Source organism: Hypanus sabinus, chromosome 18 (genome assembly GCF_030144855.1).
Source record: "Hypanus sabinus isolate sHypSab1 chromosome 18, sHypSab1.hap1, whole genome shotgun sequence".
NCBI classification, from domain to species: domain Eukaryota; kingdom Metazoa; phylum Chordata; class Chondrichthyes; order Myliobatiformes; family Dasyatidae; genus Hypanus; species Hypanus sabinus.
Window position 1 is genome coordinate 56638847 of NC_082723.1, and position 144179 is coordinate 56783025.

At 40.9% G+C, this 144179-nt stretch overlaps 1 long non-coding RNA gene across 1 annotated transcript; it reads left to right on the top strand.

The window, feature by feature from the left end:
• Positions 1 to 20152: 20152 nt before the first annotated feature.
• Positions 20153 to 71698, top strand: LOC132377525 (uncharacterized). Its single transcript, XR_009506674.1, has 4 exons — positions 20153 to 20253; positions 56203 to 56279; positions 59512 to 59575; positions 70651 to 71698. It is a non-coding gene; the product is annotated as an uncharacterized LOC132377525 (long non-coding RNA).
• The last annotated feature ends 72481 nt before the right edge of the window (positions 71699 to 144179 follow it).

Below are 144179 nucleotides of genomic sequence, written 5' to 3' on the forward strand. Positions count from 1 at the left end.
AAATACATCTTATGGAAATGTTTGTTTGATGATGAACTTCATTTAAAAATAATTTACAAAAAAAAAGAGAACATCTACCATAAACTCTACCTGGGCAGTGTGAAAAGCATTATCAAGGATGCAGCTCATGCTAACCATGGACCTTTTACTTTCCTCCCCTCCAGTAGGTGCTGCAGGAGCTTCCACTCCAGCACCAGCAGGCACAGGAAGAGCTTCTTCCCTGAGGCTGTGACCATGCTGAACCTCACATCTCAGCGCTAAGCAGTATTGCACCCATATTGAACTGTCTCAGTACTTTTATATTTGTGCACTGTAGCACTTACCTTTTATTCACAGTTATTTTGTAAATAACACTGTTCTTTGCATTTCTGGTTAGATGCTAACTGCATTTCAATTGGCTTTGTATCTGTACTCGGCACAATGAGAATAAAGTTGAATCTAATCTAATTAATACTACAGTGTATACTGCCATCATATTTGTCCTAACAAAATGAAACATTTCAAACTTCTCTGGGTTGAAGTCCAATTGCTAATCCTCAGCCCAGTTTTGTATCATATCAATGACCCATTCTAACCTCTGACAGCCCTCCACACTATCTATGATATCCCCAACAGTTTTATCATCAGCAAACATACTAACTCATCTCTCTACTTCATCATCCAGGTCATTTATAAAAATCACAAAGAGTAAGGGTCCCAGAACAGATCCCTGAGACACGCCACTGGTCACTGACATCCATGCAGAATATAACCTGTCTACAACCACTCCTTGCCTTCTGTGGGCAACCCGGTTCTGGATCCACAAAGCAATGTCCCCTTGCATCCCATGCCTCCTTACTTTCTCAATAAGCCTTGCATGAGATACCTTATCAAATGTCTTACTGAAATCCATATTCAGTACATCTACTGCTCTTCCTTCATCAATGTGTTTAGTCACATCTGCAAAAAATTCAATCAGGCTCGTAAGGCATAACCTGCCCTTGACAAAGCCATGCTGACTATTCCTAATCATACTATACCTATGTAACCATATAAAACATATAACAATCACAGCATGGAAACAGGCCACCTCTGCCCTTCTAGTCCGTGCTGACACTTACGCTCACCTAGTCCCACTGGCCCACACTTAGCCCATAACCCTCCATTCCTTTCTGTCCATATACCTATCCAATTTTACGTTAAATGACAATACTGAACCTGCCTCTACCACTTCTACTGGAAGCTCATTCCACACAGCTACCACTCTCTGAGTAAAGAAATTCCCTCTTGTGTTACCCTTAAACTTTTGCCCACAACTCTCAAATCATGTCCTCTTCTTTGAATAATACCTCTCCAAATGTTCATAAATCCTGCCTCTCAGGATCTTCTCCATCAACTTACCAACCACTGAAGTAAGACTCACTGGTCTATAATTTCCTGGGCTATCTCTACTCCCTTTCTTGAATGAAGGAACAACATCCACAACCCTCCAATCCTCTGGAACCTCTTCCATTCCCATTGATGATGCAAGGATCATTGCCAGAGGCTCAGCAATCTCCTCCCTTGCCTCCCACAGTAGCCTGAGGTACATCTCATCTGGTACCAGCGACTTATCCAAATTGATGCTTTCCAAAAACTCCAGCACATCCTCTTTCTTAATATCTACATGCTCAAGCTATTCAGTCCATTCCAAATCATCACTACAATCATCAAGATCCTTTTCCATAGTGAATACTGAAGTAAAGTATTAATTAAGTACCTCTGCTATTTTCTCTGGTTCCATACACACTTTCCTAATGTCCCGCTTGATAGGTCCTATTCTTTCACATCTTATCCTCTTGTTCTTCACATACCTGTAAAATGCCTTGGGGTTTTCTTTAATCCTGCTCTCCAAGTCCTTCTCATGGCCCCTTCTGGCTCTCCTAAATTCCTTCTTAAGCTCCTTCCTATTAGCCTTATAATCTTCTAGATCTCTAACATTACCCAGCTCTCTGAACCTTTTGTAACCTTTTCTTTTCTTCTTGACTAGAATTATTACAGCCTTTGTACACTATGGTTCCTATACCCTACTATAACTTCCTTGTCTCATTGGAATGTACCTATGCAGAACTCCACACAAATATCCCTTGAACATTTGCCATATTTCTTCTGTACTTTTCCTAGAGAACATCTATTTCCAATTTAAGCTTCCAAGTTCCTACTTGATAGCCTCATAATTCCCCTTACTGCAGTTAAATATTTTTCTAACTTGTCTGTTCCTATCTCTCTCCAATGCTATTGTAAAGGATATAGAATTATGATCACTGTCTCCAAAATGCTCTCCCTCTGAGAGATCTGCCTCCTGACCAGGATCATTTCCCAATACCAAATCAAGTACAGTCTCTCCTCTTCTAGGCTTATCTACACATTGTGTCAAGAAACGTTCTTGAACACACCTAACAAACACCGCCCCATCTAAACCCCTTGCTCTATGGAGATGCCAATTGATATTTGGGAAATTAAAATCTCCCATCACAACAACTATGTTATTATTCCACCTGTCCAGGATCTGTTTCCCTATCTGTTCCTCGATATCCATGTTACTATTGGGTGGCCTATAAAAAAACACCCAGTCAAGTTATCGACCCCTTCCTGTTTCTAAGCTCCACCCACAGAGACTCCAAGATAATCCCTCCATGACATCCAGCTTTTCTGAAGCCATGTCACTATCTCTGATCAACAGTGCCACACCCCCACCTCTTTTGCCTCCCTCCCTGTCCTTTCTTTTTAATAAAGTTACTTTTTATTTTTATTGAACACAAACAAAAACAGAAACACTAAACATGTGCTAACAAGACCAGGGAATCACACATAAGCAGCAACAAATATTTAACAATTAACTTTAAATATACAAATAAATGAGAAAATCCACTGTAAATACTGGTGGGCAGAAGGAACTATATCTAAAATGAGTCACAAAAGAAAAACATTTGCAGAGATAAACCAAAATGTTGACAGATTTGTGCAGTCTTTACAGCTTTCTGGTTATGGGAAGTTTTCAGAGTATTAACGTATTGTTTGAAGTCCGACATAAAAAATATAATTGAAGGCTTCTTATTGTTGTATTTGCATTTATGGATATAAAATTTGCTGTAGATTAACAAAATATTTATGATAAAGAAATGATCCCTATGAGATTTGTTATTATTAGTAAACCCAGATAAGATATTTTCAAAATAAAAAGTAAAATCCACATTAATATATTGATCTATAAATTGACAAACATTAACCCAAAATGTTTTAACATATTCACAAACCCAAAACAGATGAAATAAATCCTCTGGATATAAACCACAAAAAGAAGTTAGTTTCAATATCAGAATGAAACCTTATAAAATAAACATTGGTTGGATAATATCTATGTATAATTTTAAATGTAAATTCTTTAATTTTATTCCTCAATAAAAAATTATTAAATAAGTCCCAAATACTCCTCCACCTCAGATTCCCCAAGCGACTATTCCAAAAACTAACAGCCATAGGAATAGAAGTAATATCTTTTTGAAACAAACTTCTAATACCTCTATTTTTTTTTAAAAGGTCAGAGGAAAACAAATCTTTCCTACAGCTGTACTGGATGGATCCAAGTTGGGTAATTCAACTACCAAATGTGATGTGTTTCTAAACAACATAATTACACCGGAGGGAATTGCATCCATAACAACAGCAAATTCTATTGGAGTCACAGGAAATTCAAAGGTGGATAAAAACTCAGTACAACTCAATAAAGTACAGCTTGAATTAAATAACTGTCTAACTAACAAAATATTACTATCAAACCAATCTTTATAAAACAAAGATTTATTTTTATAAGTTATGTTGTGGTTATTCCAGATAAAGTAACTATGTGGAGAAAAACTGTGTTTGTAAATCAAAGACCAAGATAAAAGCATCTGTTTATGAAACTGAGATAAACAGAGAAGAACTTTGTCTATTTTGTAATTACATAAAAGAAAAAAAATTCAATCCACCAACCTGGGAAAAGACAAAAGAAGGAACATAATTCCATAAAGAAGTAGGATTATGTAAAAATGGTTTAATCCAATTAATTTTAATATTATTAAGACTGTCAAAATCAAGAAAATTTATACCCCCTTGTCATAACTATACATGACAGCAGATTTTTTAATATAATAAACTTTGTTTTTCCATAAAAAGTTAAACAACATGGTGTCTATCAATTTACAGATTTTTTTATCGACATAGAAGGGGAGAGCTGTATATACAATCCTAGAAAGACCTACTGTTTTACAAAACAAAACCTGGCCTTTCAAAGATAAGTCCCTTTGAAGCTACTGGTTTAATCTTTTTTTGGTTTGGTCTATAAGAGGTTGAAAATTATCCACACACCTTAAGTATTCATTTTTAACAATAGTTAACCCCGAATATGTAACTTTGTCTTTTACTGTAATATTATTAATTATAGATTGAGTGCAACCTTTAAGGGGAAACAATTAACATTTGTGAATATTTAGACAGAGGCCTGAGGCTTTGGAGAAAACGGAAGTACAGTTCTGTTACAGTTCGGAATGAGATTTCCGAAACATCATTTAAGAAAAGAGTCATATCATCTGCAACCTGGCTAATCAGAAAATTGGAATTTGCACAGGAAATGCCTTTTAGATGACTAGACTTGATGGAATAGGTGAGCCGCCGAGCACATAAAAGGAATAAATAAGGTGAGATAGGACAACCCGTCTCACCCCCCTTGTTCACATCAAATCTCTGTGAAATGTCCGACTTCAACTTTATAGAACTACTAACGTTTATGTACAAAGCCTTAACAGCCTTACAAAATACCGAACCAAATCTAAATTTACCAAGAGCAGAGAAGATAAACTGATGCTCAATAGTATCAAAAGCTTTGTAGAAATCTAAAAACAGTATAAAACTATCATTTTGAACACAATGAATATAATCAATAAGATCTAAACCTAATCTGATATTATTAGAGATATGATGACCCTTCATGAAACCTGACTGTGTTTCATCAATAATAAATGGCAAAACTACTTTCACTCTGTTAGCAAAGATTTGGGCCAGAATTTTAAAATCATCATTGAGAAGGCAAATTATCGATAAATAATTTATCTTTTCTTGGTTTAGGAATTTAAGTAATAAGGCGCTGTGTTAAAGAAGTGGGAAGAAATTCTTTATCAATACATTCTAAAAACAATTTTAGTGAAAAGGGAGCTAGCGTGTCAGAAGACATAAAATTCTCCAGTCAGAACATCCACACCAGGCAACTTATTATTTTTCTAAATTTGAAATGGCAACCTTAACCTCTCCTAAGATAATAAGAGCATCACACAGGTCTTTCTGATCATTGGACAGGTTCCTAAGAATATTAATATCATTCATGAAATGTAGTGTAGATGCTTCACAATATTTTGAGTTATACAGTTTACTACAAAAAGCAGAACAATATTTTGCTTTTTTTGGAGTCCTCTGTAATCACACCATCAATATTAAGCTGATGAATTGAATTGAATTGGGCACGCTGCTTTTCTAAACGATAGAAATAAGCTGTTCTCTGTTCACCCTCTTCCAGCCATTGTTTTCTAGATCTCACATATGCACCTTCTGTCTTTACAAGGTAAAGATGGTTTAATGTATCCTTTAACAAAGCCAGCTTCTCTTTATCTTTCCCTGAAAGGTTATCTGGAAACAATTCACACAAATTTGCAATCTTTGAAATCAATAGCTGTTCTTCCAATTTTCTTTTCTGTACTAAATTACTATTGTATTTCCTAAAGAATTTGGCAGATTCAAATTTAAAAAGTTCCCAATTTGTAGAGAAATTATTCTCTGCCAGCGCTTTATGTAAGAAGTAGGTTGCCAGCTTTTTAATGTGCAAAGAGACAACTTCATGCCCCAAAATGTAATTATTTAATTTCCAATAAGATTTAAAATTGGATTCAGCTGAGATAATGCAATTTGTATATGGATAGCTTTATGGAGCTGTTAAAGGTGAGGGAAAAAAATTAAAAGTGACATTATTATTTCTTAAGGTATCAGATAGTAACCAGTGATCTAGCCTAGACATGCATGTAATAGATTTTAGAAGTCCAAGTATAATTTCTAACTCCAGGAAAGTGCTCTCTCCAAATATCTATGATATTAAACTTCTGAATGATGATAGCAAAGTTATTATAAGTAGAGTGTTGCTTGGTGGCCATCGATCAATATTTTCATCTAAGACCATACCAAAGTCTCCTCCCATAACAATAAATAGCTCAGGAAATTTAGAGAGACAATAATCAAAACATTTTTCCAAAATCTGAAGTAATCTATCATTATCATTTCTAATATTATAACCATATATATTGAACAATAAGAACCAAAAAAATGCCCATTCGTATTCGTATCCTCCACAGAGTGCAAAACATCTCCTTTAAAGTTAAAAATCAGAATAAGAACACCTGCACAATGTTCAGAACCATGTGAAAACCAAACATTGTTCCCCCACTGGGATTTCCATAGTTTAATATCTTCAGTCGCAGAGTGTGACTCTTGGATTAAAAAGAAATCCCTATGTTTATGCTGCTTTAAAAACAAGAATAACGGCATCTCTAATAATAAAAGTAAAAAAAAAACTATCTTAGTCCTATATTAACAAAGGCCAGACTCAAATATTAGTAGAGGTAATAGACCAGTTGCCACACCAACATGTTACTGTTCTGCTCGTATCTCTTTGCCATCAATGAAAGCTCGGGTCCCAGCAAAGAAAGCCCGCTTCCCATCTTTTCTAGCAGCCTCCGCCAGCGGCCACAGCTTCTGTCGGGCCAACTTATCAGCTGCAGTCAGGTCCTCGGCAATCCTCGGGCTTTGCGAGAGCAAGTATTCATTTTCATTCATTCATATTCATTTTTTTCTGGCTTGTTTCCATACCAGATCCTTGTAGTTCTGTTAGAAAATCGAATAATGATCACCCGAGGCTTCTTATCCGACCGAGACGATATAAACATCCACGTGTAGTAGAATCTTCTACTTGGTTTCCAGAGCTAGTGCTTGGTGTATTTGAGTTACTTTATTTTTAATATTTTCATCCGTTTGCTCTGGAATGCCGTGGATTCTCAGATTCCACCTTCTCTGATAACACTCGGCCTCATTTAGCCTCAGCTCCAAAGTCTCAAATCTCTTTTTGTGGTCCGTGCAAGTCCCTTTAATCTGCACAACATCAGCCTTCAGGGTATTCACCTCTTCAAAAATAAAGTCGAGAGATTTCCTAATGTCATCATGATGCACCATCAATAACTCTCGGAGACGGGAGGCGAACGATAGGCTTTTATTAGCTGCAAGAGACCACCATACAACATCCTGGAGACTGAGGGAGGAGCAGTGCCTCCAATCGCCTTTATACAAGGGTCTGCGGGAGGAGCCACAGGAGCAGTCAGCAGAGGGGCCTGTCCAGACAGGTATATGCAGTTCACCACATTCACACCCCGTTTGTTTTAAAAGAGAGTCCCCATGGGGCGAAGTTTCTTAAAAGTATATTTACAGGTTAAGTTTATCAGGCGGTCAAATCTGTCGCTGTGATCTACGTAGCACCAGTGGTGATTGCACTGGTGACGGTGGTTGTGCTGGCACCGGCCTGACTTGAGGTGTCAGCCCATTAGACGTCAGTAATCCCTCATGCGTGTGTGAGCCGCCCAGTATGGGAGTGTCATGAGGAGTCTGTGTAGGGCTTGGTGTGCGCGCTGTCTCGTGGGTATACACCTCGGTGGGTACGGGGTTCATAGTCACCGGGGAGTATTCGGGGTAGGGGTCTGGTGCTCCTGCGGGCGTCAGGTCGTGGACGGAGACCGTGTCCTCCCGCCAATCAGGTAAGACCACGTAGGCATACTGGGGGTTCGCATGAAGTAGGTGAACCCTCTCGACCATTGGGGGGTATTTATTGCTCCTCACATCTTTCCAGAGCAGCACTAGCCCTGGGGACATCAGCCAAGCCGGTAGGGTGGGCCCAGTGGCAGACTTCCTGGGAAAAGAAAAGAGTCGCTCATGAGGGCTGGCATTGGTGGACGTGCATAACAGGGAGCGGATGGAGTGGAGCGCGTTGGGGAGGACCTCCTACCAGCAAGAGACTGGCAATCCCTTTGACTTAAGGGCTAAGAGTGTGGCCTTCCACACAGTGGCATTCTCCCTCTCCACCTGTCCATTTCCCCGGGGATTATAGCTCGTGGTCCTACTTGCAGCTATACCCCTAGCCAGCAGGTACCGGTGCAGCTCGTCACTCATAAAGGAGGACCCTCTATCACTGTGGATATAGCAGGGATATCCAAACAGAGTGAAGAGCTGGTGCAGGGCTTTTATGATGGACGTGGCAGTGGTATCGGGGCAGGGGATGGCAAAGGGGAACCACGAGTACTCGCCGATTATGTTGAGAAAGTAGACATTGCGGTCAGTGGAGGGAAGGGGGCCCTTAAAGTTGACACTCAGTCGCTCAAAGGGGTGGGTGGCCTTGATAAGTTGTGCCTTTTCAGGACGGTAGAAGTGCGGTTTTCACTCAGTGCAGACTTGGCAGTCCCTGGTCATTGTCCTGATGTCCTCAAAGGAGTAAGCCAGGTTCCAGGCTTTCACAAAACGGTAAAATCGTGTGACCCCCGGGTGGCAAAGATCCGCATGGAGTGCGTATAGCCGGTCGAGCTGCGTGCTGGCACACGCTCCCCGGGATAGGGCATCAGGGGGCTCATTGAGCCTTCCAGGCTGTTACAGGATGTCATAGTTGTAGGTGGAGAGTTCCATTCTCCACCGCAAAATTTTAACATTTTTGATTTTGCCCCACTGTTGGTTGCTAAACATGAATGCAACTGAGCACTGGTCGGTCAGCAAGGTGAACCTTTTGCTGGCGAGATAGTCCCTCCAGTGCCTAATAGCTTCCACTATGGCCTGGGCTTCTTTCTCCACCACGGAGTGCCGAATTTCTGGGCCTTGAAGGGTACAAGAGAACCGTACCGGCCTTCCTGCCTGATTGAGGGTAGCAGCCAGTGCAAAGTCAGAGACATCACTCTCTACGTGGAAGGGAATGGTCTCGTCCACCGCATTCTTCGTTGCTTTGGCAATGTCCCCTTTAATGAGGCTGAAGGCCACGCGGGCCTTGGCTGAGAGGGGAAATGCGGTGGACTTGACCGGGGGTGGGCCTTGTCTGCGTAGTGAGGGACCCATTGAGCGTAATAGGAAAAGAAGCCCAGGCACCGATTGAGGGCTCTGAGGGTGCTGGAAAGTGGGAGTTTCAACAGGGGGCACATACAGTCAGGGTCAGGGCCAATGACCTCTTTTTCCATGACATACCCAAGAATAGCAAGTCGGGTGGTTCCAAACACACACTTGTCCCTGTTATAGGTAATGTTAAGAGCTTTGGCCGCTTGGAAAAATTGTAAGAGGTTAGTGTCGTGATCCTGCCAGTCATGACCACAGATGGTGATGTTATCCAGAAATGGGAATGTGGCCTTCAATTGACACTGGTCCACCATCCGGTCCATTTCCCTCTGGAAGACAGAGACACCATTCATGACACCGAAGGGGTCGTGCAGGAAGTGATACAGCCTGCCGCCCGCCTCGAAGGCGGTGTAGGGGCAGTCCTCCAGGCGGATGGGGAGCTGATGGTAAGCGGATTTCAGGTCTATGGTCGAGTACACCTTGTACTGAGCTATCTGATTGACCATATCCACGATGCGGGGTAGGGGGTACGCGTCAAGCTGCGTGAACCTATAGTCCACGACCATCCTATTTTTCTGCCCGGTCCGAACAACAACCACCTGGGTCCTCCAAGGACTTGTGCTTGGCTCAATGATCCCCTCCCTGAGCAGCCGCTGCACCTCTGACTGAATGAAGGCCCTGTCCCCCGCGCTGTATCTCCTGCTTTTAGTTGCCACAGGTTTACAGTCGGGGGTCAGGTTGGCGAACAGCGGTGGGGGAGGGATCTTAAGGGTGGAGAGGCTGCAAGTGGTGTCAGTAGCGTGGCTGTTGGCATGGTGCTGGGTGGGATGTGCGGGTCGATGTGTGTGTGTGGTCAGTAGTAGGGTATATGATGAAGCCCCACAGAACTGAGGATTTCTAACAGTGATTGATACTCCATTGTGACACTTTTCAGGTGGCTCTGGAAGTCGAGCCCCAACAGCACAGGGGCACACAGTTGAGGCATGACCAGTAACACAAAGTCCCAATATTCTTTGCCCTGAACCACCAATATCACTACACAACCCCCACAGATGACTGTGGAATGCGATCCAGAAGCCATGTTGACCCTCTGGCTTATTGGCTGTGTCACGAGTCTGCAGCAATGCACCGTGTCAGGATGAATAAATCTCTCAGTTCTGCCCATGCCAAACAGGCAGCTAGTCCTGAGCCCCTCCACCAGGATGTCCATCATTGACCTAGCAAGCTGGCGTGGGGCGCTTTGATCGAGCGTTATGGAGGCCAGAGTTGAATCGCCGTCTTGGTGCCCGGTAAATACCCGTGGGTCGGAGGCGGGACGAGGTGGCGCCGACAAAGTTGGCCGCCCCCATGCCTCGCATGAGGCGGGCAGGCAAGGTGGCGGCGACCAAGATGGCGACCCTCATGCCTCGCAAGTGGCGCTGCTCGACCCCGCTCATAGTTTAGACTTACAGGCCTTGGCAAAGTGGCCCTTCTTTCTGCAGCTGGAGCAGGTAGCTTCTCGGACCGGGCTGTGTTTTCTGGGGTGCTTTTCTGAGTCCGCAGAAGTAACACTGCGTGGACTTGCGACTGGCAACAGTCGTGGTCGATTCACCGGAGGGTTGCGGGGAACCCAGCGTGTCTCCAGCATGTCGGCCAGCTCGATCGCTGACTGTAAGGTAAGATCGGCATGTTCCAGCAGCTGCTGGCACACGTACACTGTCCTGATCCCCGTAACGAAGGCGTCTCGTACCAGGAGCTCTGCATGCTGTTCCACTGTCAGTCCCCTGCAGTCGCAGGCCCGCACGACTCCCACGGACTGACTCTGGAGAGGAGTCTGTGCCCTATAGCAGGCTCAGTCATGCGAATCTCTTCCAGGTACGATTGGAAGCATGCAGAGTTCAAAGGTAATGGCTGCTTAGGGAGATTGAGGATCAATGTCCAACTTATCTGGTCATAAAATGCTCTCCATGTTTTAAAATTGCAGCTAATAAAATTGATGCACTATCAATAACTCTCGGAAACAGGAGGCGAACGATAGGCTTTTATTAGCTGCAAGACACCACGATTAGCAGCAAGAGATCACCACACAACATCCTGGAGATTGAGGGAGGAGCAGTGCCTCCAATCGCCTTTATACAGGGGTCTGTGGGAGGAGCCACTGGAGCAGTCAGCAGAGGGGCATGTCCAGACAGGTATATGTAGTTCACCACACATTGATACTACTTTCATTGTTGCAAATTCTCAACACCAGATCATCGGATCTTCCGTTAATTAACTGCGCTATAGTTTGTAAAGTGACCTCAGTTTTCTTCTTTTCAACAGCAGGCTTCACTGGAGTGCTAAAGTCTGACTCAGGTAAAGGCTCCATTCTGGGGTCGACCTCCAGATTTTGAAGCTGGGAATAACTGTGCTCCTGTTCCGAAGCATCAGCACTGGACTTCTCCAAAGGCACTCCAAACTCCATATCTTCAGGGAAGGACTGCACCTTGATTTTTTCCAGCCAATGTTCACTTTCTTTCTTTGTTCTTGGGCTTCGTTGAAGGCATTAAAACTTTCCAGAGCACATGGTATCATCCAACACGCGACCATAAAAAACACAAAATATGTCTTCCAAAGGGCTGAAGAAAACTTCAAAAATGGTAAACGATTGAGTCTTGAGCAACACTGGACTGGGATTGTGATATATTATTAAACATTTGATTTGAAGATCAACACACTACCTCAAGCAGAAAAATTTGCGACTTCACCGGGCGCCATCTTGCGCGTCATCCTCTGTCCTTTATGAAACATATCAAACTCGACACTTGAAGTAACCATTCCTGTCCCTAAGCCATCAAAGTCTGTGTAATGACCACCACATCATAGCTCCAAGTACACTCTAAGCTCATCTGTTTTGTTCACAATACTCCTTGTGTTAAAATAGACACACCTCAGACGGTTGGTCTGAGCGAGTACCTTCTTGATCACCTGCCTATCCTTCCTCACAAACTGTCTCCAAGCTTTCTCTATTTGTGAGTCAACCGTCTCTTCCCCAGTCTCCTCAGTTCGATTCCCACCCCCAACAATTTTAGTTTAAACTCTCCCCAGTAGCCTTAGCAAATCTCCCCGCCAAGATATTGGTCCCCTTGGGATTCAAGTGCAACCCGTCCCTTTTGTACAGGTCACACCTGCCCCAAAAGAGGTCCCAATGATACAGAAATCTGAATCCCTGTCCCCTGCTCCAATCCTTCAGCCACGCATTTATCCTCCACCTCATTCTATTCCTATACTCACTGTCACGTGGCACAGGCAGTAATCTTGAGATATACTACCTTTGAGGTTCTGCTTCTCAACTTCCTACCTAACTCCCTGTAGCCTGTTTTCAGGACCTCTTCCCTTTGGCAAACTATGTCATTGTTACCAATATGTACCACGACCTCTGGCTGTTCTCCCTCCCAGTGCAGGATACTGTGGACGCGATCTGACACACCCTGGACCCTGGCAACAGGGAGGCAAACTACCATCCGAGTTTCTTTCCTGCATCCACAGAATCCCCAATCACTACTGCCTTTCTCTTCCTTTCTCTATCCTTTTGAACCACAGGGCCGGACTCTTCACTGCTAGATATTCCAGGTCTGGTGCGCAGAATTGGGATAACACTGATATATTTGTGCAGCAAACTGAGTTGACCATGAGGCATACTTTTCCACCTCTGCTTTTCAGAGACACTATAGATCTGTCCAGACCTTGTGAAGAGATCTGAAGGATTATTCTAAAGTGGACTGTTCCTTTAAAAAGAGAGAGAGGGAGCGAAGAGCATGTGTGCTATTTCAGGGAGAGAGAGCAACATAAAAGTCTGTGAGTTGCCTTGGAAACTGAAAGGCGGAGCTATATGGTGGACAGCTCATGTTCAGAACTTGTGATATACATACAAGGTCGACTGGATTTGTAAGCAGACACCAGAGACCCACGAGACACGCCAGACACCATGGAAGACACTGGTGAGTTCAGTGAATAAAGGGTTAACCTTGGTAACAATGGAAATTGAAGATTCTCAGTCACTTGTGTTAGACGGTGCTCTAAAAGTTGGTGATAAGTTAAAAGCTGGTGATGTAAATGTTATTGAAAATATTGAGAAGGGTGTTGTTTCCTAATTTTTGAATAAAGAAATTGTGAAGTTTGGACTGGTTTTGCGACCTTTGACCCTGCTTTCAAGACAATGGCCTGTTGAAGTATGTGACACTCTGTTGAATTTTGTTTTAACATTTGGATGTACACACTTGCAAAGTTATGGAGTTGCTTTTCACTATTGCAATGTGGAGGAAAAGGACTGTTTTGGTTTTGAGCACCAGCTGTATGGGTACTATGGAGATGAATCAAGGTAAAGGTCGTAGGAACAGGATAAATGGATTGTTTGGAAATTTTCTTAATGTATACATGGTCTTCGCAAGCTTAGTGATGTTATTGAGTTCGGTAAACATTGGGGATAGGTTTGCACCTATCCAGGGTGAAACTTATTCAGCAGTACAGCTCGCAAGCAAGCCTGTGGCTGACGACCCACACAGGGATACTGATGTTTACCCCACGTGCGCAGTGACACGAAGCATGTCTGAAAAGGCTGCTAACGCAGATAGCAAAGACAGGGGTTCAACTTAAGAGAATTTGTCAGAGACTTTTCTACCTTCCATGTTACATCAGCATTTGGGTAGTAAGGGGGATGAGAAAGGTTTGTCCTTGTCCAGGGATGAATTTATAGCGGAACAAAGTCGAGATTCTGAAATTGCTGCGTTAAAGGAAACAGCTCTCACAGAAGGGGAGGTTCAGAGAGAGTCAGTAGGATATCATCTTAAGGATGGGGTGTTAATGAGGAAGTGGAGATCCCCTACTGTGCCTGCAAGTGAGGATTGGGCCATTGAACATCAGTTTGTGGTCCGGAAAGTGAACGGGGCTGAGATTTTAAACATGGCTCATAGTATGCCTTCAGGTGGACACTTTGGAGTGATAAAGACAGTAAACAGGATTATGAAGGAATTCTACTGGCCTAATTTAAGAAAGGATGTTGTGAACTTTTGCAAGACCTGCCACACCTGCCAAGTTGTGGGGAAACCTAACCAGGTGATTCCAGTAGCACCACTTCGGCCAATACCTGCTTCTGGTGAACATTTTTCCAGGGTCATATTGGATTGTGTTGGCCCATTCCCAAAGACTGCAGCTGTCTATGAGTATCTGTTAATAATCATGTGTGCTGCATCTAGGTTCCCTGAAGCGGTGCCTCTCAGAAACATCAAGGCCAAGACTGTGGTAAAAGCATTTATCAAATTTTCCACCCTGGTAGGTCTGGCTAAAGAAATCCAAACTGACTAGGGTAATAACTTTAACTATCCCCTCAAATGTTCTCAAAGTAAAGAGTTAGGAGCTAAGCACATTGTGTCATTTACATATCACCCAGAGTCCCTGGAGTTCAGTCCATTTGAACTTGCTTTGGTCACAAAGCTAGGGGACCTTTGACCCTACTCAGAAAGCAATGGTCAAATCAGAATGTGTGTGTGAGCGTGCTTAGTCTTGTTTTGGAATACAGAGACAGACTTAACAAGGCTTGTGACCTTGTCAAGCAGAATTTACAGTACTCTGAGATAAACATGAAACAGTGATATGACAGGAAAGTGAGGGAGCAGAGATATCGTGTTGGAGAAAGGGTCTTGCTGCTGTTGCCCCTCATTACCAACACCCTTCAAGCGAGATTTAGGGGACCATATGAAATAATTAAGAAAATTGAATCTTTGGGTTATGTTATTAGAACTCCTGACTGGACGAAGGCTACACAGGTCTTCCACTGTTGAGGTCTGGCCCAGAGCCCACTTTCCGGGTCTTGCTCCAGTCCGTGGACTCCGGATTCTGGGCCTTGCAGTCAGCCCTCCTGTCACATGGAGCCATTGGATCATCTTGGCTTAAGAAGGTACAGCTGTTGCCTATTAGGGGGCAGATGTTTATAAGGGGCTCGGGGACTGATCCTATTTGTGGAATTCAGGCTCAGGCTTTGAGAGTGTGCAGTGGGGCTTTTAAAACATCACCAGTATCAGCCCTGCAGGTAGAAATGGGAATATTGCCTTTGGAATTAAGAAGGATGCAGTTGATGGCAAACTACTGGGTTAATTTGCAGGGACACAATGATTCTCACCCTGCTAAAGGAGTGTTGCAGGAGTCCTGGGAAAATGGGAGGTTTCAGAGGGAAAACTTTAGTCGGGTAGGGAATGATATTGCTAGATCATGTGGAGTGTTTGATCTAAGGATAAGTCCTTATCTGGTTGTAGCTCCATGGAAGCTTGTATGGCCTGACGTGGACTGGCATTTGTTAGAGGTAAAAAGGAAAGGAAAATATAAAACTGATTTGGTAAGTGCATTTAACTGTCACGTGAGATAAAAGTATAGTGATTATACTCAGGTCTGTACAGATGGTGCTAAGGAACCTGAGACAGGAGTGACAGGGTTTGGGGTGGCTATACCAGCAAAAGCAATTGCAATCAGCAGAACATTGGAGAAGTTAGTGGTGAATACAGTGGAGATGATGGCAGTGTTGGTTGTGTTGCGTTGGGTGGAGAAAACTAAACCAGTCAAAGCGTTGAAATGCTCAGATTCATCTTCGGTACTAGCAAGTTTAAGGTCTTCTCACTCAAACAGCCGGCAAGATGTACTTCATGAAGTCCTTCAGTCAGTCACAAGAGTTGTAAATCAGGGAGGTCAGGTTAAATTTCTATGGGTTCCAGCTCATGTAGGGGTGAAGGGCAATGAAAGCGTGGGTGACTTGGCAAAGAGGGCAATAAAGAAAGAAAATATAGAAATGCACATTCGTATCAGTAAAGCAGAGGTTAAGTGTGCAATCTCGGAAAAAAGTAACCAAATGTGGCAAGAAAGCTGGGACAGGGAGGGGAAAGGGAGGCATTTATATCAAATACAAAAAAAGTGTTGCAGGTACTAGGGTAGGAAGTAGATACAGAAGAGAGGAAATTGTGTGGACTAGGTTAAGGCTGGGGCACTGTGCACTAAACCAAACATTGAAATTGATAGGGAAACACCAGACAGGACTGTGTGAGGAATGTCAGGAAGAGGAGTCAGTAGAACATGTAGTTCTGAGTTGCAGGAAGTATGGGATACAGAGAGAGATGATGAGAATTAATCTAAGGGAATTGGGGGTGTAAGAATTCACATTAAAAAGGTTGCTGCGCATAGGTGAAAGGACACAGGTCAGGGTATTTTTAGCTTTCTTAAGGGGTACAGGGTTTTTTTATAGGATATGATGGATAAACAGAAATAAGGTACTAGGATGGGGAGGATAAAGTGTAGGTTAGTGTATGTGTATGTGTGCGATTGGGTGATGGGATTTAGAATGTGAGTCCATCGCATACTCCGGAGCAGAAGGTGGCGGTAATGCACCATTAAGCTGGGTGCCAACCGCTGTAAAACAAGACAGGGAGAGGGAGAGGGAGATGGAGAGAAAGCCTAGTTGTGGGGTCGTCCTGCTCTGAAGCAGGTTTAACCTGCTCTGTACCTGGACTGCCAACTCTGAATCCTGTCTGTACCTGTTTCGCCTGCTCCAGATCCAGTTCTACCCTGGGTGCTGCCCTGCTCCATATCCTGCTCTGCTCTGGTTGCTGCCCTGCTCAGAATCCTGTTCTGCCCTGGTTGCTGCCCTGCTCAGAATCCTGCTCTGCTCTGGTTGCCGGCCTGTTCTGTATCCTGTTCTGCCCTGGTTGCTGGCCTGTTCTGTATATGCTCTACCTGGTTGGTCTTGTTCCCCTGCTTCTCTCCTGTGCGCTGGTCCCGCTGTTCCGCCTTTTTCACCTTGCCCGCGCTGTTGGTTGCCTTTACCAATGTACCCGGCGTATCACGGTAGTCCTGCTGCTCACCCTGGACCCAACTTCCTTTCTGCCCTTTCCACCTATTGCTCCCTAAGGGTTTTGCCCCGCACCTGCCCAGGTGTCCGTGATTGGCCCAGGCCTCTGTGTTTTCCACCTGGGAGGCAGCCCTGCCCAGGATCCTTGTGGCCCGACCTAAGGACTCCTACCCTTTCCTCCCCTCGTTTCCCATGTGTTGTGCCCCGCACCTGCCCAGGTGTCCGCGACTGGCCCAGGCCTCTGTGTTTCCGACTGTGAGGCGGCCCTGCCCGGGATCCATGCGGCCCGCCATGAGGAATCCTCCTGCCCTGCCACAAACTCCGGGATCCTCCGGTCTGCCACTAACTGTGGGATCCTCCTGTCTGCCTCATCCGAACGCGGGGGTCCTCCGGCCTCGTCCGCCCTCCGGGATCTAGCCCCACCTGCCTTACCCCGTGCATGCCATGGCATCCCCATCCTGTTCTACCCCTAGTACTTCAGTGTCTGTGTCCTGCATTTGGGTCCATTCCATGTCTGTTCATGACATCCACGTAAATATGATCAAGCATTCTCATGACCCCAAACCAGTACCTGTAAGTACTGTTATGACAAGAGAGGAAAATATGATGTCTGGTACTGGAATACCACTAAATTTTAATGAGCTCAATGTAATTTCCACAAGACTCGGAAATTCTGATGTTTTGAAAAATATTGACAGAAAGATTCATCATTTGCAGTCAAAAACAACTGAAAAACTTAATTAACAATTATAAAGATTTATTCCCTGACATTCCAAGTGCACGGCTGCGTAGCATGATGTAATTGTAGATGGACTTGATCCCATTAAGCAGCACCCTTACAGAATGACCCAAGACAAAAATAAAATGGTTGAACAAGAACTTGAATACATGCTAACAGCCAGCATAATTAGGCCATCCACTTCAGACAGGGCATCACTGTGTGTGATTGTCCCTAAGCCAGGCGGGAGTATGAGATTCTGTACTGATTACAGGAAAGTTAATGCAGTAACTGTTACGAACCCAGTAACTGGGTGACTTACCAGCAAAGATAGAGACGTCCGTTGAAGTCTGATGATACTATTTTAACAGTATTTATTAGTAAAAATACTCAAAAATAATATCAATGCAAATATACAAATATATGTCGTCAATGCTAAACCTAAAAGTGCGGGTATAATAATATTCAATAAGAAATAGGCTCTATCATTGTCTAGGGGATAATGTATTGTCCGATGGAAAAATAAACATCACTGCAGTTCCACAAGCTGCCGTCTTTTGGTTGTCACTGTGTTGTAATTGTTGGAGAGAGAGAGAGAGAAATAGGATGGGAACATTTACCGCTACGGGTTTTTGCCAACCTGCCTTTATGATTTCGATCCGTCAGGCGTCTCGTTGTCGTGGCCGTTCAAGTGTGACCTCTCCTTTAGCTAAACGGTTCTTCCGTGGTGAGCCCGCCACCCAGGCGAGGGAGGATGCACACGAGCCCCCACCGGCTTTCGCTATAAAACGCTGTCACGGGATTTCTAGCGTTTCTCCTGGTGCGTCTGAAGGGGTGTTCCCCCAGACCCCTCTTTTATCCTTACTCACGGGGTCTCAGATGTCAATCAGGTTGGGATGATGCAATCCCTCAACCAGACCACTCTGGTTGTCCCCTGAGGGGTTTCAATGAATAGTACAGTACTCAATACACAATTTCTTCTCCAAGAGACAATGACAGTAGTCAGTGGTTCCGTTCCGCTGCTGTCTGTAGACATTTCAAACCTTGTATATTCTGCGTGTCTCTCTCCCATTTGCTGAGGTTCCTGTTCCAATGGGCAAGAAAGTGTTGAGAAGGTTTTTAGGAATGGTTGGGTATTACAGTAAGTTTTGTAAGAACTTGGCAGACATCACTCTCCCCCTAACGAAACTCCTAGGGAAGAGTGAAAGATTTGTGTGGACTGACCTTTGCCAGGAGGCATTTGACTGCCTGAAATCCACCGTGTTATCATCCTGTGCTCAAAGCACCTGATTTCAATAAACCATTTTCAATCGCGGTAGACGCTAGGGATGGAGCTGCTGGGGCAGTATTGTTGCAAAAGCATGATGATGAAATTGAATATCCAGTAGCTTATTTCTCAAAGAAATTTAATGTGCATCAGAAAAATTATTCCACTGTTGAACAGGATTTGTTATCATTCATTTTAGCAATACAACATTTTGATGTCTACATACGTCCTGCGCAGAAAGCACTCGTGGTTTACACGGACCATAATCCATTAGTGTTTCTGAGTAAAATGAAGGATAAGAATAGAAGGTTACTTAACCGGAGTCTGATCTTGCAAGATTATGACATGGAAATAAAACACATGAATGGTACTGACAATATGATCGCAGACTGTCTAGATGTTAAGTTCGAGGTTGTACTGCTTTGCTGTTACCTGATAATTACACACGTATTACTTTAAGCTGTATAATTGATAGTTCAGACAATATTTTTTCTGTTCTATCAATTTTTTTCCTTAAAGGAGGGACGCCTGACGAGATCTGAAGGGTGAGTCTAAAGTGGAATGTTTTTTTAAAAAGAGAGAGAGGGAGCGAACACCGTGTTTGCTATTTGTGAGTTGCCGTGGAAACCGAAAGGCGGAGCTATATGATGGACAGCTCGTGTTTAGCTGTTGTGATATATATATATATACAAGGTGGACTAGATTTGTGATCAGGAAGACACCGCTGAGCTTTGTGTGCCCACGGCAAGGGTGGGGTTTTTGCTCACAGTGTGGACAAAGGGGTGACCGGTGGAACGCTATCGGCGTGCTTCACCCTTGTATCCTCTTACTGTGGTCACAAGCCGGTGACTTTGATAAGTTTCGAGAGCAGGAGAACGACGCGGAGGATCGACGGCATTGGCACTGGGAAGACAAAACATCTCTCTCCCTCGTTTAATATTACTTTATCACGTAGTTATTAATAATTTTAATATTACTTTATCACGTAGTTATTAATAATTTTAATATTACTTTATCACGTAGTTATTAATAATTTGTTTAACGGAGTTTATAACGGAAGACTCAGACTCCAGGGGTGTCCATTTCTGCTGGTCCTTTTTAACCCGTTATGGACTACGCAACAACTGTAAACCCGTCGATTGGAATTGCTGCATCCGGTATGGAAGGGGTTAACCAGGATTCCATGAAACGAAGGAGACACGTGGTCCTAATGTCCCTCTGTTTCAACAACACAGTTCTGAGGTAATCGATTACCCGCGTCTGCAGATTTTCTCTTGTTAATGAGCACAGTCTATTTATCCTAATTGTCTGTCTACAATATCCATTAGCTTTTGCCAACCCCTGTCCGCTCACACTGGGATGTTAAGGCGTTTTTGTTGCTGCTGCTGGGGCGGTGGGGGGGATTTAATGGAAGCACTGATTGATGTTTAATGGGACAGGAGGGAATCTGACTCGAGAATGAGCAACAGTTCCAACAAAACGTCGAAGGCTTAGCAGTGCGATACTGCAAAAAGCAAAATTCTCAAAGGTAGTAATCCAGAATCTGCTTAAATAATCACAGAACGTGGAAAACACGCGCCAGTCAATATAAATTTAATGGAATTGAACAGAAAACACTGGGAATTAACAAATCTCGTGAAGGCTACAATAACCATTTTCAGGTGCTCTGGAAACCTCGCAGCCCAACGCTCTCCGGCTCCCCACACCGTCACGAAGAGCTCAGATGGTGGCTTATATAATGGCAGAAGCTTTGGTGTGTCGATATTTAGAAGTTGGGACCTGAAAGACGGGAGGGGATTATTGTGAACATTGAGCCTGGAGGTAACAACAGTGAGAATGAAGATACGTTGATGAAATGACAGAGATGACAAATCTAATGAAGTGTGGGTTGAAAGTCTTTGAAAGAGGTCAAAAGTTCATTGTTTGATTTACAACTAATCTGTCCACTGTTGTTGGCCCAATTTATCTTGTACTAATATGAATGACCTTTATCATTTGATAGTGCTATGAAATCAGAGACATTTTGTGATTTCATAGGCATCATGAAAGGAAGCAGTCAATCTTTAGTGAAATTTACTATTGTTTCTACTAACTGTTGCGTACATTGGGCAGGTATTAACGTGTAAACCTCTTAGAATGAGTTAGCTGTTACTGTGAATACTAACTAACAGCAACATAGATCTACAATACATGGGATTAACGATGAAAAGACCAGTGAATAATTGGGTCTGAATATTTCTTCTAAGGGAAGATAAGGCAATCAGCTGTCTGAATACCAACAGACACCCATGCAAATTTAATGTTTTCCAGAAAGCACTAATTTAGCTCACACCAGTCTAAACTCAGATGTAAATTTTATTGATAAAACATTTTGAGCTATAACAAATAAAATGAAAAGAATCCAACATATCTGTCAGTCTATAGTGTTCATGTAATCATTGAAGCTCATTCCTGTGTAATCTGCTTCACTTCATTTACTCACAGTACTGAAATGTTTCTGTGCCAAAGAACCAGTCCAAACCAAAATAAAAATAAATACATTTTCAGACAACATCAATGGAAAGATGTTCAAACTGTCTTCTCTTGCCCTTTAGACAATTGTTGGGTGCTAGTTTTTTAACAGAGCTTTCTGCACATTCTCTGTGAGACTATAGTCTGAATGAGGCTTTCCGGACATCTGTAATGGTCCTTCCAAATTTGCTTCTGTGAGCATTCCACTACCTTCCTCCACTGTGTTTTATTGTCAGTAATTCAAGGAACACTTTTTAATAGATTTGCACTTTGAGGTGATTTGCAAAAATAAGATGCTGTTCAACATGACTGTATTAATAAAATAAAACATTGTTTTAACCAGGATATTACATTCTCAAACCACCAAAATAGGCACGTCCTCAAGACTTTGTAAACCTTTGAACCATAGTAAACATTAATAATAACACAACACTTATACCCAATAACAATAACAATTATGTTCATCCTTTTGTTCTAATAGTATTCAGGCATACAGCTCACAGCAATCAAATGAATGAAGTGATTAGAGGACATCCAATCCATTTGTAAATGGAAGTAACAGATTTCACTATTGACATTCACTCAACACTCTGATTTCCAGATGTGACACATGCCAGCGTATCTGGCAGTTTCCTAATTCTGAGACCTTCTTATCTCAGCTTCACTTTCATCTTCCTTTAATAGTTGATTCTCAGTCACTATTTCATTAGTCTGAAACTTTTCTAGTCACTTTTCATGCTTACTTTGAGATGTTTCATCCTGTATACTATCTGTTCCTGACTGCAACTCAATTACCCCTGCTTCTCTGAATAGACTTGACTTCACCTTCAATTATATTGGAGTCTGTTTCCCTTTCTCTATCTAACGGAACCTTTGGTTGTCCAGTGCATTCCCACTACACCCAAGTGTAGTCTGTGTGGTTCTGACATCTCTTAATTAACTCCTTTTGGGAGGTTTGCATAAGGTAAGTCATGCCGCATTCTAATTTCCTTATCTTCAGAGTCTGTATAGTGTTGAATAGATTCATCCGGTTTCTCTTTTATAATTTCTTCTTCATGCCATTCCACCAAAACCATATTATTGTCTGATTTGTCTTCAGCTTGTTTCTTTCCTTTGCTGAGATCATTTAACAGCTGTAGGTTTTAGATCAGACTCTGGATCAATATGTTCTCCCTGACCTAGAGGTAAATGATTGTTCTATTGGAGAATTTTTACTGGACCATTTCCATCTTCTGGTTTTAACCAAAAAGCTGGCAAGTTTGGTTTCAGACTGTGAGGTTCCAAAACAAAGATCCACGTAATCTGGCTTTGCGTCCAAACATTAAATAATATGGCAAGTTGCTAGTAGTTTCATTCTAGATCTAGTATTAGGTAACAAACTGGGTCACGTCACAGATCTCTCAGGGGGTGAGCATCTGGGGAACAGAGACTGTTACTCCCTGGCCTTTAGCATTGTCATGGAAAAGGATAGAATTAGAGAGGACAGGATTTTTTTTAATTTGGAAGGGCAATTATGAGGCTATAAGGCTAGAATTTGTGGGTGTGAATTGGGATGATGTTTTTGCAGGGAAATGTACTATGGACATGTGGTCGATGTTTAGGGATCTCTCGCAGGGTGTTAGGGATAAATTTGTCCCGGTAAGGAAGAGAAAGAATGGCAGGGTGAAGGAACCATGGGTGACAAGTGAGGTGGAAAATTTAGTCAGGTGGAAGAAGGCAGCATACATGAGGTTAAGGAAGCAAGGATCAGATGGGGCTATTGAGGAATATAGGGTAGCAAGAAAGGAGCTTGAGAAGGGGCTGAGGAGAGCAAGAAGGGGGCATGAGAAGGCCTTGGCGAGTAGGGTAAACGAAAACCCCAAGGCATTCTTCAATTATGTAAAGAACAAAAGAATAACAGGAGTGAAGGTAGATCTGATTAGACATAACAGAGGGAAGATGTGCATGGAGTCTGTGGAAGTGAGCAAGGACCTCAGTGAATACTTCTCTTCAGTATTCACCAATGAGAGGGAACTTGATGACGGTGAGGACAATGTGAGTGAGGTTGAAGTTCTGGAGCATGTTGATATTAAGGGAAAGGAGATGTTGGAGTTGTTAAAATACATCAGGATGGATCAATCCCCGGGGCTTGATGAAATATTCCCCAGACTGCTCCACGAGGTGAGGGAAGAGATTGCTGAGCCTCTGGCAAGGATCCTAGGATCTTTATGTCCTCATTGTCCACGGGAATGGTACTGGAGGATTGGACGGAGGCGAAGGTAGTCCCCTTGTTCAAGAAAGATAGTAGGGATAGTCCGGGTACTTATAGACTGTGGTGGGAAAGCTGTTGGAAAAGATTCTTACAGATAGGATCTATGGGCATTTAGAGAATCATGGTCTGATCAGGAACAGTCAGGTTGGCTTTGTGAAGGGAAGATCAGGTTTAACAAGCCTGTCAGAGTTCTTTGAGGAGGGGGCCAGGTTTATAGATGAGGGTAGTGCAGTGGATTTTAGTAAGGCATTTGATAAGATTCCACATGGTAGGCTTATTCAGAAACTCAGAAGGCATTGGATCCAGGGAAGTTTGGCCAAGTGGATTCAGAATTGGCTTGTGTGAAGAAAGCAGAGTGTTGTGATGGAGGGAGTACATTCGGACTGGAAGGTTGTGACGAATGGTGTCCCACAAGGATCAGTTCTCGGGCCCCTAATTTTCATAATTTTTATTAACAACCTGGATGTGGGAGTAGAAGGGTGAGTTGGCAAGTTTGCAGATGACACAAAGGTTAGTGGTGTTGTGAACAGCATGGAGGATTATCGAAGATTGCAGAGAAATATTGATAGGATGCAGAAGTGGGCTGAGAAGTGGCAGATGGAGTTCAATGCAGAGAAGTGTGAGGTGGTACACTATGGAAGGACAAACTCCAAGGCAGAGTACAAAGTAAATGGCAGGATACTTGGTAGTGTGGAGTAGCAGAAGAATCTGTGGGTACATGTCCACAGGTCCTTGAAAGTTGCCTCACAGGTAGATAGGGTAGTTAAGAAAGCTTATGGGGTGTTAGCTTTCATAAATCAAAGGATAGAGTTTAAGAGTCACGAGGTAATGATGCAGCTCTATAAAACTCTGGTTCGGCCACACTTGGAGTACTGTGTCCAGTTCTGTTTGCCTCACTATAGGAAGGATGTGGAAGCTTTGGAATGGGTACAGAGGAGAATTATCAGGATGCTGCCTGGTTTAGAGAGTATGCATTATGATCAGAGATTAAGGGAGCTAGGGCTTTACTCTTCAGAGAGGAGGAGGATGAGAGGAGCCATGATAGAGGTATACAAGATATTAAGAGGTATAGATAGAGTGGACAGCCAGCACCACTTCTCCAGGGCACCAATGTTCAATACAAGTGGACATGGCTTTAAGGTAAGGGGTGGGAAGTTCAAGGGGGATATTAGAGGAAGGTTTTTTACTCAGAGTGGTTGGTGCGTGGATTGCACTGCCTGAGTCAGTGGTGGAGGTGGATACACTAGTGAAATTTAAGGGACTACTAGACAGGTAGATGGCGGAATTTAAGGTGGGTGGTTACATGCGAGGCAGGGTTTAAGGATCGGCACAAAATTGTGGGCCAAAGGGCCTGTACTGTGCTGTACTATTCTCTGTTCAATTCTATGTACTATGTTCATTCTGAGTTTGGTTGAAATAATGTACCAAATTTCCAATATACTGACTCTAGAAGTTGCTACGATGTCTAACAATGTCCTGTTAAATCTCTCAGGATGAGGATTGCCTTGATATGACATTGTCCATGATTTCTCAACTCTAAGCACTGTCACTTACTCATGTATGAGGCAGCTTTCAAAATCCTTTCCCTGATCACTGTGCTTTCATTTTGGTAGGCACACTTGCAGTCTTGGGTCTTGGCTATGTGGTTACTACCTCTATCTGAGAAGGGTCTGTGTCCTACATAGTTGGCTGACGTCTTACAGAACTGGCACTTCTTTGAAACCTTCAGCTTTCAAGTGGTCTGACACCTTCAGTGGTCTCGTCTCATGCTCCTCCAGTGTTGACCCAAACACTCTGAGATCATCCAAGTACAAAACTACCTCAATGTGTCCAATAGAATGCTCCTTGACACGTTGGAAGTTATCCCATGCTCCTGATGTGCCCTGGGGCCTCCTTTCAAACTGAAAAAAAATTGAAGATGTTGTATCAATACTGTCTTTCATTTATCAGATTTACTGATTCATATTTACTAATACCCACATTAAATCCAACACACTGAACCATTTGTTTCTACCTAAGAAGGCCAGAACATTTTTCGATCTGTGGAACTCTATGTTGCTATGGGGATTTACATCTGTTCAGTGTTCTGTAATCAATACATGTTCATATTTTCCCATTCCTTTTCCTCACAACCACAATAGGCATTGCAAAGGGACTCCTCACCTCAGTGATAATTCCAGCGTCCTTAAGTTTCAGCAAGTGCTGTCTAACATCTTCGCGGACCATCTCCGCTGGTCCAAACTGGTAAAACTTCTCTCTTCTGTCACTCTGATAGTGTGGTGAGTACTAATATCAAACTCATCAGTAGAAAAGATGACTTTGTGTTCCAATGTCCTATCAGTTAGATTCTGTCTCCATTTCTCTGGTATTGGTAAATCATCAAATTTGAATGACTTTGATGTCAACCTTTCCAATGCAGGAAACTGTTTCTTTTTCTCCACTGTAACACTAGAAAATACCACCACAGGAAAGAGATGTACAATCTGCATGCAATATCTGAGGATGGCATTTCTTCCTGACATCTTCCTGACAATTATTGTCCACTGTTAGAATAATCATCCAAAACTTTCTATTGTTCAGGTCTCACTAACCCTCCTGCAAGTAAGACTGATTCTTCCTACTTATAATCATCCACTGAGCATCCACTGAAATGTCTAGGGTGCTGAGCACTCCTGAAAATTTGGCAGCTCCCAGTCACTCTAACTACTTCACCAGAACATAGAGCAATTGGTTAACAGTGAGTGTACCAGACAGTTCCAAATCTCAAGAGCACTGATGATAGGAGTCAATGGTAAATGTGTCACATACCAGTTGTAAAAGGATCTGTAAAGTAACTTGAGAATCTATGTCAATTATAGCTCCAGCATAAGTGGCTTCAATCGGTATGGATGCATTAGAATGTGGTCCCACTAAGCCTTCAGAAGCAGTGTTTTGCACTTAGTATGTCTGTTGATACATTGATTAGAATGTATTTGCTCTCTCACTTTCAGCTTTCACCACTGGCTAGCAATCTTACAAAAAGGAGAGCTGAATGTGTGATTTGCTCTTGCCAGTACACATCCCCTCCAACAGCAAGCATCATGTGGCGCCTCCTCGCTGGCGACACATGGAAGTTGAAATCCTTTCAGAGTTGACTAAACTACACAGGACAGGCAGGAGGTCCGCACCCTGCACATGTAGCACACAGGCCCAAAGGTGTGCGGACACATCCTGGTGCTCGTGAACCAGATACCCAACTATGGATAAGAAGCCCCACTGTCATATTGGCAACCTTGGAAGAAATGAAGGCTTTGGGTATAATCCCAGACACCAAATCTAGAGTGGACATCATTAACCATCCGCCTGGCAGCTCCTCCAGCCAAGCTGGTGTCAAAAATGTTGCATCATAAGCTTTCCTTTGCACTACGCTGGTGAGGGCAAGGGGAGGACCTTTATAACAGGGCATCTCAGGATCTCTATATCTTTTGCCCAGGCTCATGATGATGTTGAAAATCACCCATTGTCCTTCAAGATAGATGAATGCCAACCAACTTCTCTTCACGGTGGATCATAATCTTGTGCGGCATTCGAACACATGGAGAAGCCGTGTCTTTTGTCATGGTTCCAGTTGGCCGTTCCCCTTTAACACTTCTTTCTCCCTGATCATACCCCAATTTTAGTCAATTGCTGCTAGTTACCTAATAATCGTACACCCGGTTTTCATCAGAGACAGGGAAAAAAAAATACAAGGACGACTCTATCACAAGTTGCCAGTTCGTTGGTCAACTCTCGAATGATACTTCGTTCCCTGTTCCGATTAGAACTGTTAGTTTTAAGTTCCACTGTAGTTTCTAGAGAGTCTCTGTGAATCGCGTCTCCTTGTCAAGATCCCTCTGGTGTCTTGCTCTAGGTTCTGGTCTACGCCAGCCTCCCCAACTGACTCGACGTGCCAGTGTCCTGCACTTGACTTCTCCTCCGTCGCCCCCGTGTAAAGAACGAACTGGCCAGAATGAACCCAGCGGACACAGACCCGGTGCAACAGGCCCTCGTTAGCCAGGGCTCCCTGCTGGGCATACATGATCAACTACTCAGAGAAGTCTTAAAAGATCTTGGTGCTCTATTCGAGGATGTAAAGAAGGTCAGTGAGCAGGCTGACCGGGTATCCGCTCCCCTTACTCCGTCCCTTCCAAGAACCCAGTCTGACCAAACTGCACAGCCTGGGATGGCTACGCCCCTTGGCTCGGCAACACAATCACCTCGCAAGCCTTACGTACCCGAACCAGAACCCTACGCTGGGGACCTAGGGAAGTGTCGGACTTTCTTACTGCAGTACTGTCTGGTTTTTGAGCAACAGCCATGTATGTACAGCTTGGACAGATCAAAAATTGCGTATATCATGGGGCTGTTACGAGGGGATGCCTTATCGTGGGCCACTGCGATCTGGGACAACCGGCCAGGGGTCTGTTCCTCCTTCTCCACCTTCGGCTCCGAAATGAGGAAGTTTCTGAACTGCTCATCCATGAGAAGGACGCCGCTAGGCGCCTTCTGACTCTGTCAGGGCTCGCGAAGCATAGCGAAATACTCCGTAGAGTTCCGAACATTAGCGGCCGACCCTGGGTGGAATGACGAAACACGACAGGAAGTGTTTCGACGGGGTCTCTCCGACAAGATAAAAGATGAATTAGCGGCAAGGGATGACGCGAACAGCCTGGAGTCTTTGGTCTCTCTAGCCACCAGGGTAGATAATCGACTTCGAGAACGTCTGAGAGAAAAGACCGGTCACCCCACTCCTCGGGTCATCCTACAGCCCACCTTATCATCTTCGGCCAGCCTCTCTTCCCCGTCCGCTCCTAGTGTAGCCCCCGCTCCAACTGTTCCGGTGAATCAGATGACACTCCCTTCAGTTTCCCAAGCCCGGATGCAGATCCAAGCTACTGTAACCTACAACCAACAGTCCCTGTCCTTGCCTACCTTGATAGACTCCGGTGTTCAGAGGAATCTGTTGGATGGAGACATAGCTGCCCAGGCCGGAATTCCTCGGGAGCCGTTGTCTACCCCTCTGGAAGCCCGGGACCTGAACGGAAGACTTCTGGTTCGAGTCACTCACCGTACTCCACCACAGTCTTTGATCCTGTCTGGGAATCATCAGGAGCAGTTACAATTTAAGCTAATCTCCTCTCCCCAAGCCCCGATATACTCGGATACCCTTGGTTAAGCTGCCATAATCCTTGCATTGATTGGTCTACCGGGAGGATAGCTAGCTGGAGCCCGTTTGGCCACGCCACCTGTCTGCAGTCGGCCCTATCCCCTAGGGAGGATACAGCAACCTCTCCCGTCTTTGAAACCCTCGACTTGTCCGGAGTTCCCATAGAATACCACGACCTGGGACAGGTATTCAACAAGCAGCGTGCTCTTTCCCTGCCTCCACACCGCCTGTATGACTGCGCTATCGACCTTCGCCCTGGGACCTCGTTACCTACCAGTCACCTGTATAACTTGTCCCGGCCTGAGAAGGAAGCCATGGAGAAATATATTAGAGTCTCTCGCGGCGGGCATTATTTGGCCCTCATCCTCCCTGGTGGGCACTGGATACTTCTTTGTGGGGAAATGGCTCTCTCCGTCCCTGCATCGATTCCCGAGGCCTAAATCAGATCACCATTAAGAACAAGTACCCACTGCCTCTTATAAGTTCTGCGTTCGAACCACTTCATGGAGCCACCATCTTCTCGAAGTTGGACATCCGAAACGCCTACCATTTGGTCCGGATAAGGGAGGGAGACGAGTGGAAGACGGCTTTCAATACCCTGTTAGGCCACTTCCAGTACTTAGTCATGCCTTTCGGCCTCACCAATGCCCCCGAAGTTTTTCAAGTCTCAGTTAACGATGTACTAAGAGACTTAATTAACTGCTTTGTGTTTCTCTAACTGGATGACATCCTGATCTTTTCCAGCAGTCCCCAGCAATACGGGTACTATGTCCGTCAAGTCCTGCAGAGGCTCGGGGAGAATAAATTATTCGAAAAGGCAGAGAAATGCGATTTCCACGTCCCCTCGGTCAGCTTCCTAGGTTATATCATCGAGAGGGGACAGGTGAGAGCTGATCCCGAGAAGATCCGGGCTGTGGTGGGCGGAGTGGCCCAATCCCACGGACCGCAGGCAACTCCAACGGTTCCTGGGGTTTGCGAACTTCTATCGCCGGTTCATCAGAAACTACAGTCAGGTGGCGGCCCCCTTACCCGACTTACCTCACCTGCCACCCTTTTCTTTTGAACTCCGAGGCGGACTCAACACTTGCCGAACTGAAGAGGCATTTCACGTCTGCCCCCGTTCTGATTCAACCGGACCCCTCCTGTCAGTTCATTCCGGAGGTTGACACCTTTGACTCCGGGGTGGGAGCGGTACCCTCCCAACATTCGGGCGCGGATCAGAAACTACATCACTGTGCCTTCTTCTCTCGCCGACTGTCTCCTGCTGAAAGAAACTACGACATGGGGAACCGGGAGCTACTAGCGATCAAACTGGCATTGGAAGAGAGGAGGCATTGTTTGGAGGGGGCGGAACACCCATTTATCGTCTGGACAGACCACAAGAACCTTGAATATATCCAGACCGCCAAACGCCTGAATTCCCACCAGGCATTATTTTTTGGCTGGTTCAGGTTTTCCCTCACCTATCATCCGGGGTCCAAGAACGAGAAGCCCGATGCCCTCTCCCGCCAATACATTTCCGAGGAGGATCTTCCCTACCCCGAGACCATTCTTCCACCATCCTGTATCGTGGCCGCCCTCACCTGGGAGATCGAGTCCAGAGTCAAAGAGGCCCAAAGGACTGGTCCCGATCCAGGCACCGGACCTCCCAGTCACCTCTTTGTACCCGATGCTGTTCGATCACAGGTCCTACAGTGGAGGCACACTTCTCGCTTCGCCTGCCATCCCGGAGTCGATCGGACCCTGACCCTCCTGAAGAGGCATTTCTGGTGGCCCTCCATGGACGCTGACACCCATTCCTATGTTTCCGCGTGTTCCGTATGCGCCAGTAGAAAAGCCTCCCATCGTCCACCTGCGGGATTACTCCGTCCCCTACCTGTACCTGGGCGTCCCTGGTCCCACGTCGCTTTAGACTTCGTCACCGGTCTACCCCCTTCCCGCGGAAACACAACTGTCCTCACCGTGGTAGACCGATTCTCCAAGGCAGTGCATTTTGTGGCCCTCCCTAAACTCCCACCCTCGCAAGAAACCGCAAATCTTCTAGTCCGCCATGTTCTCCGTCTCCATGGAATCTCCGCGGACAATCTCTCCGATCGGGATCCCCAGTTCATCTCGCAGGTATGGAGAGCCTTCTGTCGAGCCCTAGCAGCAACGGCCAGCCTGTCATCCGGCTTCCAACCGCAGACGAACGGGCAGACGGAACGGGTCAACCAGGACCTGGAGGCGACGTTACGTTGAGTAACAGCGAACCATCTGTCAACCTGGAGCGACCATCTCCCGTGGGTTGAGTATGCCCACAACTCCCTGGTGAGCTATGCCATTGGGAGGTCCCCGTTCGAGTGCTCCCTTGGGTACCAACCCCCGCTGTTCCCCGCTCAGGAGGAAGAGATCGCGGTACCGTCGGTTCGGGACCATGTTGATCGGTGCCGGAAGGTTTGGGAGGAGACTCGCACAGTCCTACTCAGATCGACAAACCGAAATAAGAAAACGGTCAACCGACACCGGACTCCAGCCCCAGAGTACCAACCGGGTGTGGCTTTCCGCCAAGGACATCCCGCTCAAACACGAACCTAGGAAACTCGCTCGCCGCTTCCTGGGACCATTCAAGGTCAAAAGGATTATCAACCCCACAGCGGTCCGCCTCACACTGCCTAAGTCCATGTCTATTCACCCAGCCTTTCATATGTCCCAGATAAAACCAGTCTGCGTCAGCCCTTTGTGTCCCCCAGCTGCGACTCCTCCCCCTGTCCGGCTCATCGACAGCCACCCGGCATACACTGCTAGATGTGCGCAGTCGAGGCAAGGCCCTCCAATATCTGGTGGACTGGGAGGGGTACGGCCCTGAAGAACATCCCTGGGTTCCTCGCTCCATTATCCTCATCCAGTACTTCCATCGGGACCATCCAGACAGGCCTGGAGGAACACCGGGAGGCTCCCATTGGAGGGGGGGGGGGGCGGGTACTGTCATGGTTCCGGTTGGCCGTTCCCCTTTAACACTTCTTTCTCCCTGAGCATGTCCCAAATTCAGTCATTTGCTGCTAGTTACCCAATAATCGTACATCTGGCTTTCATCAGAGACTGGGAAATAAATACGAGGACGACTCTATCACAAGTTGCCAGTTCGTTGGTCAATTCTCGTGCGATACTTCGTTCCCTGTTCCGATTAGAACCGTTAGTTCTAAGTTCCTCTCTAGTTTCTGGAGAGTCCCTGTGAATCCCATCTCCTTGGCAGGATCCCTCTGGTTTCCTGCTCTACATTCAGGTCTACGCCAGCCTCCCCAACTGAGTCGACGTGCCAGTGTCCTGCATTTCGGTTCACCTCCGTCGCCCCCGTGTAACATCTTTAGGCAATGCACCCTTCACAACTTGCTCCACTCTCAAGCAAATTATCTGAGAACATTGAATGCCCCTTTGCAGCACAAGCACTGCAACAGTTTATTCAAACTGAAAATGTAGGCAGGGAGCTCCTCTCCTTCTTCATGGAATGTGTGTCTGATCAGCACCAGGCGATCAACTGAACTTTCAGTAGTGCTAAAAGCATCTTCCAGAACCTGCATATTGTTAGCTGACATGGCTAAGAGATTTTCTGCCTTTAGGAAATCATTACATCAGTGGCAGGACCCTTTAAACTCTCTAGAAGTCTCTGCTTATTTATATTGTCTGAGCACTGCCATTCATTTAGTAAATGAGATATCTGCTCAGCCCAAACCTCATTCTTCTCCATTTGACTTCAGGGAATATTCTCAGCTAATGATAACCTTGGATCTCAGCTAGTATGTTTTGGCATTTACTGACCAGTGATGTGACAGCAGAAACCAGTTCAGAATTTAGATCAGCTGCTGAAGGACTCAGTAGATTTTTAACATCAATCAGAGTTTTTCCTTCACTCCTCAGCAACCTAAACTGAAAATCATCACCCTCAGCAGCATTTGGATTTGTATTCTGTGTGACACTTATGTACTCCGTAACTGGGTTAATAGACCAGCAGAAATGGAATGATATGTTGGAGTCTGATGGTACTGTAACTAAAGGTGTTTATTAGTTAACTAAGCAATACAGTATCAACAATGCCAATATACATATAAAACAGGTTAGCAATGATCAATACAGAAGTGCAGGAATATGAATCAAAACCAAGCTCTATCAAAGTCTAGGGGTAAATGAATTGTCATAAGAGAATATAAAGTTCAGTTCAGTTGGTGTTGAGGTAGTTGTTGTGTTGCAATGTTGGAGAGAGAGAGAGAGAGAGAGAGCGAGCAAGAGATGAGCAGCTGCAGCAGGGAAAAGTTCCGTCGTCTTCTTGTTCCGTTGTACCATTGGGGTCACCGATTATGACCCTTCCATTCCTGGCTAGACCGTTCTTCAGTGATGGACTCGTCACCCAGGCAAGGGTGGACACACACACAAGTCCCCACTGGTCAGCCTTCATCCATTGTGCTCCGGACTGATTCTCCTGAACCGATCATCCAGGCCCCCACCTTCCTGTGGGTGCACAACACTCTTTCAGTGTCCACTGGCGGGTCTGAGAGTGTCTCCCCAGACTCGAATTTTATTCCCACTGACGGGGTATCAGCCATCCATCAACTCAATATGTCTATGTCCATCAAACTAGGCCACTCCCTGCTGTCTGAGCAAGAATGTTAACGAGCAAAGAAGTGACCTTGTAGCAATAGATTGTTTACCTTTCCATCAGTGAAGAAGACATAATACTAAATCATCTGAGTCTCTCTCTCTTATCTGTGGCAGATGCCTCTACCTCTGTTCTTCATCACTCTCTCTCATTAGCAGCATAGTTCCCGGGGGTGGGGGTGTCAGCTCTGGACCCCATTTCCATCTGGCTTGTTCATCACGCATAACATTCTAAACACATAAACTGGCCATGGCCCTGCCTCCCCAGGTATTCCTTTCTCATTGGGCAGAGTGAGATCAGTCACATCACTGGAGGTCAGAGCTAGCACAAAACTTTTGCCAGTTGATGCTTTCAAATTGTTCCCAGTGCTTTCACAGGATTTAAAGCTTTATGTAAAATTTCCTCAGCATCCTCAACAGAAACATTGCTCAATACACAAGCACTGGGAGTAGATCATCTCTCTTTTTTAATACCAAAACTTAATCTCCGCATCATCTATATCACAGTATCTTGATCAGAAAAAGTACTTTAAATTGTATTAAAATGACACTGGTGTAACACTGGCTTGAATCCAATTAACCAGGTTATCCAATCAATAGACAACATTAGATCATTTTTTCATTTTTAGAATTTTTTATTAATACATAATCTTCAACAACTATAGAATAATACAAAACTTCAACAAATTAATATATATACAATTAATAGAGCTGAAGAGAAAAAACTAATCGTAATATATAAAAATGGAAAAAAAATTATATATAGTAAAAAAAAGAACCCCATCTAACTAAGGAAAAAAGAAACATTAACACCAAAAAAAATAAATTGGAATCAATCCCCAGAAGCTATACGTTTAACCATCATCTAGATTTATAGAAAAAAAGTCATCAACCGCCAATTCACATTTTTTTTAAAAAAATAATAAAATTGGAAGGAAACCATATAGAATAATTCAAACTAAATGGTAATATTTGGCAAAAAAAAGCCCCATCTTCTCTGAAAATCAAAACAAAGTTCAAAAGTTGTACTTCTAAACTTTTTCCAAGCTGAGACATAACATTACTTGAGAAAAACTTTCAATTAATGTAGGGGAAGAGATATTTTACCATTTTAATAAAATAGCCCTTCTTGCCAGCAATGTAACAAATGCAATTACATGTTGATCTGAAGATCAGATACCCTGAATATGATGTGGAACTATTCCAAATAGGACAGTTAGTCTATTAGGTTGCATATTAATTTTCAAAGCTTTAGAGATTGTAGAAAATAAAGATTTCCAAAACAGTTTTAATGAACAACATGACCAGAATATATGTGACAAAGTAGCTACTTCAGCTTTACATCTATCACAGTAATTATCTACACTGGGAAATATTTTAGATAGACTCTACTTTGTTAAATAATAACGATGGACAATTTTAAATTGAATTAAACAGTGATTGGCAAATATAGAAGAAGAATTTACATTTTTCAAAATTCGAACCCAATCTTCATTTACAAAGGTCATGTTAAGTTCTCTCTCTCAATCTTGTTTAATTTTTAGTGATAGCTTCTCTTTTTGTAACAAGAGTAAATTATAAATTCTGCTAATGGAACATTTCACTAAGGGATTCAATTTCAAAATGGTATCCAACAAATCAGTTTCTCCTAAATATGGAAACTTAGGTAAATATTATTGTAAAAAATATCTAACCCAAAAATATTGCAAAAAATGTGTACGAGCGAGAGAGTATTTGTTAATTAACTCTTCAAGAGTCATCTATCGACCATTACAAAATAAATCAGTAAAAAAACGGATCCCTTTATTTTTCCATAGGAGAAAAATGGGGTTGGTTATTGAAGGTTTAAATGAAAAGTTTCGATATAAAAAAACTAGACAAATTAAGTTGTTTAAATTTTTTTAAATTACGAAATTGAATCCAAATCCATTAAGATTGTTTAATAACTGGTTAAAATTTTAAATTTGGCATTTTAGAGAGCTGTAAAGGTAATGAAGCTCCTAATATTGAAGTTAAATGAAAATTGTTTAACAGCTTTTAATTCCAAATCAACCCAAAGTGGTTTTTGGCTCTTATCGAGCCAGTATAACCAAAAACATAATTGTCTAATATTTACAGCACAATCAAACAGTCTTAAATTAGGAAGTGTAAGTCCACCATCTTTTTTGGGTTTTTGTAAATGGTACTTGTTAATTCTTGGTCTCTTATTGTTCCAAATAAAGGAAGAAATAACAGTCAATTTGATCAAAAAAAATTTAGTTAAAAAGATAGGTATATTTTGGAAAATATATAAAAATCTAGATAAAATCATCATTTTCATAGCATGGATATGACCTATTAAAGAAAGAGTAAGTGGATTCCATCTAGAAAATAGCAATTTCATGGAGTCTACTAGAGGAACTATATTAGCTTTATAAAGATCTTTATATGTTTTAGTAATTATAATACCTAAATATCTAAATGTAATTAACAACTCTAAAAGGAATATCATATGTATAACAGGAGCATTTAATTGAAACAATTCACTTTTATTCAAATTAAGTTTATATCCTGAAAATTTTCCAAAATCTTTAAGTGTTTCCAAAAGATTAGGAATTGATTCAAAATTTAAATCAAAAGATCATCTGCATAAAGTGAAATCTTATGTATGCTTTCATTTATAGAAATACCATGAATGTTTTTGGCCTCCAGTAACGTTATAGCTAAAGGCTCAAATACAAGATTAAATAATCAAGGGCTTAATGGACATCCCTGTCTAGTACCACGAGAAAGTGAAAAGAAAGAAAACCTGTAATTGTTAGTAATGACCGTGGCAATCATGTTTTTATAGATCATTTGAATCCATCTATTAAAATTATTACCAAAACCATATTTTTCTAATACTTTGAACAAGTATGGCCACTCAAATCTATTGAATGCCTTTTCTGCATCAAGAGAGATAACACATTGAGGATGCTTAGATAATGGTGAATAAATAATGTTCATCAATCTCCGAACGTTAGAGAAAGTGTAACGACGTTTAATAAAGCCCGTTTGGTCTATAGAGATGATTTTAATTCCATATTTTCCAAGCGGTTAGCCATTATTTTAGAAAGCATTTTTGCATCCACATTCAATAGCAAAATAGGTCTTTATGATGAGCATTCAACAGGGTCTTTAGCATTTTTAAGAATTAAGAAAATAGATGCTTCATAAAAAGGTAAATTACCCTGCTCAAAGGATTCATGAAATATTTCCAAAAGATATGGAGAAAGTAATTTTTCAGATTTTTTGAAAAATCCCACCGAAAAACCAACAAGTCTGGGTGCTTTATCTGATTGCATTGATAAAATAGCTTTCTGAATTTCATGCTCGGTAATTGGAGCATCATACATCTGTTGATCGTAAGATTAAATTTCCACAAATTTCTGATTATGTAAAATAGCTTCTATTTTGGAGGAATCTGCAGGAAATCGAGATCTATAAAGATCAGAGTAAAAATCTTGAAAGGTATTAAGTATTGAAAAGTCTCCTCATAGTTACTTACTATAGCTCCATTGTTTTTACAAATCTTTAAAAATTGTCTTTTAGCTCTAACAGCTCTTAGTTGGGAAGCTAAGAGCTTATTATTTTTATCCCCAGAGATACAAAATTGACTTTTCAATTTAAGCAAATATCCTTCAATAGGGTATGTTAGTAATAAGTTATACTGTGATTGTAGTTCTACTCTTCTTTTAAATGAAACAACATTTGGAGAGATTGCATTAATGTTATCTAATTCTTTAATTTGTTTATAAATTTTATCTAATTCCATTCTTGTTTGTTTCTTCAATTTAGCTATATACGATATAATTTGACCATATAGATAAGCTTTTAATGTATCCCAGATTACTAACTTGGGGACGTTTCCTATATTATTAAAGAGAAAAAACTCTTTTAGCTGAGTTTCAATAAACTCAACAAATTCTACATTTTGTAATAAATGTTCTGGAAAATGCCAAAATGGTCTGGTAGAAACAACATCTTTCAATTCAAATATTAAATTTAAAGGAGCATGATCAGAGATAGCAATTGCATCATACTCACATTTCTGAAAATTACATGAAAGTCGAGGGTCGACTATATAATAGTCAATTCTCGAATATTTATTATGAACATGTGAGAAAAAGGAATATTCTCTATCATTAGGATGCATATGCCTCCAGATCTCAATTAAGCCATAATCAATTAAAAATGAATTAATAAGTTATGCAGAATGGTTAGGTTGATGTTTGGATGATGACTTATCTATGAAAGGATTTAAGCAAGTATTAAAATCACCACCCATTAATAACATATATTCATTTAAATCAGGTAAAGAGCAAAAACAGCTTTAAAAAATGAGCGATCATCAACACTTAGTCTGTAAATATTAACCAAAACCATTTCCTTATTACAAATTATTCCATTAACAATTAAAAATCTACCATTAATATCAGCTATAATATCCTCCTGATTAAAAGAATTATTAGAATCAAAAAAAATAGAGACTGTTAGTATCATGTCAGCAGTTTGAGATGAAAAGGATCCAAAGCAGGGGGTCCAAGAAGATGAAGAAAGCTGAAGAATGGATTAGGGGTTAGAGCAAAAATTAGTGGGAAGATAGTCCTCTAGTTTTACTCTGGGAATTTGCATGAAATAGAAGATTCTTCCAAAATTTAAAAAAATTGATTTTTATCACATAACCTGATATTCGTCTCTTGAGCAAAAATTATATCAGGCTGGAATTGGTTTATAACTTTAAATATTTTCTTATTCTTAATAGGGTGATTCCAACCGCGAACATTCCAAGTTAAAACATTTAACTGTTTAGATGTCTTCATGAAACTTTGTATCTAAAAAAAGTAGTTTGACGCATGTCAGGATAAAGTGATCGAACATGGCGGAGATAAACAACAATATAAATAATCAGCGTAACCTCCGGGATTCCATAATGGGGATAAAAAAGGAAAAAAAAAACCCTAAACAACAAAGCCCAGAAACAAGTTGAAGTCAATCGGCGCAAGCCCCAAGAAAAGTATAGACGTGAATACAGCACTGTCTAGCTAAGTAATAAAAATAATAATAAAAAAGTAATCTCTATCTCCCTCTACCGAATATAAATCTCATTACAGTCAACATATATCTCAGTATAATTATCTTGGAAGGATAGTGTTTTTCTTGTGAAACAAAACGACTTTCAATTTGAAAGTAACCTTCATAATATTAGATAAGGGAAGAAAAACACATCCAAAACAATTCTTGGAATATTTGCACAAAAGAAAAACAATCACCATCTCTAAATTGTCCAATCTGTCTTTAAAACACAAGGAAATCCAAATAATTACTTTAAAAAAATCTTCAATAAAGCATATGGATGGAATTAAAAAAAAAACAATTGATTTATTTAAATACTGCAAAAAAAAGTTCTAGATGGTTCAAACTTAACTACAGCCTATCAAAAGTTCTTGCACTATATCTTCTAAGGTTAAAAACATTCCAAACCAGTCTTTTTCAAAAATAAAAATACATTTTAAAATTAAGACTTTCTGTGACCATCAAATCTTCCAATTTCATCAGTCTTTACACCACGAGACACTAAAACCATTTTAAGTTATTCAACTTCAGGCTTCAAATTCGTTGTCATTGAAAAATCGCCATCTTTAAATTGTCCAGTCCTTTAAAACGTAAGAAAATCCAGATAATTACTTAAAAGAAACTTTACAAAAGCATAGGGAACAAAAAAAACCATTTGGTACATTTAGATGCTACAGAAAGAAAAGTCCAGATGGCTCAGAATTATCCATGGTCTTTCAACAGTTCGCCCTCTATATCTTTGGAGGTTAAAACCCTCCAAACCAGACTTCTTTGGAGATAAAAATAAATTTTAAGGTAAAAACTTTTATAATTATCAAATATTCCAATTTCTTCACTTTACAGCACAAGACATCAAACTATTATAAATCATTCAATCTTTAAACTTCAGATTTGCCATCGGACTCGTAAGATAAAGAGTAAATAAAATGCAATGCTTCAGCTGGATCATGGAAAAAACCAATCCCAGAATTTACATCTTCATTCTCATGTATATCATAATTACTCTAGAATTGATTACTGTTTAATCAACTCTCGATTAGTTCTGTTTGTTACTGCCTGTGAGTATGATGCAATCTCTGTCCTAGATCATGTGTCCTTGAAACTATCAATCAAATTAACTGATGTAACTTTTAGTACTAGACAATGGCAGTTCAATTCTACTCTCCTTCAGGATTTAAACTTTGTTAATTTTATTAAAGAACAGATTGCCTTTTTCTTTTCAACTAACTTTACAGAAGAAATTCCCAATGGGATATTATGAGATACTTTTAAAGTATATATCCATGGGAAAATTATGTCATATTCTGCTGGATTGAAAAAATGAATTAATAATGAAATATGTACATTGGTTGATAAGATTAAAGAAACTGATAAAAATATTCTGCTATTCCTAGTCTGGAGCTTTATGAAAATAGAGTTGAACTTCAGATGCAACATAGTCCGTTATTAACATCCCCGATTGAAAATTAATTACTTAAAACGAAGAGTTGAATTTATTTACATGCTAATAAATCGGGTAAATTATTGGCCAAACAATTGAAAGCTGCTTCGGCTAAACATTTTGCAAGGACGTGGCAGTGGAACGAACCCAAGTGCTGAACACAGGCACGGAGGCTGAGGAGGGAGACGCTGCCATCGTATTGAGTATGGGAAGGGTTCCAAGGGGATTTTTACCTGGAGTCTTGGTCTTGGTAGATAATTCAGGAACAAGGCTTGGCTTAGAACTGATAATCCTAAACACCATGGAGTGAGGTTACTCGTACACGACTCCACAAACGAATTGGATGAGGGAAGGGTCTAGTATAAAGGAGCAGGGGACCCAGGATCACTTTTCAGGACCATACCCTTACCAGTCCACCAGGTATTGGAGGCCCTTGCCCCGACGGCGCACATCTAGTAGTCATCAGACGGTGTTTGCTGGATGGTTGTCGATGAGTCGGGCAGCGGGGGTAGTCTCAGCTGGGGGACACAAAGGGCTGACGGAGGCTGGTTTTAACGGAGACACATGAAAGGTTGGGTGAATATTCATGGACTTTGGCAGCATGAGGCGGACCACTCTGTGATTGATAATCATTTTGACATTGAATGGTCCCAGGAAGAGGACCTGTGTTTCCTGTGTTTGCATTTGAGTGGGACGTCCCTGGAGGAAAGCCACACCATCTGCCCCGGTTGGTATCCTGTGCTGGATTCCGGTGTGGATCAGCCATTTTCTTATTCCAATCTGTTGATCTGAGTAGGGCCGTGCGAGTCTCCTCCCAAACCTTCCAACACTGATCAACATGGTCCCGAGCCGACAGTCCCGCCATCTCTTCTTCCTGTGCGGGGAACAGTGGGAATTGATACCCAAAAGAGTATTCAAAAGGAGATTTTCCAGTAGCGGTGCTGACGAGACAGTTGTGGGCGTACTCAACCCATGGGAAATGGTCGCTCCAGGTTGACCGGTGGTTTGCCATTACACAACATAACGTTGCCTCCAGGTCTTGGTTGTAATTAGATTTTTAAATGTATGGCCACAAATTGTCTCTGGCGACCAGACAGGATTTATTAAAAATTGTTATTCGTCTTTTGTATACACATTGTATATACCTCTTCATCTAAAACTCCAGAATGTATTATTTCGCTTGATGCCAAGAAGGCGCTTCGTAGAGTAGAATGGGAATATTTATTTAATACGCATGAGAGATTTAACTTTAGCCCAAAATTCATATCTTGAACACACGCACACACACACACACATACATATGATATATCAATTGTGTTTGTGTGTGTGTATATATATATACAAACACACAATTGAAATATCATACACCTTTGGCTTCTGTACTTACCAATAATCAGAGATCTCCTTTCTTCAGGCTTTTTTGAGGTAGTATATAGGGCTGTCCTTTAAGTCCTTTACTATTTGATATTGCGTTGAAACCTTTGGCAATCGGTCTTCATGATTCACCCAGTATCTTTGGCAGTGTTTGTGGGAATGGGATGCATAAGATATCAGTATATGCAAATGACCTGTTACTATATATCTCTAACCGAGATAAATCCATCCCTGCAGTCCTATCACTACTTGCTCAGTTCAGTAGTTTTTCTGGTTATAAATTGAATCTTAATAAGAGTGAGCTTTTCCCATTAAATATACAAATTTCAATCTATATAAAATCACCATTTGGACTTGTTGCTGATTATATTACTTATTTGGGCATTAAAATTGCTAAGAAACATAAGGATCTGGTTCTCGTTAACTTTTTCCCCCAATTGATCATGTTAAGCAATTGTTTACGAAATGATCCCCATTGTCCTTATCATTGATTGGTCGGATTAATGCTGTTAAGATGACTATTTTACCTAAATTTCTGCATCTATTTCAGACGGTACCAATTTACATTTCCAAATTCTTTTTTGATGTTATTTCTTCCAACCATCCAGAACTGTTCAAGGTTTTTTTTATGGAAAACCAAGGGAATAACATGTTTTCATGATTTACTCATGGATAATTGTCTCATGTCTTTTGAACAATTGTCTAATAAATATAATTTCCCTAGATCACACTTTCAGATATTTACAGATTAGAAACTTTTTGAATGTTATTTTACCTACTTTTCAAATTTTACATAAAAATGAAATTACAGAAAAAGAATAGGTTTAAACCCCTATCAGAAGAGTTTAATAGCAATTATTTATGATTTGATAAAGAAAATACATCCAGGTACAACTGATAAAATTAAGAATGAATGGGAAGGAGAACTTCGGGTATCTTTATCTATAGAGAAATGGGAGAAAATTCTCCAATTAGTTATCACTTCTTCAATGTGTGCCAGACACACTTTGAAACAATTTAAGGTGTTAAGGTGCTTCATTAGGCCCATATGTCTAAGGATAAGTTAGCTTGTTTTTATTGCCATAAAAATCCTGTCTGTGACAGATGTAATTCTGAGGTAGCTTCCTTGACCCATATGTTCTGGTCTTGTCCTCTTTTAAAAAATATTGGAAAAACATTTTTGATATTATTTAAGCAGTTTTGCATACTGATTTACAACCTCACCCTATTACTGCAATTTTTGGATTACCAGTAATAGACTCTGGTCATTAATTCACTTCAGCTTGCCGTTTGATTGCATTTGTTACATTAATGGCCAGAAGCTCCATTTTATTTAAATGGAAAGATTCTCCTCCCCCAACTGCATTTCAATGGTTTTCCCAAACAAGAACATGTTTTAACTTAAACAAAAAATAGAGTGATACTATCGATCCTTCGGTCAAATTTGAAGAAACTTGGAGGCCATTTATTCAACATTTTTGTATGACGTAAACAGACCTTTTCCAAATCCTTTACAATACCTTTTTCTTTGTGTAAAAATGAGTTGAATTGATGACAAGTAATGATTTTAACCGATGAAACATGACAGCCCAGTCTTTGTTTTGTTTCGGGATTTTTTTCTGTTTTTTAGTGTAGGGGGATTATTTTTCTATTTCTTTTGCTCTTTTTTGTAAAAATTCTTTTGAATCTTTTTCATGTTCAGTTATTAGGAGACTGGGAGCCTCAAATTACGTATGTTATTCAGAGTTGTGTCTGTATACATTAACCATTATTAATATAATCCCCATCTCTTTATATCATTATCATTGATATGTATATCAATTTGATAATAAATAAAGATTGAGAAAGTACTCGTTACTGCGAGTGACCAATGCCACAATATCAATACAAGTTACGGCAGTGCAGTTGCGTTATGCACAATAAAAACCAGCTGCCTCAGAAAACTGAGCTAGATGGTACACAAAACCTCACTGAAAGGAACGGTTTATAAAAAATCAAAAACAACACTTTCATGCACTTATTTTTTAATATTTTTTCAAAGTTTCTTCGGCAAAACAGCACAAGATATATTGAGCATTTGGGCAAGCTAAGAAAGCAAGAAGCAGAGACGCAGATACTGATTAAATGTTGTGCATTTTTCAGTTGTTACAGAATCAGAATGTTATCCATCAGGAATTCAATATCTTTTCATGAATGGCAAACACTTGTGTCTGGTTCCACCCTGTGTGTGTGGCAATGAAATGTTTGATGTTTTCAGCTATTTGTCGGATGGCCTGAGATGTCATTTAAAGTATCAGTATTTAGTCATTAGGTTTGTATAATTTTCACAACGTGCACTTCTTCTATGTTGATGTCATTTGGTATCTCGAAGTTGCACTGAGCTCTGAGCAGAGATTTCCAACTCAGCAGCAGAAATTTCAATTGTTAAATCATGATAGGCAATTCCTTATTGTCAGCAAATGCAGATGAAGAGCTGGCGACGTGGTTCAGAGTTTCAGCATTCATTAAGCGGTCCCTCTCTCCTCAGTTGACTCAGAGTGATCAACCTGCCCCAGAGACAAAAGGAGAGTATGTCTACATAACGAACCCACATTCCTGTATTACACCGGATCTATGGAGAGAAGTGTCCTATTGCCTGTTGCATCTACTGTGATGAATCTTTGTGCCATATATGACATGCAGCTTGTTTTTCGATCCCTTGTCAGTATTACACATGAGCCATGTAACAAACTCCCTTGTTCATTGGAGATGTCAGAGGAGGATGGCCAGACAGGTTCCAGCTGACAGAAAGGTGACGCTAGCTGAACTAAATACCCATTACAACAGTGGTTTACCCCATAACTGCTCTCCAGAAAACATATGTGACACATCGCAATTGCTATCTCCCTGCAACTTGTAGCCTCTCTATCTGAGGTCAGGGTTGATTTGGTAATGTTGTCTAACACAAGGTATAATGTGGATCTTTCTACAATAACTGATCTGGAGTTACATGGGTTCAAGTTCTGTTTCTTTGTAAAGTGTATAAGCTTTATACACATCTGTAATTCTTCTGTCATCTAACACCACTTCAATGAGAACAGCAAACACCTGCTGTGTTTTACACCCATTTATCCCTCGGTAACAGAGGATTAAAATCACAGTATTGTTCAGCTCAGGAGGGAGAGGAGCTGTGAATGTCCACTACTCACCAGAGTGTTAGTGGGTCACTCAGCCAGAGCAGCAAACTTGCGACCTTATCCCCTGAACAATTTTTCTGAAATAGGAAAGAAAGTCATCTATTTGGCAAATTAAATTTGGATTTTTGTGCCAAGTGGAAGTTCCCTAAATTGATGAATCTGCCACCTGTATTTATATTGAAGCCTGGAATATTTTTGTACCATAGTAGCACACAAGCAGGTTTGAGCACAATGCTTCATCTTCCTTTTAAGATGTTTGATTGAAGAGTGGCCCATGATGAAATGCATCACCACAAAGTTCTGACTTTGCTTCCGTGAGTCATGATCTGAGTGCTTTATTTGTAAAGAAGAAAGAGGACTTCAAGAGAATCGGACTTCAGATCAGTTCCTCTATAGCAATGCAAAAAAATTTATAGAAATGGAAATAACTCAGATCGCAGGATCATTTTGAAATTGTCTCCTCACCATATTTCTGTGTTCAGACAAAACCCCGTTTCCTACAACACAGACGAGCCAACCCAACCCTCAGGAAACATGAGATAACATCCATCAGATTAGATCAATATCCCAGGATCCAGGTGCATTCCAAAACTCCCCTGTCCTGTTGTGATGTCATTCTTATCCCCCAATGTTTCCCTCTCAATCCTCTCCCAAATTCCGAGTTTCTGAAAGTAAAGGTGATACTTACGGATCACTGGGGCTAGTGCGGAAGCGAGTCCAGATATCATGCCCAAGAGGCGTTTCTGAAGATTTTCATCTACAGACCAGCGTAATGAAAAACAATGTCAGCTGTGCATGTTAGTGTCAATATTTCTTTTCTTGCAACTGAACATTGTGGTTTCCACAGTAACAATTCTATTTATCAAATTTAATCCTACACCGCTATCAGGATATAGATTTTCCAATGAAAATCTCAGGTTTCATTCTGCAGTTACAGGTCTTTACATAAAATATCAGCCTATACAACGTAGTACACAGTATATTACAGTACATCACAAATGTTGTGCCGATCTTTTAATCAACTAAGTTCGATTTAACCTTTCCCACCTGCATTGACCTCCATGTTTCTACCATCCACGTGCCTTACTGAGAGTTTCTTAAATGTCCCCTATGTATCTCTCTCTTCCAGCACGCATGATAGAGTGTGCCACGCACCCACCACTCAAAAAAAAATATTACCTTTGATTTTCCCCTCAATACTTTCCCCCAGTGACATTAAAATTATGCCCCCTCGTGTTAGCCATTATCGCCTTGGAAAAAAGTCCCTTGCTATTATCATCTATGCCTTTTATCATCCTGTGCAACTTTATGAAGTGACTTCACATCTTTTGTCAGTCCATAGAGAAGAGCCCCATCTCGCTCAACCTTCCCTCATAAGACATGCTCTTTAATCCAAGCAGAATCCTGACAAATCTCCCTTGCATCCTCTTGAAAGCTTCCACGTCCTTTCTATAATGAGGTGGTCAGAACAGAACACAATATTCCAAATGTGGTCGAACCAGGGTTTCATAGGGTAGTAACATTACGCCGTGGACCTTGAACTCAGTCCTCCAATTAATGATGTCCAACACACTATACACCTACTTATCTAACCCTGCCCTATCAACACATGCCGCAACTTTGAGCGAACTATGGACATGGACTCTGAAATCATTCTGTTACTCCACACTGCGAGGAATCCTGCCATTAAACTTGCATTCTTCCTTCAAATTCGCATCACTTTGTAATTCACCTCCACCTTCCACTTCTCAGTCCATCTCTGCACCCAATCAATGTCCCCTTGTAACCCAGAACAAACGTCTATCCAGAACTCCACCAAGCTCTGTATCATCTGTAAACTTACAAACCTACCCCTACACTTACTTATTCCTGTCGCTTTCAAAAAAGTCACCAAGAGCAGGCGTCCTAGAACAGATCCCTGTGGAACACCACTGGTCAGGCAGGAAATATTCTATCTAAAACCACCTTTTGCCTTCTGTCGGCAAACCAATTCTCTCTCTATATAGTGAAGTTTCCCTAGATCCCATGCATCCTGACTTTCTAATTGAGCCGATCACATTACCAAAATCCAATACACCACATCCACTGCTCTACCCTCGCCCATGCGGTTTGTCACATTTGCAAGGATTTTCATCAAGCCTGTGAGGCATGACCTGCCCTTCAGAGAGTTCTGCTGGCTCTCCCTAATCAATTTATGCATCTCCAAATGCTAGTTAAGCCCATCTCTCAGAATTTGCCCACCACTGAATCAAGTCTCCAGGTTATCCCTACCCCTTTTCTTGAACAAAGGAATGATATTTGCCAACCACCCACCATCTGGTACAATGCACAAATGCACCACAATGTTGCCCTCTTCTCCCTGGCCCAGAGGACAGTTCAGGGTAACTTTAGTGATGGCCATTCTGAATACATCACTACCCATGAACAAAAAAAAAGGACGAGCTGGAGTTTCCTCACTCGGCACAGACCAAATCTCACAACTGGTCCAGGAGGAGACCGCTCAGTCCCTCGCCCATTCACTGGGATCCAGGCAACACGCACATCTCACGCCACCGGACTTCTCTCTTCATCTCTGCTCTGACTGACCTAACAAACTGAAACTGATCTAAGTTACGGGAGTTCCAATTCACTTAAAATCCAAGGACTTCTCGGGGAGGGTTATGGTGTGTACTCAAGGGCAAACCTTGCTTCAGGATGTTGCTTCTGGGGGGTGCTAAGTTGAGAATGTTGTGCATTTGTTCCTGATTTCTACACCAATGAAAATCTGTGTCTGCTTTCAATGAAGGGAACACAAGCTCAGTTTGGTCTCCCCAAGGTCCAGTGCCCCCGGTGACTGTTTGCTGGTCAATGCATCCTCTCTAAATAAAATGTTTCAAACTCAGGCAAGAATTATGGACTGACCTGGTCTACCATTTAATTCATAATTCGCCTCATCAAGTATATACATGCACAATGAACTATCTCAATATCCCCTCCCCCACTAATATTTCCTGTAATCTTTTCACCCCACATCACATCGTTTGCCCTGGATTCTACCAATCACCTGCACACTAGTGACAATTTAGAGCAAATTAAACTTCCAAGCTCTATGTGCGTCCAGCGGAAGCCGAAGCCGTCACTGAAATGATGCAAACCCCACACAGAGACCACTGGAGGGCAGGATCGAACTCGGTTCATGAAACCATGAGGCTTTATCCTCTAGCAGTGTTAATTTTCAGAGTGACCAGCCTCTTCCTGAAGATATTGTCCCTATCCAGACTCTTACCCAGATTTCCATTCGGTGGTTCACGAATCTCGTGCTGCAAAACCTTCCAGATCCCGCAGTGCCTCCTCTGAAATAGACAGACAGTGATGTGTTGCCATTTAGTTGACCTGATCCCTTATCGAAACATAGAAAATAGGCCCTTTGAGCTTGCACCACCATTCAGTATGATCATGGCTGATCATCCAACTCAGAACCCTGTACCTGCTTTCTCTCCATACCCCCGATCCCTTTAGCCACAAGGGACATATCTAACTTCCTCTTAAATATAGCCAATGAACCGGCCTCAACTGTTTCCTGTGGCAGAGAATTCCACAGATTCACCACTCTCTGTGTGAAGAAGTTTTCCTCATCTTGGTCCAAAAAGGCTTCCCCTTTATCCTTAAACTGTGACCCCTCGTTCTGGACTTCCCCAACTTCAGAAACTATCTTCCTGCATCTAGCCTGTCCAATCCCTTTAGAATTTTGTACGTTTCAATAAGATCCCCCCCTCATTCTTCTAAATTTCAGTGAGTATAACACTAATCCATCCAGTCTTTCTTCATATGAAAGTCCTGCCATCCCAGGAATCAATCTGGTGAACCTTCTCTGTACTCCTTCTATGGCAAGAATGTCTTTCCTCAGATTAGGGGACCAAAACTGCACACAATATTCTAGGTGCGGTCTCACCAAGGCCTTGTACAACAGCAGTAGAACATCCCTGCTCCTGTACCCAAATCCTTTTGCTATGAATGCCAACATACTATTTGCCTTTTTCACCGCCTGCTGTACCTGCATGCCCACCTTCAATGACTGGTGTACAATGACACCCAGGTCTCGTTGCACCTCCCTTTTCCTAATCAGCCACCGTTCAGATAATAATGTGTTTTCCTGTTCTTGAATCCAAAGTGGATAACCTCACATTTATCCACATTAAACTGCATCTGCCATGAATTTGCCCACTCACCTAAGCTATCCACGTCACCCTGCATCCTCCTCACAGCTAACACCACCGCCCAGCTTCGTGTCATCCACAAACTTGGAGATGCTGCATTTAATTCCCTTGTCTAAATCATTAATATATATTTTAAACAACTCGGGTCCCAGCACTGAGCCTTGCTGTACCCCACTAGTCACTGCCTGCCATTCTGAAAAGGTCCCACTCTTTGCTCCCTGTCTGCCAACCATTTCTCTATCCACATCAATACCATACCCCCAATACCATGTGCTTTAAGTTTGCACACTAATCTCCTGTGTGGGACCTTGTCAAAAGCCTTTTGAAAATCTAAATATACCACATCCACCGGCTGTCCACTATCCATTCTACTGGTTACATCTTCAAAAAATTCTATAAGATTTGTCAGACATGATTTTCCTTTCACAAATCCATGCTGACTTTGTCCGAAGATTTCACCTCTTTCCAAGTGTGCTGTTATCACATCTTTGATAACCGACTCTAGCATTTTCCCCACCACCGATGTCAGACTAACCGTCTATAATTCTCCGCTTTCTCTCTCCCTCCTTTTTTAAAAAGTGGGGTTACATTTGCCACCCTCCAATCCTCAGGAACTAATCCAGAATCTAAGGAGTTTTGAAAAATTATCACTAATGCATCCACTATTTCTTGGGCTACTTCCTTAAGCACTCTGGGATGCAGACCACCTGGCCCTGGGGATTTATCTGCCTTTAATCCCTTCAATTTACCTAACACCACTTCCCTACTAACATCTATTTCCCTCAGTACCTCCATCTCACTAGACCCTCAGTCCCTTACTATTTCCAGAAGATTATTTATGTCCTCCTTAGTGAAGACAGAACCAAAGTAGTTATTCAATTGGTCTGCCATGTATTTGTTCCCTATGATCAATTCACCTTTTTCTGACTGTAAGGGACCTACATTTGTCTTGACCAATCCTTTTCTTTTCACATATCTATAAAAGCTTTTACAATCAGTTTTTATGTTCCCTGCCAGCTTTCTCTCAATCTTTTTTCCCTTTCCTTATTAAGCCCTTTGTCCTCCTCTGCTGGTCTCTCAATTTCTCCCAGTCTTCAGGTGTAACGCTTTTTTTGTGCTAATTTATATGTTTCTTCTTTGGACTTGATAATATCCCTAATTTCCCTTGTCAGCTATGGCTGCGCTACCTTCACTGGTTTATTCTTTTGCCAAACTGAGATGAACAATTGATGTAGTTCATCCATGCGATCTTTAAATGCTTGCCATTGCATATCCACTGTCAACCCTTTAAGGATCATTTGCCAGTCTATCTTAGCTAATTCACATCTCATACCTTCAAAGTTGCCCTTCTTTAAGTTCAGAACCTTTGTTTCTGAATTAAATATGCCACTCTCCATCTTAATGAAGAATACCACCATATTATGGTCACTCCTATCCAAGGGGCCTCGCATGACAAGATTCCTAACTAACCCTTCCTCATTGCTCAATACCCAATCTAGAATGGCCTGCTCTCTAGTTGGTTCCTCGACATGCTGGTTCAGAAAACCATCCTGCATACATTCCAAGAAATCTTCTTCCTCAGCACCCTTACCAATTTGTTTCACCCAATCCATATGTAGATTGAAGGCACCCATTATAACTACTGTTCCTTTATTGCACACATTTCTAATTTCCTGTTTAATTCCATCCCCAACCTCACTACTACTGTTAGGTGGCCTGTACACAACTCCCACCAGCGTTTTCTGCCCCTTAGTGTTATGCAGCTCTACCCATATCAATTCCAGATCCTGCAGACTAATATCCTTCCTTACTGTTGCGTTAATCTCCTCTCTAACCAGCAATGCTACCCCTCCTCCTTTTCTTTCCTGTCTATCCCTCCTGAATATTGAATATCCCTGAACGTTGAGCTCCCATCCTTGGTCACCCTGGAGCCACGTCCCAACTATATCATATTCATTAATAACTATCTGCACATTCAATTCATCCACCTTGTTACAAATGTTCCTCGAATTGACATAGTAAGCCTTCAAGCTTGTTTTTGCAGCACTCTTAGCCCTTATACAATTATGTTGAAAAGTGACTCTTTTTGCTTTTTGCCCTGGATTTGCCTGCCTGCCACTTTTACTTTTCACCTTACAACTTTTTGCAGCCCTCATTTTTCATTTTACAGCCCTCTGTCTCTCTGCACTTGTTCCCATCCCCCTGCCACATTAGTCTAAATCCTCCTGAACAGCAGTAGCAAACGCTCCGCTAGGACATTGGTTCCAGTCCAGCCCAGGTGCAGACCGTCCTGTTTATACTGCACCCACCTCCCCCAGAACTGGTTCCAATGCCCCAGAAATTTGAATCCCTCCCTCTTGCACCATTTTTCAAGCCACGTATTCATCTGAAATATCCTCCTATTTCTACTCTGACTAGCACGTGGCACTGGCAGTAATCCAGAGATTATTACCCTTATGGTTCTACTTTTTAGTTTATCTCCAAACTCCCTAAATTCACCTTGTAGGACCTCATCCCATTTTTTACCTATATCGTTGGTACCTATGTGCACCACGACCACTGGCTGTTCACCCTCCTATTCCAGAATGTCCTGCAGCTGCTCAGAGACATCCTTGACCCTTGCACCAGGGAGGCAACATACCATCCTGGAGTCTCATTTGCGGCCACAGAAATGCCTACCTATTCCCCTTACAATCGAATCCCCTATCACTATAGCTCTCCCACTACTTTTCCTTCCCTCCTGTGCCACAGAGCCACACATGGTGCAATGAACTCGGCTGCTGCTGCCTTCCAGTGATGAGACATCTCCCCCAGCAGTATCCAAAACTCTATATCTGTTTAGGAGGGAGATGACCTCAGGGGACTCTTGCACTACCTGCCTACTGCTACGCTGTCTAGTGGCCACCCCTTCCCTTTCTGCCTGTGTAGCCTTTACCTGCGGTGTGGCCAACTCACAGAACATGCTATTCACGACTTTCTCAGCATCGCGGATGCTCCGGTATGAATCCAATCGCAGCTCCAGATGCTCAATGCGGTCTGCCGGAAGCTGCAGTTGGACATACCTCCTGCACACACAGTCGTCAGGGACACTGGAAGTATCCCTGATTTCCCACATGCTGCAGGATGAACAAAACACGGGGCCAATCTCATCTGCCATGAACTACCCAATACTTGCCTCAACTTTTGAAACTTTCTCCTTTGAAAGGAACTTACCCGGCCTTACCTCACTTGGAGTGAAGTTCGTCCTCAGCCTCTACATGTCGAAGCCTCTTCTTGTCAAAGCCTCAAATCTCCACTCCTTCACTGGCCCGCTCACTCAATGACTATTTTTTTTTTTATGTTTCCACATTTGAAGCAGTTAGCTGGGGAACTTTGCTGTTTCCCCGTTGGATTACCCTGAAAGTGTTTCACGGACTGAAGCCAAATGGACACCTGTGTGTTCGACACAATTCCCTCCCCTGCCCCCCACCTCATCTCCCCCCTCAGAATATTGTTCTACTCCTTTGTCTCTCCTGCATCAGGTTAAAAACGTCAATGTTACATGTTGTTGTAGACGCTGCTCCCAGAGTAGATCTGGGGAAGTGGTGGGAGGGGAACCTCACCCGTCACTGTCAGCACAGGGAGAGACAGAAGGAGATGTGAACACTTACCCAGTTCTCGCACGTTGATCTCCCTCAGGGCAGAGTCCAGCTCATGCATAGCCTCCTCTGGAAAAAATACAACAAGCTATAACATATCCTGAGTTCTCTGTGTTAGGTTTATCCTGACATTTTGTGTAACATCCCCATTGGGAAGAGAATGGACATTGCGCTGGTGTGTAATGAGTGGACCATATTACAAGAGGTGACTGTAAAAGCCGGCTTACAGGAGAAGCATAGCTTATACCAGGAAGGGATCAGAAGACACAAAGTCCCTGCTGGTCTGACATCTAATAAATGCACCAGTTTTTTCTTGTGAACTTTGGTTATCTGAGGTACGTGATTGTGAATACAAAAATACAACTGCAGATGCTGTGGATCAAAGAATACGTACACGACGCTGGAAGAACTCAGCAGGTCAAGCAGCATTCGGGAGAAAAGAGTAGCCAATGTTTCAGACCGAGACCCTTCATCAGGAAGGGGCTCCAGATGGAGTGTCTCGGCCCGAAACATTGGCTGCTCTTTTCACACAGATGCTGCCTGACCTGCTGAGCTCTTCCAGCATTGTGTACGTCCGTGATTGTGATTCTGCTGCTAGTAAGTTTTTGCTGCCCTTGTGCGTCCATGTATTGGTGCATATGACAATATGGACGAGTACTTGTGCTCGATCCTGTGGAACAGGATCAAAGTTTTTGATGACATTTCAATATCCAGCACCAGCAAAGTGTCAGTGATCACGGGGTCAGCAGCTAAAGAGAGTTTTTTGCTTTTATCTATCTTCCACAAGTTGTGTGTCCACTTCTTCCATCTCACCCGCTGAACGGTGCAGTCCAGATTACCCAGGTCCTTTGTTAGAAGTGACTGTTCTGATCTGTAGCCTCTAAAACTCAGATAGTGGAGGAAGTTCAATAACTCCCTCAGGTTTTGGAAAAGACAGGACCAATCCTTCTGCTCACTGCTCTCTGCCCCACTGTCGGGCTGTGTCCTCCCTCTCCATCCGCCTGTCAGTCACCCCCCCAGGAACTTCACCCCTTCTGTCAATTCCACCGGAAATGGAAACATTACCGTGACGGAGGAGACTCTCCTCATTCCCACCACAATGAAAGCAGCAAATAATTTGTCTGATTAACACCTTGTGCTCTCCAGATGTTATGGAGACTTTTGGATTGTTCAGAGACTCTGTCCATCTCAATGTTTAATGAAGTTGGGATTTACTGGGAGAATTAAGTTCCTGGTTCACCTAAACACGGTCAGCACTGCTGAACACACTGAGGTTGGAGCAGAGGTGTCGTCCTCCTTCGGAGGAGAATGGCAGCAGAGACCCTGACCATGATGGGAGATCCAGCTACATTCTGTAATCAGCCCTGCCATGGCCAATCTCTGAGGACTCAGTACTGTGCTGGGGTTTGGTTGAGACCAGACTGCACAGGGAGAGAAAATTAGAATTGATGTCACTCACCTGCCCCAGCAGAATGGAGGGCAACCAGAGACAACACGACCACCAGCCCAAAAAGAGAGACTGTCTTCATGATTGCAGCCGCGATGCCGAGTGTTGAGCTGTCATTCCTCCCGCACTTCAAATACCCTCTCAGAGGGTATCACATCTTAGAGGAGGTGCCCCCACTATCACCTCCTCCCTGCACACACACACATACACAAATACACACACACCTGTTTCGTGGAATATCTTTGTCCATTGTCACGAGAGTAATCACCAGGTTGCTAATCAGGTTTCCAGGTAACAACCCATCGAGATAATGTCAGACCTCAGCTCCAAAACCACAGACTGTTAAAGCTTTTGTTGTTGTTCCATTCCTTGACTTCATGATCAACTGACCCAAGTCGTAAAGGATAGACACCAAGCACACTGGTGCCACACAAGGCTGCGATCTGAGCCCTCCATTCTACTCCCTGCAGTCCAAATCCATTCAATCTCCATCAAGGAGTTTACAGATGATGCCATCCTAGTGGTCATATCACAAATAACAGTGATTCGGAGTTCAGGAAAAATGTAGTGAGCTTAGTAACATCGAGTTGTATCTATGTCAGTCAAAAAAAGAGCTGGTCATAGATTTCAGGAAAGAGAGAGGTGCTCCCAGTGAAAGGGACAACTGTAAAACCTCCACTTGATCATTTTTTTGATGCACAAGGGAAACTGATTCTCACTGGCCATTACTGAGTACGCCAGAACACAATGCAACTTCTCTGACTGCTCCTCCAGCTAATGCTCACCCAGATCCAGATATGTTTATGGGCAGGATCTCCTGGGTTGGGATCTCAGGACTGCTGCCCATGCCAAATGCTACTGAACCCAGAACTAGGAAGATTAGACAGCTTAACACGTGGCTAAGCAGTTGGTGTATGGGGGAGGGCACAAGATTTTTGAATCATTGGGTTCTCTTCCAGGGAAAGTGGGACCTGTACAGATGGGACTGTTTGCACTTGAACTGGAGGGGGACTAATATCCTCGCAAGAAAGTTTGTTAATGCTCTATGGTGGGGTTTAAACTAGAGTTGCAGGGTTAAATTGAATTGTATTGAATTGAATTGACTTTATTTCTTACATCCTTCACCTGCATGAGCAGTAAAAATCTTTATATTACATCTCCACCTGAATGTGCAACGTGCAATCATAGTAATTCGTAATAATTTATAATAAATAGAACAACCAATATAATATAAAATACATTTAAATCAGCGATAGTTCATCAGTCTGATGGCCTGTTGGAAGAAGCTGTCCCGGAGCCTGTTGGTCCTTGCCTTTGTGCTGATGGCAGCAGCTGGAAAAGATTGTGGTTGGGATGGTTTGGCCTCCCAATGATCCAATGGGCCCTTTTTACACACCTCTCCTTGTAAATATCCTGAATCATGGGAAGTTCAAAACTACAGATGTGCCAGGCTATCTGCATCTCACTCTGTGGGGTCCTGAGATTAAGGAATGTTCAGTTCCCATAGCAGGCAGTGATGCAGCCATTCAGGATGCTCTCAATTGTGCTCCTGTAGAAAGTTCTTGGTACTTGAGGGCTCATACAAAACATCCTCAACCGTCTGAGGTGAAAGAGGCGCTGTTGTGCCTTTTTCAACACACAACTGGTGTGCGCAGACCATCTGAGGTCCTCGGTAATGTGGATGCCGAGGAACTTGAAGCTGTTTACCCTCTAAACCACAGATCTATTGATGTGAATAGGGGTTAGCCCATCTCCATTCCTCCTGTAATCCACAACCAGCTCCTTTGTTTTTATCAAAACAAAGTGCCAGAACAGTTAGTGCAGAGGTTTTGGGGGCAAATTTTGGTAAGACCTCAGACAAAGTTAGAAATCAAGAGGCTGTGCATGGTGTGACTAGAGTCCTGAGCTGCCTATATCTAAATGCAGGAAGCATCGTAGGCAAAGCGGATAATAGTGCTGAAGATGAGGTATCCTGTTTACAAATGGAGGGAATGTGTAGTGAGGAGAGGGTGCTGATAGGGCAAGATTGCAGTCAACATTATGAGTTGCAACACAAAAGGCAGACAAGATCGAAAAGGTTGAAGGCAGGACTGAAATGCTGGTATCTGAAAGCATGTAGAATATGGACTAATGTAGATGAACTACAGTGCCTATAAAAAGTATTCACCCCCACCCCCCCGGAACTTCTCATTTTTTATTGTTTTGCAACATTGAATAACAGTGGATTTCATTTTGCTTTTTTTTGACAGATCATCAGAAAAAGCCTTATGCCAAAGTGAAAACAGATCTCTACGAAGTACAGGATTCCCCAAAGATTTATTTGCAGGTATAGTTTGTGGTGCGGAAGGCAAATGCAATGTTAGCATTCATTTCAACAGGTCTAGAATATAAAAGCAAGGGTGTAATGTTGAGAGTTTATTAAGCACTGGTAAGGCCTCACTTACAGTATCATGACCAGGTTTGGGCCCCTTATCTTAAAAAGGATGTGTTGAAACTGGAATGGGTTTAAAGGAGCTTCACAAAAATTATTGCAGGATTGAATGGTTTGCCATTTAAGGGATGATTGATGGCTCTGGGCTTGTATTCACTGGAACTCAGAAGAATGAGGGGTGACCTAATTGAAACCTACCAAATTGTGAAAGGCTTTGATAGAGTGGATGTGAAGAAGATGATTCCTTTTGGGGGGGAGGGGGAGTCAAAGGACTGAGGACACAACCTCAGAATATACGGCTGTCCTGTTAGAACAGAGATTAGGAGGAATTTCTTTATCCAGAGAGTGAGGAATCTGTGGAAGCCATGTCTTTATGCATTTTTAAGGCAGAGGTTGACAAATTCTTGATTGGTCAGGGCATGAATGGATACAGACAGAAGGAAGGAGATTGGCTCTGAGAGGAAAATTGGATCAGCCATGATGAAATGGCAAAGCAGACTTAATAGGCCAAATGGGTTAATCTTGCTCCTGTATCTTTTGGTCTTGTGGTCTTATAGGATTAACAGTGCCATGAACATTCATAAAGGGTCCTCAGACAGGGACCATTGTGTTCATTACAGCAGCACTACAGAACACGTGTTATCCACACAGATACTGAACGGGATTCTCACTGGTCATATGACATACAGAACTGGTAAACACAGAACGGCTGAGTATCAATATAGATCGTATTTCTCTCTGCTTTCTTATCAACTCTATGCAAAATCACCTTTGCTTGATTCCATCAGTTCAGTTGAAGTGTACTCTAGGATTAAAAATTCATTATACACACTACCTGATAAAATTTATGGAGACATTTCACTGAAGGGAAATTTGCATTCTGCTATCCTGAAACGCACCATCCTCCCGACACAGGATGAAAGTGGGATTTGAACCTTCACTGAAGTGACACAAAAACATGCTCGGAACGTTCAGCAGTTTAGTGGAACTAATTCTAATGACATGTCTTCAGAATGAACCTTTAACACCCTTTGCTGTTGCCACAGATGCTGTCTGACCTGATGAGAGTTTACAGATTTGTCTCTTTTCGGTTTTAACAATCAACATTTCAATTCATTTACAAGCAGGAGCATAATGTAAATGCCAGGCAGGGAATGAATGCCCAGCATCATTGTTCAAGGTCTTTCAATGTGAGCTGCCCAGTGCACTCACTGCTCCCCCATTGTTCAGGACCAAACATGAAGAATGTGTTTCCTCACACAGTGATACAGCTCACCAGACCGCAGTTCCAGAAGGTGCTCCCTTTATGCTTTGTGGGAGAGGTTTGACTCCTCGTGGTGGGGCTTTGATTTTCACAAGGCAATGAATACCACTGCAGTGGGCATTTACACAGAACCACAGGTATTACAGTGTTACAGGGTATCAGAGAGAGAATTGTTCACACATCAATGGTCAGACTAGGAGTTAAAGGAGTTTGTAGGGACACAAGTGAAAAGATTTTAAAGGCTGCAGTTAATTGGAGAAAAGGATGGGTAAGTCAGGCTGTTTCACAGTCAGTCACCTAAGACACTGGGTCAAACAGACAGGGGTCTATGGTGGACACAGTGAATCACAGGTCAGAGTTGCAGGGCTGGGGAATGTGGTGGAGATGGACACTGCCCAAAGCTGTGGAGGCAGAGTGGGTGAATACAGCTGGAAGTTGAAGACCAACAGCAGGATTGAAACCTTAAATAAATGGATGTAATCCAACAGGAACCTGGAAAACTTGGTTCTGTGGAATGAGAACACACAAAATGCTGGTGGAACACAGCAGGCTAGGCAGCATCTAGAAGGAGAAGCAATGTCAACATTTCAGGCCGAGACCCTTCGTCAGGATGTCCTGGTAAACTCCAGCCACTACTGTTCACTTGTTATGCTTGCCAATCTCACTTCCAATTAACTTAGTCCAGCTCCTCTCTCTTGCCTCTATCATTCCCTTTATTTATTTACTGTTGAGATACAGTGTGGAGCAGGACCTCCCAGCCATTCAATCCATGCTAGCCAGAGACCCCGATTTAACTGGAGCCTAATCTTGGGGCAATTTATAATAACCAATGAACCTGCCAACCAGTGCATCTTTAAACTGAGCGTGAAAACTGGCGCACCCAGAGGAAACTCTGGGTTCCTTATGGATAGTGGTGGGAACACTGCAATACTGATACATCTGACGTAAGCTTCTGGCCCTCAAACTGCAAGGTGAATTCTATCATATTATGATCACTGACAACTAAGGGTCCCTTTACCTTAAGCTCCCTAATCACATCTGGTTCATTACACAACACCCAATCCTGAGCAGCCTATTGTAGAGCAGCTTGGCTTAACAACAAGCTGCTCTACAAAGCCATCCCATAGGATTTCTTCACATACTCTTCTTGGGACCTGGCACCAAACTGATTTTCCAAATGTACCCACATATTGAAATCTCCCATAACTATTATAACATTGCACTTTTGGAATGTGTTTTCTATCTTACATGGTTATTTGCCTGAAACTTGCCCTCCAGTATTTTACACCACCATTCCCTTCCCCACAGATTGGTCCCAACTGTCTTCCCCTATTTTGAGAATCCAATTGTGATTAAACATTCAATCAACACTCTTAATGGTGTCCTTGCTTAAGCGCCCATTGGTATTTTCTGTGAGACCCTGTAGAAAGTTTGTTCAATGGAAGGATGCTGTGTTGATGTTCCTGACATAAAATGGTTTGTACAGATTTACCAGTCAACCCATTCTTGAGTCAGATTCCCTTCCGCCCCTTTCTGAGGTAGTTAAACATAAATCAAGCTTTGGTTAAATCACCCTCAGCAGCAACAGAAATGTTGTAAGCTGACAGGTGTTGGTGAAGGGCAATGGATATTGTACACATTTAGGAAAGGAATAGAAGGTGCTCGTTACACTGAGTGACCAGGATGACACTGATACAAGGTAACACGGTACGTCTGTGTGAAGTGCAACAAACACTGATTGGCCATGTTCCAGTAACATAATGGGAGCCAAATGTAGCAACTAAATCTCAAGGAAATGAGGAACAACTGTTTCATGCATTTGTACTTAATCCTATTAAATTGCTTTACTTACGTTATATACAGCATCCAGGCAAGCAAAGTGAGCAAGAAGCAGGGACGCTGATTCCATCGCTGATAACAATAAGATGTAAGTTTCTGAAATATTGCAGAATGATGATGTTCTGTTACTAATTCAATCGGTGTTCCCATGACTCTGGCTGGAGTCAATTGTTACTGGGTCTGACCAGCATTTCTGTTTCAGGTTCTGCCCTGTGCCAAAAGCAAACCTGTGGAACTGAACTATTTGATGTTCCTGGCCACGGACATGAACTGTCATCTAAAATATTGATCTTTAATCATTAGGGCTGGTATAATTTTCATATCTTGCACTTTAATGAAGTTGAGGTAATTCAGTGTCTCAGAGACACACTTGAGGCTTGAGTGGAGATTTTGAATGCCTTAGCAGAAATTTCACTTGTTAAAGCATCATCGACAATTCTTTATTGTCAGCACATGTAGATGAAGAGCCAGCAGAGTGGTTCAGAGTTTCCGTATTCGTGAAACAGTCCTTTGCTCCAACTAAACCAGATTGGTCAAACTGCACAGAAGAAATAACTGGTGCGTTCTCCCTCCTGTGGCATTTTTGTTCTGTATTACATCAGGTCAGCATAATGAGTCCCGCAGTCCTGTATTACACCTGATCTATAGAATGAATAGATTAATTAGATACAAAACACCAACAATTATTTTCTTCCCACAGATGCTGCTCTACCCTTGTGGCTTGTTCTTGCTCCATTTTCCAGCATCTGCTATGTCTTGTCACTGCCTAGAATGAATGGCTATGTTGCCTAGATCCAATAGTGATTCATTCCAGGGGCAAATAAAAATATGACAGGGGAAAAAGGGAGCGGCCATTGTTAGAGTGGGGAAGCATTGGCTGTCAGGGTTGAGTGAGAATAGGCTTGGTTAAAGTATGTATCTGATAAGTTTCTTCTTTTCTCTGGTCACTGTTTGTCTGTTAGTTCACAGAGCAATGCGAATGTCTCTGTATTGTGTTCTTTCTGCGAGACGTGGGAATTCTGGGAGACATCCAGCCTCTCAGCTAACCACACCTGCACCATGGGAACTGAGCTACCCATCCTCAGAGAATATGTCAGGGAACTGGAGCTGCTGCTTGATGAACTTTGGCTGAGACAGGAAACTGAGGAGGTGATAGATAGGAGCTACAGGAGGTTGTTGCCCCTAGTCTGCAGGGGGGAGATATCTGGATGACCGTCAGGGGAGGGAAAGGAAATGGAAAACCAGTGCAGGAAGGACAGGCAGACAATGGGGCAAAATTGCACTCAGTGGGAGCAGCGTAACAAGGGGACAAAATAATAAAGTGTGAGGAATACAGGGCTGAAGGTGTTATATTTGAATGTACACAGTATACAGATTAAGATAGAGGATCTTGTAGCACAGTTAGAGATTAGTAGGTATGACATTGTGGGAATCACTGAATTATGGTGAAAGAAGATTATGGCAGGGAGCTTAAAATCCAAGGATAAACATTATTTTGAAAAGACAAACAAGTTGTAAAGAGGGTGGTGTGGCTCCATTAGTAAAAAAAAATGAGATGAGGGTCTTAGAAAGAGGTAACAGGTTCAGAAGATGGAGGATCTTTGTGGGTAGAGTAAAGTAACTGCAATGGTGAAAAGGTAATCTAGCCATCAGCATCAAAGGGGAGAACAGTAAGCTGGACTTCTGAGAATGTGAGGAGACAGAGATGAGTGAAGTTGCCATTACTAAAGAGAAGCTGTTCAGGAAACTGAAAGGTTTGAAGGTAGATAAATCACCTGGATCAGATGGTCTACACCTCAGGGTTTTGAAAGAGGTGTCCTGAAGAAATGGTGGAGACATTGGAGTATTGATCATTCAAGAATCAGTAGATTGTAGCATGGTTCTGGAGGACTAGAATATTACAAATGTCACTCCACTCTTCAAGAAGGGAAAGAGACAGAAGAAAGGAAATTATAGGTCAGTTCGTCTGACCTCAGTAATTAGGAAGATCTTGGAGTCGATTGATAAGGATGTGGTTTTGGAGTATTTGAAGACACATGCCAAAGTCAGCATCATTATCTGAAGAGAAAATCTTGCCTGACAAATCTGTTGGAATTCTTTGAAGAAATAACTAGCAGGATAGTCAAAGGAGAATTGGTGAATTATGTGTATTTGCATATTCAGAATGAGTTTAGCAAAGTGCTACACATGAGGCAGCTTTATAAGTTAACAACCCATCATATTACATGAAAGTTCTTTACATGGATCGAGGATTGGCTGATTGACAGGAGCCAAAGAGTGGGAATAAAGGGAGCCTTGTCTGGTTGGTTGGCTTCAGTGATTAGTGATTCAACAGGGGTCAGTGCAGGGACTGCTTCTTTTTACATTATATGTCATTGATTTGGATGATGGAATTGATGGCTTTGTGGCCAAGTTTGGAGATGATACAAAGATAGGTTGTGTTGAGGAAATCAAGACACTGCAGAATGAGAATGGGCAAAGGAACATCCTCATGGAGGATTCCCAAAAAGTTTATTTGCAGGTTGAGTTGGTGGTGAGGAAGCCAACTGCAAAGTTAGGATGAATTTTGAGAGGATTAGGATATAAAAGCAAGGATGTAATGTTGAGGCTTATATGACACATGGAGAATTATCAGCAACATTGGGCCCCTTATTGTAGAAAGAATGTGCTGACATTGGAGACAGTTAAGAGGACATTGTGAAGAATGATTCTGGGAATGACAGCATTACTAGATGAGGACTGATTGATGGTTCTAAGTCTGTAGTTGCTGGAATACAGAAGAATAAGGAGGATCTCACTGAAACCTATTGAACGTTGAAATACCTTTACAGAGCAGATGTGGAGATGATGCTTCCTATATTGGGGGAGTCTAGGACTAGAGACACAATGTCAGAACAGAGAGAAATACATCTTGAATGGAGAAGATGAGGAATTTCTTTAGCCAGAGGCTGGTGAATTCATCGCCACAGGCAGCTGCGGAGGGCAGGTCTTTGGGCCTATTTAAGACTTCTTGCTAGGTTCAGGTGTAAATGTTTACAGGGAGAAGGCAGGAGAATGGGGTTGAGAAGGAAATGGATCAGCAATGATCAAATGGAGGAGCTGGGCTTAATGGGCTGAAAGGCCTAATTCTGCTCTTCTGTCTTATTGTCTTAATAGGCCCAAGAACACCACAATGTTGCCCTTTTAATACACACTCTCCCCCAGCACAAAGATCATTTTAGGGACAATTGGGGATGACAAGAAATGCTGACATTGCTTGTTATGTCACCACTTGTTGAAAAAATAAAACTGACGCATCTGAAGTTTCCTCACTCAGCATCAAACAAAGATCACAGTTGGGACCAGAGAGAGGGCTCAGACTTTCACCCATTCAGTGCCATCCAGGCAACCCGCTCGACTCAGCTCTTTATTTCCTCACAACCTGACCTAAACTGCAACTGATGTCAGTCTTAGGACAGAACAAATGCACCATCTTTACTTATGACCTTAAACATAGAACAGTACAGGCCCCTCAGCTCACGATGCTGTGGTGACCTTTGAACCTACTCTTAAGATCAATTTAACCTTTCCCTCCCATGTAGTGTTACATTTAATTTTAATCAAAGCCCCTAACTAAGAGTCTCTTAATTGTCCCCAATCTATCTGCCTCGACCATTGCCCCTGGCAGTGTGCTGTGTTAAACCTGACCCCAAGATCTCTCTGTTCTCTACACTTTTAATAATTCTGCAATAAACCACATATTCTGCCTTTGTTTGAACTTCTGAAGAACACCACTTCATACTTGCTTGACTGAACTCCAGTTGCAACTTCTCAGCCCTGCTCTCCATCCCACCAATCCACAACAATCTTCTGTACTATCCACAGCACCCCCAACCTTTACGTCATCTGCAAACTTACTACTCACTCTTCCGCATCCGCATCCAAATCATTTATAAAAATCATAAGGAGCAAGTGTCCCAGAGCAGATCCCTGGAGAGAACACGGGTCACCGGAGTCCAGACAGAATTCACTCCGCATACTGCCACCCTCTGCCTTTGTGGGCAAGCAAATTCCGAATTCACACAGGCAACATTCCTGGATCTCCTGCCTCCTGATTTTCTGAATGACCCACATATGGGAAACCTGGTACAAATGCCTTACTAAAATCCCTATACAACACATCTACTGGTCTGCCTTTGTCAATCTGTTGTGTCACTTTCAAAGAATTCAGTCAAGTCTGTGGGGCATGATGTGTTCTTCATAAAGTCATGTTGACTACCCTTAATCAGACTATCTTTCTCCAAATGCGTGTTAATCCAGTTTCTAAGAATCCTTTCCAATTGTTTGCCCACTGCAGATGCAAGGCTCACTGATTTATAATACCTAGCATTATCCTTATTTCCTTTCTTGAACAAAGGAATAAAATGTGCCACCATCCGATCTTCTGGAACTACTCCTGTGGGCAGTGAGGACACACAGATCATTATCAAAAACCAGAAATTTTTTTCCTCACTTTCCTTTGCAATCTGAGGTGTATTCCAACTGGACCTGGGACTTCTCTATCCTGATGAGTTCTCAATATTTCCAGCACATCGACTTTCTAATCGTTGATATATTCTATTATATCAGCCTGCTTTATACAGTCCTCACACTCATCACAATCTCTCTCACTAGTGAATACTTAAGCAAAATATTTATAAAGGACCGTCCCTTCCACCTTCGGCTCCGGACACATTTTTATCCCTGATCAGCCCTGACCTCAATCAAGACATCCTCCTATACTTCACTGATGTATAGGATGCCATGAGGGCTTCGTCAATCCTACTCCCCTTTTTCATACACCCTTCTAGCTCTCTTATGACCATTCTGAAGCTTTTTCCTGACTACCATTTAACTCGAGTCCTGACTGATACTTGTTTCCTAAGCTTCTTTCTTCCTCTTGACTAGATGTTCCACATCTCTTATCAACTATGCATCCTACCCACTATATTCCACTCCCTGCCTCAATGGGACAAACCTATCTAGAACCTCATCCAAATGCTTGCTAAACAGTGTCCACATTTTCATTGTGCTTTTTTAAGAGTATATCTTTTCTTACTTAATGCTCCCAAGTTCCTGTATAATAGCACCATAATTTGCCTTCCCCTCTTTACTTTCCCATGCCATCTGCTCCATTCTCTGTCGAAAGATATGGTAAAGGTTAGGGGGTTTTGTGACACTTTCTGCTTTCCCACTGAGAAATCTGTCATCTGACCAGGTTCATTACTTACTACCAAACACAATATGGCCTCTTGTCTAGTCAGCCTATCTACCTATTGAGTCAATTAAACTTCTAAACCACATATGCATGAGACATGAGAGGCCATATCCACACCTGGTGAAAGGCCCAGTCATTGGGAATATTTAAGGCAGGGGTTGATGGATTCTTGATTAGTCATGGCATGAAGGGATATGGGGAGATGGCAGGAGATTGGGGCTGAGAGGGAAATGGATCAGCCATGATGAAATGGCAGAGAAGACTCGTGGGGTAAAATGGATGAATTCTGCTCCTATACCTTCTGGTCGTATAGGCCATTAACATTAACTGAACCATTAGCATTCATAAATGGTCCTATAACAACATTCTTTTTCACCCTACAGAAGCACTCAAATCACATGTTATCCATACAGATAAACAATTGTGTTCTCATTGGTCCATTGATGTACAATACCTGATGCACGCAGTAATGAATAAGCTCAATATAGATTGTACATATCACTGCTTTCCTGAGAAGTTTATGCAAAACTAACTTAGTTTTATTTTTTCAGTTCAGATGAAGTGAACACAGAATGAATAACTCATGATAAACGTTAACTGATAAAGTTTGTGGAGACATTTTACTAATGAAATATTTGCATTCTGCTATCATCAAACACACAAACCTCCTGATACAGGATTACAGTGAGTTGAGGCCCCCCACTGCAGTGAAAAATAAAACCATCCCAGGAACATTCATCCTTAGCATCCGTGGAACCAATTATGATGATGTGTCTCCAACATCAAACTTTAACCCACTCTGCTTTTGCTACAGTTGCTGCCTGGCCTGCTTCATCTCCCTGTAAATTTTATAATCAACATTCTAGTTCATTTACAATCAGGACCAAATGTAAAGTACCAGGCAGCAAATAAATGCCCTGCAGAATCTTTTGGAGTCTTTCACTCTGAACTGTCCAGTGGCTCATTGGCCCTCCATGATTTAGGTCACAACCAGAAAATCTGGTCTTCACACAGTGAAACTACTCAGTGAGCACAGGGAGTATGGGAAATATTCACAAATGAGAGGGTATAAAGGTGGAGGGAAATAGAGAAGCAGGGTTGGTGAGACAGGCTCTTCCGGGTCAGCCACCAAAGCCAATGGGGTGGAGGGAGAGGGGTGTGAGAGGATTCATTCTGATCAGAGGTCCAAGTTGCCAGCTGAGGCATGTATTGGAAATTAAATCTGTCTGAGACTGTGGTAGAAGTGTGGATGAAGATGACAGGAAGATGAAGACCAACATAGGGACTAAAATCTCATACAAATGAATGCAACACAACACGAAACAGTGATGGTTTCAGTGAATGACGTTCGTTCTTTAAGAGGGCTTGTTAAGAATGGAACACACTGGTGTTCTTGGGCATATTGTGATGTTTCATTTAAATATTCTGTCAAAGGAAGAATGAAATGTGGGATTATCTATTTTCTGATGTCAGTGAGGCTCTAAATTTGCTTCATTACTGTGCAAACCCAGTGATCAGTGACACATAGTGACCGTGTAGCAAATACAGAACTCTGAACACTAATGTGGGTTGCCTCACATTGTCTCTCATTTCATTGGCCAAAAGATGAAAACCTGCATAGACGTAGATGGCTTGGCAAGGCTTTTAAGATACTTGGAAAACTCGGAAAAGGAGTCGGTAAGTATTTCCTTTGAAATTTGAATGAATGAAAATTGACAGAGATGTGAGGATTAAGGATGGGCATTTGGGGCAGTGAAGATTAGCATCACGACAGGACTGGAGATTTCTGGAATGCACTTGATGCTGGGGAATGGATCCAATCTAATGGATGCTACCTGGAGTTCAGGGGACTGGCGTTCGTTAGCTGCTGTGTGATAGTTTTCTGTGTGCATGTTGTCTGAGCATTGAGCCCAGTGGAAGTTTCACAGAAAGGTGGAGAGGAGATATTTATAGGAACTGGGATATTTTCACTTCTGGAAGTTTGCAGTGCCTTTTCTAAGTTACTGTTAAATGAACTGAAGTCCTGTTCAACACAGTCCTCTTTCTCCATTACACACGGGCATGAAGCTCACAGTCCGTGACTGATGGTAGCAATGTCGGAACCTTGTGATGACTCAGATTATCAACGGGTCATTTTTTGATTTGAGATCACGTGAGGAAGTTATAGTATTTGCTCATGTGCCTCCGCGGTGTATGCAGTAGCCCAGACAAACTGCAGGTATCTCCAGAAATGCAAGTGTCAGGCTCTTCGATTAAAGAAACTGCAACTTCGAAAAAAAATCTAAATTGAATTTGTCAAATAGATAATATTACCTCTTATTTCAGGAAAAGTAATCGGAAGTAAATTAAGCAAACTTGCTGCTCCGGCTGAGTGATCTGCTGTCCTTCTGGTAAGTACTGGACATTCGCAGCTCCCACAACCCAGAGCTGAACATTTCATTTAAATATTTACTGAAAGGTAAATGTGTAGGGAACGCAGCAAGTTATGGGGAAAAGGAAACGGTTATTGGAGGGTGGAATAGCTAGGAACAGAATACTGATAGAGGTCATTCGTGGGCAAAGCTCATTCAGATGGAAGGCAATGTGGCAAAGTCTGAGGTCATCCACCTTGATCAAAGATGAATAACTCCAAGAGCAGCTGTGGGCAATTGACTAGATCGATCACTACAATAGCATTGTTGGTCTGCAGCTTATTATTCTACTGATGGGTCTGTAGCCACATGGCTTACATTTCCCTTCTCATTGCAACTTGCAAACACGTTCCGTTGTGATGTCCATCCAATGTTCCTGTGATGCTCAACTCCAGAGGGCCCCTAGGGCAGATACCAACCCACTGTTTAACATCGGTGGACTTCCTTGTTGTTCTGTGGAGGTCTTCAAATCAATGGCCATGCAGTCAGGAAGCAGCATTTAGAAAGTCTCATTCAGTTTCTGTTCCCTTCTTAGTACACTGATTTTTTTGTTACACAGTCCTGGTGTAAAACAGAACTGTGGGTCTCAGTGCACAGACCTGGTGTAATAGAGGACTGTGAGACTCGTTACACAGCCCTGGTGTAATACAGAACTGTGGGTCTCAGTGCAAAGACCTGGTGTAATAGAGGACTGTGGGACTCATTACACAGACCTGGTGTAATACAGAACTGTGGGTCTCATTACACAGACCTTATGTAATACAGAACAAAAATACAATAGGAGGGTTAACTAGTCAGTTTTGTCTCTGTCACAGTTTAATTGACACCATTCACCTTGAGAGAAGGACATTTTAATGAATGCTGAGTGTCTAAACTACCCAACTCCAGCTGTTCATCTACGTGTGCTGACAATACAGAACCGCAGATGATGCTTTAACAAGTGAAATTTCTGCTGCTCAGTTTGAAATCTCTGCTCATGGCTCAGTGCGAGTCCGAGACTCCTAATCACCTCAGCTTTCTTCTTCACCTGTGTGCTTATATAATCTAAGTAAAGCAAGTTTAAAAATAATAAAAAATAAGTGCATTAAACAATTGTTCCCCATTCTTCCCTGAGAATTTGTTACTACTTTTGGCTCCTGTTATTGATGTTGCCAGCTGCACCGGGGTAACTTGTGTCCGTTCCGCCCTGCTGCAGCTTTGGTCTCTCACTGTAATGAGCACCGTCAAAGTGCTGGAGGAACTCACAGGCCAGGCAGCATCTCTGGAAAAGAGTACTGTTGACATTCGAAGGGCCCTTCCAAATGGTCCCTGCCTGTAACGTCGACACACACACACACACACACACACACACACACACACACATGCTGTTTCCAATGACATGCTCCTCATATCCCCCCCCCCACACACACACACACACACGTGCTGTTTCCAATGACATGCTCCTCATATCCCCCCCCCCACACACACACACGTGCTGTTTCCAATGACATCCTCCTCATATCCCCCCCCCCCAACACACACACTCACACAAGTGCTGTTTACGTGCCTGGTCAGTGAGTTCCTACAACAGCTTGTGTGAGTTGCGTGGATTTCAGAGTCATGTGTTGTGGAATTTGTTAACTTAGTAGCAGCAGTTGAATGCAATACATACTGTAGAAGAAGAAATTAATCAATCAATTACAGTATGCATATATTAAATAGATTAAACATCATACAAACATAGAAATAATATTCATTTTAAAAGTCAGCTGGTGTTCACAGGTTCAATCTACAGTTAGGAATTGGATGAAAGAGGGGAAGAAGCTGTTCCAGAATCGCTGAGTGTGTGCCTTCAGGCTTCTGTATCTTCTACCTGATGGTAACAGTGAGGAAAGGGCACGCACTGGGTGCTGGAGGTCATTAATAATGGACGCTGCCTTTCTGAGACACTTCTCCCTGATGATGTCCTGGGTACTTTGTAGGCTAGTGCCCAAGATGGAACTGTCTAGGTTTATGACACTCTGCAGCCTCTTTCAGTCCTGTGCAGTAGACACCCACCACATACCCCCCATACCGGACAGTGATGCAGCCTGTAAGGATGCTCTCTACGGTACATCTATAGAAGTTTTTGTTTACATATGAAATCTCTGCAAACTTCTAATGATGTATAGTTGATATCTTGCCTTCTTTATAGCTGCATCAATATGTTGGAACCAGATTAGGTTCTCCGAGATCTGATACCCAGGAATTTGAAACTGCCCTCTCTCTCCACTTCTGATCCCTCTTTATGGATTGGTATCTGTTCCTTCATTTTTCCCTTCCTGAAGTCTACAATCAACTCTTTTGTCTTACTGATGTTGAGTGCGACACCACTCCACTCATAGAAACATAGAAAACCTACAGCACAATATAGGCCCTTCAGCCCACAAAGCTGTGCTGAACATGTCCCTAACTTAGAAATTATTAGGGTTACTCTTGGCAATCTATTTTTCTAAACTCCACGTACCTATCCAAAAGTCTCTTAAAAGACCGTATCATATCCGCCTCTACCACCATTGCTGGCAGCCCATTCCACACATTCTCCCTTCTCAGCGTAAAAAACTTACCCCTAACGTTTCCTCTGTACCTACACCCCAGCAACTTAAACCTATACCTTTTTGTGGCAGCCATTTCAGTCCTGGGAAAAAGCCTCTGACTATCCAGATGATCAATGCCTCTCATCATCTTATACACTTCTATCAGGTCACCTCCCATCCTCCGTCCCTCCAAGGAGAAAAGGCTGAGTTCACTCAACCTATTCTCATAAGGCGTGCTCCCCAATCCAGGCAACATCCTTGTGAATCTCCTCTGTACCCTCTCTATGGTTTCCACATCCTTCCTGTAGTGAGGCGACCAGAACTGAGCACAGCACTCCAAGTGGGGTCTGACCAGGGTCCTATATAGTTGCAACATTTCCTCTCGGCTGCTAAATTCAAATCCACAATTGATAAAGGTCAATACACCATATGCCTTCTTAACCAAACAATCAACTGCGCAGCTGCTTTGAGCGTTCTATTCACTCCGACAGTGCGGAGATCCCTCTGATCCTCCGTAGTGCCAAGAGTCTTACCGTTCTGTGGTTCTATCAGATCTGCAATCCTGTCTGCCCACTACCCTGGACCCCATCAATTTGCCTATCGCACCAACAGGTCAACAGAGGATGCCATCTCCACACCACTTCACTCTGCCCTGACCCACCTGAACAGCCCCAACTCTTACGTCAGAATGCTGTACATTGACCTTAGTTCAGATTTCAATACCGTGACCCCCTCCAAGATAATCGCCAAACTTCACCAGCTTGGTATCAGCTCAACCCCCTATAATTAGACCTTGGATTTTCTGACTAACAGACCCCAATTGGTTAAGTTAGACAACCTCTCCTCCGCCACTCTCATCCTGAACACTGGTGTGCCTCAAGGCTGTGTGCTGAACCCTCTTCTGTACTCCATTTTCACCTATGATTGCATTCCGGTACATGGTTCTAACTCAATAATCAAGTTTGCAGAAAACACCACAGAGATTGGCCTGATCAGGGGGGATGATGAGACGGACTACAGGGATGATGACCAGCACCTGGCCGTGTGGTGTGCTGACAACAACCTGGCCTTCAACACCCAGAGGACCAAAGAGATCACTGTGGACTTCAAGCATGTCCCCATCACTTCCCCATCTACATCAACTGAGCTGTAGTGGAGCGTGTATAAAGCTTCAAATTCTTTGATGTGCACATTTTCGAGGATCTCAATGTTCCCAAAGGAGCGGAGAGCTCACCTATGACAGAGTTTGTCGGAAAGTTACTGCGGGACATGCTGGATTTTCACCCCGCTATGGAGCTGGAGGTCGAGAGAACCCACCGCGCGTTAGTTCCGAAACCTACCCAGGACAGTGTTACGAATGTGCCACAACTCTGAGGGGCTGAAGGGTACAAAGTCGCCCCTCCTTTTTGAGAATCGCAAGATCGCTATTAATTCGGGTCTGAGACCCAGGAAATGAGAGACAATCCACAAGGTTTGGAATGTGTCCTGGCCTCAGCAGAACAAAACAATTGATAATGGCTATTGTCTCTTGGAGAATAAATCGTGCATTGAGTCCTGTACTATTCATTGAAGCCCCTCAGGGGATGACCAGAGTGGGCTGGTTGAGGGATTGCATCATCCCAACCTGATTGACATCTGAGACCCCGTGAGTAAGGATAAAAGAGGGTCTGGGGAACAATCGCTTTAGATGCACCAGGAGAAACGCTGGAAATCCAGTGACAGCATTTAATAGCGACAGCCGGTGGGGCTCGTGTGGGTCCTTCCCTTGCCTGCGATTGCCGGGCTCACCACGGAAGAACGGCTTAGCTAAAGGAGAGGCCACAAGTGAGCGGCCACACCAACAGGACTCCTGACGGATCAAAATTATAAAAGTAAAGCCGGCAAGTTCCTCAAAATCTCTCTCTCTCTCTCCAACCATTGTCACACAGCGGTCCCCAAAGGCTGCAGCCTGCATGAACTGAGTGAACTTTATATTTCCATTGTACAATACATTATCCCCTAGACACTGATAGAGCTTATTTCTTATTGATTATTGTTATACCCGCACTTTTAGATTTAGTATTGACAACGTATACTATCTGTATATTTGCATTGATATTATTTTGTGTATGTTTACTAATAAATACTGTTAAAAATAGTAACATCAGACTTCAACGGACCTCTCTGTCTTTGCTGGTAAGTGACCCAGTTACAGGGTTCATAACAACAGAAAGTCATGCTCAATAATAATTAAATTCCTTCCATACAGCACCAAGGCAGAGGTTCTATGAAGGGTCTGGGGTAAGAAGAGAGTGTTTTTTGATGATAAATTAATATATTTCAACAAAGATTACCCCCCCCCCCATGGTCCTCCAGAAGCACAAAGAATACTCTGAAGTAAAGCGAGTACTGAAGCAAAATAAGATTAGATTCCAAACTCCGTACCCTGCTAAACGTTGAGTGTTTTATGACAATGGGACATGGTTGTACGAGACAGTAGAAGAGGCAACTACAGACATGAAGGCCAGAGGGTTGCCCGTCAGCATGACCAAAATGAGAGAAAGCCTGGCTGAAGAATTATCCCGCTCCGCTTGGGAGATAGTGCGAGATTCAAGAAGGCTGGAGACTGGAGGAGGCCAAGAGAAATGAGGAAGAGACTGGGAGTTTCCCAAAGACAGTCCTCACCCCCTTCAGAAGAACCATAAGGTTTGGCTAACTTTAAAACTGTTGAGAAGCTAAACAGAAGCAAAAGTAGATGGTGATATACCTATCTCAAGAAATACTTAGTGTAATGTGGAATTTATATTACTTGGTTGTTATTCTTTATTTGCTCACTTACTCCTTTTCCCCACCACAATGAGAATATATATATATATATATATATATATATATATATATGTGTGTGTGTGTGTTCATATATGAGTATGTACGTAATGTGTGTGTGTATATATGTGTGTGTATGTATATATGTATATGTGTGTATATATGTGTGTGTGTGTGTGTGGATATATATATATGTATGTATATATAGGAGGAGAACACGGAAAACTTTTCTGTGTAATGGATTTGTTCACTGACATTTATGAATACTGCAATGGGGGCCCTCAACTCACAAGTAGGAGGGGTTAACCTCCACTGCTAGACATTTCCTCTAGCTGAACGCAGGGTCATCTACTAGAGACCTCAGCCTTGGAATCACATGTTCGTAGCCATTTTTGTTATTATTTAAGTTTCTTGGTTCTTATTTGTTCAGGGAGTTGATTGAGTAAGTTTTATTCTAATTTCGATGATACATTGACAGATAAATACAGATTGTTAAGGACAAGGTAAAATACATTTCTTTAAATGTCAATGTGCTATTAAATCCAATAAAATGTAAGATAATTTTATCCAAAATGAAAAAAAAGAACAAGCCCATCTAGTGTATTTACAGGAAACTCATTTAAGTAATAATGAGCATAAAAAAAAACTAAAGAGAATGGGCTTCACTAATCTGTTTTTCTCCTCATATAAATCAGGACATAGGAAAGGAGTTGTTATTTTTATCTAAAGTAAGGTAAATTTTGAAAAAGTTTTCAAAATGGGAGATAAAGAGGGAAGATGTATTCTGGTAAGGGGGAATATAGATGGCAATTCAGTTACTCTATTGAATATATATGCAACCCCAGAAAGTGATATTGGTTTCTTTCAGAAAATTACTGATATTATGATAACGGAAACAGAAGGTCTCCTGATATGTGGGGGAGACTGAAATTTACAATTACAACCAGAATTAGACTCTTCCAATAGAAAAACTTATGAAACAAAATCTTTATACAAGAATGTTAATACACTTTTTGAGGATGTTGGTTTAATTGATATATGGAGGGACCTTTTTCCTGACAGAAGGGATTACATTCATTATTCTGCTCCCCAATCGGTATATACAAGAACAGACAATTTCATTACATTTGGAAAAGACAAAGACAAAATAAACACCTGTGGAATTGGGAGAATAGATGGAAGTGACCATGCACCTATATATTTACCTGTTGATTTTGACCTACAACCAAAGAATACTATTTGGAAACTAAATTCAAGTCTACTCAATGATCCGTACTTTAAGGAACAAGTTAAAAAAGAAATTGGTCACTACTTAGAATTTAATGATAATGGAGAGGTTTCTCCTCCCATTCTATGGGATACTCTGAAGGCGGTCTTAAGAGGGAAAATTGTAGCAATATCTTCATATAAGAAAAAAATAAGGAATAAAACATTAGAGGAATTACAAAGTAATCTGAAGGAACTAGAGAAAAAACACAAATTGAATTTGGCACAGGATACATTAGGGGAAATTAAAAGAATTAGGAATTAAATAAATAATTTGGCTATGCAAGAAATCCGGAAAACCTTTATGTTTCTGTAACAGAGACATTATGAAAGTGGATCGAAATCTATGAAAACACTGGCGTGGAAAATAAAAAAAAAAGATAGCAGAAAATACAATTCATAGAATTAGGGACCCAAGAATGAAAATGATAAAAATAAGCTAAGTGAAATTCAATAAGTTTTTGAAGTGTTTTACAAAACTCTATATTCCAAAGTTCCAGGGGAAAGCATAACCCAAATTGACACCTTCTTTAATTCTCTAGAGTTACCCACTTTAAGCAAAGAGTAAAATAGAATGATGACTGCTGATATAACTGAAGTTGAATTCAAAGCTGCAATTAGTAGGCTTAAATTAAACAAGTCACCAGGATCAGATGGGTATACAGCAGAGTGGTATAAAGAATTTAAAAATGAGTTAATTCTTGTTTTACTCTCCACACTGAACTGGGCTCTAAAAAAGGCACAAATGCCATCCAGTTGAAAGGATGTGATAATGTCAGCTATACCGAAAGAAGGCAAGGATAAAATGGAATGCGGGTCATTTAGACCAATATCTATTCTTAATGTAGATTATAGATTATTTACCTTCATCATGGCCAAATGATTAGAGGAGTTTCTACCCATACTGATATGTAACGATCAGACAGGTTTTATACAACAATGCCAGACACAAGACAATATACGAAGGACACTTCACATTATGGATCATCAAAAAAATAAAATTGAAGCAAATTGACAAGCTTCAATGCTAAAAAAGCATTTGATTCAGTTAATTGGAATTTTCTTTACAGAGTTTTATATAGATTTGGTTTCCAAGACACAATTATTAAAACTATACAGACAAAATATGACAATCTTACTGCTAGGATTAAAATCAATGGATATTTATCAAATAGTCTTATCCTAGAAAGGAGCATGAGATCAAGTTGTGCATGGTCACCACTACTCTTCGTGTTATATCTGGAACCATTAGCTCAATACATCAGACAAAATGAAGATATCAGGGGAATTACTATTAAAGGGACAGAGCATGAATTGGCTTGTTATGCGGATGACATTTTTATCCATCCAGGGCAACCAACATACTCTTTACCTAAATCAATGCAATCCTTTGAACAATATGGTCAATTATCAGGATACAAGATCAACATAGGTACTTTCATATTACTATAGCCCAACAAGAGAAATTGAAAGCCGATACCCCTGGGCACGGCACACAGAGTCTTTCATATATTTGGGTATCATTATGCCAAAAGATTTGGCAAAATTATCAGAATGTAATTATCAGCCTTTATATAAAAATATTAAGGAAGATGTAGCAAGATGGAGCCTTATTCCTTTTTTCAGTCTCAGTTCAAGGATTGAGTCTATTAAAATGAATATACTGCCCCGACTGTTTTATCTCTTTCAGGCCCTACCAATAGGGATTAATCAAAATCATTTCAATGAAAGGAACAATATGTTATCAAGGTATATTTGGCAGGGTAAAAGGCCCAGAGTTCATCTCAAAACTTTGCTATTAGCAAAGGAAAAGAGGGGGATGGGGCATACCTTCTCTTAGAGATTATTATTTTGCAGCACAGTTGAGAGCTGTGATATGTTGGTGTAACCCATCATATGATGCTCGATGGAAAAACATTGAGGAGCGGGTACTTCCCATCCCCATACAAGCAATTTTGTCTGATAACAACTTGCAAAGGTACATAAATACTATTGATAACCCATGGGTGAAATTGGCTCTTAAAATATGGAAAACTACTAAAAAAGAATATAATCTAGAGGGAGATATTGCAATTCTTAGATGGTGTGCAAATGACTTGGATTTTACACCAAATAAATTGGATGCTAGATTTAAGGACTGGAGAGCTAAAGGAATAACAGTTCTTTGCAACATCATGAAAGAAGGAACACTGTTCAGTTTTGAAATGCTGAAAGAGAAACACTTATTAGAAAAACAAGATTTTTATCGGTATTTACAGATGCGACAATATGTTAATAAGACTCTTAAAAATGTAACCGAGGTAAATACGTGTTTGACAGAGCTCTTTCAAAAAGCATATAATTCAGATAATGGTAGTAGAATTATTTCAAGCATGTATAAGGGGTTGTCAAATTTTAAAACACATTGGACTTCATACATTAAAACAAAATGGGAGTAGGAAGAAGGGATAATTATATCAGAGGGAGAATGGATGACAATATGGAGATGTTAATGGAAGTGTACCAGTTCACAGAAATGGAGGCAGTTTGGATGGAAAAACTTGATAAGATATTTTATTACACTCTCTCAGAAATCCCATCATGTTGGCAACCTCCCAGTTTGCTGGAGAAATTGTGGAAATCAAAATGCAAATCATTATCATGATCTTTGGGACTGCTCTGCTATCAAACACTATTGGAGGGGGATACACAATGCCATACAAGACATCTTTAAATGTGAAATACCCTAAGAGAGTAACACCATATATTTTGGATATATACCTCAAGAATGTTTGAAAAGAGATAAATATTTAATGAATATACTGTTGGTGGCTGGTAAAAAGACTCTTACTAGGAAATAGTTATCACAGGAGAGCCCAACTTTAAATATATGGATGAAAATTACAATGGACATTTACAAAATGGAGAAGGTAACAGCATAAGTTAAACATAAGCTGGTAAAATTTGATTCATATTAGGAAAATTGGTTGAACTACATAATGCCTCATAGGCCTGATTTTATTCTCACAAATCAATGAATCTGTTGTATAAGAAAAGATCACTCCCTACTTGTACAAAGTTCTTGCCTTTTGTTTGTTTTTTTTCTTTCCACCCTTTTCTATAAGTGTATACCTCAGATAAAAACTTTGTGGAGATTTGTGATATATATGATTACATGGTATATATGTACAATGTCTGAAATAAATCTTATGAAAATATTTGTTTGATGATGAACTTCAATACAAAAATAAATTACAAAAAAAAACTAAGCTAAGTGAAATTGAAGAAGCTTTTGAAGTGTTCTACAAACTCTATATTCCAAAGTTCCAGGGGAAGCATAATCCAAATTGACACCTTCTTGAATTCTCTAGAGTTACCCACTTTATGCGAAGGACAATATGGAACGATGACTCCAGACATAACTGATATTGAACTAAAAGCTGCAATGAGTAGGCTTAAATTAAGCAAGTCACCAGGTTCAGATAAGTATATGGCAGAATGGTACAAAGAATTTAAATGTGAGTTAATTCCTGTCTTACTCCCAACACAGAACTGGGCTCTAAAAAAGGCACAAATGCCACCCAGCTGGAAGGAAACTATAATCTCGGCTATACTGAAAGAAGGCAAGGATCAAATGGAATGTGGGTCATTTAGACCAATATCCGCTTTTAATGTAGATTATAGATAATTTATCTCCTTGATGGCCAAACGATTAGAAGAGTTTCTACCCATACTGATACATAATGATCAGACAGGTGTTATTGAACAATGCCAAACACAAGAAAATATACAAATGACATTTCACATTATGGATCATATACAAAACAATAAAATCCAAGCAATAGTGATAAGCGTGGACATTGAAAAGACATTTGATTCGGTTAATTGGAATTCTCTTTAGAGTTTTACATAGATTTGTTTTCCATGACACAATTATTAAAACAATACAGGCATTACATGTCAACCCTGTGGCTAGGATTAAAATCAATGTATATTTATCAAATAGTCTTACCCTAGAAAGAGGCACGAGACAGGGTTGTGCATTATCACCACTACCCTTCGCATTATATCTGGAACTACTAGCTCAATACATCAGCCAAGATGAAGATATTGGGGAAATTACTATTAAAGGGACAGAGCAAAAATTGACGATACGCGGATGACATTTTGATCTATCTAGGGCAACCAACATGCTCTTTACTTAAATTGATGCAATACTTTGAACAATATGGTCAATTATCGGGATGCCAGATCAACACATGTAAAACCCAATTACTTTCACATAGCTGTAGACCACCAAGCGAAATTGAGTCTTTCAAATATTTGGGCATCATTAAGCCAAAAGTTTGGCAAAATTATCAGAATGCAATTATCAGCCTATATATAAAAAAAATTAAGGAAGATATAACACACTGGAACTTAATTTCTTTTTTCAGTCTTAGTTCAAGTACTGAATCTATTACACTGAATATACTGCCCAGACTATCATATCTCCTTCAAACCCTACCAATAGAGACTAATCAAAGTCCATTCAATGAATGAAACAAAATGGTATCAAGATATATTTCCAGGGTAAAAGGCCTAATTTTCATCTCAAAACTTGGCAACTATCCAAGGAAAAGTGGGGTTGGGGCCGACCTTCCTTGGAGATTATTATTGTCCAGCACAGTTGAGAGCTGTGATATGTTGGTGCAACCCATCATATGATGCTCAATGGAAAAACATTGAGGAGGGGATACTTCCCATCAATTTTGGCTGATGACAACCTACAAAGGTATATAAATACTACTGACAACCCATGGGTGAAATGCACTCTTAAAATATGGAAAACTATTATAAAAGAATATAAACTAAAGGGAGATATTGCAATTCTTAAATGGTGTGCATATGACTCGGATTTTATGCCAAATAAACTGGATGCTAGATTTAAGGATTGGGCAGCTAAAGCAAAAACAGTTCTTTGCAATATAATGAGAAAAGGAACACTGTTCAGTTTTGAAATGCTTAAAGAGGAACACTAATTAGAAAAACAAGACTTTTATCAGTATTTACAAATGCAACAATATGTTAATAGGATGGTTAAAAATGTAACCAAGGCAAGAATAAGATTGATAGAGCTAGTTAGAAAAGTATATAGTTCAGATAACAGTAGTAGAATATTTTCAAGTGTGTATAAGGGTTTGTCAAATCTTAAAACACATTTGACTTCATACATTAAAACAAAATGGGAGAAGGAAGGAGAGATAATTATATCAGAAGGATGGACAATAAAATGGAGGTATCAATGGAAGTGTATGAGTTCACAGAAATGTAGGGAGTTTACATGGAAAATTTAATAAGATATTTGATTACACCCTCACAGGAATCCCTTTATGACAGTAAACTTCCTGTTTGCTGGAGAAATTGCGGAAATCAAATTGCAAACCATTATCATATTTTCTAGGAAGGCCCTGTTATCAAAGACTATTGGAGTGGGATACACAATGCCCTACAAGACATCTTTAAATGTGAAACACTCTTAGAAAGTAAGACCATATCTCTTGGGTATATACCTCAAGAATGGTTGAAAAGAGTTAAACAATGCTCAACACACAAGCACTGGGAGTAGATCATCTCTTTTTCTTATACCAAAACTTAATCTCTGCAGCATCTGTATCACAGTATCTCAATTAGGAAAAGTACTTTAAATTTTACTAAAATGACACCAGTGTAACACTGGCTTCAATCCAAATAACCAAGCTATCCAATCATTAGACAACATTAGATCATTGAAGCATCTTATCCAGGATGAACCCCCAAAAGTATAAAACCATAGGCTCATAATCAGTTAACTGTTAATGTCAATACCAAGTGACAGCAACATAACTCCACAATGCAAGCAATTAATGATGAAAATGCCATTACCAGTAAATAAATGGGTCTAGGATGGATATGCTATGAGTAACCACAAAAGAAAAAAGTTTGAATGTTTCTCTGAAGGGAACCAAGACAATTACTTTTACAAATACTGAACAACACCTAGGCAAATTTACTGATCCACAGAAGCAATAACTTATCTCACACCAGTATAAATTTAGATTGAAATTGCATTGACAAAATATATTAAGTGTTAACAAAGAAAATGAAGAAAAGGACACATCCTTTTATCTATCTATATATTTATATATACATTTGAAAATATTAGTGCATGAAATTATTGGAATTCATTCTTTTGTAATCAATCTTGTTTGCTTCATTTTGTTTACTCACGGTAGCAAAGAAACAGTCGAAGCAAAAAGAAAGTTAATAAATTTCCCCACAACATTCAAGGAAGAGGGTCAATCTGTCTCTTCCTGCCCTTTCTCCAATTGGTGTGTGCTGGATGGCAAACTGAAAGTTATTCTCCATGAGACCATAGCTTGCTGAGGATTTTCAGACATCTGTATCAGTCCTACCAAATCAGGTTCTCTGAGTGTTCCACTATGTTCTTCTGCCAAGTTTCCTGTCTGTTTCATCTCTCTCCATTTTTCTCAAGACACCATTAATCTCGCACTCTCTGTTCATAATGGTCTTATTCTGGGCATCTTATTGGCTAAGATGTTGACAATTCAAATCCTACTGATTGGTTCAACATGTTTAATTTGTTAGTCAACAGAATTCTTATGTCAAACAGAGAACTGAAATAACTGATTGAAACTGTAGATTACCAAATGCATAATTTAATTAAAGCAACATTTTTTATATAGAAATTTTGAGATTTTGGGGGCATTTTGAGATCAAAAAATCAGATGCCCAACAGCACAACTGTATTAATAAAAGAAATCATTGTTTTAAAACATTGTATTAAAAAGGATTTTATGATTCATTCCTAAATTATACTTTATGAACTGCAGTGGTGAACAGACGACAGACCAGCAGTTTGGAGAAAAGATACTTAGAATGCCACTCTGCTGTCTCTTCCATTTGCAATTCTGTTTTGCATCTGACATTCATCCTTTCAGCCACAGTAAAAATTTGGTAGAGTACTTTTAAAAGATGAACAAGGTAATGATCACGTTATGTCAGCAAATGGTATCAGCCAGGGGCTCATGTAGAGAGACATGTTATAGCAATAATTTATTTCAATGGTGCAGAGTGTTGGGTACAACTTCAATAACACACTCAAATTTAGGGCTAGCAACTGTGGAGATGAATATTAGAAAGACAGGGGTACAAATGGCATAAATCTATTAACCACTCTATGTTTTCACAGTAATTCAATTACTGTGACATAAGAGACAAACATCCAAGGAAAGAAACAACAGAAGGATGTTGAAACAGTATTTTTTAAACATAAAATCTTCAACTGTTGGCTTCCAGTCAAGAGTTAATGCAACAGTTTTTCCCCAGTTACAATCCATTACCAGCTGCTCTAAGCAGTAAATGCTCGGGTCAATTATTGTCACTCTCTTGCCTTGAAGCTTGCAGGGACCATGGACTGCGGCAAAGAGATGTTAAAGATTCCACTGAGACCTCTTGTAGTTGGGCCGCACAATACCTCAACTCCTGACCAGGTAAGTTATTTGGCACCACAGCTTTGTGTGTGTTTATCCTGACTAGGGTCCTCCTCAACTCAGCTGTGGCCTGGTAAGGTGCCTGCTCCTCGGGGGGAGGGGACTTCCCTTGATGTCACATCATTCACTCCATCAAAATGTGTACAGAAGGCATTCAGTCTATCAGGACAGGAGGCACCACTGTTGCTGTCACAAGGAGTGAACTTGGGATCTGTTATGGTTTCCCTACCTCACCACGTGTGCCACGTGTCCCTGGTGTGTGTGACTACTCTCACATTGCCCTCCCAATGAAATGGAAGAGCACCTTGGAGTCGTCTTATACCCCTGATCTGAAGGGAGTGTCTGGATCCCTAAGCAGTGCACATATTTCTGCAGTGAGCCGTGGTTCCGGGTTTGCCCAGGCAGTGTAGTGTTTAATCATCATTACGACCGGATGCGTTTTCCTATGTACCCATCTTATATATTTATCAATGTTGACGCGGTGATTGTATGTGTCTGAGTATGCTCTAGTCTGAGCTTCCAAAACAGTCCTACTGCCCTGAGGTGGCATCTTCTCACAAGGCCCTGGTCTAAACGGGCTTGATGGGTTTAACCAGTGATCTGTATGGTGGGGTTAGCAAAGTGGAGATGTGGTCTGACTATCTGAGGTGGGGGTTGGGTCAGCCATTTACACTGGCATCGATGAGGTCTAGAATATTCTGCTCCAGTGTGCTTGGGTTTCCTCCATGGTCAGGGGATGTACTGGTAGATGCACTCATTGGTGACTGTAATCTCCCCTGGGTCTGAGAGGTTAGGTTGTGGAGAGCTGCTGGGAAGAGATGGAGAATAAACAAAAGGGTTGAGTGTAATTGAGTGCTTGATGGACGGCACAAACAGGGTGGGCTGAAGGGTCTGGTTCTTTGCTGATCCATGACTCTCCAAGGTGCACATTATCCAATGAGCACCCATTAAGTACTCGTTATCTGAAAACTGCAACATTGGAAATGAAGCTGGTGAACTAGACACAGAATCACATTTAGTATCAGCATCACTGGCATATGTCAAGTAATTTGTTGTAAACTGTCGACATTTCAGGCTGACCCTTCCGCAGGACCTGATGATGGGTCTCAGGCTGAAACATTGACTGTATTCATCTCCACAGATGATGCCTGGCCCGCTGAGTTCCTCCAGCATTTTGTGTGTGTTACAATAGGAATAATTGAGTTTGATTTAAAGGGCACTGCAGAGAGAAGGTTAGAAAGTGACCAAGGCTGGAGACTGAACGTTAAGAGGAGATGAGCAAAATGGACCAGGTGTTGGGGCAGCGCTGTTATCAAAGGTCAAGGTAAAGACAGTGGGGAGGAGGATTTGGAGCTCAGAGAGGAGTTGAGAAAGGGCAGGGTAGACAGAACATTGCTGGGGATTGTTTATGCACCACAGACTGACAGGGTAATGGAGGGAGAAGTATAAATCAGGGAATTCCAGCTGAAAGTAACAAAGATGATACAATGATCGTGAGAGTCTGAAAGGTTTTGGTGAATCAAACGAGTGATGATGTGGAGAGTGAATGAGTTCCTCCCCACTCGGTGTGTAGAGCTCTCACCATTGTGCATCAAATGGCTGGGTGTTCATCTCACTGCAGAGACCCGGTGAACAACGTCAGTGGGTGCTACTCTGTTATAAATTCCATTCTTCAGGTGTGATGTTAATATATGTCCTGTGAGCTCTGTCTGGGACTGGAAGGGAACCACTGGGAGATGTAAGAGGTCTTTACTCTGCATCAGCAAGCTTTCTGCACACCTTAGCCTTGTGGAGAAACTCAGGAGGTTTTGTTTTAACATTTGTTTGGGCTTTCTTATGGCACTCATCTCTCAATGTTTTGGCTAGATGGTGGTATTTTGCATTTTTTCTTTAATTTTGGAGATTGCCTTCAAGAGAAATGGGGGTAGGGCAATATTTAGATAGTTTTATGGCTGTCTATTTGCCAGTTTTCAAGCTTTTGTAGGAAGGGGTGGGGCTATTTTAGTTTAGTATTTCCCATCTGGGCTGATCTGAAACTACAAATATGTCTGAATTGTCATAACTTCCAGTTCCTCTTTAAACATTTTTCCCTCTTCCTGATTCATAAGTTTCCTATGCAGCGAGGTTCACCCTTCACATACAATGTGGTTTATTCAAGTAAAATAGATAATATTATTAACTTTGTTTCATGAAATACGAATGGTCTCAATATCTGATTAAATGGAATTAAGGTTTATCACAGATTGAATGTTCAGATTATCTTTGCTCAGGAGACTCATGTGAGGAAGGAGGATTATCAGCATTTTTTTAGGTTTTTGAAAGAGCAACAGTTTTACTCCAACAAACAGGTGAAGATGAAAGGTGTTTCCATCTTTATAGACTCTTCTATTTCATTTGTTGACTATGAAACAATCTCATATCTGGATGATAGATTTCTGTTAAATACTGGTTTACTTTATAATCAAAAAGTTTTTATGGTTAATATCTATGCACCCAATACTGACTACCCTCAATTGTTTAAGCATTTATTTTCATCTCTTCCTAATTTAAATGTATATATGTTGATAATGGGCAGAGATTTTAATTGTTGCCTGAATCCCTCAATGGACAGATCTCTGTTCAATCTGCAATTTTTATGAATTCCTTTTTAGTTGACTCTGGAATTTTAGAGATTTGGAAGTTTTTACATCTTCATTCTCACGTATATCATAATTACTCAAGAATTGATTACTGTTTCATCAAGTCTTGATTAGTTCCGTTTGTTACTGCCTGTGAGTATGATGCAATCTCTGTCCTTGATCATGTGCCCTTGAAACTATCAATCAAATTAACTGATGTAAATTTAAGTACTAGACAATGGCAGTTCAATTCTACTCTCCTTCAGGACTTAAACTTTGTTAATTTTATTAAAGAACAGATTGCCTTTTTCTTTTCAACTAATTTAACAGAAGAAATTCCCAATGGGATATTATGAGATACTTTTAAAGTATATATCCATGGGAAAATTATGACATATTCTGCTGGATTGAAAAAATGAATTAATAATGAAATACATACATTGATTGATAAGATTAAAGAAACTGATAAAATTATTCTGCTATTCCTAGTCTGGAGCTTTATGAAAATAGAGTTGAACTTCAGATGCAACATAGTCTGTTATTAACATCCCCGATTGAAAATCAATTACTTAAAACGAAGAGTTGAATTTATTTACATGCTAATAAATCGGGTAAATTATTGGCCAAACCATTGAAAGCTGCTTCGGCTAAACATTTTGCAAGGACGTGGCAGTGGAACAAACCAAGTGCTGAACACAGGCACGGAGGCTGAGGAGGGAGACGCTGCCATTGTATTGAGCATGGGAAGGGTTCCAAGGGGATTTTTACCTGGAGTCTTGGTCTTGGTAGATAATTCAGGAACAAGGCTTGGCTTAGAACTGATAATCCTAAACACCATGGAGTGAGGTTACTTGTACACGACTCCACAAACGAACTGGATGAGGGCAGGGTCTAGTATAAAGGAGCAGGGGACCCAGGATCGCTCTTCAGGACCATACCCTTACCAGTCCACCAGGTATTGGAGGCCCTTGCCCCGACGGAACACATTTAGTAGTCGTCAGATGGTGAATGCTGGATGGTTGTCGATGAGTCAGGCAGCGGGGGTATATATCAATTGTGTGTGTGTATATATATATATATATATATATATATATATATATACAAACACACAATTGAAATATCATACACCTTTGGCTTCTGTACTTACCAATAATCAGAGATCTCCTTTCTTCAGGCTTTTTTGAGGTAGTATATAGGGCTGTCCTTTAAGTCCTTTACTATTTGATATTGCGTTGAAGCCTTTGGAAATCGGTCTTCATGATTCACCCAGTATCTTTGGCAGTATTTGTGGGGATAGGATGCATAAGATATCAGTATATGCAAATGACCTGTTACTATATATCTCTAACCGAGATAAATCCATCCCTGCAGTCATATCACTACTTGCTCAGTTCAGTAGTTTTTCTGGTTATAAATTGAATCTTAATAAGAGTGAGCTTTTCCCATTAAATATACAAATTTCAATCTATATAAAATCACCATTTGGACTGGTTGCTGATTATATTACTTATTTGGGCATTAAAATTGCTAAGAAACATAAGGACCTGGTTATAGTTAACTTTTTCCCCCAATTGATCATGTTAAGCAAACGTTTACGAAATGGTCCCCATTGTCCTTATCATTGATTGGTCGGATTAATGCTGTTAAGATGATTATTTTACCTAAATTTCTGCATCTATTTCAGACGGTACCAATTTTCATTTCCAAATGCTTTTTTGATGTTATTAATTCTAAAATTTCTTCATATATAGCAGAATAAAAATCCTAGCTTAAGTAAGAAATATTTACTGAAATCAAACAAGGATAGCAGTTTGGCAATGCCGAATTTTAGATTCTATTATTGGGCAATTAATATTCGATATCTAATATTCTGGACACAAGATTTGGATGGAATTCAATGTCCATGATGGGTGAACCTCGAGTGCAAGTCAGTACAGGGGTTCTCATTGGCTTCCATTTTAGAGGCTTAGCTTCCCTTTGTACTTACAAAACTGAATAAGCAAATGACTAATCCAATAATTAAACACACAATACAAATATGTTTTCAATGTCATAAATTTTTTTAGTTTGAATAAATTTATCCTATCAAGTCCAATTATATCCAATTTTTTCTTCCAACCATCCAGAACTGTTCAAGGTTTTTTTTATGGAAAACGAAGGGAATAACATGTTTTCATGATTTACTCTTGGATAATTGTCTCATGTCTTTTGAACAATTGTCTAATAAATATAATTTCCCTAGATCACACTTTTTCAGATATTTACAGATTAGAAACTTTTTGAATGTTATTTTACCTACTTTTCCAATTTTACATAAAAATGAAATTACAGAAAAAGAATAGGTTTAAACCCCTATCAGAAGAGTTTAATAGCAATTATTTATGATTTTTTTTTGAAAACTTTTTTATTGCATTTTTAAGTAGTTACAAAATGAAGTATGGAAAAGAAAATGTATATAACCCTTTCCCCCTCCCCTTAACCCCTCCCCCTTAACTGCCCTATAGAAAAAAAAGAAAAAGAGAAAAAAAAAGAAAGAAAGATTGCCTGGTTGTTGGAAGATCTCCACATGCTCCATGGAATTCGTAATAACTTTAATATGTATATTTATTTCTTTCCCCAAATAACCGATTGTTTCATCTTCAGAACATCTATAGATTTAATCCTGTCTTTTGTTAATTAGGGCTCCAAATTTTCAGAAATGTTTCATATTTATCTCTTAAATTATAAGTAATTTTTTCTAATGGAATACAACCATAGATTTCTTTCTTCCAAGAGTCTATACTTAAATATGTATCTGATTTCCAAGTAACTGCAATAGCTTTTTTGGCTACTGCCAGTGCAATTTTTATAAATTCTTTCTGGTACTTATTTAATTTGAGTTTTGGTTTTATCCCTTCAATATCAACTAATAAGAGTAATATTGGATTATGAGGGAATTGTTTTCCTGTAATTTGTTCCAGTAAAAGTCTTAAATTTGTCCAAAAAGGTTGAATTTTAGAACAAGACCATGTAGAATGTAAAAAAGTACCAGTTTCCTGGTTACATCGGAAACACTGATCCGATAAGTTTGGATTTAATTTATTTATTTTTTGTGGTGTAATACATAATTGATGTAGAAAATTATACTGCACTAATCTTAACCGAACATTTATTGTATTTGTCATACTATCAAGACATAGTCTTGACCAATTTGTTTCTTCAATTTTAATATTCAAATCACTTTCCCATTTTTGTCTTGACTTATGGATTCCTTGTTTAATTGCCTGTTTTTGAATCAAATTATACATACAGGATATAATTTTTTTAATATTTCCTTTTTGAATTAAAATTTCTATTTCATTAGGTTTCAGCAATAACATTGTTTGACCTAATTTTTCTCTTAAATAAGCCCTTAATTGAAAGTAACAAAATAAACTGTTATTTGATACTTTATATTTATTCTTTAATTGATCAAATGACGTTAATATACCTCCTTCAAAACAATTCCCTATATATCTAATCCCTTTTTGAATCCAATTATATAAAAGTTGATTGTCCATTGTGAAAGGAATAAGTCTATTTTGAATTAAAGATCTCTTTGCTAATAAAGATTTTTTTGTCTCATCATCAACATTTATCTTATTCCATAAATCAATCAGATGTTTTAATATAGGAGATTCTTTCTTTTCCCGTATCCATTTAGATTCCCATTTGAATATAAAATCTTCTGGTACATTTTCTCCTATTTTATCTAGTTCTATTCTAACCCATGCAGGTGTATCTTTCTCGAAAAAAGATGCAATAAATCTAAGTTGATTTGCTTTATAATAATTCTTAAAATTTGGAAGTTGTAATCCTCCTAGATCAAATTTCCATGTCAATTTTTCCAATGATATTCTTGACATCTTACCTTTCCAGAGGAATTTCCTCACATATTTGTTTAACTCTTGAAAAAACTTCTGGGGTAATTGTATTGGTAATGATTGAAATAAATATTGTAGTCTAGTGAATATATTCATTTTTATAGTATTTACTCTACCTACTAATGTTATTGGTAATGCCATCATTAAAGAGGGAGGAAATGAGTATGGCAGTTGCTTTAGATGCAGAAAAAGCATTTGATAGATTGGAATGGGATTTTTTATTTAAGGTATTTAAGGTATTTATTTAAGGTATTGGAAAAATATGGATTAGGAACATCATTTATAAAATGGATTAAAATCTTAAATACTAATCCCAAAGCTAAAGTAGTGACAAATGGTCAAATTTCAACATCATTTCAGTTAACAAGATCAACTAGGCAAGGTTGTCCATTATCACCTAATTTGTTTGTGTTGGCAATAGAACCACTAGCTGAATTAATTAGAATGGACCCAGATATTAAGGGTTTCAGAGTTAATCAGGAAGAATACAAGATTAACTTATTTGCTGATGATGTTCTACTTTATTTAACAGATCCATTACATTCACTACGCAAATTATCTTATAGATTAGAAGAATATGGGAAAATATCGGGTTATAAAATAAATTGGGATAAAAGTGAAATTTTACCTCTTACTAAAGGAGATTATAATCAATGTCGATTAATAACTCAACTTAGATGGCCAGCAAATGGTATAAAATATTTAGGTATAAGAGTTGATAATGACATAAAAAACTTATACAAATTAAATTATTTACCACTTTTGAAAAAAATTCAGGAAGATCTTGATAAATTATTTATGATTTGATTAAGAAAATACATCCAGGTACAACTGATAAAATTAAGAATGAATGGGAAGGAGAACTTCGGGTATCTTTATCTATAGAGAAATGGGAGAAAATTCTCCAATTAGTTAACACTTCTTCAATGTGTGCCAGACACACTTTGATACAATTTAAGGTGCTTCATTAAGGCCATATGTCTAAGGATAAGTTAGCCTGTTTTTATTGCCATAAAAATCCTGTCTGTGACAGATGTAATTCTGAGGTAGCTTCCTTGACCCATATGTTCTGGTCTTGTCCTCTTTTGAAAAATATTGGAAAGACATTTTTGATATTATTTCAGCAGTTTTGCGTATTGATTTACAACCTCATCCTATTACTGCAATTCTTGGATTACCAGTGATAGACTCTCGTCATTAATCCCCTTCAGCTTGCCGTTTGATTGCATTTGTTACATTAATGGCCAGAAGCTCCATTTTATTTAAATAGAAAGATTCTCCTCCCCCAACTGCATTTCAATGTTTTTCCCAAACAAGAACATGTTTAAACTTAGAAAAAAATTAGAGTGATACTATCGATCCTTTGCTCAAATTTGAAGAAACTTGGAGGCCATTTATTCAACATTTTCGTATGATGTAAACTGACCTTTTCCAAATCCTTTACAATAACTTTTTGTTTGTGTAAAAAGGAGTTGAATTGATGACAAGTAATGATTTTAACCGATGAAACATGAGAGCCCAGTCTTTGTTTTGTTTCGGGATTTTTTTCTTTTTTTAGTGTAGGAGGATTATTTTTCTATTTCTTTTGCTCTTTTTTGTAAAAATTCTTTTGAATCTTTTTCATGTTCAGTTATTAGGAGACTGGGAGCCTCAAATTACATATGTTATTCAGAGTTGTGTCTGTATACATTAACCATTATTAATATAATCCCCATCTCTTTATATCATTATCATTGATATGTATATCAATTTGAAACTCAATAAATAAAGGTTGAGAAAGTACTCGTTACTGCGAGTGACTAACGCCACAATACCGATACAAGTTACGGCAGTGCAGTTGCATTACGCACAATAAAAACCGACCACCTCAGAAAACTGAGCTAGATGGTACACGAAACTTCACTGAAAGGAACGGTTTATAAAAACATTAAAAACAACAGTTTCATGCACTTATTTTTTTAATATTTTTTCAAAGTTTCTTTGGCAAAACAGCACAAGATATATTGAGCATTTGGGCAATCTAAGAAAGCAAGAAGCAGAGACGCTGATACTGATTAAATGTTGTGCATTTTTCAGTTGTTACAGAATCAGAATGTTATCCATCAGGAATTCAATATCTTTACATGAATGCAAACACTTGTGTCTGGTTCCACCCTGTGTGTGTGGCAATGAAATGTTTGATGTTTTCAGCTATTTGTCGGATGGCCTGAGATGTCATTTAAAGTATCAGTATTTAGTCATTAGGTTTGTATAATTTTCACAACATGCACTTTTTCTATGTTGATGTCATTCGGTATCTCCAAGTTGCACTGAGCTCTGAGCAGAGATTTCCAACTCAGCAGCAGAAATTTCAATTGTTAAAACATGATAGGCAATTCCTTATTGTCAGCAAATATAGATGAAGAGCTGGCGACGTGGTTCAGAGTTTCAGCATTCATTAAGCGGTCCCTCTCTCCTCAGTTGACTCAGAGTGATCAACCTGCCCCAGAGACAAAAGGAGAGTATGTCTACATAACGAACCCACATTCCTGTATTACACCGGATCTATGGAGAGAAATCACCTATTGCCTGTTGCATCTACTGTGCTGAAACTTTGTGCCATATATGACATGCAGCTTGTTTTTCGATCCCTTGTCAGTATTACACATGAGCCATGTAATAAACTCCCTTGTTCATTGGAGATGTCAGAGGAGGATGGCCAGACAGGTTCCAGCTGACAGAAAGGTGATGCTAGCTGAACTAAATACCCATTACAACAGTGGTTAACCCCATAACTGCTCTCCAGAAAACATCATAAGTGACACATCGCAATTGCTATCTCCCTGCAACTTGTAGCCTCTCTATCTGAGGTCAGGGTTGATTTGGTAATGTTGTCTAACACAAGGTATAATGTGGATCTTTCTACAATAACTGATCTGGAGTTACATGGGTTCAAGTTCTGTTTCTTTGTAAAGTGTATATGCTTTATACTCATCTGTAATTCTTCTGTCATCTAACACCACTTCAATGAGAACAGCAAACACCTGCTGTGTTTTACACCCATTTATCCCTCTGTAACAGAGGATTGAAATCACAGAAGTGTTCAGCTCAGGGGTGAGAGGAGCTGTGAATGTCCACTACTCACCAGAGGGTTACTGGGTCACTCAGCCAGAGCAGCAAACTTGCGACCTTATCCCTTGACCAATCTGTCTGAGATAGGAAAGAAAGAAAATAGATGAATTTGGCAAATTCAATTTGGATTTTTGTGCCAGGTGGTAGTTCCCTAAATTGATGAATCTGCCACCTGTATTTATATTGAAGCCTGGAATATTTTTGTACCATAGTAGCACACAAGCAGATTTGAACACAATGCTTCATCTTCCTTCTATGATGTTTGATTCAAGAGTGGCCCATCATGAAAGGCATCATTACAAAGTTCTGACTTTGCTACTGTGTGTCATGATCTGAGTGCTTTATTTGCAAAGAAGAAAGAGGACTTCAAGAGAACCGGACTTCAGATCAGTTCCTCTCTAGCAATGTTAAAAAAAAAGCACTGGAAATTTATAGAAATGGAAATATCTCAGATCCCAGGATCATTTTTAAAATGTCTCCTCACCATGTTTCTGTGTTCAGACAACACCCCGTTTCCTACAACACACACGAGCCAACCCACCCCTCCTGAAAACCGAGATAACATCCATCAGATTAGATCAATATCTCAGGATCCAGGTGCATTCCAAAACTCCCCTGTCCTGTTGTGATGTCATTTTATCCACCAATGCTCCCCTCTCAATCCTCTACCAAATTTCAAGTTTCTGTAAGTAAAGGTGATACTTACGGATTAGTCTGCCTATTCCGGATAACAGGCTAAAGAAGCGTTTCTGAAGATTTTCATCTGCAGACCAGCGTAATGAAAAACAACGTCAGCTGTGCATGTTAGTGTTGATATTCCTTTTCTTGCAACTGAGCATTGTGGTTTCCACAGTAACAATTCTATTTATCAAATTTAATCCTACACCACTATCAGGATATAGATTTCAAAAGAAAATCTCAGGTTTCATTCTGCAGTTACAGGTCTTTACATAAAATATCAGCCTATACAACGTAGTACACAGAATATTACAGTACATCACAGATGTTGTGCCGATCTTTTAATCAACTCTGTTTGAGTTAACCTTTCCCTTCTGCATTGACCTCAATGTTTCTACCGACCACGTGCCTTACTGAGAGTTTCTTAAATGTCCCCTATGTATCTGTCTCTTCCACCACCCATGATAGAGTGTTCCATGCACCTACCACTCAAAAAAGAATTACCTTTGATTTTCTCCTCAATACTTTCCCCCAATGAACTTATATTTATGCCCCTTAGTGTTAGCCATTATCGCCTTGGAAAAAAGTCCCTGGCTGTTATCATCTATGCCTTTTATCATCCTGTGCAACTTTATGAAGTGACTTCACATCTTTTGTCAGTCCATGGAGAAGAGCCCCATCACACTCAACCTTCCCTCATAAGACATGCTCTTTAATCCAAGCAGAATCCTGATGAATCTCCCTTGCATCCTCTTGAAAGCTTCCACGTCCTTCCTATAATGAGGTGATCTGAACTGACCACAATATTCCAAATGTGGTCGAACCAGGGTTTCATAGGGTAGTAACATTACGCCGTGGGCCTTGAACTCAGTCCTCCACTTAATGATGTCCAACACACTATACACCTACTTATCTAACCCTGCCCTATCAACACGTGCAGCAAATTTGAGCGAACTACGGACATGGACTCTGAGATCATTCTGTTACTCCACACTGCGAGGAATCCTGCCATTAAACTTGTATTCTTCCTTCAAATTCACATCACTTTGCAATTCACCTCCACCTTCCACTTCTCAGTCCCTCTGCACCCAATCAATGTCCCCTTGTAACCCAGAACAAACTTCTACCCAGAACTCCACCGAGCTCTGTATCATCTGTAAACTTACAAACCTACCCCTACACTTCCTTATTCATGTCGCTTTCAAAAAAGGCACCAAGTGCAAGCATCCCAGAACAGATCCTAGTGGAACACCACTGTTCAGGCAGAAAATATTCTATCTAAAACCACTTTTGCCTTCTGTGGGCAGCCCAATTCTATCTCTACACAGTGAAGTTTTCCAGGATCCCATGCATCCTGACTTTCTAATTGAGCCCATCATGGGGAACACATTACTAAACTCCGAATACACCACATCCACTGCTCTACCCTCGCCCATGCGGTCTGTCACATTTGCAAGGATTTTCATCAAGCCTGTGAGGCATGACCTGCCCTTCAGAGAGTTCTGCTGGCTCTCCCTAATCAATTTATGCTTCTCCAAATGCTTGTTAAGCCTGTCTCTCAGAATTTGCCCACCACTGAAGCAAGTCTCCAGGTTATCCCTACTCCTTTGCTTGAACAAAGGAATGATATTTGCCAACCACCCACCATCTGGTACAATGCCCAAATGCACCACAATGTTGCCCTCTTCTCCCTGGCCCAGAGGACAGTTCAGGGTAACTTTAGCAATGGCAATTCCGATTACATCACCACCCATGAACAAAAAAAAAGGACGAGCTGGAGTTTCCTCACTCGGCACAGACCAAATCTCACAACTGGTCCAGGAGGAGACCGCTCAGTCCCTCGCCCATTCACTGGGATCCAGGCAACACGCACATCTCACGCCACCGGACTTCTCTCTTCCTCTCGGCTCCGACTGACCTAACAAACTGAAACTGATCTAAGTTACGGGAGTTCCAATTCCCTTAAAATTCAAGGACTTCTCGGGGAGGGTTATGGTGTGTACTCAAGGGCAAACCTTGTTTCAAGATATTGCTTCTGGGGGGTGCTAAGTTGAGAATGTTGTGCATTTGTTCCTGATTTCTACACCAACGAAAATCTGTGTCTACTTTCAGTGAAGGGAACACAAGCTCAGTTTGGTCTCCCCGAGGTCCAGTGCCCCCGGTGACTGTTTGCTGGTCAATGCATCCACTCTAAATAAAATGTTCCAAACTGAGGCAAAAATTATGGACTGAACTGGTCTACCATTTAATTCGTAAATTGCCTCGTCAAGTATATACATGCAAGATGAACTATCTCAATATCCCCTCACCCATTAATATTTCCTGTAATCTTTTCACCCCACATCACATCGTTTGCCCTGGATTCAACCAATCACCTGCACACTAGTGACAATTTAGAGCAAATTAAACTTCCAAGCTGTATGTGCGTCCAGCGGAAGCCGAAGCCGTCACTGAAATGATGTAAACCCCACACAGAGACCACTGGAGGGCAGGATCGAACTCGGTTCATGAAGCCATGAGGCTTTATCCTCTAGCAGTGTTAATTTTCAGAGTGACCAGCCTCTTCCTGAAGATATTGTCCCTTTCCAGACTCTTACCCAGATTTCCATTCAGTGGTTCGCGAATCTCGTGCTGCAAACCTTCCAGATCCCGCAGTGCCTCCTCTGAAATAGACAGACAGTGATGTGTTGCCGTTTAGTTGACCTGATCCCGTATAGAAACATAGAAAATAGGTGCAGGAGTAGGCCTTTCAGCCCTTCGAGCCTGCACCACCATTCAGTATGATCATGGCTGATCATCCAACTCAGAACCCTGTACCTGCTTTCTCTCCATACCCCCGATCCCTTTAGCCACAAGGACCATATCTAACTTAAATATAGCCAATGAACTGGCCTCAACTGTTTCCTGTGGCAGAGAATTCCACAGATTCACCACTCTCTATGTGAAGAAGTTTTTCCTCATCTCAGTCCTAAAAGGCTTCCTCTTTATCCTTAAATTGTGACCCCTTGTTCTGAACTTCCCCAACTTCAGAAACAATCTTCCTGCATCTAGCCTGTTCAATCCCTTTAGAATTTTGTACGTTTCAATAAGATCCCCCCTCAATCTTCTAAATTTCAGTGAGTATAACCCTAATCCATCCAGTCTTTCTTCATATGAAAGTCCTGCCATCCCAGGAATCAATCTGGTGAACCTTCTCTGTACTCCTTCTATGGCAAGAATGTCTTTCCTCAGATTAGGGGACCAAAACTGCACACAATATTCTAGGTGCTGTCTTACCAAGGCCTTTTACAACAGCAGTAGAACATCCCTGCTCCTGTACCCAAATCCTTTTGCTATGAATGCCAACATACCATTTGCCTTATTCACCGCCTGCTGTACCTGCATGCCCACCTTCAATGACTGGTGTACAATGACACCCAGGTCTCGTTGCACCTCCCCTTTTCCTAATCGGCCACCGTTCAGATAATAATGTGTTTTCCTGTTCTTGCAACCAAAGTGGATAACCTCACATTTATCCACATTAAATTGCAGCTGCCATGAATTTGCCCACTCACCTAACATATCCAAGTCACCCTGCATCCTCTTAGCATCCTCCTCACAGCTGACATCACCGCCCAGCTTCGTGTCATCCATAAACTTGGAGATGCTGCATTTAATTCCCTTGTCTAAATCATTTATATATATTGTAAACAACTGGGGTCCCAGCACTGAGCCTTGCGGTACCCCACTAGTCACTGCCTGCCATTCTGAAAAGGTCCCACTCTTTGCTTCCTGTCTGCCAACCAATTCTCTATCCACATCAATACCATACCCCCAATACTGTGTGCTTTAAGTCTGCACACGAATCTCCTGTGTGGGACCTTGTCAAAAGCCTTTTGAAAATCTAAATATACCACATCCACTGGCTCTCCACTATCCACTCGACTGGTTACATCTTCAAAAAATTCTGTAAGATTCGTCAGACATAATTTTCCTTTCACAAATCCATGCTGACTGTGTCCGATGATTTCACCTCTTTCCAAGTGTGCTGTTATCACATCCTTGATAACCGACTCTAGCATTTACCCCACCACCGATGTCAGACTAATTGGTCTATAATTCCCTGCTTTCTCTCTCCCTCCATTTTTAAAAAGTGGGGTTACATTAGCCACCCTCCAATCCTCAGGAACTAATCCAGAATCTAACAGTTTTGAAAAATTATCACTAATGCATCCACTATTTCTTGGACTACTTCCTTAAGCACTCTGGGCTGCAGACTATCTGGCCCTGGGGATTTATCTGCCTTTAATCCCTTAAATTTACCTAACACTACTTCCCTACTAACATCTATTTCCCTCAGTTCCTCCATCTAACTAGACCCTCGGTCCCTTACTATTTCCAGAAGATTATTTATGTCCTCCTTAGTGAAGACAGAACCAAAGTAGTTATTCAATTGGTCTGTCATGTATTTGTTCCCTATGATCAATTCACCTTTTTTCTGACTGTAAAGGACCTACATTTGTCTTGACCAATCTTTTTCTTTTCACATATCTATAAAAGCCTTTACAATCAGTTTTTATGTTTCCTGCCAGCTTTCTCTCATAATCTTTTTTCCCTTTCCTTATTAAGCCCTTTGTCCTCCTCTACTGGTCTCTGAATTTATCCCAGTCCTCAGGCGAGCCACTTTTTTTTGCTAATTTATATGTTTCCTCTTTGGACTTGATACTATCCCTAATTTCCTTTGTCAGCTACGGATGCGCTACCTTCCCTGGTTTATTCTTTTGCCAAACTGGGATGAACAATTGATGTAGTTCATCCATGCGATCTTTAAATGCTTGCCATTGCATATCCACCGTCAACCCTTTAAGGATCATTTGCCAGTCTTTCTTAGCTAATTCACATCTCATACTTTCAAAGTTACCCTTCTTTAAGTTCAGAACGTTTGTTTTTGAATTAAATATGCCACTCTCCATCTTAATGAAGAATTCCACCATATTATGGTCACTCTTACCCAAGGGGCCTCGCATGACAAGATTGCTAACTAACCCTTCCTCATTGATCAATACCTAATCTAGAATGGCCTGCTCTCTAGTTGGTTCCTCGACATGTTTGATCAGAAAACCATCCAGCATACATTCCAAGAAATCCTCTTCCACAGCACCCTTACCAATTTGTTTCACCCAATCCATATGTAGATTGAAGTCACCCATTATAACTACTGTTCCTTTATTGCACGCATTTCTAATTTCCTATTTAATTCCATCCCCAACCTAACTACTACTGTTAGGTGGCCTGTACACAACACCCACCAGCGTTTTCTGCCCCTTAGTGTTATGCAGCTCTACCCATATCAATTCCACATCCTCCAGGTTAATGTCCTTCCTTTCTATTGTGTTAATTTCCTCTCTAACCAGCAATGCTACCCCTCCTCCTTTTCTTTCCTGTCTATCCCTCCTGAATATTGAATATCCCTGAATGTTGAGCTCCCATCCTTGGTCACCCTGGAGCCATGTCTCTGTGTTCCCAACTATATCATATTCATTAATAACTATCTGCAGATTCAATTCATCCACCTTGTTACGAATGTTCCTCATATTGACATACTAAGCCTTCAGGCTTGTATTTACAACACACTTAGCCGTTATACAATTATGTTGAAAAGTGGTTCTTTTTGCTTTTTGCCCTGGATTTGCCTGCCTGCCACTTTTACTTTTCACCTTACGACTTTTTGCTTCTCCCCTCATTTTACATCCCTCTGTTTCTCTGCACTTGTTCCCATCCCCCTGCCACATTAGTTTAAATCCTCCTGAACAGCAGTAGCAAATGCTCCCCCTAGGACAGGGGTTGGCAACGTTTACCACTGAAAGAGCCAATATGGACCCATTTCCCACAGAAAAGAAAACACTGGGAGCCACAAAACCCGTTTGACATTTAAAATGAAATAACACTGCATACAACGGTTTTGTTTTTTGCCTTTATGCTATGTATAAACAAACTATAATGTGTTGCATTTATGAAATTGATGAACTCCTGCAGAGAAAACGAAATTACATTTCTGCATGCAACAAAAACATTTTGAACTCTGAAAAATAGACATTGGGTTGAAGGTTACTCCATAGTTAGCCTACCTTGGATCGAAGAATTAAAAGAAAGCGCGCACTGGCGGGTGTCAGGCATTGGCAGTGGTGATGTATATTAATAGCGATAAAAAACACGTTGTAGCGGTGTGCTACACGCAGTGCTAAAAGAAAGACACTGCAGTCAAAGGTAACTTTATTCGAACTAAACAGCCTTGCTTTAAAGCCTCCCTCAACCCGTCCCCGTGGGTGCGGATGCTCCAAAAGACACGTACTCACAAACCCCCGTAGGCTATCTCCCTTAGCCGGAACGGTGGCTACTTGTGAGCCGGATGTGCCAGGAAATGGGGTCTCCACAACGTTTTTAGATTGTACAAGATCACCATAATCTTCAAATTTCGAATTACATTTCAAAAACTAACAAACCACGGGGAGCCGCAGCACAGAGATGAAAGAGAACACATGTGGCTCCGGAGCCACGGGTTGCCGACCCCTGGACTAGGACATTGGTTCCAGTCCAGCCCAGGTGCAGACTGTCCTGTTTATACTGCACCCACCTCCCCCAGAACTGGTTCCAATGCCCCAGAAATTTGAATCCCTTCCCCTTGCACTATTTTTCAAGCTACATATTCATCTGAAATATCCTCCTGTTTCTACTCTGACTAGCACGTGGCACTGGTAGTAATCCAGAGATTATTACCCTTGTGGTCATACTTTTTAGTTTATCTCCTAACTCCCTAAATTCACCTTGTAGGACCTCATCCCATTTTTTACCTATATCGTTGGTACCTATGTGCACCACGACCACAGGCTGTTCACCCTCCCATTCCAGAATGTCCTGCAGCCGCTCAGAGACATCCTTGACCCTTGCACCAGGGAGGCAACATACCATCCTGGAGTCTCATTTGCGGCCAAAGAAATGCCTACCTATTCCCCTTACAATCGAATCCCCTATCACTATAGCTCTCCCACTACTTTTCCTTCCCTCCTGTGCTGCCGAGCCACCCATGGTGCAATGAACTTGGCTGCTGCTGCCTTCCCCTGATGAGACATCTCCCCCAACAGAATCCAAAACACTGTATCTGTTTAGGAGGGAGATGACCTCAGGGGACTCTTGCACCACCTGCCTACAGATACGCTGTCTAGTGGCCACCCCTTCCCTTTCTGCCTGTGTAGCCTTTACCTGCGGTGTGGCCAACTCACCGAACGTGCTATTCACGACTTCCTCAGCATCGCTCATGCTCCGGTATGAATCCAATCGCAGCTCCAGATGCTCAATGCGGTCTGCCAGAAGCTGCAGTTGGACACACCTCCTGTACACATAGTCTTCAGGGACACTGGAAGTATCCCTGATTTCCCACATGCTGCAGGATGAACAAAACATGGGGCCAATCTCAGCTGCCATGACCTGCCCAATACTTGCCTCAACTTTTGAAACTTTCTCCTTTGAAAGGAACTTACCCGGCCTTACCTCACTTGGAGTGAAGCTCGTCCTCAGCCTCTTCTTGTCAAAGCCTCTCGAGTCAAAGCCTCAAATCTCCACTCCTTCACTGGCCCACTCACTCAATGGCTGCTTTTTTTATGTTTTCACATTTGAAGCAGTTAGCTGGGGAAATTTGTTGTTTCCCCGTTGGATTACCCTGAACCTGTTTCACGGACTGAAGCCAAATGGACATCTGTGTGTTCGACACAATTCCCTCCCCTGCCCCACCCTACCTCATCTCCCCCCTCAGAATATTGTTCTACTCCTTTGTCTCTCCTGTATCAGGTTAAAAACGTCAATGTTACATGTTGTTGTAGACGCTGCTCCCAGAGTAGAGCCGGGGAAGTGGTGGGAGGGAACCCTCACCCGTCACTGTCAGCACAGGGAGAGACAGAAGGGGATGTGAACACTTACCCAGTTCTCGCACGTTGATTTCCCTCAGGGCAGAGTCCAGCTCACGCATAGCCTCCTCTGGAATAAATACAACAAGCTATAACATATCCTGAGCTCTCTGTGTTAGGTTTATCCTGACACTTTGTGTAACATCCCCATTGGGAAGAGAATGGACATTGCGCTGGTGTGTAATGAGTGGACCATATTACAAGAGGTGACTGTAAAAGCCGGCTTACAGGACAGGCATAGCTTATACCAGGAAGTGAGCAGAAGACACAAAGTTCCTGCTGGTCTGACATCTAATAAATGCACCAGTTTTTTCTTGTGAACTTTGCTTATCTGAGGTACGTGATTGTGAACACAAAAATACAACTGCAGATGCTGTGGATCAAAGAATACGTACACAACGCTGGAAGAACTCAGCAGGTCAGGCAGCATCCGGGAGAAAAGAGTAGCCAATGTTTTGGGCTGAGACCCTTCATCAGCAAGGGGCTCCAGATGAAGGGTCTCGGCCCAAAATGTTGGCTACTCTTTTCTCACGGATGCTACCTGACCTGCTGAGTTCTTCCAGCGTTGTGTACGTACGTGATTGTGATTCTGCTGCTAGTAAGTTTTTGCTGCCCTTGTGCGTCCATGTATTTGTGCATATGACAATATGGACGAGTACTTGTGCTCGATCCTGTGGAACAGGATCAAAGTTTTTGATGACATTTCAATATCCAGCAGCAGCAAAGTGTCAGTGATCATGGGGTCAGCAGCTCAAGAGAGTTTTTTTGCTTATATCTATCTTCCACAAAATGTGTCTCAACTTCTTCCATCTCACCCGCTGAACTGTGCAGTCCAGATTACCCAGGTCCTTTGTTAGAAGTGACTGTTCTGATCTCTTGCCTCTAAAACTCAGAGAGTGGTGCAAGTTCAATAACTCCCTCAGGTTTCAGAAAAGACAGGACCAAACCTTCTGCTCCCTGCTGTCTGCCCCACTGTCGGGCTGTGTCCTCCCTCTCCATCCGCCTGTCAGTCACCCCCCCAGGAACTTCACCCCTTCTGTCAATTCCACCGGAAATGGAAACATTACCGTGACGGAGGAGACTCTCCTCATTCCCACCACAATGAAAGCAGCAAATAATTTGTCTGATTAACACCTTGTGCTCTCCAGATGTTATGGAGACTTTTGGATTGTTCAGAGACTCTGTCCATCTCAATGTTTAATGAAGTTGGGATTTACTGGGAGAATTAAGTTCCTGGTTCACCTAAACACGGTCAGCACTGCTGAACACACTGAGGTTGGAGCAGAGGTGTAGTCCTCCTTCACTGCTGTCAGAGAATGGCAGCAGAGACTCTGACCATGATGGGAGATCCAGCTACATTCTGTAATCAGCCCTGCCATGGCCAATCTCTGAGGACTCAGTACTGTGCTGGGGTTTGGTTGAGACCAGACTGCAAAGGGAGAGAAAATTCGCATTGAAGTCACTCACCTGCCCTAGCAGAATGGAGGGCAACCAGACACAACACGACCACCAGCCCGAAAAGAGAGATAGTCTTCATGATTGCTGCGCGATGTCGAGTGTTGAGCTGTCATTCCTCCCGCCCTTTAAGTTCCCTCTCAGAGGGTATCGCATCTTAGAGGAGGTGCCCCCACTATCACCTCCTCCATGCACACACACACATACACAAATACACACACACCTGTTTCCTGGAATATCTTTGTCCATTGTCACGAGAGTAATCACCAGGTTGCTAATCAGGTTTCCAGGTAACAACCCATCGAGATAATGTCAGAACTCAGCTCCAAAACCACAAAACGTTAAAGCTTTTATTGTTGTTCCATTCCTTGACTTCATGATCAACTGACCCCAGTCGTAAAGGATAGACACCACGTACACTGGTGCCTCACAAGGCTGAGATCTCAGCCCTCCATTCTACTCCCTGCAGCCCAAATCCATTCAATCTCCATCTAGGAGTTTACAGATGATGCCATCCTAGTGGTCATATCTCAAATAACAGTGATTCGGAGTTCAGGAAAAATGTAGTGAGCTTAGTAACATCGAGTTGTATCTATGTCAGTCAAAAAAAGAGCTGGTCATAGATTTCAGGAAAGAGAGAGGTGCTCCCAGTGAAAGGGACAACTGTAAAACCTCCACTTGATCATTTTTTGATGCACAAGGGAAACTGATTCTCACTGGCCATTACTGAGTACGCCAGAATACAATGCAACCTCTCTCACTGCTCCTCCAGCTAATGCTCACCCAGATCCAGATATGTTTATGGGCAGGATCTCCTGGGTTGGGATCTCAGGACTGCTGCCCATGCCAAATGCTACTGAACCCAAAACTAGGAAGATTAGACAGCTTAACACGCGGCTAAGCAGTTGGTGTAGGGGGGTGGGCACAAGATTTTTGAATCATTGGGTTCTCTTCCAGGGAAAGTGGGACCTGTACAGATGGGACTGTTTGCACCTGAACTGGAGGGGGACTAATATCCTCGCAAGAAAGTTTGTTAATGCTCTATGGTGGGGTTTAAACAAGAGTTGCAGGGTTGAATTGAATTGTATTGAATTGAATTGACTTTATTTCTTTCATCCTTCACGTACATGAGGAGTAAAAATCTTTATGTTACGTCTCCACCTGAATGTGCAATGTGCAATCATAGTAATTTGTAATATTTATAATAAATAGAACAACCAATATAATATAAAATACACTTAAATCAGCGATAGTTCATCAGTCTGATGGCCTGTTGGAAGAAGCTGTCCCGGAGTCTGTTGGTCCTTGCCTTTATGCTGATGGCAGCAGCTGGAAAAGATTGTGGTTGGGATGATTTGGCCTCCCAATGATCCAATGGGCCCTTTTTACACACCTATCCTTGTAAATATCCTGAATCATGGGAAGTTCACAACTACAGATGTTCCGGGCTATCTGCATCACTCTCTGTAGAGTCCTGAGATTAAGGAAGGTTCAGTTCCCATAGCAGGCAGTGATGCAGCCAGTCAGGATGCTCTCAATTGTGCCCCTGTAGAAAATTCTTGGGACTTGAGGGCTCATACCAAACATCCTCAACCGTCTGAGGTGAAAGAGGCGCTGTTGTGTCTTTTTCACCACACAACTGGTGAGTACAGACCATCTGAGTTCCTCGGTAATGTGGATGCCGAGGAACTTGAAGCTGTTTACCCTCTCAACCACAGATCTATTGATGTCAATAGGGTTTCGCCCATCTCCATTCCTCCTGTAATCCACAACCAGCTCCTTTGTTTTTGTCAAACCAAAGTGCCAGAACAGTTAGTGCAGAGGTTTTGGGGGCAAATGTTGGTAAGACCTCAGACAAAATTAGAAATCAAGAGGCTGAGCATGGTGTGACTAGTGTCCTGAGCTGCCTATGTTTAACTGCAGGAAGCATTGTAGGCAAAGCAGATAATAGTGCTGAAGATGAGGTATCCTGTTTACAAATGGAGGGAATGTGTAGTGAGGAGAGGTTGCTGATAGGGCAAGATTGCAGTCAACATTATGAGTTGCAACACAAAAGGCAGACAAAATCGAAAAGGGTGAAGACAGGACTGAAATGCTTGTATCTGAAAGCATGTAGAATATGGAATAATGTAGATGAACTACAGTGCCTATAAAAAGTATACACCCCTCCCTCCTTGGAACTTCTCTTTTTTTATTGTTTTGCAACATTGAATCACAGTGGATTTCATTTTGCTTTTTTTTGACAGATCATCAGAAAAAGTCTTATGCCAAAGTGAAAACAGATTTCTACGAAGTACAGGATTCCCCAAAGATTTATTTGCAGGTATAGTTTGTGGTGAGGAAGGCAAATGCAATGTTAGCTTTCATTTCAACAGGACTAGAATATAAAAGCAAGGATGTAATGTTGAGACTTTATAAAGCACTGGTAAGGCCTCACTTAGAGTATCGTGACCAGGTTTGGGCCCCTTATCTTAAAAAGGATGTGTTGAAACTGGAATGGGTTTAAAGGAGCATCACAAAAATTATTGCAGGATTGAATGGTTTGCCATTTAAGGGATGATTGATGGCTCTGGGCTTGTATTCACTGGAACTCAGAAGAATGAGCGGTGACCTAATTAAAGCCTACCAAATTGTGAAAGGCTTTGATAGAGTGGATGTGAAGAAGATGATTCCTTTTGGGGGGGAGAGGGAGTCAAAGGCCTGAGGACACAACCTCAGAATATAGGGCTATCCTTTTAGAACAGAGATTAGGAGTTATTTCTTTATCTAGAGAGTGGGGAATCTGTGGAAGCCATGTCTTTATGTATATTTAAGGCAGAGGTTGGCAAATTCTTGATTGGTCAGGGCATGAATGGATACGGACAGAAGGAAGGAGATTGGCTCTGAGAGGAAAATTGGATCGGCCATGATGAAATGGCAAAGCAGACTCAATAGGCCAAATGGATTAATCTTGCTCCTGTATCTTATGGTCCTGTGGTCTTATAAGATTAACAGCACCATGAACATTCATAAAGGGTCCTCAGACAGGGACCATTGTGTCCATTACAGCAGCACTACAGAACATGTGTTATCCACACAGATACCTGACAGGATTCTCACTGGTCATATGACATACAGAACTGGTGAACACAGAACGGCTGAGTATCGATATAGATCGTATTTCTCTCTGCGTTCTTATCAACTCTATGCAAAATTACCTTTGCTTGATTCCATCAGTTCAGTTGAAGTGTACTCTAGGATTAAAAATTCATTATACACACTACCTGATAAAATTTATGGAGACATTTCACTGATGGGAAATTTGCATTCTGCCATCATGAAACGCACCAGCCTCCCGACACAGGACTAAGGTGGGATTTGAACCTTCACAGAAGTGACACAAAAAACGTGCTCGGAACATTCAGCAGTTTAGTGGAACTAATTCTAATGACATTTCTTCAGAATGAACCTTTAACACCCTTTGCTGTTGCCACAGATGCTGTCTGACCTGATGAGAGTTTACAGATTTGTCTCTTTTCGGTTTTAACAATCAACATTTCAATTCATTTACAAGCAGGAGCATAATGTAAATGCCAGGCAGGGAATGAATGCCCAGCATCATTGTTCAATGTCTTTCAATGTGAGCCGCCCAGTGCACTCACTGCTCCCCCATTGTTCAGGACCAAACATGAAGAATGTGTTTCCTCACACAGTGATACAGCTCACCAGACCACAGTTCCAGAAGGTGCTCCCTTTATGCTTTGTGGGAGAGGTTTGACTCCTCGTGCTGGGGCTTTGATTTTCACAAGGCAATGAATAGCACTGCAGTGGGCATTTACACAGAACCACAGGTATTACTGTGTTACAGGGTATCAGAGAGAGAATTGTTCACACATCAATGGTCAGACTAGGAGTTAAAGCAGTTTGTAGGGACACAAGTGAAAAGATTTTAAAGGCTGCAGTTAAGTGGAGAACAGGATGGGTAAGACAGGCTGTTTCACCGTCAGTCACCTAAGACACTGGGACGAACAGACAGGGGTCTATGGTGGACACAGTGAATCACAGGCCAGAGTTGCAGGGCTGGGGGATGTGGTGGAGATGGACACTGTACAAAGCTGTGGAGGCAGAGTGGGTGAATACAGCTGGAAGTTGAAGACCAACACCAGGATTGAAATCTTAAATAAATGTATGTAATCCAACTGGAAGCAGTGACAGGCACAGAGACCAACATTAGCTTTCTGACACACAACTCCAGAGAGACAGGTTCAATCCTGAGCTACAGCACAGTCTGTGTGGGGTTTGCACTGTCTCCCTGTGAGTGTGGTTTTCCCCAGAGTGCCTGGTTTCCTCCCACATTCCAGAGATGGGCAGGCTGGGAGGTTAACTGGTTCCTGTAATTACCATTGTGTAAGTGTGTGAAGGGGAAATTGAGGAGAGTCAATGTCTGTGTGAAAGAGAGTATTTCACAGTGGAATGGGTGTGATTAATTGGGGAGCACACAGTTTCTCCACGGGTACAATGGTGTCCTTCAATGTTGTAAGAAAATATGAGGAGTTGGAGGATGCAGGAGATCCTTAATGAATATTTTGCTTCTGTGTTCACTATAAGAGGGACCTTGACTTTTATAAGAACAGTGTAAAACTGAATTGCTAGAAAATGCCATTGTACTGAAACTTTTGAAAAGCTAAGAGTAGTTAAGTCCCCCGAACATTATATGATATGCCTCAGGTTACTAAAGGAAGTGAGGGAAGAGTTTGCTGCATATTTGGTGATAATTTTTCTGTCTTCCCTGGCCAAAGAGCAATACCAGATGACTGGAGGGTAGTAAATGTTATTCCTTTATTTGAGAAAGAGAACAAGGATAACTTTGCAAATTATAGACCAATGAGTCTCACTTCAGTAGTTGGCAAATTATTGGAGAAGGCCCACAGAGACAGGATTGTCAAGCATTTGAAGAAGCATATTCTGTGTAGGGATAGGTCATGCCTCATGAGCCTGACTGAATTCTTTGAGAATGTGGGTAGAGCAGTGGATGTAGTCTACAGTACATGCATTATTGTGAGGTGTATGATATGATTCCCCACGGTTGGCTGATTCAGAAAGTCAGGCGGATCAGGAACCGGGAAAACTTGGTTCTGTGGAATGAGAACACACAAAATGCTGGTGGAACACAGCAGGCTAGGCAGCATCTATAAGGAGAAGCACTATCGACGTTTCAGCCCGAGACATCGACAGTACTTCTCCTTATTGATGCTGCCTGTCCTTTTGTGTTTCACCAGCATTTTGTGTGTTGTTGTTTGAATTTCAAGCATTTGCAGATTTCCTCGTGTTTGCTCTGTGAAATGAGAGATCATTTGCCCACAGAAGGGAGAGTTTGGTTGTGGAGGGAGCAATCTCTGCCTGGAGGTCACTGACCAGTGGTTTTCTACAATGATCTGTTCCCTGACCATGCTCTTTGTGATTTTTATGAATGACTTGGATTAGGAAGTGGACGGTTGGGGAGTAAACTTGCGGAAGACAGAAAGGTTGGTGGAGTGGTGGTTGGTCTAGAATGTTGTCATAGGACATTGACAGGCTGCAGAGCTGGGATGAAAAGTGGAAGATGGAATTCAGCCAGTGTTTCACTTTGGAAGGTGGAATTTGAAGGCAGAGTACAGGACACACCTCACGAGTCTGAGTGAATTTTTCAGGTTGCAGGTAGAGCAGTGAATGTGGTATAAATGAAGATTGGAAGTGGAGAGCACTACTTGTTCAGAAATTTGTGCAGATTCAGCATTTCATCTGAAACTTTGACAAACTTCCATTCATTCACAGTACCGAATATCATGACTGGATATATCATCACCAGGAATGGGAGCAGTAATGCCAAGAATGGAAAAGCCCACAAGAAGTAATGGATACAGCACAATCCATCAAAGGAAAAGCACCCCCCTATGAGTTATCACATCTACAAGGAGCATTGTCTCAAGAAGCAGTGTCTATCGACAAGGACCCCCGCCATCCAGGTCATGCTGTCTTCTCACAGCTGCTATCAGGAAGGAGGTCAAGGAGCATTGGGTCCAACACCTCCTGGTTCAGTAACAGTTATTACCCTTCAACCATCAGGCGTCTGAATGTGGTAGATAATTTCTCTTGCCTCAAAACTGACCTAAATCCTCAAGCATTTTGGTTGCTCGTCAGTCTGTGTTTGGGTGTAGTTTTTCATTTATTCTGGTGTGTTTCTTTGTCTCATTGTGAATACCAGCAAGAAAATTAATCTCATGGTAGCATTTATAAGACCACAAGGCCACAAGAGCCAGGAGCAGAATTAGGCCATTATACCATTAGGCCCATTCAGTCCATCAAGTCTGCTCTGCCATTTCATCATAGCTGATCCATTTTCCCTCTCAGTCTCATTCCCTGCCTTCTCCCCATCACAGTTCACATCCTGACTAATCAAGAACTTACCAACCAGCATGTTAAATGCACCCAATGACCTGTCTTCCACTGGTTCCTGTGGCAACAAAACTCACAGATTCATCACCCTCTGACAGTAGAAATTCCTCCTCTTTTCCATTCCAAATGGATGTCCCTCCATTCTGAGGTTCTGTCCTCTGGTCTGAGCCTCCACCATTATAGGAATCATCCTCTCCACCTTTAGGGAATTCTGTTCGAGGACTCCCAAGTCCCTCTACATCTCAGATTTTTTTAATTTTCTGCCCATTTTGAAAATAATCTATGCTTTTGTACCTCCTACTAAAGTGCTTACCCACACATTTCCCTACACTGTATTCCACCTGCCACTTATTTGCCCATTCTGCTAACCTGTCTAAATTCTTCTGTAGACTCCCTGCTTCTTCAACATTACCTGCCCCCCATCTATTTTTGTATCATCTGAAAACTTGCCAAAAAAAACATCAATTCCATCATCGGAATCATTGACATATAATATAAAATTAATCAACAATGTCCTCTGTGGAACACCGGTAGTTGCTGGCAGGCAGCCAGAAAAGGCTCTCTTTATTCCTAATCTTTTGCTCCTGCCATTCAGCCAATCCTCTATCCATGCTAGTATCTTGCATGTAAAACCATGCATTCGTATCTTGTTAAATCTTCTCATATCTTCTGAAAATTCAAGTACAAAACATCCATCAATTCTCCTTCATCTATCCTACTTGTTATGTCCTCAAAGTATTCCAACGGATTGCTCAAGCAAGATTTTCCTTTAAGGAAACCATGCTAACTTTGGCCTATTTTGTCATTTGTGTCCAAGTACCTTGAGACCTCCTCCTCAACAATCGACTCCAACATCTTCCCACCCGCTGAAGTCAGGCTTGCTGCCCTATAGATTCCATTCTTTTCCTCCTTCGGTTCTTGAAGAGTGGAGTGACTTAGTCTGGCTGCCACTTCCTTGTTCCTCTTTACTACCCCTCCAGACACCTGATATCTACTCCTGCCTCTCTTACATTTTATACAGTATACCTGAAACTTTTGGTATCCCCTTTGATACCACTGACTGCCTTACCTTCATATTGCATCTTTTCCCTCCTTATGACTTTTTAGTTGCCTTCTATTGGGACCTAAAAACATCCCAATCCTCAAACTTTACACTCATTTTTGCTCTCTTATTTGTCCTCTGTTTTGCTTTTATGTTGTTTCTGATTTCCGTTTTCAGCCATGGTTGCATCAACTTGCCTTCAAAGCACATCTTCTTCTTTAGGATTTATCTATCTTGTGCCTTCTGAATTGCTCCCAGAAACTCCAGCCACTGCTGTTCTGTTGTCATCCCTGCCAATCCCACTTCCAATCAACTTTGACCAGCTCCTCTCTCTTGCCTCTATCATTCCCTTTACTATTGAGATACAGTGTGGAGCAGGACCTCCCAGCCATTCAATCCATGCTAGCCAGCGACCCTGATTTAACTGGAGCCTAATCTTGGGGCAATTTATAATAACCAATGAACCTGCCAACCAGTACATCTTTAAACTGAGCGTGAAAACTGGCGCACCCAGAGGAAACTCTCGAGACAACATAAAAGGTCCTTATGGATAGTGGTGGGAACACTGCAATACTGATACATCTGACTTAAACTTCTGTCCCTCAAACTATAAGTTGAATTCTATCATATTATGATCACTGACAACTAAGGGTCCCTTTACCTTAAGCTCCCTAATCACATCTGGTTCATTACACAACACCCAATCCTGAGCAGCCTATTGTAGAGCAGCTTGGCTTAACAACAAGCTGCTCTACAAAGCCATCCCACAGGATTTCTTCACATACTCTTCTTGGGACCTGGCACCAAACTGATTTTCCAAATGTACCTGCATATTGAAATCTCCCATAATTATTCTAACATTGCACTTTTGGTATGAGTTTTCTATCTTACATGGTTATTTCCCTGAAACTTGCCCTCCAGTATTTTACACCACCATTCCCTTCCCCACAGATTGATCCCAACTCACTTCCCCTCTTCTGAAAATCCAATTGTGATTAAACATTCAATCAACACACTTAATGGTGTCCTTGCTTAAGCGCCCATTGGTATTTTCTGTGAGCACCTGTAGAACGTTTGTTCATTGGAAGGATGCTGTATTGATGCTCCTGACATAAAATGATTCGTAGAGATTTAACAGTCAACCCATTCTTGAGTCAGATTCCCTTCCGCCCCTTGCTGAGGTAGTTAAACATAAATTGGAGCTTTAGTTAAATCACCCTCAGCAGCAACAGAAATGGTGTAAGCTGACAGGTGTTGGCGAAGAGGGAGGAAAGGAATAGATGGTGCTCATTACACTGAGTGACCAGGATGACACTGATACAAGGTAACACGGTATGTCTGTGTGAAGTGCAACAAACACTGATTGGCCATGTTCCAGTAACATAATGAGAGCCAAAAGTAGCAACTGAATCTCAAGGAAATGAGGAACAACTGTTTCATCCATTAGTACTTAATCCTTTTAAATTGCTTTACTTAAGTTACATACAGCATCCAGGCAAGCAAGGTATGAAGAAGCAGGGACACTGATTCCATCGCTGATAACAATAAGATGTATATTTCTGAAATAGTACAGAATCATGATGTTCTGTTACTAATTCAATCTGTGTTCCCATGACTGGCTGGAGTCAATTGTTACTGGGTCTGACCAGCATTTCTCTTTCAGGTTCTGCCCTGTGCCAAAAACAAACCTGTGGGACTGAACTATTTGAAGTTCCTGGCCACAGACATGAACTGTCATCTAAAATATTGATCTTTAATCATTAGGTCTTGTATAATTTTCATATCTTGCACTTTAATGAAGTTGAGTTAATTCAGTGTCTCAGAGACACACTTGAGGCTTGAGTGGAGATTTTGAATGCAGTAGCAGAAATTTCACTTGTTAAAGCATCATCGACAATTCTTTATTGTCAGCACACGTAGATGAAGAGCCAGCAGAGTGGTTCAGAGTTTCCGTATTCGTGAAACAGTCCTTTCCTCCAAATGAACCAGATTGGTCAAACTGCACAGAAGACATATCTGGTGCGTTCTCCCTCCTGTGGCATCTTTTGTTCTGTATTACACCAGGTCAGCATAATGAGTCCCACAGTCCTGTATTACACCTGATCTATAGAATGAATAGATTAATTAGATACAAAACACCAACAATTATTTTCTTCCCACAGATGCTGCTCTACCCTTGTGGCTTGTTTGTGCTCCTTTTTCCAGCATCTGCTATGTCTTGTCACTGCCTAGAATGAATGGCTGTGTTGCCTAGATCAAATAGTGATTCATTTCAGGGTGCAAATAAAAATAAGACAGGGGAAAAAGGGAGCGGCCATTGTTAGAGTGGGGAAGCATTGGCTGTCAGGGTTGAGTGAGAATAGGCTTGGTTAAAGTATGTATCTGATAAGTTTCTTCTTTTCTCTGGTCACTGTTTGTCTGTTAGTTCACAGTTAGAGCAATGTGAATTTCTCTGTATTGTGTTCTTTCTGTGAGACGTCGGAATTCTGGGAGACATCCAGCCTCTCAGCTAACCACACCTGCACCATGGGAACTGAGTTACCCATCCTCAGAGAATATGTCAGGGAACTGGAGCTGCAGCTCGACAAACTTTGGCTCAGACAGGAAACTGAGGAGGTGATAGATAGGAGCTACAGGAGGTTGTCGCCCCTAGTCTGCAGGAGGGAGATATCTGGATTACTGTCAGGGGAGGGAAAGGAAATGGACAACCAGTGCAGAAAGGACAGGCAGACAATGGGGCAAAATTGCACTCAGTGGGAGCAGCATAACAAGGGGACAAAATCATAAAGGGTGAGGAATACAGGGCTGAATGTGTTAATTTGAATGTACACAGTATACAGATTAAAATAGAGGATTTTGTAGCACAGTTAGAGATTAGCAGGTATGACATTGTGGGCATCACTGAATTATGGTGAAAGAAGATAATTGCTAGGAGCTTAAAATCCAAGGATAAACATTATTTTGAAAAGACAAACAAGTTGCAACGAGGGTGGTGTGACTCTGTTAGTAAAAAAGAAATGAGATGAGGTCCTCAGAAAGAGGTAACAGGTTCAGAAGATGGAGGATCTTTGTGGGTGGAGTAAAGTAATTGCAATGGTAAAAAGGTAATCTGGCCATCAGCATCAAAGGGGAGAACAGTAAGCCGGACTTGTGAGAATGTCAGGAGACAGAGATGAGTGAAGCTGCAATTATTAACGAAAAGGGGTTCAGGAAACTGAAAGGTTTGAAGGTATATATATCACCTTGATCAGATGGTCTACACCTCAGGGTTTTGAAAGAGGTGTCCTGAAGAAATGGTGGAGACATTGGAGTATTGATCTTTCAAGAATCAGTAGATTGTAGCATGATTCTGGAGGACTAGAATATTACAAATGTCACTCTGCTGTTCAAGAAGGGAAAGAGGCAGAAGAAAGGAAATTATGGGCCAGTTAGTCTGACCTCAGTGATTAGGAAGATCTTGGAGTTGATTGTTAAGGATGTGGTTTTGGAGTATTTGAAGACACATGCCAAAGTCAGCATCATTATCTGAAGAGAAAATCTTGCCTGACAAATCGGTTGGAATTCTGTGAAGAAATAACTAGTAGGATAGTCAAAGGAGAACTGGTGGATTATGTGTATTTGCATATTCAGAATGAGTTTAGCAAAGTACTACACATGAGGCAGCTTTATAAGTTAACAACCCATCATATTACATGAAAGTTCTTTACAAGGATAGAGGATTGGCTGATTGACAGGAGCCAAAGAGTGGGAATAAAGGGCCCCGTGTCTGGTTGGTTGGTTTCAGTGATTAGTGATTCAACAGGGGTCTGTGTAGGGACTGCTTCTTTTTACATTACATGTCATTGATTTGGATGATGGAATTGATGGCTTTGTGGCCAAGTTTGGAGATGATACAAAGACAGGTTGTGTTGAGGAAATCGAGACACTACAGAATGAGAATGGGCAAAGGAATGTCCTCATGGAGGATTCCCAAAAAGTTTATTTGCAGGTTGAGTTGGTGGTGAGGAAGCCAACTGCAAAGTTGGGATGAATTTTGAGAGGATTAGGATATAAAAGCAAGGATGTAATGTTCAGGCTTATATGACACACGGAGAATTATCAGCAACATTGGGCGCCTTATCGTAGAAAGAATGTGCTGACGTTGGAGAGGGTTAAGAGGACATTGAGAAGAATGATTCTGGAAATGACAGCATTACTAGATGAGGACTGATTGATGGCTCTAAGTCTGTAGTTGCTGGAATACAGAAGAATAAGGAGGATCTCACTGAAACCTATTGAACGTAGAAATGCCTTTACAGAGCAGATGTGGAATGATGCTTCCTATAGTGGGGGAGTCTAGGACTAGAGGCACAACGTCAGAACAAAGAGAAATACATTTTGAACGGAGAAGATGAGGAATTTCTTTAGCCAGAGGCTGGGGAATTCATCGCCACAGGCAGCAGCGGAGGGCAGGTCTTTAGGCCTATTTAAGACTTCTTCCTAGGTTCAGGTGTAAATGTTTACAGGGAGAAGGCAGAAGAATGGGGTTGAGAAGGAAATGGATCAGTAATGATCAAATGGAGGAGCAGGCTTAATGGGCTGACTGGCCTAATTCTGCGCCTGTGTCTTATTGTCTTAATAGGCCCAAGAACACCACAATGTTGCCCTTTTAATACACACTCTCCCCCAGCACAATGATCATTTTAGGGACAATTGGGGATGACAAGAAATGCTGACATTGCTTGTTATGTCACCACTTGTTGAACAAACAAAACTGACGCATCTGAAGTTTCCTCACTCAGCATCAAACAAAGATCACAGTTGGGACCAGAGAGAGGGCTCAGACTTTCACCCATTCAGTGCCATCCAGGCAACCCGCTCGACTCAGCTCTTTATTTCCTCACAACCTGACCTAAACTGCAACTGATGTCAGTCTTATGACAGAACAAATGCACCATCTTTTCTTATGACCTTAAACTTAGAACAGTACAGGCCCCTTGGCTCACGATGCTGTGCTGACCTTTGAACCTACTCTTAAGATCAATTTAACCTTTCCCTCCCATGTGATGCTCCATTTAATTTTAATCTAAGCCCCTAACTAAGAGTCTCTTAATTGTCCCCAATCTATCTGCCTCGAACATTGCACCTGGCAGTATGCTGTGTTAAACCTGACCCCAAGATCTCTCTGTTCTCTACACTTTTAATAATTCTGCAATGAACCACATATTCTGCCTTTGTTTGAACTTCTGAAGAGCACCACTTCATACTTGCTTGACTGAACTCCAGTTGCCACTTCTCAGCCCTGCCCTCCATCCCACCAACCAACGACAATCTTCTGTACTATCCACACCACCACCAACTTTTACATCATCTGCAAACTTACTACTCACTCTTCCGCATCCACATCCAAATCATTTATAAAAATCATAAGGTGCAAGTGTCCCAGAACAGATCCCTGGAGAGAACAGGGGTCACCGGAGTCCAGACAGAATTCACTCCACATACTGCCACCCTCTGCCTTTGCGGGCAAGCAAGTTCTGAATTCACACAGTCAACATTCCTGGATCTCCTGCCTCCTGATTTTCTGAATGACCCACATATGGGAAACCTGGTACAAACGCCTTACTAAAATCCCTATACAACACATCTACTGGTCTGCCTTTGTCAATCTGTTGTGTCACTTTCAAAGAATTCAGTCAAGTCTGTGGGGCATGATGTGCTCTTCATAAGGTCATGCTGACTACCCTTAATCAGACTATCTTTCTCCAAATGCTTGTTAATCCAGTTTCTAAGAATCCTTTCCAATCGTTTGCCCACTGCAGATGCAAGGCTCACTGATTTATAATACCCAGCATTATCCTTATTTCCTTTCTTGAACAAAGGAATAAAATGTGACACCATCTGATCTTCTGGAACTACTCCTGTGGGCAGTGAGGACACACAGATCATTATCAAAAACCAGAAATTTTTTTCCTCACTTTCCTTTGCAATCTGAGGTGTATTCCAACTGGCCCTGGGACTTCTCTATCCTGATGAGTTCTCAATATTTCCAGCACATCGACTTTCTAATCATTGATATATTCTATTATATCAGCCTGCTTTATACAGTCCTCACACTCATCACAATCTCTCTCACTAGTGAATACTTAAGCAAAATATTTATAAAGGACCTTCCCTTCCAACTCCGGCTCTGGACACATTTTTATCCCTGATCAGCCCTGCCCTCAATCAAGACATCCTCCTGTTCTTCACTGATGTATAGGATGCCATGAGGGTTTTGTCAATCCTACTCCCCATTTTCATGCACCCTTCTACCTCTCCTATGACCATTCTGAAGCTTTTTCCTGACTACCATGTAACTCTTGAGTCCTGACTGATACTTGTTTCCTAAGCTTCTTAATTCCTCTAGACTAGATGTTCCACATCTCTTATCAACCATGCATCCTCCCCACTATATTCCACTCCCTGCCTCAATGGGACAGAACCAGAACCTCATCCAAATACCTGCTAAACAGTGTCCACATTTTCATTGTGCTTTTTTCTGAGTATATCTTTTCTTACTTAATGCTCCCAAGTTCCTGTATAATAGCACCATAATTTGCCTTCCCCTCTTTACTTTCCCATGCCATCTGCTCCAGTCTCTGTCCAAAGATATGGTAAAGGTTAGGGGGTTTTGTGACACTTTCTGCTTACCCACTGAGAAATCTGTCATCTGACCAGGTTCATTACTTACTACCAAACACAATATGGCCTCTTGTCTAGTCAGCCTATCTACCTATTGAGTCAATTAAACTTCTAAACCACATATGCATGAGACATGAGAGGCCATATCCACACCTGGTGAAAGGCCTAGTCATTGGGAATATTTAAGGCAGGGGTTGTTGGATTCTTGATTAGACATGGCATGAAGGGATATGGGGAGATGTCAGGAGATTGGGGCTGAGAGGGAAATGGATCAGCCATGATGAAATGGCAGAGAAGACTCTTGGGGTAAAATGGATGAATTCTGCTCCTATACCTTATGGTCGTATAGTCCATTAACATTAACTGAACCATTAGCGTTCATAAATGGTCCTACTATAACATTCGTTTTCACCCTACAGAAGCACTCCAGATCAGGTGTTATCCATACAGATAGACAATTGTGTTCTCATTGGTCCATTGATGTACAACACCTGATGCACGCAGTAATGAATAAGCTCAATATAGATTGTACATATCACTGCTTTCCTGAGAAGTTTATGCAAAACTAACTTAGTTTTATTTTTTCAGTTCAGATGAAGTGAACTCAGAATGAATAACTCATGACAAACATTAACTGATAAAGTTTGTGGAGACATTTTACTAATGAAATATTTGCATTCTGCTATCGTCAAACACACGAACCTCCTGATACAGGATTAAAGTGAGTTGAGGCCCCTCACTGTAGTGAAAAATAACAACATCCCAGGAACACTCATCCTTAGCATCTGTGGAACCAATTACGATGACGTGTCTTCAACATCAAACTTTAACCCACTCTGCTTTTGCTACAGATGCTGCCTGGCCTGCCGAGTGTTTCCTCCTTCATCTCCCTGTAAATTTTATAATCAACATTCTAGTTCATTTACAATCAGGACCAAATGTAAAGTACCGGGCAGCAAATAAATGCCCTGCAGAATCATTTGGAGTCTTTCAATTTGAACTGTCTCGTGGCTCATTGGCCTTCCATGATTCAGGTCACAAACAGAAAATCTGATCTTCACACAGTGAAACTACTCAGTGAGCACAGGGAGTATGGAAAATATTCACAAATGAGAGGGTATAAAGGTGGAGGGAAATAGAGAAGCAGGGTTGGTGAGACAGGCTCTTCCGGGTCAGTCACCAAAGCCAATAGGGTGGAGGGAGAGGGGTGGGAGAGGATTCATTCTGATCAGAGGTCCAAGTTGCCAGCTGAGGCATGTATTGGAAATTAAATCTGTCCGAGACTGTGGTAGAAGTGTGGATGAAGATGAAGACCAACATAGGGACTAAAATTTCATACAAATGAATGCAACACAACACGAAACAGTGATGTTTTCAGTGAATGACGTTAGTTCTTTAAGAGGGCTTGTTAAGAATGGAACACACTGGTGTTCTTGGGCATATTGTGGTGTTTCATTTAAATATTCTGACAAAGGAAGAATGAAATGTGGGATTATCTATTTTCTGATGTCAGTGTGGCTCTAAATTTGCTTCATTACTGTGCAAACCCAGTGATCAGTGACACATAGTGACCGTGTAGCAAATACAGAACTCTGAACACTAATGTGGGTTGCCTCACATTGCGTCTCATTTCATTGGCCAAAAGATAAAACCTGCATAGACGTAGATGGCTTGGCAAGTCTTTTAAGATACTCGGAAAACTCGGAAAAGGAGTCGGTAAGTATTTCCTTTGAAATTTGAACGAATGAAAATTGACAGAGATGTGAGGATTAAGGATGGGCATTTGGGGCAGTGAAGATTAGCATCACGACTGGACTGGAGATTTCTGGAATGCACTTGATGCTGGGGAATGGATCCAATCTAATGGATGCTACCTGGAGTTCAGGGGACTGGCGTTCGTTAGCTACTGTGTGATAGGTTTCTGTGTGCATGTTGTCTGAGCATTGAGCCCAGTGGAAGTTTCACAGAAAGGTGGAGAGGAGATATTTATAGGAACTGGGATATTTTCTCTTCTGGAAGTTTGCAGTGCCTTTTCTAAGTTACTGTTAAATGAACTGAAGTCCTGTTCAACACAAATCCTCTTTCTCCATTACACAGGGGCATGAAGCTCGCAGTCCGTGACTGATGGTAGCAATGTCAGAACCTCGTGGTGACTCAGATTATCAACGGGTCATTTTTCGATCCGAGATCATGCGAGGAAGTTGTAGTATTTGCTCATGTGTTACCGTGGTGTATGCAGTAGCCCAGACAAACTGCAGGTATCTCCAGAAATACAAGTGTCAGGTTCTTCGATTAAAGAAACTGCAACTTCGAAAAAAAATCTAAATTGAATTTGTCAAATAGATAATATTACCTCTTATTTCAGGAAAAGTAATCGGAAGTAAATTAAGTGAACATGCTGCTCCAGCTGAGTGATCTACTGAACTTCTGGTAAGTACTGGACATTCACAGCTCCCCCAACCCAGAGCTGAACATTTCACTTAAATATTTACCGAAGGGTAAATGTGTGAGGAACGCAGCAAGTTATGTGGAAAAGGAAACAGTTATTGGAGGGTGGAATAGCTAGGAACTGAATACTGATAGAGGTCATTCGTGGGCAAAGCTCATTCAGATGGAAGGGAATGTGGCAAAGTCTGAGGTCATCCACCTTGGATCAAAGAGGAATAACTCCAAGAGCAGCTGTGGGCAATTGACTAGATCAATCACTACAATAGCATTGTCGGTCTGCAGCGTATTATTCCACTGATGGGTCTGTAGCCACATGGCTTACATTTCCCTTCTCATTGCAACTTTCAAACACGTTCTGCTGTGGTGTCGATCCAATTTTCCTGTGATGCTCAACTCCAGAGAGCCCCTAGGGCAGATACCAACCCACTGTTTAACATCGGTGGACTTCCTTGTTGTTCTGTGGAGGTCTTCAAATCAATGGCCATGCAGTCAGGAAGCAGCATTTAGAAAGTCTCATTCAGTTTCTGTTCCTTTGTTTATTCACAGACTTCTCATTACACAGATCTGGTGTAATACAGAACTGTGGGTCTCAGTGCAAAGACCTGGTGTAATAGAGGACTGTGGGACTCGTTACACAGACCTGGTGTAATACAGAACAAAAATACAATAAGAGGGTTAACTAATCAGTTTTGTCTCTGTCGCAGTTTAATTGACCCCATTCAGCAATGAGAGAAGGACATTTTAATGAATGCTGAGTGTCTAAACTACCCAACTCCAGCTGTTCATCTACATGTGCTGACAATACAGAACCGCAGATGATGCTTTAACAAGTGAAATTTCTGCTGCTCAGTTCGAAATCTCTGCTCATGGCTCAGTGCGAGTCTGAGACTCCTAATCACCTCAGCTTTCTTCCTCACCTGTGTGCTTATATAATCTAAGTAAAGCAAGTTTAAAAATAATAAAAAATAAGTGCATTAAACAATTGTTCCCCTTTTTTCCCTGAGAATTCGTTGCTACTTTTGGCTCCTGTTATTGACGTTGCCAGCTGCACCAGGGTAACTTGTGTCCGTTCCGCCCTGCTGCACCTTTGGTCTCTCACTGTGATGAGCACCGTCAAAGTGCCGGAGGAACTCACAGGCCAGGCAGCATCTATGGAAAAGAGTACTGTTGACATTCGAAGGGCCCTTCCAAATGGTCCCTGCCTGTAACGTTGACACACACACACACACACACACACACACACACACACACACACACTCACACAAGTGCTGTTTCCAATGACATCCTCCTCAGATCCCCCCTCACACACACACACTCACTCACACAAGTGCTGTTTACGTGCCTGGTCAGTGAGTTCCTACAACAGCTTGTGTGAGTTGCGTGGATTTCAGAGTCATGTGTCGTGGAATTTGTTAACTTAGTAGCAGCAGTTGAATGCAGTACATACTATAGAAGAAGAAATTAATCAATCAATTACAGTATGCATATATTAAATAGATTAAAAATCGTACAAACATAGAAATAATAAACATTTAAAAAGTCAGCTGGTGTTCACAGGTTCATTCTACAGTTAGGAATTGGATGAAAGAGGGGAAGAAGCTGTTCCAGATTCGCTGTGTGTGTGCCTTCAGGCTTCTGTATCTCCTTCCTGATGGTAACAGTGAGGAAAGGGCACGCACTGGGTGCTGGAGTTCATTAATAATGGACGCTGCCTTTCTGAGACACTTCTCCCTGATGATGTCCTGGGTACTTTGTAGGCTAGTGCCCAAGATGGAACTGACCAGTTTTATGACCCTCTGCAGCCTCTTTCGGTCCTGTGCAGTAGACACCCACCACACACCCCCCATACCAGACAGTGATGCAGCCTGTAAGGATGATCTCTATGGTACATCTATAGAAGTTTTTGTTTACATATCAAATCTCTGCAAACTTCTAATGATGTATAGTTGATATCTTGCCTTTTTTATAGCTGCATCAATATGTTGGGACCAGATTAGGTTCTCAGAGATCTGACACCCAGAAACTTGAAACTGCCCTCTCTCTCCACTTCTGATCCCTCTTTATGTATTGGTATCTGTTCCTTCATCTTTCCCTTCCTGAAGTTTACAATCAACTCTTTTGTCCTACTGATGTTGAGTGCAAGGTTGTTGCTGCGACACCACTCTGCTCATAGAAACATAGAAAACCTACAGCACAATATAGGCCCTTCGGCCCACAAAGCTGTGCTGAATATGTCCCTAACTTAGAAATTATTAGGGTTACCCTTGGCAATCTATTTTTCTAAACTCCATGTACCTATCCAAAAGTCTCTTAAAAGACCGTATCATATCCGCCTCTACCACCATTGCTGGCAGCCCATTCCACACATTCTCTTTTCTCAGCGTAAAAAACTTACCCCTAACATTTCCTCTGTACCTACACCCCAGCAACTTAAACCTATACCTTTTTGTGGCAGCCATTTCAGTCCTGGGAAAAAGCCTCTGATTATCCACACGATCAATGCCTCTCATCATCTTATAAACTTCTATCAGGTCACCTCCCATCCTCCGTTGCTCCAAGGAGAAAAGGCTGAGTTCACTCAACCTATTCTCATAAGTCATGCTCCCCAATCCAGGCAACATCTTTGTGAATCTCCTCTGCACCCTCTCTATGGCTTCCACATCCTTCCTGTAGTGAGGTGCCCAGTGCTGAGCACAGCACTCCAAGTGGGGTCTGACCAGGGTCCTATATAGTTGCAACATTTCCTCTCGGCTGCTGAATTCAAATCCACAATTGATAAAGGTCAATACACCATATGCCTTCTTAACCAAAGAATCAACTGCGCAGCTGCTTTGAGCGTTCTATTCACTCCGACAGTGCGGAGATCCCTCTGATCCTCCGTAGTGCCAAGAGTCTTACCGTTCTATGGTTCTATCAGATCTGCAATCCTGTCTGCCCACTACCCTGGACCCCATCAATTTGCCTATCGCACCAACAGGTCAACAGAGGATGCCATCTCCACACCACTTCACTCTGCCCTGACCCACCTGGACAGTTCCAACTCTTACGTCAGAATGCTGTACATTGACTTTAGTTCAGCATTCAATACTGTGACCCCCTCCAAGCTAATCACCAAACTTCACCAGCTTGGTATCAGCTCATCCCCCTATAATTAAACCTTGGATTTTCTGACTAACAGACCCCAATCGGTTAAGTTAGACAACCTCTCCACCTCCACTCTCATCCTGAACACTGGTGTGCCTCAGGGCTGTGTGCTGAACCCTCTTCTGTACTCTGTTTTCACCTATGACTGCATTCCTGTACATGGTTCTAACTCAATAATCAAGTTTGCAGAAAACACCACAGAGATTGACCTGATCAGGGGGGATGATGAGACGGACTACAGGGATGACGACCAGCACCTGGCCGTGTGGTGTGCTGACAACAACCTGGCCCTCAACACCCAGAAGACCAAAGAGGTCATTGTGGACTTCAGGCATGTCCCCATCACTTCCCCGTCTACATCAACGGAGCTGTAGTGGAGCGTGTATCAAGCTTCAAATTCTTTGATGTGCATATTTTCAAGGATCTCAATGTTCCCAAAGGAGCGGAGGACTCGTCTATGACAGAGTTTGATGGAAAGTTACTGCGGGACATGTTGGATCTTCCCCCCGCTATGGAGCTGGAGGTCGAGAGAACCCACCGCGCGTTAGTTCCGAAACCTACCCAGGACTGTGTTACGAATGTGCCACAACTCTGAGGGGCCGAAGGGTACAAAGTCGCCCCCTCCTTTTTGAGAATCGCAAGATCGCTATTAATTCGGGTCTGAGACCCAGGAAATGAGAGACAATCCACAAGGTTTGGAATGTGTCCTGGCCTCAGCGGATCAAAACAATTGATAATGGCTATTGTCTCTTGGAGAAGAAATTGTGCATTGAGTCCTGTACTATTCATTGAAGCCCCTCAGGGGATGACCAGAGTGGGCTGGTTGAGGGATTGCATCATCCCAACCTGATTGACATCTGAGACCTCATGAGTAAGGATAAAAGAGGGTCTGGGGAACAATCCCTTTAGACGCACCAGAAGAAATGCTAGAAATCCTGTGACAGCATTTAATAGTGACAGTCAGTGGCGGCTTGTGTGCGTCCTTCCCTTGCCTGCGATTGGCGGGCTTACCACGGAAGAACGGCTTAGCTAAAGGAGAGGCCACAAGTGAGCGGCCACACCAACAGGACTCCTGACGGATCAAAATTATAAAAGTAAAGCCGGCGAGTTTCTCAAAATCTCTCTCTCTCTCTCTCCAACCATTGTCACACAGCGGTCCCCAAAGGCTGCAGCCTGCATGAACTGAGTGAACTTTATATTTCCATTGGACAATACATTATCCCCTAGACAACAATAGAGCTTATTTCTTATTGATTATTGTTCTACCCGCACTTTTAGATTTAGTATTGACAACGTATATTATCTGTATATTTGCATTGATATTATTTTGTGTATGTTTACTAATAAATACTGGTAAAAATAGTAACATCAGACTTCAACGGACCTCTCTGTCTTTGCTGGTAAGTGACCCAGTTACAGGGTTCATAACAACAGAAAGCCATGCTCAATAATAATTAAATTCCTTCCATACAGCACCAAGGCGGAGGTTCTACGAAGGGCCTGGGGTAAGAAGAGAGTTTTTTTCATGATAAATTAATATATCTCAACAAAGATTACCCCCCCCCCCAATGGTCCTCCAGAAGCGCAAAGAATACTCTGAAGTAAAGCGAGTACTGAAGCAAAATAAGATTAGATTCCAAACTCCGTACCCTGCTAAACGTTGAGTGTTTTATGACAACGGGACATGGTTGTACCAGCCAGTAGAAGAGGCAACTACAGACATGAAGGCCAGAGGGTTGCCTGTCAGCATGACCAAAATGAGAGAAAGCCTGGCTGAAGAATTATCCCGCTCCACTTGGGAGATAGTGTGAAAATCAAGAAGGCTGGAGACTGGAGGAGGCCGAGAGAAATGAGGAAATGTCCGGGAGTTTCCCAAAGCCAGTCCTCACCCCCTTCAGAAGAACCATAAGGTTTGGCTAACTTTAAAACTGTTGAGAAGCTAAACAGAAGCAAAAGTAGATGGTGATATACCTATCTCACTTAGTGTAATGTGGAATTTATATTACTTAGTTGTTATTCTTTATTTGCTCACTTACTCCTTTTCCCCACCACAATGAGAAAATATATATATATATGTGTTCATATATGAGTATGTACGTAATGTGTGTGTATGTATGTATATATGTATATGTGTGTGTATATATATATGTGTGTGTGTGTGTGTGTGTGTGTATATATATATATATATATATATATATGTGTGTGTGTGTGTGCATATATATATATGTATATATAGGAGGAGAACACAGGGAAAACTTTTCTGTGTAATGGATTTGTTCACTGACATTTATGAATACTGCAATGGGGGCCCTCAACTCACAAGTAGGAGGGGTTAACCTCCACTGCTAGACATTTCCTCTAGCTAAACACAGGGTCATCTACTAGAGACCTCAGCCTTGGAATCACATGTTCGTAGCCATTTTTGTTATTATTTAAGTTTCTTGGTTCTTATTTGTTCAGGGAGTTGATTGAGTAAATTTTATTCTAATTTCAATGATACATTGACAGATAAATACAGATGGTGTAGGACAAGGTAAAATACATTTCTTTTAATGTCAATGGGCTATTAAATCCAATAAAACGTAAGAGAATTTTATCCAAAATGAAAAAAAGAACAAGCCCATGTAGTGTATTTACAGGAAACTCATTTAAGTGATAATGAGCATAAAAAAACTAAAGAGAATGGGCTTCACTAATGGGAGATAAAGAGGGAAGATGTATTCTGTTAAGGGGGAATATAGATGGCAATTCAGTTACTCTATTAATATATATGCAACCTCGGGAAGTGATATTGGTTTCTTTTAGAAAATTACTGATATTATGATAACGGAAACAGAAGGTCTCCTGATATGTGGGGGAGACTGAAATTTACAATTACAACCAGAATTAGACTCTTCCAATAGAAAAACCTATAAAACAAAATCTTTACACAAGAATGTTAATACACTTTTTGAGGATGTTGGTTTAATTGATATATGGAGGGACCTTTTTCCTGACAGAAGGGATTACATTCATTATTCTGCTCCCCAATCGGTATATACAAGAATAGTCTATTTCATTACATTTGGAAAAGACAAAGACAAAATAAACACCTGTGGAATTGGGAGAATAGATGTAAGTGACCATGCACCTATATATTTACCTGTTGATTTTGACCTACAACCAAAGAATACTATTTAGAAACTAAATTCAAGTCTACTCAATGATCCGTACTTTAAGGAACAAGTTAAAAAAGAAATTGGTCACTACTTAAAATTTATTGATAATGGAGAGGTTTCACCTCCCATTTTATGGGATACTCTGAAGGTGGTCTTAAGAGGGAAAATTTTAGCAATATCTTCATATAAGAAAAAAATAAGGAATAAAACATTAGAGGAATTACAAAATAGGCTAAAGGAACTAGAGAAAAAACACAAATTGAATTTGGCACAGGATACATTAGGGGAAATTAAAAGAATTAGGAATGAAATAAATAATTTGGCTTTGCTAGAAATCAGGAAAAACTTTATGTTTCTGAAACAGAGACATTATGAAAGTGGATCGAAATCTATGAAAACACTGGCGTGGAAAATAAAACAAAAGATAGCAGAAAATACAATTCATAGAACTAGGGGCCCAAGAATGAAAATGATAAAAAATAAGCTAAGTGAAATTCAAGAGGTTTTTGAAAGTGTTTTACAAAACTCTATATTCCAAAGTTCCAGGGGAAAGCATAACCCAAATTGACACCTTCTTTAATTCTCTAGAGTTACCCACTTTAAGCGAAGAGTAAAATAGAATGATCACTGTTGATATAACTGAAGTTGAATTCAAAGCTGCAATTAGTGGGCTTAAATTAAGCAAGTCACCAGGATCAGATGGGTATACGGCAGAGTGGTATAAAGAATTTAAAAATGAGTTAATTCTTGTTTTACTCTCCACACTGAACTGGGCTCTTAAAAAGGCACAAATGCCACCCAGTTGAAAGGATGCGATAATCTCAGCTATACCGAAAGAAGGCAAGGATAAAATGGAATGCGGGTCATTTAGACCAATATCCATTCTTAATGTAGATTATAGGTTATTTGCCTTCATCATGGCCAAACGATTAGAGGAGTTTCTACCCATACTGATACGTAACGATCAGACGGGTTTTATACAACAATGCTAGACACAAGACAATATACGAAGGACACTTCACATTATGGATCATCAAAAAAAATAAAATTGAAGCAAATTGACAAGCTTCAATGCTAAAAAAGCATTTGATTCAGTTAATTGGAATTTTCTTTACAGAGTTTTATATAGATTTGGTTTCCAAGACACAATTATTAAAACTAAATAGACACAATATGACAATCTTACTGCTAGGATTAAAATCAATGGATAGTTATCAAAAAGTCTTACCCTAGAAAGGAGCATGAGATCAAGTTGTGCATGGTCACCACTACTCTTCGTGTTATATTTGGAACCATTAGCTCAATACATCAGACAAAATGAAGATATCAGGGGAATTACTATTAAAGGGACAGAGCATGAATTGGCTTGTTATGCGGATGACATTTTTATCCATCCAGGGCAACCAACATACTCTTTACCTAAATCAATGCAATCCTTTGAACAATATGGTCAATTATCAGGATACAAGATCAACATAGGTAAAACCCAATTACTTTCATATTACTATAGCCCACCAAGAGAAGTTGAAAGCCGATACCCCTGGGCATGGCACACAGAGTCTTTCATATATTTGGGCATCATTATGCCAAAAGATTTGGCAAAATTATCAGAATGTAATTATCAGCCTTTATATAAAAATATTAAGGAAGATGTGGCAAGATGGAGCCTTATTCCTTTTTTCAGTCTCAGTTCAAGGATTGAGTCTATTAAAATGAATATACTGCCCCGACTGTTTTATCTCTTTCAGGCCCTACCAATAGGGATTAATCAAAATCAATTCAATGAAAGGAACAATATGTTATCAAGGTATATTTGGCAGGGTAAAAGGCCCAGAGTTCATCTCAAAACTTTGCTATTAGCAAAGGAAAAGAGGGGGATGGGGCATACCTTCTCTTAGAGATTATTATTTTGCAGCACAGTTGAGAGCTGTGATATGTTGGTGTAACCCATCATATGATGCTCAATGGAAAAACATTGAGGAGCGGGTACTTCCCATCCCCATACAAGCAATTTTGTCTGATAACAACTTGCAAAGGTACATAAATACTATTGATAACCCATGGGTGAAATTGGCTCTGAAAATATGGAAAACTACTATAAAAGAATATAATCTAGAGGGAGATATTGCAATTCTTAGATTGTGTGCAAATGACTTGGATTTTACACCAAATAAATTGGATGCTAGATTTAAGGACTGGAGAGCTAAAGGAATAACAGTTCTTTGCAACATCATGAAAGAAGGAACACTGTTCAGTTTTGAAATGCTGAAAGAGAAACTCTTATTAGAAAAACAAGATTTTTATCAGTATTTACAGATGCGACAATATGTTAATAAGACTCTTAAAAATGTAACCAAGGTAAATACGTGTTTGACAGAGCTCTTTCGAAAAGCATATAATTCAGATAATGGTAGTAGAATCATTTCAAGCATGTATAAGGGGTTGTCAAATTTTAAAATTCATTCGACTTCATACATTAAAACAAAATGGGAGAAGGAAGAAGGGATAATTATATCTGAGGGAGAATGGATGACAATATGGAGATGTTAATGGAAGTGTACCAGTTCACAGAAATGGAGGCAGTTTGGATGGAAAAACTTGATAAGGTATTTTATTACACTCTCTCAGAAATCCCATTATGTTGGCAACCTCCCAGTTTGCTGGAGAAATTGTGGAAATCAAAATGCAAATCATTATCATGATCTTTGGGACTGCCCTGTTATCAAACACTATTGGAGGTGGATATACAATGCCATACAAGACATATTTAAATGTGAAATACCCTAAGAGAGTAACACCATATATTTTGGATATATACCTCAAGAATGGTTGAAAAGAGATAAATATTTAATGAATATACTGTTAGTGGTTGGTAAAAAGACCCTTACTAGGAAATAGTTATCACAGGAGAGCCCAACTTTAAATATATGGATGAAAATTACAATGGACATTTACAAAATGGAGAAGGTAACAGCATCTGTTAACCATAAGCTGCAACAATTTGATTCATATTAGGAAAATTGGTTGAACTACATAATGCCTCACAGGCCTGATTTCATTCTCACAAATCAATGAATCTGTTGTATAAGAAAAGATCACTCCCTACTTGTAGATAGTTCTTGCCTTTTGTTTGTTTTTTCTTTCCACTCTTTTCTATAAGTGTATACCTCAGATAAAAACTTTGTGGAGATTTGTGATATATATGATTATATGATATATATGTACAATGTCTGAAATACATCTTATGAAAATATTTGTTTGATGATGAACTTCAATACAAAAATAAATTACAAAAAAAACTAAGCTAAGTGAAATTGAAGAAGCTTTTGAAGTGTTCTACAAACTCTATATTCCAAAGTCCCAGGGGAAGCATAATCCAAATTGACACCTTCTTGAATTCTCTAGAGTTACCCACTTTATGCGAAGGACAATATGGAATGATGACTCCAGACATAACTGAAATTGAACTAAAAGCTGCAATGAGTAGGCTTAAATTAAGCAAGTCACCAGGTTCAGATAAGTATATGGCAGAATGGTACAAAGAATTTAAATGTGAGTTAATTCCTGTCTTACTCCCCACACAGAACTGGGCTCTAAAAAAGGCACAAATGCCACCCAGCTGGAAGGAAATGATAATCTCGGCTATACTTTAAGAAGGCACGGATCAAGTGGAATGTGGGTCATTTAGACCAATATCCGCTTTTAATGTAGATTATAGATAATTTATCTCCTTGTTGGCCAAACGATTAGAAGAGTATCGACCCATACTGATACATAATGATCAGACAGGTGTTATTGAACAATGCCAAACACAAGAAAATATACAAATGACATTTCATATTATGGATCATATACAAAACAATAAAATCCAAGCAATAGTAATAAGCGTGGACATTGAAAAGGCATTTGATTCGGTTAATTGGAATTCTCTTTAGAGTTTTACATAGATTTGGTTTCCATGACACAATCATTAAAACAATACAGGCATTACATGTCTACCCTGTGGCTAGGATTAAAATCAATGTATATTTATCAAATAGTCTTACCCTAGAAAGAGGCATGAGACAGGATTGTGCATTGTCACCACTACCCTTCGCATTATATCTGGAACTACTAGCTCAATACATCAGCCAAGATGAAGATATTGGGGAAATTACTATTAAAGGGACAGAGCAAAAATTGACTTGATACGCGGATGACATTTTGATCTATCTAGGGCAACCAACATGCTCTTTACTTAAATTGATGCAATACTTTGAACAATATGGTCAATTATCGGGATGCCAGATCAACACATATAAAACCCAATTACTTTCACATAGCTGTAGACCACCAAGCGAAATTGAGTCTTTCAAATATTTGGGCATCATTAAGCCAAAAGTTTGGCAAAATTATCAGAATGCAATTATCAGCCTATATATAAAAAAAAATTAAGGAAGATATAACACACTGGAACTTAATTTCTTTTTTCAGTCTTAGTTCAAGTACTGAATCTATTACACTGAATATACTGCCCAGACTATCATATCTCCTTCAAACCCTTCCAATAGAGACTAATCAAAATCCATTCAATGAATGAAACAAAATGGTATCAAGATATATTTCCAGGGTAAAAGGCCTAATTTTCATCTCAAAACTTGGCAACTATCCAAGGAAAAGTGGGGTTGGGGCCGACCTTCCTTGGAGATTATTATTGTCCAGCACAGTTGAGAGCTGTGATATGTTGGTGCAACCCATCATATGATGCTCAATGGAAAAACATTGAGGAGGGGATACTTCCCATCAATTTTGGCTGATGACAACCTACAAAGGTATATAAATACTACTGACAACCCATGGGTGAAATGCACTCTTAAAATATGGAAAACTATTATAAAAGAATATAAACTAAAGGGAGATATTGCAATTCTTAAATGGTGTGCATATGACTCGGATTTTATGCCAAATAAACTGGATGCTAGATTTAAGGATTGGGCAGCTAAAGCAAAAACAGTTCTTTGCAATATAATGAGAAAAGGAACACTGTTCAGTTTTGAAATGCTTAAAGAGGAACACTAATTAGAAAAACAAGACTTTTATCAGTATTTACAAATGCAACAATATGTTAATAGGATGGTTAAAAATGTAACCAAGGCAAGAATAAGATTGATAGAGCTAGTTAGAAAAGTATATAGTTCAGATAACAGTAGTAGAATATTTTCAAGTGTGTATAAGGGTTTGTCAAATCTTAAAACACATTTGACTTCATACATTAAAACAAAATGGGAGAAGGAAGGAGAGATAATTATATCAGAAGGATGGACAATAAAAGGGAGGTATCAATGGAAGTGTATGAGTTCACAGAAATGTAGGGAGTTTACATGGAAAATTTAATAAGATATTTGATTACACCCTCACAGGAATCCCTTTATGACAGTAAACTTCCTGTTTGCTGGAGAAATTGCGGAAATCAAATTGCAAACCATTATCATATTTTCTAGGAAGGCCCTGTTATCAAAGACTATTGGAGTGGGATACACAATGCCCTACAAGACATCTTTAAATGTGAAACACTCTTAGAAAGTAAGACCATATCTCTTGGGTATATACCTCAAGAATGGTTGAAAAGAGTTAAACAATGCTCAACACACAAGCACTGGGAGTAGATCATCTCTTTTTCTTATACCAAAACTTAATCTCTGCAGCATCTGTATCACAGTATCTCAATTAGGAAAAGTACTTTAAATTTTACTAAAATGACACCAGTGTAACACTGGCTTCAATCCAAATAACCAAGCTATCCAATCATTAGACAACATTAGATCATTGAAGCATCTTATCCAGGATGAACCCCCAAAAGTATAAAACCATAGGCTCATAATCAGTTAACTGTTAATGTCAATACCAAGTGACAGCAACATAACTCCACAATGCAAGCAATTAATGATGAAAATGCCATTACCAGTAAATAAATGGGTCTAGGATGGATATGCTATGAGTAACCACAAAAGAAAAAAGTTTGAATGTTTCTCTGAAGGGAACCAAGACAATTACTTTTACAAATACTGAACAACACCTAGGCAAATTTACTGATCCACAGAAGCAATAACTTATCTCACACCAGTATAAATTTAGATTGAAATTGCATTGACAAAATATATTAAGTGTTAACAAAGAAAATGAAGAAAAGGACACATCCTTTTATCTATCTATATATTTATATATACATTTGAAAATATTAGTGCATGAAATTATTGGAATTCATTCTTTTGTAATCAATCTTGTTTGCTTCATTTTGTTTACTCACGGTAGCAAAGAAACAGTCGAAGCAAAAAGAAAGTTAATAAATTTCCCCACAACATTCAAGGAAGAGGGTCAATCTGTCTCTTCCTGCCCTTTCTCCAATTGGTGTGTGCTGGATGGCAAACTGAAAGTTATTCTCCATGAGACCATAGCTTGCTGAGGATTTTCAGACATCTGTATCAGTCCTACCAAATCAGGTTCTCTGAGTGTTCCACTATGTTCTTCTGCCAAGTTTCCTGTCTGTTTCATCTCTCTCCATTTTTCTCAAGACACCATTAATCTCGCACTCTCTGTTCATAATGGTCTTATTCTGGGCATCTTATTGGCTAAGATGTTGACAATTCAAATCCTACTGATTGGTTCAACATGTTTAATTTGTTAGTCAACAGAATTCTTATGTCAAACAGAGAACTGAAATAACTGATTGAAACTGTAGATTACCAAATGCATAATTTAATTAAAGCAACATTTTTTATATAGAAATTTTGAGATTTTGGGGGCATTTTGAGATCAAAAAATCAGATGCCCAACAGCACAACTGTATTAATAAAAGAAATCATTGTTTTAAAACATTGTATTAAAAAGGATTTTATGATTCATTCCTAAATTATACTTTATGAACTGCAGTGGTGAACAGACGACAGACCAGCAGTTTGGAGAAAAGATACTTAGAATGCCACTCTGCTGTCTCTTCCATTTGCAATTCTGTTTTGCATCTGACATTCATCCTTTCAGCCACAGTAAAAATTTGGTAGAGTACTTTTAAAAGATGAACAAGGTAATGATCACGTTATGTCAGCAAATGGTATCAGCCAGGGGCTCATGTAGAGAGACATGTTATAGCAATAATTTATTTCAATGGTGCAGAGTGTTGGGTACAACTTCAATAACACACTCAAATTTAGGGCTAGCAACTGTGGAGATGAATATTAGAAAGACAGGGGTACAAATGGCATAAATCTATTAACCACTCTATGTTTTCACAGTAATTCAATTACTGTGACATAAGAGACAAACATCCAAGGAAAGAAACAACAGAAGGATGTTGAAACAGTATTTTTTAAACATAAAATCTTCAACTGTTGGCTTCCAGTCAAGAGTTAATGCAACAGTTTTTCCCCAGTTACAATCCATTACCAGCTGCTCGAAGCAGTAAATGCTCGGGTCAATTATTGTCACTCTCTTGCCTTGAAGCTTGCAGGGACCATGGACTGCGGCAAAGAGATGTTAAAGATTCCACTGAGACCTCTTGTAGTTGGGCCGCACAATACCTCAACTCCTGACCAGGTAAGTTATTTGGCACCACAGCTTTGTGTGTGTTTATCCTGACTAGGGTCCTCCTCAACTCAGCTGTGGCCTGGTAAGGTGCCTGCTCCTCGGGGGGAGGGGACTTCCCTTGATGTCACATCATTCACTCCATCAAAATGTGTACAGAAGGCATTCAGTCTATCAGGACAGGAGGCACCACTGTTGCTGTCACAAGGAGTGAACTTGGGATCTGTTATGGTTTCCCTACCTCACCACGTGTGCCACGTGTCCCTGGTGTGTGTGACTACTCTCACATTGCCCTCCCAATGAAATGGAAGAGCACCTTGGAGTCGTCTTATACCCCTGATCTGAAGGGAGTGTCTGGATCCCTAAGCAGTGCACATATTTCTGCAGTGAGCCGTGGTTCTGGGTTTGCCCAGGCAGTGTAGTGTTTAATCATCATTACGACCGGATGCGTTTTCCTATGTACCCATCTTATATATTTATCAATGTTGACGCGGTGATTGTATGTGTCTGAGTATGCTCTAGTCTGAGCTTTCAAATCAGTCCTACTGCCCTGAGGTGGCATCTTCTCACAAGGGCCTGATCTAAACGGGCTTGATGGGTTTAACCAGTGATCTGTATGGTGGGGTTAGCAAAGTGGAGATGTGGTCTGACTATCTGAGGTGGGGGTTGGGTCAGCCATTTACACTGGCATCGATGAGGTCTAGAATATTCTGCTCCAGTGTGCTTGGGTTTCCTCCATGGTCAGGGGATGTACTGGTAGATGCACTCATTGGTGACTGTAATCTCCCCTGGGTCTGAGAGGTTAGGTTGTGGAGAGCTGCTGGGAAGAGATGGAGAATAAACAAAAGGGTTGAGTGTAATTGAGTGCTTGATGGACGGCACAAACAGGGTGGGCTGAAGGGTCTGGTTCTTTGCTGATCCATGACTCTCCAAGGTGCACATTATCCAATGAGCACCCATTAAGTACTCGTTATCTGAAAACTGCAACATTGGAAATGAAGCTGGTGAACTAGACACAGAATCACATTTAGTATCAGCATCACTGGCATATGTCAAGTAATTTGTTGTAAACTGTCGACATTTCAGGCTGACCCTTCCGCAGGACCTGATGATGGGTCTCAGGCTGAAACATTGACTGTATTCATCTCCACAGATGATGCCTGGCCCGCTGAGTTCCTCCAGCATTTTGTGTGTGTTACAATAGGAATAATTGAGTTTGATTTAAAGGGCACTGCAGAGAGAAGGTTAGAAAGTGACCAAGGCTGGAGACTGAACGTTAAGAGGAGATGAGCAAAATGGACCAGGTGTTGGGGCAGCGCTGTTATCAAAGGTCAAGGTAAAGACAGTGGGGAGGAGGATTTGGAGCTCAGAGAGGAGTTGAGAAAGGGCAGGGTAGACAGAACATTGCTGGGGATTGTTTATGCACCACAGACTGACAGGGTAATGGAGGGAGAAGTATAAATCAGGGAATTCCAGCTGAAAGTAACAAAGATAATACAATGATCGTGAGAGTCTGAAAGGTTTTGGTGAATCAAACGAGTGATGATGTGGAGAGTGAATGAGTTCCTCCCCACTCGGTGTGTAGAGCTCTCACCATTGTGCATCAAATGGCTGGGTGTTCATCTCACTGCAGAGACCCGGTGAACAACGTCAGTGGGTGCTACTCTGTTATAAATTCCATTCTTCAGGTGTGATGTTAATATATGTCCTGTGAGCTCTGTCTGGGACTGGAAGGGAACCACTGGGAGATGTAAGAGGTCTTTACTCTGCATCAGCAAGCTTTCTGCACACCTTAGCCTTGTGGAGAAACTCAGGAGGTTTTGTTTTAACATTTGTTTGGGCTTTCTTATGGCACTCATCTCTCAATGTTTTGGCTAGATGGTGGTATTTTGCATTTTTTCTTTAATTTTGGAGATTGCCTTCAAGAGAAATGGGGGTAGGGCAATATTTAGATAGTTTTATGGCTGTCTATTTGCCAGTTTTCAAGCTTTTGTAGGAAGGGGTGGGGCTATTTTAGTTTAGTATTTCCCATCTGGGCTGATCTGAAACTACAAATATGTCTGAATTGTCATAACTTCCAGTTCCTCTTTAAACATTTTTCCCTCTTCCTGATTCATAAGTTTCCTATGCAGCGAGGTTCACCCTTCACATACAATGTGGTTTATTCAAGTAAAATAGATAATATTATTAACTTTGTTTCATGAAATACGAATGGTCTCAATATCTGATTAAATGGAATTAAGGTTTATCACAGATTGAATGTTCAGATTATCTTTGCTCAGGAGACTCATGTGAGGAAGGAGGATTATCAGCATTTTTTTAGGTTTTTGAAAGAGCAACAGTTTTACTCCAACAAACAGGTGAAGATGAAAGGTGTTTCCATCTTTATAGACTCTTCTATTTCATTTGTTGACTATGAAACAATCTCATATCTGGATGATAGATTTCTGTTAAATACTGGTTTACTTTATAATCAAAAAGTTTTTATGGTTAATATCTATGCACCCAATACTGACTACCCTCAATTGTTTAAGCATTTATTTTCATCTCTTCCTAATTTAAATGTATATATGTTGATAATGGGCAGAGATTTTAATTGTTGCCTGAATCCCTCAATGGACAGATCTCTGTTCAATCTGCAATTTTTATGAATTCCTTTTTAGTTGACTCTGGAATTTTAGAGATTTGGAAGTTTTTACATCTTCATTCTCACGTATATCATAATTACTCAAGAATTGATTACTGTTTCATCAAGTCTTGATTAGTTCCGTTTGTTACTGCCTGTGAGTATGATGCAATCTCTGTCCTTGATCATGTGCCCTTGAAACTATCAATCAAATTAACTGATGTAAATTTAAGTACTAGACAATGGCAGTTCAATTCTACTCTCCTTCAGGACTTAAACTTTGTTAATTTTATTAAAGAACAGATTGCCTTTTTCTTTTCAACTAATTTAACAGAAGAAATTCCCAATGGGATATTATGAGATACTTTTAAAGTATATATCCATGGGAAAATTATGACATATTCTGCTGGATTGAAAAAATGAATTAATAATGAAATACATACATTGATTGATAAGATTAAAGAAACTGATAAAATTATTCTGCTATTCCTAGTCTGGAGCTTTATGAAAATAGAGTTGAACTTCAGATGCAACATAGTCTGTTATTAACATCCCCGATTGAAAATCAATTACTTAAAACGAAGAGTTGAATTTATTTACATGCTAATAAATCGGGTAAATTATTGGCCAAACCATTGAAAGCTGCTTCGGCTAAACATTTTGCAAGGACGTGGCAGTGGAACAAACCAAGTGCTGAACACAGGCACGGAGGCTGAGGAGGGAGACGCTGCCATTGTATTGAGCATGGGAAGGGTTCCAAGGGGATTTTTACCTGGAGTCTTGGTCTTGGTAGATAATTCAGGAACAAGGCTTGGCTTAGAACTGATAATCCTAAACACCATGGAGTGAGGTTACTTGTACACGACTCCACAAACGAACTGGATGAGGGAAGGGTCTAGTATAAAGGAGCAGGGGACCCAGGATCGCTCTTCAGGACCATACCCTTACCAGTCCACCAGGTATTGGAGGCCCTTGCCCCGACGGAACACATTTAGTAGTCGTCAGATGGTGAATGCTGGATGGTTGTCGATGAGTCAGGCAGCGGGGGTATATATCAATTGTGTGTGTGTATATATATATATATATATATATATATATATATATATACAAACACACAATTGAAATATCATACACCTTTGGCTTCTGTACTTACCAATAATCAGAGATCTCCTTTCTTCAGGCTTTGTTGAGGTAGTATATAGGGCTGTCCTTTAAGTCCTTTACTATTTGATATTGCGTTGAAGCCTTTGGAAATCGGTCTTCATGATTCACCCAAAATATTTGGCATTATTTGTGGGAATGGGATGCATAAGATATCAGTATATGCAAATGACCTGTTACTATATATCTCTAATCCAGAGAAATCCATCCCTGCAGTCCTATCACTACTTGCTCAGTTCAGTAGTTTTTCTGGTTATAAATTGAATCTTAATAAGAGTGAGCTTTTCCCATTAAATATACAAATTTCAATCTATATAAAATCACCATTTGGACTGGTTGCTGATTATATTACTTATTTGGGCATTAAAATTGCTAAGAAACATAAGGACCTGGTTATAGTTAACTTTTTCCCCCAATTGATCATGTTAAGCAAACGTTTACGAAATGGTCCCCATTGTCCTTATCATTGATTGGTCGGATTAATGCTGTTAAGATGATTATTTTACCTAAATTTCTGCATCTATTTCAGACGGTACCAATTTTCATTTCCAAATGCTTTTTTGATGTTATTAATTCTAAAATTTCTTCATATATAGCAGAATAAAAATCCTAGCTTAAGTAAGAAATATTTACTGAAATCAAACAAGGATAGCAGTTTGGCAATGCCGAATTTTAGATTCTATTATTGGGCAATTAATATTCGATATCTAATATTCTGGACACAAGATTTGGATGGAATTCAATGTCCATGATGGGTGAACCTCGAGTGCAAGTCAGTACAGGGGTTCTCATTGGCTTCCATTTTAGAGGCTTAGCTTCCCTTTGTACTTACAAAACTGAATAAGCAAATGACTAATCCAATAATTAAACACACAATACAAATATGTTTTCAATGTCATAAATTTTTTTAGTTTGAATAAATTTATCCTATCAAGTCCAATTATATCCAATTTTTTCTTCCAACCATCCAGAACTGTTCAAGGTTTTTTTATGGAAAACGAAGGGAATAACATGTTTTCATGATTTACTCTTGGATAATTGTCTCATGTCTTTTGAACAATTGTCTAATAAATATAATTTCCCTAGATCACACTTTTTCAGATATTTACAGATTAGAAACTTTTTGAATGTTATTTTACCTACTTTTCCAATTTTACATAAAAATGAAATTACAGAAAAAGAATAGGTTTAAACCCCTATCAGAAGAGTTTAATAGCAATTATTTATGATTTTTTTTTTGAAAACTTTTTTATTGCATTTTTAAGTAGTTACAAAATGAAGTATGGAAAAGAAAATGTATATAACCCTTTCCCCCTCCCCTTAACCCCTCCCCCTTAACTGCCCTATAGAAAAAAAAGAAAAAGAGAAAAAAAAAGAAAGAAAGATTGCCTGGTTGTTGGAAGATCTCCACATGCTCCATGGAATTCGTAATAACTTTAATATGTATATTTATTTCTTTCCCCAAATAACCGATTGTTTCATCTTCAGAACATCTATAGATTTAATCCTGTCTTTTGTTAATTAGGGCTCCAAATTTTCAGAAATGTTTCATATTTATCTCTTAAATTATAAGTAATTTTTTCTAATGGAATACAACCATAGATTTCTTTCTTCCAAGAGTCTATACTTAAATATGTATCTGATTTCCAAGTAACTGCAATAGCTTTTTTGGCTACTGCCAGTGCAATTTTTATAAATTCTTTCTGGTACTTATTTAATTTGAGTTTTGGTTTTATCCCTTCAATATCAACTAATAAGAGTAATATTGGATTATGAGGGAATTGTGTTCCTGTAATTTGTTCCAGTAAAAGTCTTAAATTTGTCCAAAAAGGTTGAATTTTAGAACAAGACCATGTAGAATGTAAAAAAGTACCAGTTTCCTGGTTACATCGGAAACACTGATCCGATAAGTTTGGATTTAATTTATTTATTTTTTGTGGTGTAATACATAATTGATGTAGAAAATTATACTGCACTAATCTTAACCGAACATTTATTGTATTTGTCATACTATCAAGACATAGTCTTGACCAATTTGTTTCTTCAATTTTAATATTCAAATCACTTTCCCATTTTTGTCTTGACTTATGGATTCCTTGTTTAATTGCCTGTTTTTGAATCAAATTATACATACAGGATATAATTTTTTTAATATTTCCTTTTTGAATTAAAATTTCTATTTCATTAGGTTTCAGCAATAACATTGTTTGACCTAATTTTTCTCTTAAATAAGCCCTTAATTGAAAGTAACAAAATAAACTGTTATTTGATACTTTATATTTATTCTTTAATTGATCAAATGACGTTAATATACCTCCTTCAAAACAATTCCCTATATATCTAATCCCTTTTTGAATCCAATTATATAAAAGTTGATTGTCCATTGTGAAAGGAATAAGTCTATTTTGAATTAAAGATCTCTTTGCTAATAAAGATTTTTTTGTCTCATCATCAACATTTATCTTATTCCATAAATCAATCAGATGTTTTAATATAGGAGATTCTTTCTTTTCCCGTATCCATTTAGATTCCCATTTGAATATAAAATCTTCTGGTACATTTTCTCCTATTTTATCTAGTTCTATTCTAACCCATGCAGGTGTATCTTTCTCGAAAAAAGATGCAATAAATCTAAGTTGATTTGCTTTATAATAATTCTTAAAATTTGGAAGTTGTAATCCTCCTAGATCAAATTTCCATGTCAATTTTTCCAATGATATTCTTGACATCTTACCTTTCCAGAGGAATTTCCTCACATATTTGTTTAACTCTTGAAAAAACTTCTGGGGTAATTGTATTGGTAATGATTGAAATAAATATTGTAGTCTAGTGAATATATTCATTTTTATAGTATTTACTCTACCTACTAATGTTATTGGTAATGCCATCATTAAAGAGGGAGGAAATGAGTGTGGCAGTTGCTTTAGATGCAGAAAAAGCATTTGATAGATTGGAATGGGATTTTTTATTTAAGGTATTTAAGGTATTTATTTAAGGTATTGGAAAAATATGGATTAGGAACATCATTTATAAAATGGATTAAAATCTTAAATACTAATCCCAAAGCTAAAGTAGTGACAAATGGTCAAATTTCAACATCATTTCAGTTAACAAGATCAACTAGGCAAGGTTGTCCATTATCACCTAATTTGTTTGTGTTGGCAATAGAACCACTAGCTGAATTAATTAGAATGGACCCAGATATTAAGGGTTTCAGAGTTAATCAGGAAGAATACAAGATTAACTTATTTGCTGATGATGTTCTACTTTATTTAACAGATCCATTACATTCACTACGCAAATTATCTTATAGATTAGAAGAATATGGGAAAATATCGGGTTATAAAATAAATTGGGATAAAAGTGAAATTTTACCTCTTACTAAAGGAGATTATAATCAATGTCGATTAATAACTCAACTTAGATGGCCAGCAAATGGTATAAAATATTTAGGTATAAGAGTTGATAATGACATAAAAAACTTATACAAATTAAATTATTTACCACTTTTGAAAAAAATTCAGGAAGATCTTGATAAATTATTTATGATTTGATTAAGAAAATACATCCAGGTACAACTGATAAAATTAAGAATGAATGGGAAGGAGAACTTCGGGTATCTTTATCTATAGAGAAATGGGAGAAAATTCTCCAATTAGTTAACACTTCTTCAATGTGTGCCAGACACACTTTGATACAATTTAAGGTGCTTCATTAAGGCCATATGTCTAAGGATAAGTTAGCCTGTTTTTATTGCCATAAAAATCCTGTCTGTGACAGATGTAATTCTGAGGTAGCTTCCTTGACCCATATGTTCTGGTCTTGTCCTCTTTTGAAAAATATTGGAAAGACATTTTTGATATTATTTCAGCAGTTTTGCGTATTGATTTACAACCTCATCCTATTACTGCAATTCTTGGATTACCAGTGATAGACTCTCGTCATTAATCCCCTTCAGCTTGCCGTTTGATTGCATTTGTTACATTAATGGCCAGAAGCTCCATTTTATTTAAATAGAAAGATTCTCCTCCCCCAACTGCATTTCAATGTTTTTCCCAAACAAGAACATGTTTAAACTTAGAAAAAAATTAGAGTGATACTATCGATCCTTTGCTCAAATTTGAAGAAACTTGGAGGCCATTTATTCAACATTTTCGTATGATGTAAACTGACCTTTTCCAAATCCTTTACAATAACTTTTTGTTTGTGTAAAAAGGAGTTGAATTGATGACAAGTAATGATTTTAACCGATGAAACATGAGAGCCCAGTCTTTGTTTTGTTTCGGGATTTTTTTCTTTTTTTAGTGTAGGAGGATTATTTTTCTATTTCTTTTGCTCTTTTTTGTAAAAATTCTTTTGAATCTTTTTCATGTTCAGTTATTAGGAGACTGGGAGCCTCAAATTACATATGTTATTCAGAGTTGTGTCTGTATACATTAACCATTATTAATATAATCCCCATCTCTTTATATCATTATCATTGATATGTATATCAATTTGAAACTCAATAAATAAAGGTTGAGAAAGTACTCGTAACTGTGAGTGACCAATGCCACAATACTGGTACAAGTTACGGCAGTGCAGTTGCATTACGCACAATAAAAACCGACCACCTCAGAAAACTGAGCTAGATGGTACACGAAACTTCACTGAAAGGAACGGTTTATAAAAACATTAAAAACAACAGTTTCATGCACTTATTTTTTTAATATTTTTTCAAAGTTTCTTTGGCAAAACAGCACAAGATATATTGAGCATTTGGGCAATCTAAGAAAGCAAGAAGCAGAGACGCTGATACTGATTAAATGTTGTGCATTTTTCAGTTGTTACAGAATCAGAATGTTATCCATCAGGAATTCAATATCTTTACATGAATGCAAACACTTGTGTCTGGTTCCACCCTGTGTGTGTGGCAATGAAATGTTTGATGTTTTCAGCTATTTGTCGGATGGCCTGAGATGTCATTTAAAGTATCAGTATTTAGTCATTAGGTTTGTATAATTTTCACAACATGCACTTTTTCTATGTTGATGTCATTCGGTATCTCCAAGTTGCACTGAGCTCTGAGCAGAGATTTCCAACTCAGCAGCAGAAATTTCAATTGTTAAAACATGATAGGCAATTCCTTATTGTCAGCAAATATAGATGAAGAGCTGGCGACGTGGTTCAGAGTTTCAGCATTCATTAAGCGGTCCCTCTCTCCTCAGTTGACTCAGAGTGATCAACCTGCCCCAGAGACAAAAGGAGAGTATGTCTACATAACGAACCCACATTCCTGTATTACACCGGATCTATGGAGAGAAATCACCTATTGCCTGTTGCATCTACTGTGCTGAATCTTTGTGCCATATATGACATGCAGCTTGTTTTTCGATCCCTTGTCAGTATTACACATGAGCCATGTAATAAACTCCCTTGTTCATTGGAGATGTCAGAGGAGGATGGCCAGACAGGTTCCAGCTGACAGAAAGGTGATGCTAGCTGAACTAAATACCCATTACAACAGTGGTTAACCCCATAACTGCTCTCCAGAAAACATCATAAGTGACACATCGCAATTGCTATCTCCCTGCAACTTGTAGCCTCTCTATCTGAGGTCAGGGTTGATTTGGTAATGTTGTCTAACACAAGGTATAATGTGGATCTTTCTACAATAACTGATCTGGAGTTACATGGGTTCAAGTTCTGTTTCTTTGTAAAGTGTATATGCTTTATACTCATCTGTAATTCTTCTGTCATCTAACACCACTTCAATGAGAACAGCAAACACCTGCTGTGTTTTACACCCATTTATCCCTCTGTAACAGAGGATTGAAATCACAGAAGTGTTCAGCTCAGGAGGGAGAGGAGCTGTGAATGTCCACTACTCACCAGAGGGTTACTGGGTCACTCAGCCAGAGCAGCAAACTTGCGACCTTATCCCTTGACCAATCTGTCTGAGATAGGAAAGAAAGAAAATAGATGAATTTGGCAAATTCAATTTGGATTTTTGTGCCAGGTGGTAGTTCCCTAAATTGATGAATCTGCCACCTGTATTTATATTGAAGCCTGGAATATTTTTGTACCATAGTAGCACACAAGCAGATTTGAACACAATGCTTCATCTTCCTTCTATGATGTTTGATTCAAGAGTGGCCCATCATGAAAGGCATCATTACAAAGTTCTGACTTTGCTACTGTGTGTCATGATCTGAGTGCTTTATTTGCAAAGAAGAAAGAGGACTTCAAGAGAACCGGACTTCAGATCAGTTCCTCTCTAGCAATGTTAAAAAAAAAGCACTGGAAATTTATAGAAATGGAAATATCTCAGATCCCAGGATCATTTTTAAAATGTCTCCTCACCATGTTTCTGTGTTCAGACAACACCCCGTTTCCTACAACACACACGAGCCAACCCACCCCTCCTGAAAACCGAGATAACATCCATCAGATTAGATCAATATCCCAGGATCCAGGTGCATTCCAAAACTCCCCTGTCCTGTTGTGATGTCATTTTATCCACCAATGCTCCCCTCTCAATCCTCTACCAAATTTCAAGTTTCTGTAAGTAAAGGTGATACTTACGGATCAGTCTGCCTATTCCGGATAACAGGCTAAAGAAGCGTTTCTGAAGATTTTCATCTGCAGACCAGCGTAATGAAAAACAACGTCAGCTGTGCATGTTAGTGTTGATATTCCTTTTCTTGCAACTGAGCATTGTGGTTTCCACAGTAACAATTCTATTTATCAAATTTAATCCTACACCACTATCAGGATATAGATTTCAAAAGAAAATCTCAGGTTTCATTCTGCAGTTACAGGTCTTTACATAAAATATCAGCCTATACAACGTAGTACACAGAATATTACAGTACATCACAGATGTTGTGCCGATCTTTTAATCAACTCTGTTTGAGTTAACCTTTCCCTTCTGCATTGACCTCAATGTTTCTACCGACCACGTGCCTTACTGAGAGTTTCTTAAATGTCCCCTATGTATCTGTCTCTTCCACCACCCATGATAGAGTGTTCCATGCACCTACCACTCAAAAAAGAATTACCTTTGATTTTCTCCTCAATACTTTCCCCCAATGAACTTATATTTATGCCCCTTAGTGTTAGCCATTATCGCCTTGGAAAAAAGTCCCTGGCTGTTATCATCTATGCCTTTTATCATCCTGTGCAACTTTATGAAGTGACTTCACATCTTTTGTCAGTCCATGGAGAAGAGCCCCATCACACTCAACCTTCCCTCATAAGACATGCTCTTTAATCCAAGCAGAATCCTGATGAATCTCCCTTGCATCCTCTTGAAAGCTTCCACGTCCTTCCTATAATGAGGTGATCTGAACTGACCACAATATTCCAAATGTGGTCGAACCAGGGTTTCATAGGGTAGTAACATTACGCCGTGGGCCTTGAACTCAGTCCTCCACTTAATGATGTCCAACACACTATACACCTACTTATCTAACCCTGCCCTATCAACACGTGCAGCAAATTTGAGCGAACTACGGACATGGACTCTGAGATCATTCTGTTACTCCACACTGCGAGGAATCCTGCCATTAAACTTGTATTCTTCCTTCAAATTCACATCACTTTGCAATTCACCTCCACCTTCCACTTCTCAGTCCCTCTGCACCCAATCAATGTCCCCTTGTAACCCAGAACAAACTTCTACCCAGAACTCCACCGAGCTCTGTATCATCTGTAAACTTACAAACCTACCCCTACACTTCCTTATTCCTGTCGCTTTCAAAAAAGGCACCAAGTGCAAGCATCCCAGAACAGATCCTAGTGGAACACCACTGTTCAGGCAGAAAATATTCTATCTAAAACCACTTTTGCCTTCTGTGGGCAGCCCAATTCTATCTCTACACAGTGAAGTTTTCCAGGATCCCATGCATCCTGACTTTCTAATTGAGCCCATCATGGGGAACACATTACTAAACTCCGAATACACCACATCCACTGCTCTACCCTCGCCCATGCGGTCTGTCACATTTGCAAGGATTTTCATCAAGCCTGTGAGGCATGACCTGCCCTTCAGAGAGTTCTGCTGGCTCTCCCTAATCAATTTATGCTTCTCCAAATGCTTGTTAAGCCTGTCTCTCAGAATTTGCCCACCACTGAAGCAAGTCTCCAGGTTATCCCTACTCCTTTGCTTGAACAAAGGAATGATATTTGCCAACCACCCACCATCTGGTACAATGCCCAAATGCACCACAATGTTGCCCTCTTCTCCCTGGCCCAGAGGACAGTTCAGGGTAACTTTAGCAATGGCAATTCCGATTACATCACCACCCATGAACAAAAAAAAAGGACGAGCTGGAGTTTCCTCACTCGGCACAGACCAAATCTCACAACTGGTCCAGGAGGAGACCGCTCAGTCCCTCGCCCATTCACTGGGATCCAGGCAACACGCACATCTCACGCCACCGGACTTCTCTCTTCCTCTCGGCTCCGACTGACCTAACAAACTGAAACTGATCTAAGTTACGGGAGTTCCAATTCCCTTAAAATTCAAGGACTTCTCGGGGAGGGTTATGGTGTGTACTCAAGGGCAAACCTTGTTTCAAGATATTGCTTCTGGGGGGTGCTAAGTTGAGAATGTTGTGCATTTGTTCCTGATTTCTACACCAACGAAAATCTGTGTCTACTTTCAGTGAAGGGAACACAAGCTCAGTTTGGTCTCCCCGAGGTCCAGTGCCCCCGGTGACTGTTTGCTGGTCAATGCATCCACTCTAAATAAAATGTTCCAAACTGAGGCAAAAATTATGGACTGAACTGGTCTACCATTTAATTCGTAAATTGCCTCGTCAAGTATATACATGCAAGATGAACTATCTCAATATCCCCTCACCCATTAATATTTCCTGTAATCTTTTCACCCCACATCACATCGTTTGCCCTGGATTCAACCAATCACCTGCACACTAGTGACAATTTAGAGCAAATTAAACTTCCAAGCTGTATGTGCGTCCAGCGGAAGCTGAAGCCGTCACTGAAATG